We start from the raw sequence: 144179 nt of genomic DNA on the forward strand, positions 1-144179 counted from the left end.
TATACACAAATCGTGTACCTTTCACGACACTGCTTACCAATACGACTGAGAAGAGACTGTGTTATGAGAGACCATTTTGTGGGCCCATCCATATGTTTTCACCAGCTCAAGGACTTTTTCATCCTCCTACAGCAAAAATAATAATAATAATAATAATAATAATAATAATAATAATAATAATAATAATAATAATAATAATAAAAAGAGACCATAAAAGTTGTTTTGATCAAACGTGTCAAAGAGTAGGAGGGGATGTGGTGAAAACCTCATAAGTCTATGGACCTTTAATAAGTTCTGAATTAAGAACCTTTTTCCAGCGATGCAGACATTGGACTTCAGATCTATCAGAAAAATACACAGCTGCAAACACCAACTTTTATAATTGATTTTAAAAAAACATTCATGTAAAGCCCATGAATTCCAATCCCTATAAAGCATAAGAAAACCAATAAGCCGGTGAGAGAAACAAAAAGAAATTACGTTGTATAAATATGTAGGGACCAAAGTCTCATATGGATCACTGAGAATAATCAGTCCATGAACATTAATTATTGGAAATTTCAATAGCAGTAACTATATGAAACCAAACCATTGAAATCATATGAACATTGAAATTTAAAATCAAAATGACTCAATAAGACGGGCACTATTGCCTTTTTTGTTAGACTTGAACCCGTACCACTTTAATAAGAATAAAAACACGTGATACCACTAACCTAAGACGCCATTGCCTTTTTTAGTTATCTAATATACTTTAATGATTGGCATTTGTTTACTTATTGATATACACGGCTCCTTATAACTTATCATTTCTCTCATTATATATGTGAGAATGACATGTGAGACAGAACCTTTTATTTATGTGCGGGTATAACTGGACCGAACTTAACTATGGATTGGGAGTGGCTGGGGGATTTCTTGAAGGGAATAGTGAAGCCCGTGGCCGCCACCGCGGTGGTCAGGGCCAGCTCAACCATTTTGGTTGCCTAAGGCGAAGTAAAAGCTTGTGGCCTTTTTAGTCACATCGTCTACAGGGTACGTTTAGCCAATCCCGAATAAAAAAATTACTAAAAATGGAAAAAATTCGTACCAGCCATTCCTTGTGGCCTTGAAACTCCTCGTTTTTAAGGTTTTAACTAACTGTACGATAATTTATCAAAACTACTGTTTGTAGAGTAATTAGGAAAACAAACCTTGATGAAAAACACTGGCTGTGTGCTGGGAATTGCGTGTGGTTTCCCAAATAGAGTTCAAAGCAGGTTCGGTTTGAACCAGATCAGGAACATTGTTAAGCACAAAACGTATTTGATGTTGCCCATCTGCAAATACAAAAGCATAATAAGTTATAAAAGAACTGAGAATAAGTTATGATAAGAAATTGGCTCCTGAATAATTTGAATACCATAAAATGATGAAGATTGACTTCTTGAGTTAAAGTGGATAGTTTCTTTTTCTTTTTGTGGCTTTCGGTGACGGGCATTGTGGTCAGAAAGCCTCTGGCGACAGCTCCACTTCTTCCCATCAAATTCTGACAGCCCGTAAAATCTTTAACAGTCATTGAAAAGCACAGTTGTGTTGTTTTAGAACTGGTTGAAACGGGTCGGGTCAGGTTGACCGACAAACATTTGTACCCATTGTAACAAATATGAATACATTAATAAGCTACCTTTTACAAATAAACAATGTAGGACTTTAAACACTTTTAAATTACACTTTAGCTAACTTTTAATAACCAATTCGCTTTTATCTTAAATTATTTGATTTGACCCGTTACATATGAATACAAAAACATAGTTGTTAGTGGGGGTTTTCAGTAAAATGTAGCCTCTGTTACCAGCATGAGTCTGCATACGGTTACTTCTTGAGTTAAAGTGGATAGTTTCTTTTTCTTTTTGTGGCTTTCGGCGACGGGCATTGTGGTCAGAAAGCCTCTGGCGACAGCTCCACTTCTTCCCATCAAATTCTGACAGCCCGTAAAATCTTTAACAGTCATTGGAAAGCACAGTTGTGTTGTTTTAGAACTGGTTGAAACGGGTCGGGTCAGGTTGACCGACAAACATTTGTACCCATTGTAACAAATATGAATACATTAATAAGCTACCTTTTACAAATAAACAATGTAGGACTTTAAACACTTTTAAATTACACTTTAGCTAACTTTTAATAACCAATTCGTTTTTATCTTAAATTATTTGATTTGACCCGTTACATATGAATACAAAAACATAGTTGTTAGTGGGGGTTTTCAGTAAAATGTAGCCTCTGTTACCAGCATGAGTCTGCATACGGTTCGACCATAACACATGGATGCAATATAAAGGTTCTTTGACCATTTTTCATGCAGAATGAACATACAAACAAAATTCTTCATAAAAAAAGTAAAAAAAAAAATCCCAGCAATTATGGGTTTTACTATTACGGTTCTACCTTCACGTGGGTACTCGGGAAGGCGGATGTTCTCATGGTTTCTTGTGTCTCGTCCATTATTTTACGCCTCGGGATACTCAAAATGAACGCTTGCAACTAAAAAAAGAGGTAGATTAAATAGGAAACGGGTCAAAATTTTTCCAACGTGCACCTTCAATTATTTAATTTAAAAATTAGATGATTATAGAAGTTAAATACCTTTTGTAATTGTATTTTACGCTAATCATCTACATAAAAGATTAAAATGTTGGGATAAGAAAGTGTTTCGGGTCAACCATTCCCTTCTCAATCCACACCATAAGCCAAGAAAATCTCAACCATCAAAATATGATCCAAGGGCTAAAAAGTGGTTCCTAATTATGCAATGGTTATCATTTTAACCTTATTCCATGAGACTTGGGGTAAGATGCAGGAAGATATTTTTGAGTTTTAAACCATCTCTAACTAAGTTCATTATTTAATCATTATTGTTGCAATTATTAGGTATTATAGATAATACCATATGAAATTACCTTTTAGTAATTTTCGTTTCAAATTGGTTAGCATCTTTTGAGTTTTAAAACCATTACCTTTTAGTAATTGTCGTTTCAAATTGATTAGCATCTTTAAAGTTTTAAAACCATTTATAGTTATAATTAAATTCATAATAACGTTGATTAAGTTTGTTTATATTTTGATTATTATTATTATTATTATTATTATTATTATTATTATTATTATTATTATTATTATTATTATTATTATTATTATTATTATTTCATATGATGTTCATCAACTATGTGATAAAATTGCAAAAAGGTTGTAACCTTATTTGTATGATGTTTAGCACAAATTATCTTGATTTACTTATTTTATTTTTGTTATCAACGTTTCCTATAATTCTCATTTCAAGAGTTATATTAATTTTAAATTTGGGATCCACCATATATACACACACATATGCCGTTAGTAATTTATAAGTAAAGCACATATTCGTTTACAACCCAATATTTTGATGTACCCTTATTATTTAGTTTAATTATAAAATTCAATCAACTCATCAGTTACGGAAAAGTTGAAACGGAAAAGCAATGTAAATATGAGGAAGGTGATGATGTTTAATTAAGTCAAATGATTTAATTCTTTATCAAGTATTTAACAATACTTAATTTATAAAGTTATCAATTTAATTGTATTTATCAATTTATACTCATGTAGAAAGACTAATTTGTCTCTTTACTAACTTCATTGAGTTGTTGTACTATAAACATAAAATGTTGCAATTATTTAAATTTGGTGGGAACCCTTGTGAAATGTTTTATATGATTGTATGATAAACGCAATCAATTTAAATCTCTTGTGCGTGTTGAAAACATCGGAGCCCTTAAAGTTTGCTGCCCAATCCTGTCAAACAATACATCCTCAAATATTTCCTAAATCACACAAAAGCATCATATGTTAAAAAAAATATTCAATTAGAAATTAAAAATGGAAATACCAATAGGCCAAATAAAGACTAATCTCCAAATGGATAACTTTTCTCGTACCCACCCCTTTACACATCCATATACATGAAGCTGCAAAAAGGAAAAATACTATAAATTTATGAACAATTAAACAATACATTGGTAAATGGTTCCAGATACTATAGTCATGCGAGGGTACCTTGCTGAAGTATGAAGTGTCTCTCCACCAAGATAAATCAATTTCATATCAACTTATCTCTTTCTTTTCGGTTCTAAGTCGCACAATAGCAAGACAAAGGAGTTGATGTTGAGTGAAATGGTGAATTTATAGTAATGATGGGAGATTCCTTAATCGATCAAATTTATTACATATTGATTGAAATCGGACCTTTGGAGTGCTTTTGTGGTTTATTCCAGTAGGTTTCTTTTATTAATTGCATTTCAAGTTTTCAATTTCTTTTAAGTACCGAACTTATTATTTCATTATTATAATTAATTGTGATTATATTCTCGTTTAATTATTTTTTTAATATTATTTCATTTTTATTTTTAATATTAAAGTGTATTTAATTCATGATGGTGTTAGAAAGACAAATTCACCCCCAAAATGTAATTAATATATGCATTTGTATGTTGTATACTAAGCATTTCTTCTTGTACCTCTTAATTTTTAAGAAGTCATTGAGCAAATGCTTTATAATATAGTATTGGTGCATTTAAAACAACCATAAATTTTGGTTTTAAAATAGAACATATAACTAAACTTTTGAATATATATAGATTTTAATCATTATTTGATTTTTTTTTTGAATATATTTTAAACATTGTTTGATTTTTTTTCTTTGAATATATTCATGGTTGTAAAACAAGGTCTCCAAGGCCAAGTACTCTCTGAGTAGTCGCTACAAGGTAGGCTGCCGAGGCGACTTTCTTCAACTCCGACTAATTACTCGGAATCGATCAAATGCAGTCAACATTGGCCACAATCGGATCTAGTAGATCAACTCGGGCCGAGTTTGACTTAAAATAAAATAAAACATAATTTATTTGCATATCATATTAAAGAATGAATATCAATTTCATGTATTTTGTTATAAATATTAGTAAATTTATGTTATTTGATATATATTTATTTTCCGAAAATTAATTTCTTTATAATTTGGCATCTCCGAGTACTCCCCGTGTACTCTCCGCCTAGGCCGAGTACTCTCAACTCCCTGGTCGACCGACTAGAGAGCGCCTAGCGACTTTTACAACCATGAATATATTGTAATCATTTTTTATTCAACATCAATTAATCATTATATGATTATAAATAAGACCTTAGATTAGATTTACAACACTGTTGATGACGGGGGTAGCCCAAGACTAAATAAAGTGACTAAACATGCAAGTGCTTAAAGGGTTAAACGGTTCAATGGTTGAAAAGCTGTGAAATGGGAAAAGCGAGGAGGGAACAGTAATCAATCACATCCGAGCTCGCTTCACCAACCCACGCTCGCAAAAGCAAAGCAGGTCTGCACAATACATGCTATTATCCAGGGGACAAAAGCCTTCAACCCCAAAAGGGGAAACCCTCCACTGCAAACAGGTTTTACTAGTCTTGTACATACTATTTGAGGAGATGTCTTCCCCTATAAGAAGACAGCTCATTCACCCCAAAAGACATTCTTCGATCAGTTGAGATTCCCTCATTTCTGGTCATTCGTGGAGTACTTGCTCACTCTCAAGTTACTCCTTATCACATCCACCACACACATTCTGTTTGCTTTCACTTCTGGATTCGAGCACGTCTCGGAGAAAGAACTCTCAGCAAACAACAATTACATACTAGTGAACCTCCTTCCACATTTTGCAAACGTGGGGGGACCCCGCGACCTGCGTTAGGCAAGGTTGAACCCTTCAACCTCTTTGCCTAACCAACTCAGCTACCATCTTTGGTCTCGTGTTTGTTGCATCAACAAGTTGGCGCCCACCGTGGGGCTACGCCGCTATTTCTTCTCAAAAAAGACCTAGTAGTGTAGCTCTCTTCACTCAAAGTCACCATATCTGAAAGTGGATCTCCGGGAGAAGTGAACCAGATCCCTAACACTTCCACCTCGGGTAGTGGCCAAGCTCATACGACTATAACAACACCTTTCTCGACTCCGGGGAGCACACCCGAGGTCCTTACCTTCAACACCACAACCCTATCCAGATCCGGGGCTCCATCCCCCAATGTCGGTGTATCTGACACCCCGGCGCGTGTTGAACTTACCCCCGAGGGGGTCGCTAATAATTTCCTCGAGTTAAGGTCACTTCTTAACCAACATGTGAGTAAAGAAAGGGAAAAGGGTATAAGGATTCGTTTAGATTACGACGAACCTGAGCCAACACTGTCTCCCGGGCCACCCCTACCTCCTTTTACCACAAGAAGTGAGGCTGGTCCCAGCAACCCTCCAAACCCTCACCCTTATCTGCCCACTATGACAAATCCTACGGTACATCCTATCCTCTCTTCCCAACCAATTACTAGTGGTACTCCTCTGGGACATGAGCTAACGCTTGACCAGCTCCTACAGTCCCCGGTGACAAGCTATCCAGCTTCTTTAACAACCACATGGGAGCAAGCTCTGTCCGTGCTTCCTTTAGCACGAAGTGCTGTTACTAGCACCCCTCTTGGAATAAACTGCTCGGGTGGTCTAGGAAGCCTTCAAGGCTTCAACCTCATACCCAATATGATGTCCCAGATGATGGCCAACTTCCCGTGGCAACACTTCATTAATCAAGTGCTAGCCACTCAGGGGAATCACGGCAATAGTAACAACGTGGATACAAGGCCTGAAGAGGACTTGGCTAAACCCTATAAGCCAAGCAACCTCTCATGCTTCTCAAGGCAGATAGCCGATTATGATTTTCAATCAAAGATCAAGATGCCAACCCACATCAGGACGTATGATGGGACTGAAGACCCCGAGGACCATCTCCAGATCTTCACCGGTGCAGCTCGAATAGAAAAATGGTCAAACGCTGAATGTTGTCTAATGTTCATGCAGACTCTTGTTGGATCCGCCAGAATCTGGTTCAACGACCTACCTGCTCAAAGCATTCGAAGCTTTGATGATCTCAGCAGGGGTTTTCTGGCAAACTTCTCCCAGCAAAGGCGATATGTCAAAGACGCAACAGTAATCTTCCAGATAAAACAACGTGATGATGAAAGGCTTCGAGCCTTCATTGAACAATATAAGAAGGAAGGTCTAACCTATGTAGGGGCAGATGAGAAAATGAGAGTGGCTGGCTTTATGAATGCCATAACCTCTAAGTACCTCACACGAGATTTCAACAAATCTCTGCCCAAAACCCTGGAAGAAGCCCTTGAAAGGGCCGAAGCTCACATTCGGGGAGAGGAAGCTGTAGACATCAAGGAACAAAGGAAAAGAGGGTCCGGCTGGCGAAGCAATAGCCCAATTAGAAAAAGAGGAAACTTCAACTCTTATGACAGGCGCCTAAAGGGTTCAGACTCACGAAGGACTGAAGGTCGAAACCTTCCAAGCAGAGACAAAGGCACAAGTTTCACTCCCCTCACCAAGACCCCTCAGGAAATCCTGGCAACAGAAGAAGTTAAACAAAACTTTAGACCTCCCAGGCCTCTCCCCAAAAGCAGAAAAAATGAGAACTCCACACAATTCTGGGAGTTTCATGAAGAAAAGGGACACCACACCAACGATTGCTTCCAACTAAAAAAGAGAATTGAAGAGGCTGTTAAGTCAGGAGAACTCGCCCATTTGGTAAAAGGAGTTCGAGACAAGATGGCTGAAAGCAAAGGGAAGGAAGTCAATATGGTGTACTCTGATGAGAAGGTTCCTCACAAAAGGCAGCGGTTGGAAGCTTGGGAGCTTCAGTGTGTTTGCTTCCCCCCTACGAAGAAGAACCCGCTTCCCAGTCCCCTTGTGGTAGAAGCCACAGTGGGAACACTGCAAACATGTAAAGCATACATAGATACAGGGGCAGCCACTGAAATCATGTTCGAAAAGTTCTTCAACCGTTTAAGCAATAAAGAACGTTCAAGGTTTCAACCTTCCAGAGCCTCCATAAAAGGTATCGCCGATATACCCCTCAAGCCTCTGGGGCAGCTAACCCTTGATGTTCGTTTCAGCGAAGGATCGAAAGAGAGAACCCAATCATTAACCTTTGTGGTTATCAACATCCCCTCAAGTTATGACGTAATCATAGGGAGGCCCGGACAATGTGCATTTTACATGGCAGTGTCTGTTGGCCATGGCACAGTCAAATTCCCTACTGAAAGGGGGATAGCAACCCTTCAACCCTCGCATGAAGCTTACATAATTGAGGGTGAGAGCTCGAACAGTGAGGAAGACAGGCAAGGGTTGGTCATAAACCCTAAATACCCTGAGCAACGAATAAGGGTCAACCCAAACCTTTCCCAGGAGACCCTTTCATACCTTGAAAAGCTGCTAACACATCACAGTGATGTATTCGTTTGGTGTCCTGAAGATATGACTGGGATCCCTCGGAACATTGCCGAGCACGAGTTAAGAATACCACCGGATGTCAAACCGGTGGTCCAAAAGAAAAGAAACCTGGCACCCGAAAGAAGCCTGGCAGCTTGCCAAGAAGTTGAAAAACTTGTGTCGGCCGGCATTCTCCAAGAAGTCAAGTACCAATCATGGGTTGCAAACCCGGTTATGGTCAAGAAACCCGACAACTCTTGGAGAATGTGCATAGATTTTAAAGATCTTAACAAAGCTTGTCCCAAAGATTGTTACCCGCTACCGGAAATTGATCTCAAGGTCGATTCCCTCACAGGATATTCGTTTAAATGCTTTCTTGATGCATACAAAGGGTATCACCAAATCCTCATGAAGAAGGAGGATGAAGAAAAGACAGCCTTTCACACAGACAAAGGTATCTTTTGTTATCAAAAGATGCCTTTTGGCCTCAAAAATGCAGGTGCCACCTATCAACGACTCGTCGAAAAGGCCTTCGAAAACCAAATCGGCAAAAACATGGAGGCATACGTTGATGACTTGGTTATTAAAAGCAAGACGGAACACCAAATGCTTGACGATATTCAAGAAACTTTCAAGAACCTCAGAAAGGTAAACATGAAGTTCAATCCGGAGAAATGCTCGTTTGGATTTGAGGAAGGAAAATTCTTGGGTCACATCGTCGGAAAGCAAAGCATCAAGGCCAACCCTAACAAGGTAAAAGCTGTCCTCGAAGCTAAACCACCAAGAACCAAGAAAGAGGTTGAAAGCTTAAATGGGAAGCTTGCAGCCTTGAAGCGTTTTACCTCAAAATTGGCCGAAAGATCTCTGCCCTTCTACAAAACGCTCAAGAACTGCTCAGACAAGAAGGATTTCAAATGGACCGATGAAGCTGAAGAAACTTTCAATCAAATGAAGCAGCACTTGGCCTCCCTACCAGATATTGCAGCACCAGAAACCGGGGAGGTAATATCGGTGTACCTTTCAATTGTTGACGAAGCCATCAGCGCAGTCCTCACCATTGAAAGAGACAAGGCTCAGGTACCCGTTTATTTTTTCAGCAAAACTCTAAAATTAGCTAAAACCAAATACCCTCCCCTCGAAAAACTTGCCCTAGCTCTGGTTCAAACAGCTAGAAGGCTTAGGAGGTACTTCCAAGCACATCCTATACAAGTGGTCACTGACCAACCTGTCAAGAATGTGCTTGAAAAACCTGAAAACTCTGGAAGGCTAGCAAAATGGGCAATGGAACTAGGTGAACACAACATCACCTATGTCCCACGAAAAGCCATTAAAGCTCAGGTTCTGGCTGATTTCCTGGTAGAAGTCCCAAGCCAAACAGTTGACGAAGTAAACACCACAACCACTGAACCCTCCAACCCTGAAGCCTGGAAATTATTCACTGATGGGGCTTCAAGCGTTGAAGGGTCAGGAGCCGGTTTAGTTCTAATCAACCTTGAAGGGTTAGAATTTACATATGCCCTCCGTTTTAATTTTCAGACCACCAATAACGAGGCTAAATACGAGGCATTGATCGCTGGTTTAAGACTGGCCAACGAAATGAAAGCTCAGAAGCTTGAAGTGTTCACAGATTCATTGCTAGTCTCAAGCCAAGTTAACGACAGCTATATTGATAAAGAACCCAACATGAGGTGATATAAAGAGAAGTCCAAGGAGTTAATGAACACCTTCCAAACATGCAGCATCAAGCAAATTCCAAGGTCTCAAAATAAAAAGGCCGATGCCTTGAGTAAATTAGCATCCCTCACATTCGCCCACCTCACTAAAAAGGTGTTGGTTGAAGTGTTGAAGTCCCCATCGATCGATGAATTGGAAGTACAAGATGTGGTCACCGAGGAAGATCCAAATTGGATGACTCCCATCAAAAAATTCCTCCAAAGTAATGAACTACCCAATGATCAAATAGAAGCCGAAAGGGTTAAAATCAAAGCAAGACAATATGTGTTGCAAGGAGAAACCCTCTACAAAAAAGGTTACCAACCCATTTTTGCTATTTTAATTTTTAATTCATTTTCCTGAAATAATTTAATACTTTTAAATGTAACGATAGTTTACTTTTTACTTTTAAATCATTTTTCCTCTATTACATTCAACACCTTAATAGAAACCAAACTTGTAATGACTTATAATTATTTTTTTATTTATAATACCAACATAGGTAAATAAAGTCTAGTTTAAAAATTCTAATAACATTAAGTGATTTATTTATAAACTATGGAATTATTTTTATTTATAATACCAACATAGGTAAATAATATCTAACTTATAAATTTTATTTAACGAGATTTATTTTTTATATATAATACCAAAAACATTTAGTTAAAATTCTAACCAAAATGTAATACAAATTCTATCGAGTTCGTTATATATTTCGAAATATAGGGTAATTATTTTCTCGCTTGTTATTTGGATTCTCTCAATCTTTACTTGTGTCATAATTCAAGGAATTCTCATACGCAATCATCGTGAGTATACTCGCAACCCCCTTTTTATGTTTACCACTTTTTGGGGTGTAACATGTTACATTATTAAAACTACACTTAAACTTATTTCTTATGCAATGCACAAAAACAATCCTTATACATGAATACTATGTTGTGATACTTGATGCTTACGTGGACCATAATTATGTGATATGTTTTAGTCATTAGCTTTCACGAGCCTCCATTTGACATGTATAGCGCTATAGGAGTAACGCACCGCCCCCCTTAAACTTGTGGTCATGTCGAATTAACTAAACTTTCTTGCGTAAACAGAGGATTGGCTAGAAATATTGCATGCCATGTTAGGTTGATCTTGTATAAACTAAGTTGCCATGTGGATTCGTTTTAAAACTTTTATTATACATATTCCTAAACTTGTATACTCGCCTTTGCTTTTGCATTGAACTTTATTTTAAACATGTTACAGGTTGAAGAAGATGAGTGCTATGAAATGAAGTAGCGATGATACCTAGACACACATTTAGACGTTTTAGGTTTATTATGTTTTGATGTTTTAATGTTTGAACATGTCGTATTTGGATTTTATGTAATGTTTGACAATTTGAAATTTATGAAATAAAATGGGTTTATTTAAGTATTGTCACAATTAGTGTTATGAAGTCTCTAGCAATCTTCACACTTCGTCTCATCCCGATGTTTCCGCCATTGGTTGGGGTGTGACAGTAAAATTCTTGTTAGTAGCAATCGACTACTTTAGCAAGTGGCCAGAGGTTAAACCCCTTGCCAAGATCACAGGAAAACAAGTCATAGACTTCGTTTGGGAAAACATCATCTGTCGCTATGGGTTGCCGGGGGTAATTGTCACCGACAATGGAAAGCAATTTGCTGAGAAATCTTTCAGCCTTTGGTGCAAGGAATACAGGATCAACCAGATCTTTAGCTCAGTGGCTTACCCGCAGTCAAACGGCCAGGTCGAAAGAGCCAACCGAAGTATTGTGGAAGGCATCAAGATGAGATTGGGAAGATATGAAAGCAATTGGCTGTAAGAATTGCCTAGCGTTCTATGGGCAATTAGAACAACCGAAAAAACAAGTCACAAGAAAACACCTTATAGTTTGGTATTTGGATCCGAGGCCGTAATCCCCGCTGAAATAGGAGTTGTAACCCAACGAATTGTCAACATGGATCCCGAAACAAATCAACATGAGACCATGTTGAACTTACAACTCCTAGAGGAAGCCCGAGATCAAGCGGCAATACAAGAAGCCAAATACAAACAAAAGATGGAAGCCTACTACAACAAGAGGGTTAAAAATGAACGATTCAAACCAGGGGATCTAGTCCTCAGAAACAATGAAGCTAGCAAAAAGGAAAATCAAGGGAAGCTAGGCCCAAAATGGGAAGGTCCATATACCATCCTCGAAGCACACAAGGGCGGATCCTACAAGCTAGCAGACTCAGAAGGCAAAAGGCTTCCAAGGCATTGGAACAGAAAAACCCTGAGAAAATTCTATGTGTAGACAAAAAGTTTAGTTTGTATCAAAATGAAAACCTTTTGTAAAAAGCAGGTACTGCTTGAATGAATGAAGTTGATTTATCAAACTTGTCTTTCTATCCTAATATCAGGTTGAGAACCTAGCAAAAAACTCCATGGCAAGGGCCATGTAAGGGGATGAGCTCCCAGGCCATATCGCTCAATAGGTTCAAGGGTTGAATGAACCTATATAAGGGGTGAGTTCCTAAATCAATACAACTCCATGAGACTTATTAAGCGAAAATAACAATGTCTCATAGACAGGTTTGAACAGCCTACACCAATCGTTCCTTAAGTCTTAGAAATACAATCAACAAATAGGCTTACGAAATCAAGTAAATCACAAAGAAATAATGAAAAGGGTAGATACTACGTCTTCTTGTTCATAAACACTAAGGCTAAGTGTCTGCAGCACTGAACCCTTTAAAGTGTAAAAAACAAAAGACAAAGTAAACTCAACAAAAGACAAGGCTAAGAAAGAATGATAATTGACAAAGGGAAAATAAGCAAGCCCATCAATAAAACATGCAAACCAAACCAAAAGCTATCAAGGCTTCAAGCCACCCAGATAATAAGCTCGAAACGTTGAAGGCTTCAACCCAAAAGCAGCTAACTAAAAGGCTTGAAGGGTTAAGAGCCTACTGAACAAATCAAGCAAAGCAAGTAAACAAACATAACACAAGTAACATAATAACCATCATACCATAACTAGGAAGGTCATAAGAGACCTTCAGAAAAGAGTTAAAGCAAGTTCTAGTAACTTGCAAGAAAAACTATTGTTCAAATGGCCATACAGGCCCAACAAACCACCAACAGGAACCTTAAGGGTTCCTGAAAACCTAATATTGTTTGAAACATTACAGACATAAACCTAATATTGCTAAGAAAGCTACGAATAAATGTCAGATGGCAGAAGGCTTGGAACCTTCAGCTTTGGACTTCTTGGCTTTCTTAGACTTCTTGGCCTTAGCGCCATCACCACCACCAACCGCGGAGGCCTCTAAACCAACATCCTTTGAAGCATCAGGCAGACTGGAAAGGGTATCATCACTATCTCCGGAATAAGATCTCTTCTTTGAAAGGGAGCCCAAAACCTCAGCACACACCTTTTCATTCAGACCCTCAGGTTTCATATCCTGTAAAACAGATAAAGGCTTACCAAAGCAAGAGGAAACCTGATGAACATAGGGATAGGTTAGCCTCTCCATTTGTTCAACTGAGCTCTTGAATACATCAGAAGAATCCGGGCGAAATAAGGGAGACTTTTCCAGAGCATGCCCAGCTTCATGCAGTTTATAACCAGCAACAAGACCTTGGTGTTTTCCCAAGTTGAGCAATTTTGTATACACTTCACCAAGAGCAGAATTAAACTCAGTAGAGTGAAGTAGGTAAGTGACAACCTGTTGAAAGCGCTGCTCAATCAACCACTGGTTATCGCTAGTGGCACGAGACACTGAAGCCTTCAAACTCTTTTTCTCCTCATCAAAGGCTTTCTGGGCAACAGACAAAGCCTCCATGTCCGCCTTTAGCTTCAACCGATCAGCCTCGATGTTCTTCTTAAAATCAGTCATTTCAATTTCATGCTGCCTGGATAAGCCTTCAACCTTCTTAGACCAAGCCTCCTCCTTCTCAGCAAAGCTGCTTATCTCCTTTCTCATTGACGCCATTGACGACTTCATTTTATCTTTCTTTTTGGAAAAGTCTTCATACTCTCGCATCCTTTGGCGAAAACGAGCAACCCCCTGAGGAAGCATGGCTGCAAGGTTGCAAGTACTAAGAATCATCCGGGATAGCATCACATCATCGTCCATCTCAGAGATAGTCTTGTGAACCGAAGGAGGAGCAATATGACTAAGGGCCTCTTCACAGACAGAAGCATCTTTAAAGCTATCATCAACCTTCACCGACCAGCTTGGCACATAAACGGCATCAGGATTCAACCCTCCAACGTCCATACTCGAAGAACCTTGAACAGGTGTAGCAGCAACCTTTCTGGCCGAATCCTTATTATCACGAACAACTAACTTCCCTTCCCTTTCGGAACCCGCCTCAACACCTTGGTCCTCAGACTCTTCAATATCATCACTCAAATCCACCGGTTCAGTAGAGGTGGATTGAGGAGCAGCTTTCAAACGACGAGTAGATCGTCGAGTTGAAGCCTTGGGAGCAAGAGGCTTAGAGAAACCTTTCACAGTCGACACACTAACATACCCATCACCCTCAAACCTTTGCTCAGCAGTCCTAACAACAACATTCTCACCCGGAACAGATGGAGCATCCTCAAACACAACGTCCGGAGTGTCATCACTCTTGATGAAATCCAAGGCAGACATAACTGCAAAGAACAAACGGACAAAACATGAGACAAAAATTTGAAAGATAAAAGAAAAAAGAAAACAAAAATGCATACCCGTGCCATCTCTCATCAGAACCGGATCCCGGTCAGCTTTTTCCCACAACTTACTAACCCCTAATAGAACCAGCAAATGCTCAGGAAAGGGACGAACCCTCGCAGGGCATTTACGAATACATTGCAGAAAAGCATCGTTTAAATCAGACTCAAGGGGTTCCGGTTCATTGAGAACAGCATCCGGGTGACGCCACACAGTTTTAAACGGAACAATAGTGTCTGAAACCCAGAAAAAACGATTCTTCCAAGTTCCAAGTGTGGTAACCATCGATGAAATAAGGCCAGAATCAACCTTAGATGCTTCAAAAGTAAACCAATCACCATTCTTGGCGAGTCGGAAAAAGCAACGGAATAACAATAAAGAGGGATCATATCCGAGGGCACGGCACAAAACCTCGAAGTGTAAAACCCTAGCCATGCCCTTCGGATGAATCTGACCAAAGGAAACCCGATAATACTCTAACAAATTCAAAACAAATAGAGAAAACGGATAGCGAAGGTTTGAAAATTCAAAGTGACGGCAATAAAGGGCGATGGAACCAGCCGGACATTTATCAATCGAAGCATCACACGCAGGAGCAGTAGGTGTAAATTCAGTCCCAATGCCATAATCTTTACAAAACAACTCTACTTCCTCTTGGGTTAATTGAGAAAAGGATCTTGCTAAATCCTTAAGGGCACCCATTTTTGAAAGAAAATTATGAAGCAAAAGTAAAGCAAAGGATGAACAAACACTAACCTTGAAAGAAAGGGGAGAGATTTGCAGAAAACACTTGATGCAAAATGAAACGGCAGTAAAGGAAAAAATAAAACGAGTTAATATAGGGGCAAAAAAGTAATTAATGTCTTCTGCAAAACCGCCACCCTATCTACTACCATACATCAATCAAATCAACTGTCAATCATTTAAAATTCAAATTCAAATATTAACTGCCTTCAGCCTTTCAACCCATCAAGCAACGAACCATTGAAACCTTCAAGCAATAACACACATGCATAAAAGTCAGAAGTTTTTGAGTATACTACCCAAAAGCCTCTGACTTGGGGGGCTGATGACGGGGGTAGCCCAAGACTAAATAAAGTGACTAAACATGCAAGTGCTTAAAGGGTTAAACGGTTCAATGGTTGAAAAGCTGTGAAATGGAAAAAGCGAGGAGGAAACAGTAATCAATCACATCCGAGCTCGCTTCACCAACCCACGCTCGCAAAAGCAAAGCAGGTCTGCACAATACATGCTATTATCCAGGGGACAAAAGCCTTCAACCCCAAAAGGGGAAACCCTCCACTGCAAACAGGTTTTACTAGTCTTGTACATACTATTTGAGGAGATGTCTTCCCCTATAAGAAGACAGCTCATTCACCCCAAAAGACATTCTTCGATCAGTTGAGATTCCCTCATTTCTGGTCATTCGTGGAGTACTTGCTCACTCTCAAGTTACTCCTTATCACATCCACCACACACATTCTGTTTGCTTTCACTTCTGGATTCGAGCACGTCTCGGAGAAAGAACTCTCTGCAAACAACAATTACATACTAGTGAACCTCCTTCCACGTTTTGCAAACGTGGGGGAACCCCGCGACCTGCGTTAGGCAAGGTTGAACCCTTCAACCTCTTTGCCTAACCAACTCAGCTACCATCTTTGGTCTCGTGTTTGTTGCATCAACAACTGTGTTTTTACATGAAGTTTTGATTATATAAGACCTTAGATTAAATTTACATGCACTATGTTTTTAATGAAGTTAGTTTGACATTTGAAATTTAAAGGTACGTTTTAGGTAGTTGCAAACAGTTGGAAATTAGGATCATCTATCCATGTCATACATCATTGTCTAGAGGCCTTTTTTTATATCCTTTTGGAATGGAGAAATATAGAATATATACTCTCCTTTAGGTTAATGCATATTTTTTTTATCCTTTTTAATAAAATAGACAAAGGACTCTTGGACATATATCAAAATTCTCACTGTACATATGCTAGCTACATAGAAATTATTAATTTATATCATTCGTTGTTGAGAATGATGTCTAGAATCTTGATCAAAGCATCCATGCCAGTTGTGTCTATATTAAGAACCCGAACCAATAAGTCATCAGAAAAGGTGCCACATATCCATCGAAGAACACTGCTATCGATTTCGTCTCATGACTAGTAACTCGTAAGTCTCATGGGTTTTGGCTGGTGGTGGAGTTTCATCAATATGATTAAGAACCTTGTTATCACGTGCATGGAGTTTAAAGAGCTTAACCAAGAATGAATACGTGACTTTGGTGTTGTCGATGATACAAACCTTATTTTGAATGTTGGTAACTGCATAGACATGGTGTTGGGCCGACGGCTTAGAGGAGGCCGTATCATCGTCTTTGATTGCCATAGCAATCGATGGTGATTTCTACCAAGAATCAACGGCGGCTAAGTTTGGTGATTAACAACGGCTAAGTTTGACATTTCCTTAATTATGGATGGTTTATTTTAAACGATTTTGAATGATATTTATCATATTTAACTTGCGTAAAATTTTTTATTTATTTAACCCATGTAATAAGAAAATGTTAAAAAAAACAATTATTGTCTCTTGATTAAATCATAGTTTCATTTGAGTTTAAAAACTATCAAATTTGAATGCATGCTAAACTGTTTTGACGGGTATGAATTTAATTAAAACCTCCCCCCAAAAAACATAAAGTTGTACGTTTTGAGTTTTAAAATCGTTAAATTTTATCAACCTTTTACTTTAACCTGTTTATTTGAGCTAATACCAGGGGAAAATAAAATATATTCAATGGGTTTGAAATATAAAGATGAATAATTATTATTCCATATATTAATAAGTAACTTTTTCATGCATAAACATTTGTAACTTGTGTTTTGGGGATTTCTCAAAAAAAAAAAAAAATTTGATTTTTTTTGTTTTAACCCAAAGGTTTTTGCCTTTTTCAATTTTAACCCTACAAAATTTGTTTTTTAACTTTAACTCAAAACTTTTTATTATTTGGAATTTAACTTCACAACTTTTGTCAATTATACTTTTCGTCTTTGGTTTAACGTTTTTTTACGTTTCGTTACGTATAGTTCTAAATTTTTCGAGTTAATACGACGCAACGTATGAGTGTGGTTCAACTTTTTTATGTTTTGTTTCAAATTTTGCAAGTTAACACGGCGCAACGTGCATGTGTGGTTCAACGTTTTTAGCTCTATTTTTTCATGTTTGACAGGTTTGTCGCAACACGCAGATCCTAGGTCGAGTTAGTGTTGGTGGTTGTTGGTGCACTACATCTGCTGATTCCGTCTTGTATCGAGTCATAAGTATTAGATGTTAGATCTGGGCATAATATACGAGGAAATGTGAAAATGTATAGAATTAGGGTTAGTGGATCGCTTATTAGGCCCATTAGAGTTTAGGATCGCTCGAGTGACCATGTTGGACCGCTCGAGTGACCATGGGCTGGATCGCTTTTGTGACAACATGTCTGGGCCGCTTATTGGGCCTGTCCAATAAGCGGTCCCAAAGGCCTATATATACCCTTAGGGCGATCTCAGTTGGAACGGTTGATTGAATCTCGTACCGAAGTGCTGCCGGATCGAGAACTGGTTGTATTCACCGTCAAATCAATACAGAAAGTGTTTAAAGTGTATTACAAGCTTTTCCTACGTTGATTACTTGTTATTCCGCACCTGTAATTGACGAAAACGCCTCTGATTGACTCATTCGGGTCACCAAACGATCCTACAGTGGTCGATCACGGTTGTGTGACATTAGTACTATTTGACAACGTTTTACGCCCCGCTGTAACGCGGGGTGTGCTTTGGGGGTTTTCCAAAGAAAAAATGGTTATGTATATGGTTGTCGTATTCTTGGCTTTAGGGGTTTTAAAAAAAAAAAATTGATTTTTTTTTACTTTTCACCCAAAAGTATTTCATAAATTAATTTTAAACCAAAACTATTTGTTTTTTTACTTTTAACCCAAAACTTTTTATCTTTTGCAATCTATCCTCACAACTTTTTTTACTTTTAACTTTGATCCTTTATAGTTTTCATTTTTCGCAAATTTTCCGCTTTATGCTTGGTTCTAAATTTTGTGACTTAACACATCGCAACGTGCGTCTTTGGTTTAACGTTTTTACGTTTCGTTCTAAATTTTGCGAGTTACCACGACGCAACGTGCGTGTATGGGTGAACGTTTTTACATTGTCTATTTTTTCGTGTTTGACAGGTTTAACATAACGTGCGGGTCCTAGGTCGACTTAGTTATAACTAAAGAATCCCCGCCGCATTGCGGCAGGTCTCAATTCTAGTTTACTTATAAATAAGCAACTTCATTGTGCATAAGGCTCTTGTACATTTAGCTTAGGGAGTTTTTCAAAAAAAAAAGTAGATTTTTCCTTTTTAACCCTAAAGTTTTAATCTTCGACAATTTAAGTTTAAAGTTTTAATCTTTGTTTCCTTTTTAACCCTAAAGTTCTCATCTTTGACAATTTTAAATTTAAAGTTTTAATCTTTGGCATAGTTGTAAAAGTCCCGCCTAGGCTCCGAGTACTACTCGAGTACTCGCTACAAGGTAGACTGCCGAGGCACAAGTACTGTTATCCCAGGTCAATTATTCCTCGAGTACTCTCCGTCTAAGCCGACTTACACTTCTAATTCAAAAGTTTCCATCTTATACAATTTAACCCCTTTGATTTTTCACTTCTAATTCAAAAGTTTTCATCTTTTGTGATTTAACCACTTTGATTTTCTTTACTTATGTGTTATAATCTTGGCTTTGGGGGTTTTTCAAAGAAAAAATGGTTATGCATATGTTTGTTGTAAACTTGGCTTTGGGGGTTTTTTCAAATTTTTTTTTTACTTTTCACCCAAAAGTATTTCATAAATTACTTTTAACCCAAAACTATTTTTTTTTTTACTTTTAACACAAAACTTTTTATCTTTTGCAATCTATCCTCACCACTTTTTATACTTTCAACTTTGGTCCTTTATAGTTTTCATTTTCAGCAAATTTTTCGCTTTATGGTTCGTTTTAAATTTTGTGACTTAACACATCGCAACGTGCGTCTTTGGTTTAACGTTTTTACCTTTCGTTCTAAATTTTGCGAGTTAACACGACGCAACGTGCGTGTGTGGGTGAACGTTTTTACATCGTCTATTTTTTCCCGTTTGACAGGTTCAACATAATGTGCGCGTCCTAAATCGACTTAGCTATAACTAAAGAATCCCCGCCGCATTGCGGCGTGTCGTAATTCTAGTTAATATTCAATATTCTTTTCTCCTTTTCCCTTTTTCTTTTGTTCTTGTCTTCTATTTTTCCTTTTATGATTAGACTTATTTTCTTTATTGAATTTATCTTTTTAGCCTCTTTACGAAAAATAGAGATAAAAAGGATATTTTTTGCATGTTTTTTAACTTATAAATTTTATTATTTTGTACTTTAATGAGTCTTTTATGCTACTTACACTCGATTCTTTAATTTTTGTTGAGATGCAAACTTTAAACATAAAATACTTTTTCAAATTACAAAATTCTTGGGTAATGTGTCTATAAAATAATAAATATACATTATAAACTACACCAACACATATAAAGGTTAATTATAAGCCGAAATACGTTGTTAAATGAGCATATTCGATACTAAAATTTTATAAAAAATAGTTTAATTAGAATTCTAAGAAAGTACTAACATGTTTGGATAGAATGATGCAAATATCTTCTCGCTATGGAATAACATGATTCCATAGTATGGGTGAATAGAATCAAATTTTGTTCATGAGTATAAACATGTTAGCTTCATTTAACATGTTCTTTCATAAACTACAACTGGTTTATTTTACATCTTATATATATTATTAATACTAGTAGGGAACCCGCGCGTTGCGGCGGAGTCGACAACGTTGTGCATGTTTTCCGTTAATTCATCAATCGTTTTCCGTACGTTGTCCATACATAAGATTTCACAAACTTCAGTTTCTTTTGCCAGATTCCAGCCTTTACTTGCCAATTGATAACTACATATTTTTATTTGACCCATTTATTCCCAAAATCAAATACTCTACTATGCCTAATTTCACAGATAAGTGAATTCAATCAATAAGTCAACTAATGAAAATAATACCGGATAAGCAATTAAGCTAATTAATTCACCATTGAGTGTACATGTCAAGAACAATAATTGCTAGCGGTATTAGAAACGGCTACCTCTGCCCATTGCTTTTTTCTACAAAATAAAATTAGGTTTAACAAAACAAGATGTGTGATAAAATAATGTCAAGGAAAAGAAATAACCGATTGAAAGAAGCTAAAAGAATGAATAAAATACAACAAAAAACTGTGAAAAAAGCATACTTGTCTTCAATATGTAGATTTGCCCCGCGTTTTATAAGCCAAAGATATACATCATATGACAACCTTAAGCAATCACTAATTTGAAAAAGGATTACAGATGAACCGATACCGCAATTCTTTATCCTAAAAATATAAAAATAAACAGGAAAGTCATCCATCATTAAGAAACTAAAAAGAAAAAAATGATGAAAGTAAAACAAAAACACAGAAGAGAAATTGTTGCCCAAAAAAATTACCTGATGGCCGATAACAACGGGTGCGTTTTGAAGAACAAATACCGCAATTCAGTTTCTCCATAAGTATCTGCTCTTTGTTAACACTGGCTTTCAATAACTTCCGCACATGTAAAGCTTGTTGCTTCCGATATGTAACTGTATCATACTCGCCATCAATTTCGTGAACTTCATCCGACACTGAAACAGGAGGTTTATCACCTCCATAGCTTTCTTCTTCAAAACAATGTTGTTCTAATAATTCTAAATTCTTAAGCTCGACTTGACGTTGTTCGCTTAAATTTTCAAGCTCTTCCCTTAGAAGTTCTCACAACATTTTCTTGTTTATATTCCCAGTTTTTTACAAGATAATCCAACTGTGGAGACTGATGACCCTTTTTCACTGTAACTCGTAAGTTCTTCTAATGGTTTAAAATCAACAATACTTGGTTCTTCAATGAAGACCAGATCATCGTCATGGACACCTGGTTTTTCCACACTGAACTTTCTTCCAGCTTCATCAATGGACACCTGGTTTGACGCTTGAAATGATATATATTATTTAAAAACTTGAGCTTTTAATAATTATTTAGCTATCAACAAGCTATCAATCAAGAGTTTAAATAACTAATCCCAAACACAGAGGGCTCCTTCTCTACTTAGTGCAACCCACGGTCATGATCAGCAACCATCATTAAATAGTAAATTAAACCAAATCGACTCTTTCACAAGTAATCTTATTGAAATCGCCAATTTACTTGGCTTCTATACAAATAAACAAACCACGAGCCTCTTGAAAATGACCCACACTTTTAGCATGCTTCAACAACAGTTGAAGGTTAGAAGGACCGAAGGAGCTCCTAAAACATTTTCAACCCGTCGCTTTGTAAAAAAAACCTCTTATTTCTCTTCTATATAAACAAAAATAGAGTTGAGGAAAAACGAATTATTTAAATGCTTACTTGAAGAGCCATCATGGTTTCTTATTTATGTAGATGATTTTTGCATCAGATGGTTGGGTTGATCTAGGATTTTTTTTGTCCAAAATTATTGAAAATATGACCTTTTACGACCCATTCGACCAATATGATTGATTTACATTTAGTTATTTTTTTACTTAACCCATTTTGACCCATTAGAGATGAAACGTAGCCCGAATCAACACTTCGAAAGTAAACAGGTCAAGATTGCTATATCTAGAGAAATATAAGGGCGTTTAAACATACCTAGCTGGTTGAGAATTCCAGGGAGAATATCTTGCAAGTCTGTAAAAAAGAACATGATAAAAAAAAAAAACTTGTTAGTAATTTGGTAAAGCTAACAAAACTTGTAACGTCCAAGGGGCAAGGGGTTAAAAAACAGATCAAATTAGGTTGACCTACTAAAACACCTTTATATGTACATTTCTTACACGCTTACTAATAATCAAGGTTTTAAAAAAGGTTGAGGCGTGCGCCTCGAGGCACGCCTTAGGGGGTGTGGCGCTAAAAAGGCTGCGCCTAAGGGGATTATTAATACATAAAACATCCAAAATGATAAGTACACAATCATTTTTATAAAAAGTAAACAACTTTTTAACAAAAACTGTTGGCCGATTTGACCCATACAGGCACGACCCACGCGTTTTATAATATCAAGAACGTAAAGATAAGGTACTCTCTGAGCAAGATCTTACACAAACACTCGATCAAGTTTAAAGACGTCTTGTTTCCGTATTTGAATCTTGGATTTAACCTCTGGCAATGTTCTCTTGTGATCACCACACCATCCTTCCTACATTTTGCAAAGTTTCATATCGCAAGATTATAACATCTAACAACATAGTTCGACATAAAGTAGGTTTCCTACCAACGCAAAAAATATAAATTTTTGTTATTGTTTTTTTACTGGAAGAAAGAAAAACAGGGTAACTTCACAATTAAACTGTTAACAATCATAACAACAAAATGTTTCTCTTTTTTTAAATCTAATGATAATCCTATTTTTAGGCAACATTAACGATTTAACGGGTGGGTAGGAATTACCTAATGAAGGGCTGCTCTTTAAGGACGTTTGAAATCTTCAGTTGGTCTGTAAGAAGCTGTGAAAACAGACAAATATGGAAGAGTTTTAAGGGTTTTTTGTTTTTATTTTACTTCATTCTTACTAATATCATGAATTCAAGATTACCTCTGGTAGAACTCCCATCATTGAATGGAGTCATGAAAAAATCAGATTTTTTTGCATAAATTAAAATGTAATTTTCTTACCTGTGCCGTCATCTCACTGCATCTTCATCCTAACCCTGTGCCCTCTTCACACCCTGCATATTGATTTACATATACATGTATACGAATTCTAGGGTTCCAATAAGATTGAAGATGAATCAAACTGAAAATTTGAAAAGTAATAGAAACTCACCAGTGATTGATGCGTCCATTCCACCGCCGGAGACGGCCGAAATACGTCCTTGTACGGCGATTGGGGTTCAAGGTGGAGAAGGAGTACGGTGGTGGGTGACCGGAGAACGAGATGGATCGTGTGAGTGGTGGCGACGGCCGGTGCTTGATGAGGGTGGATGACCGGGGAAGTGGAGGTGGTGTTTGGAGATGGGTGACCGGTGCTTGAGAGGAAACTGGATTTGGGTATTAGGGTTCAGAACTGTGAAGTTTGGGTGGTGGAGAGAGAGGCGAATTTACGCTTGTGTTGCAGAGAAGCTCAGTAGGGTGCGGTGGATTTTATGGGATTGGAGGGGTTAGGGGAAGATGAAGTGAAGCGGCGTGTCTTTAATCCCGTACGGCTTCTTTTACTATTTAGTATTAGGGTTCTAGAAGGTCTCTTAAAACTTTGGGTTAACATCCTTGTACATGGTGCTTCGTAAGATGGGATATAGGGAGCGAAGGGTAAGATGGGAAGAAAAATGTAAAAATATAGGTTATGTTTGAGACTTTTAGTCTGCCATCTTAAAAAGTTGGGGTTAAATTACTATTTTAGACATGGGAAATGCTTATATATAGTACTAGCCGGAACCCGCGCGATGCGGCGGCAACAATTTAAAACGCATTACCCGTTTTGTGTATGGTACTGTGGTACACTGGTTTTCTTATCCATAGCATTGATGTTTGTCAATGACCCATCTATTATCAACCATTATATAATATACGCAAGCATCTGTAGGTGAGCCTCAACCGATGTTGCGGCGGCAACAATCTGAAACTCAAATTTGTTACTTGTTAGGTTATGAATCCTCTCGTGATGTATTGTATAATACTTATGTTAGTTTTCTGAGTGGCGGATCTAGAATTTTTTTATTTTTTTTTTTTTTTGCAGGGGTTCACTTTTTAATATGTTCCAATTTCATATGTCCGAACATAAAAAATTCGGGTCGGTTTGACAATTCGGGTCGGGTAAGGTTTATCACATAATAAAAATACGGTACAACAATGAAAAAGAATTGTCATGATAAATTTAAAAAGACGTAATGTAAATAAGTTAATCTTTACAAATAAAAGAACATATCTACGGTTGTTCTCTACGAGGTTTCATCTTAGTCTTAATCATGTTGAACCAAATTAGGTATCTACAGTCATAAACTACACAAACAAACTTTGTACATTCACCTTGTGTTTTCATAAAAATATATACTTCATAAAAAAATAGTGATTTAGTAATACAGAAATTTAAATTAATAGAAGAACCTGTTCCATGTATATATTATTAGAAAGGTAGAAATTCATGTTAATAAAAAGAGGCGAACAAAATCTCCAAATGAATATATTTCATGATTCATGTTCATTTTATCTAGTTTACTAATTTTATATCACGATAAGTATAAACTCAAGCAGGGATCTTTTTTCTTTTTGAATTGAAATAGTGTCTTATATAAACTCGTTTTCAAAAAGTCTCGAACTCGAGGCCTCATCATAAAGAACTCGAGGCCTCATCATAAAGACATGCCCATTTATTTATATTGATCGATTAAAAGCAATATTTCCAGATCTAACAAAGCCTAAATTCACATATATGCAAGTGAATAAACAATGCTAAATTCATTTAGGATTCATGCAAGTACAACTTTTATAATATGAAATCTTTAATATAGGTGAAGCCACATGTATTGGTATTGAAGATGAATCTGTAATGAGAAGAGAAACAAAATTAATAAGCGATAGGGGAACATATCAACTTTGTTCTTCGTCATTCCAGTGAACCCTTGATTACTCACTCAGCCTTGTTTATTGTTTCACCGTCTTTTGCTGAGGACATATCATCATTGGCTTCGTCTGCCTCCATGTAAAAACAAGAATGTGGTGATCACATGAATCCATTTGGTTTATCCTGAAACCACTTTGACCTATTACCAACCCGTCCTGTAGTCCTGTACAAAATTGCAATGCATGATCCCTTGTGACCAAAACAATTAAATAATCAATTAGATCATTAACAATGGGAAGTGACCAGGAAGATATACAATGATCACCAAGAAGCCTTTGGGCCAATGATAGCATGCAAGATTCAAATATTCAGGGGGTGTTCGGTTTCGATCCAAACCATTTCGACCCGTACCGTTTCGACTCGTACCATTTCGACACGAACGGTTTCGACGCGACCAGTACCGCTTCGATGCGAACGGTTTCGACCCGTAACGCTTCGACGCGAACGGTTTCAAGCCGTACCGTTTCGACGCGAACCATTTCGAATCGAACCGTTTCGACCGGAGCTGGTCGAAATTAGGCCAAGATGCATATTATTGCAAAAACAAATTCCAATTTCAATTCCTAATTATTCCGCGAACCAAATTGCCCCTTAGATTATGGGAAAATGTTTCTTAAAGCCACATGCCATTTATCTTGTTGTATGTGCTTTTGTAGCATTTGTTTATAGCTTAATTGTTCATGTATGGACTTTTTGCAAACCTAGAGAGAGATATATTTAAGCTGCAAATAGTGTCTCTTATAAATTGGTTCAAATTTCACCAAAACAACAAAATGGTTCAGAATGGTTCTCTTCTTTTTGCAGATTGATTTCGCCAAAAAGGGTGTCCTTTTTAGGGTGAAGGTGAGGGTATGGGTGTACTTTTGTAGTCTATGTTGAGTAAAAGTAAAGGGTTTGAATCTGAAAAATAAAGTCTTTTTGCCAGGTAACACATTGTTTTAATAGATATTTTTGATAAACTTCATCCAAAAACACGTCATTATTTTAACCCCACATTTCTTTAGTAGTAACAGAGATCAGAGCTTCCTTCAGGCAAACAAGACTCGTTTTTAAAACTAAAATGATTTAGAGAGCTTTGTTTTTGCAATAATACGCATCTTGGCCTAATTTCGACCAGTTTGAACAGTTTCCTTAATCTAGAATATCTAACCAGATTGACTCGTTAGAGATAAACATGACCCGAGACTCCATCTTCAAATATGTCAATATAAGACCAAAAAACTGTTGATTTTAATTACAGAGTAAATCGGACTTACATATATGGTTCGTTTACATGAATCCGAGAAAGATGTGATATACCTCCAACTGAGTTCGGTAGCAATCTGTACGTTAAACAAATGGGTCAGCAATCTGTACGTTAAACAAATGCATACATCCAATTAGTAAAATTGGTTGCGTTTCTCTTTCAGGGTCTTTCTTGGCAAACTTTTCACTCCAATAAACAAATGGGTCAGCATAAGATATTCCAGCCTCATTGGGAAAAAAGTTAAACCAAGACCAACAAATGGATTTAGTCATTAGTCATTGGTGCTGCAAAAAAATGTTAAATCTTATAGCATTTATTATGTCGGCTAGACCAGGTTTCATGCAAGGCTCATCCTCAAAAACATCAAGACCTACTCAGAGCATTGGATTATGTTTCAATTGCTCCACAAAGCCTATTTGTCTATCACTGGTCCTTTGCTGCAATTTTTAATCCATATTTATAAAAAAAAAGAGAAAATTTGGCCTTGCAGACATGGGTATGATTACTTAAAACTTGTTTGGTATAAGCCATGAACATTTTAAAATTATTCAAACGGTTCTAATTAAGTGGGTTGATATTTGTGTAGTTCAACTTAATCCAGCACTTTGATCTATTCAAAAAATGATCTAGATAGTTTACTTACTGTTGGAAAGCGAAGGGAACTTGACATGTAAATCTGATTTTTGGTCAATATGCTCAAACATATGATGTTAAGGTAAGATTGGTTTAAGATCTCAGAGGTGGATATGGACGCGTGCATAGAAGAATAGAATGATCGTCCAACCCCTCACCGAGTGGCTGTCTACAACCCAGATCAGGAGAATAGAATGATCGTCCCATGGGAGAGTACCTTCAAAAAATACAACCAATACTTAATCAGTAAATCACTACAACATATTCATTGCATCCTGTAAAGTACAACCCATTTTAGCAGCCCAAACCTGGCTATCTTTAATCTGCAAATTAAACCAACGCTGGGCCTTGAACCTTAGTTTCAGCCATTGCTAGGCCAACTGCCACCTGTAGACCACAAACAAGCATAACCCCAACTGACCTGGGCCTTCTACGAAGCTTAAACTGGCGGCCCAATACAGTAGCCATATGTCAATGCGATAGGATCCATTTTTCACTCTACAAAATCAACATATTAAACTCGTTATCACCAGATATAAAACCGATTTCAGATAAAAACAAAAAGAAACCCTACGCATCTCACACATCAAATTTACGGATCTACAGGATACATCAATTGAATTCATTTTTTGTCAATAGAAACCCACAAAAATCAGATCTATCAAACAATGTCTGTAGGATTCATTTCTCACTATAGAAAGTATATAAAGCATGACATGCTTCATTTCTTTTGTTATGAATCAGTTTCCCAGTTGATGAAAGAGGTACAATGAAGTCTGTGGTTGAATGATGAATCGTACATTAGTTCCTAGCTAGGTAACAACTTAATGAACATACCTTGGTCATAACATCAGCATTTGGATTCCAACTATTGAAATCTTCAAAAAGCGAAGCAGACTATAATTTTTTTAATAAAAAGGATATCAGCTCCAGGTGCCCATTCCTTATAGGTGATACCTGCCACACTGCCAATAAACAGCAACATGAAAATTAATAAATAATATTAAGATACCTGAACTACACCAGTACCATTTAAAATAAGGATATATTTACCTCACCAAAGCTAGCCCATTCTAGACCTTCACAAGAAGTCTCGATTGCAAGAGGAAGAGTAATAGCCTGTACAAAATCCTCTAAAGTTGTGTACTCAGCCAATGTTACAAATTGTTTAGGACATCAAAGATATGAGAGTCGATAAGACTACCATCGTTGCCAAAAAAACACAAAATAATGTGACCGAATAACTTACCGGAGATATTTCATCGTCGACAGTGATTAAGATGGCTTCAGGAAAGCCAAGACTCGAAAAGTACGGCAAAACTTCTCATAGCTGAAGCTACATGCCTTAACCTCAACATCTGATTCCCCAAACCCTACATTAACAAAAAACATCAACCAGTTTTCATCCTAACAACATTTTTATTTATTAAAACAGATGCTACACCAATTCACTTACCTGAGAGGATAATCCGGTAACTCCTCCGGCTTTTTGCCTTAAAATCCCCCACATCTTTTCTTATTTTATGTCAAAACCTTCAATTACATTACAACAGATATCAAAACGAAAGTATGATAAACAGTTACTTAAAACAATAACCTAGATTTCAAAATTCAAACACATAAGAACGTCATTACAAAGTACTAAGAAGCAATTAATGACACAAACAAACGAATAATCAACCCACACCTTTTCTTCTTTTACATCAAAACCTTCAAGTAAAACAAATACCAAAACGTAAATATGATTAGCAGTTCCTACAAACAATAACGTAGATTTCAAAGTCCAGATGCATAAGAACACAATTACAAAGCACGAATAACTTACCGGAGACATTTCATCGTCGACAGTGATGAAGATCTAAAGTTGTGTACTCAGCCAATGTTACAAACTGTTTAGGACATCAAAGATATGAGAGTCGATAAGACTACCGTCGTTGTTGCAAAAAAAACACAAAATAATGTGACCGAATAACTTACTGGAGATATTTCATCATCCATAGTGATGAAGATGGCTTCAGGAAAGAGGAAGACTTGAAAAGTACAGCAAAATGATGTGGCTCAGATCTACCAGAAATCATGGCTACAAGGTGGGTGTGAAGCTGGCTAATTGCGCAGATCTGAAGAGGAATCATAGATCTAAAGAAGAAACAAACACAGATCTAGATATAAAGAGGAATCGCGCAGTTCTTGAATCGCTAGAGAAGGAGACAGTAGATGGAGGCGGATAAGAAATGAGAGACCTGAAACCCTAATGTGGTGGTATCCGTGTTTTTTTTTTTTTTTTCATTGTGTGAGTGAGGGTATAATAGGGATTGTAAATTATATTGTGCTTTAGAGGGGTGTACATTATGCATTAAGGGTGTTTTAAGGAAATTTTTATGACCTTAAGAAGTCCTTTGGATATGCTTATTAATATAGTATAGATATAGATATAGATATATAGATTAATACAATGAGTAAATTACAAGTTTTGTCCTTTATGTTTACATCAAATTTCAGACGCTGTCCTTTAACGCAAAAATTGACAAGCGGTGTCCTTTAACTTTCAAAATCTTGCACGTTTTGTCCTTTAGGCCAAACCCAGTTAGATTTTTTTTGTTAAATCTAGTCATGTGCCTTGCACATGAGGGTACTATTGTAATTTCACCATTCAATGGGCTATTGTGTAACATAAATTATATCAAGTGGCTATTATATAAAAATAAAACAAAATAATTTAAAATATTATTCTTATAATATCAAGGGACTATTATTGTAATTTCACCGATCGGTTATGTTTTGTCATTCAATTAAACATCTACCAATACACAAAACATGCTCTCTTCAATAACATCACAAAAAAACATCAAATCCCCAGATACTTTACCATTGCTTTCAATTAAAATCACAATCTTACTTGATCTTGAACCATTTAATCCCCAAAACCATGCTCTCTCCACCTCCACCTCCACCTCCACCACCACCCCTTATTACACAAAATCCACTAATCTAACAAACACGACACGGAAATTGTCATCAGAATGTTCATAATTTAACCTCCAAATTGAGCAACCACATTCAACCCATGAAATCAAAGTCATCAAACTAACCTAGTCGATTTTGTCTCCACCTTCAACCATTCCGATTCCGATTCACACGAGTTGCTGAAGGATTGGCCTAACCAAACACCCACCACATACACCATCATAACATGCCATCATCTCAGATCCAAACCCACCACCACCTCATATCCAACCACCACATCGATTCATAAACCCATTGGGAAGGTCGCAAAGTTGAACCAGAGTAGAGGAGTCATCGGACCACTGGTTGCCGGCGTCGATGAGGCCAACGAGACGGAGAGCTTGCTGGGTTTTGGAGAGGTCGTTGTGGATCGCCGACGATGGCATAGAGAGAGACATATAGAGAGAGGGTTTCAACTTTATACATGTTTGAGAAAAGGGTGTAGATGGTGATTCATAAGAGGAGATGGTGGTGGTATGGACGATGGCATAGAGAACTTGTGTTAGAGAGAGAGAAGAAAGAGGAAGAAAGTTAAGAGAGAGAGTGTGTGCAGGGTTATAATTTAATATATTTTTTATTTTTACAAAATAGTATGGATCTATATATTACTTACACAATAGCTCCTTAAATGGTGAAATTACAATAATACCCTCATGTGCCTTGCACATGACTAGATTTAACCAAAAAATCTAACTGGGTTTGGCCTAAAGGACAAAACGTGCAAGATTTTGAAAGTTAAAGGACACCGCCTGTCAATTTTTGCGCTAAAGGACAGCACCTGAAATTTGATGTAAACATAAAGGACAAAACTTGTAATTTACTCTAATACAATTGTATTTTCTTATGTGTATATGATGTATACACTATCATGAGCAAAGAAGACAATGTAACAATTTAACCCAGTAATCCACGGCAAGATTGTGTCTGGTGTGAGGCGGGGGGCTGGGTGACATGGTGGACTTTGGTTGGTTGGTTCAATGTAGTCGTTGGGGGTAGCCGTTGCCAAACGATTAGTTTAAATAAAAAAATTATTTACATATTAAACCTTTATAAATACCTACCAATTTTTACAATTTTTACACTTCTCTACCTTTTCTACCATATCTCTTTATTTTTTTATAAAATCAACCCACAACATCCTACAATGTATCCTTTTTACCGCGGCTACGACCCAAACAACCCTTTTGGAAACCAAAATAACCCGAACCCTAGCCCGCCGCCAAACCGTCCGCCACCAAACCCGACCCAAATACCTATTACACGCGACCATCCACAACAACCGCCACACGGTTTAATATACTCATCGTGTCCTGATCTAGCCGGAATCGCATCGTATATAGGAAACCGTGCATACATAAACTTTCCATACAACGACTCGTTTATTCCAGTTAGCCTATCCCAACCCGAATCCATGCCTGAAACTCAACCGCAAAACGTTGGTGTGTTAGTTTCTTTGCATTTTTTAAAATATTCTATCTAATCTTTTAATTTAATTAGTGTGTTATTTTTTATTAAATGAAATTTTAAATAGTTTAAAAAAAATTTAACTTCCACATGGTGGCCACGCCCAGCACGCCCCATCACATCCTTAATTTTGAAGTTTTAGTTTGTGGATCTTACCCTCATCACGTGTAAAACAATGCCCCTAACCCAAACCACCCACACCCTATAGTCTAAATCTACCACGTCTTTGCTTAGCTCATGACTTCCTCGGGTACCATTATTTTTTGTCAATCCAATATATTTTTTTATTATATGCACACAACTAGCCCTTCGTTTATTAGTTTCTTAAGGTAAAGCCCTTAGCAATTTATTTTTATGTGTAATTTATTTTTGTTTGAAGGTTTGTAAGTATTTGAATGGATATATTAAATTAGAATCTTGTATGATTGAAAACGAGTTTACAGAATATAAACATATGAACACATGTATTATCGTTAAAAATAATATTTGCAACACTTTAAACAAAACATTGTGGAATGAGATCGAGATGTTGGGATAAGAAAAATACAATGCTTATCGGACATACGGGCCACAAAGATTGTAGATCCTATCACAACTTGGCAATTAAGCATGATTATAAGAGAGAAGTATAATGAAAGGAGACCTCGATAGTCCTATTGTGGTCATCAAAATTAGAGCCATGATTGAGTGGGTACGAAGCCACAATTTCATGATCATAGTGGCCCAACAAATAGTCGAATATCAAACCAGACAAAGAATTTAAAAGAAACAATGAGGTAAGTTACATCAAAGATGCTACCCCACTTTTAATGCACATCTTTTTACATGTTATTGCATGTCATGTGAAGAATTTACAACCTCTATTACTACTTAATAATAAAAATATTAGTATCCCTCCTATATTCTTAAATCTTAAGTGTTAATTCATAAGATAGATAGAGTTTAAGAAGACCCTAGCTCACTGCTCCATGGAAGTATATACTACTAAACTATTAAGTTATAATCTCATATATAAGTTATCATAAGATTAAATGTAACAAAACTTGAGGGTGTTGTATGTTAAAAAGTCAAAGTAGTGGGGTTTATATGTCAAAGTCAAACACTGAAAGCCACCGCCACCACCCCAAGACTCATTAGTCATTAATAAATTTATCCACACTTGCCTTCTTTTTCCTCTCATCAACTCAATCATCATTTACTTACAAACCTAAACCACCCTTTCTTCAACCCCCTAACAAATGAGCATGAGAATTGCAGAAAAAACAATGGAATCGGAATCAGCAGCAACCAAGACATGGGTCATCTCCGGAATTCAATTCATGACTCCATTGAAGCCAATTTACGCAAAGAAAGGAATCAGAAAACATCACCAAGAAGAAGAAAAGGAATGTTGCACCACTCCCACAACACCGGAATCCAGGATTCCGGTGTTGAATTGCCCAGGTGCACCGAGGAAGAGAAAGGCGGTTTCGAGAGGTTATTGTAATGGCGTTAGAGATTACTTCAAGACTCCGGAATTGGAAAGTGTACTCATACGTTGTGTTGAAAGATCATAAATATGGTCTTCCAAATTTATCTATCTTCATCCATCTTCTAACTTTAGTTATTTAGTGTCAATTATTCTAGTTAATAATTTTTGTAATTGTCATTTTTTGTCTATTTATACGTTATTTTCAGTAAAATACGATAAGGTTATGAGGTAATTAGCTTATGTTTTTATTTGATCCGAGATGTCTTGAATCATAAAGATTTGTGTCGTGAAGGGCTGTGTCTAATTAGCAAAGACATTGGATTCAAGTGTTGCTACCCTTGAGCAGATTTTAGTGAGATTTTAGCCTTTAAAAAAATAAAAATAAAAACTACATGTTCGGCGTATCCATTTTTCATGTATTTACCTTATTTTTCAAGTACATTTATAATTTTTTTTAAAGAGGATGAAGTTTATGTGGGCACTTTTTAAGTTTACTCATAAGTTATTTTCATGAAATAATTAGTGAAACAAAGTTGGTTATCATTTGTCTTCCATCGTGCAAATTCGTCTCTATTTTTTTACTTGTCATGCATCTATATACTTTATTAAACGCCTATACAGTATGTTTCATCACATTTTTAACAAGTATAAAGATAAAATGATGCCTGAAATGTGTATAGTAATTTACTCTATAAACTTTTCAAAATAAACATCCCTACAAACATGCAAAAGTGAACGTAAAAAAGAAAAGGGAAATTACATTTTTTACTTTATATTTCTTAAAAATGTTTTTTTATTCCTCATCTTTCGCCTTAAAGCAAAAGAGTACAATGTACAAAGATGAGGCGATTTAGACAATCCCTAATTGGTCACATACTCCAATCATATGCCTTTGTAGTTTTATTTTAAATTTACAAAGAAAATTACCTGTTGCATTCGGTTTCTTCTTGAGACGGTTGCGAACTGCCCATGGATGCAAAGTCAGGTGAACTGTGAAAAGAACGGTTGCGAACCGCCCATTCCTAATATTTGGGCGTACGCCAACATACTCGGGTCCATCTCTTGAAAATTGAAGTTTGGTTGCGGTTGGACGGTGTTCGAGCGATATGAAGTTTGGTTACTGGGTCTAGACGGAACACCGAAAGGGGGTCGGAAGGGATTCATGATGTAATTTTTTTATAAAATTTGAAGTAGTTTTGAAGAGAGGAGAGTAAAGTTTATCTTTTTTTGTTACCGTTGAAAGCAATGGTCCAATCTTGATTCTCATGCGATTTTGGCGTTTTACATAAAACGCGGGGACAATTTTTTTTTTTTTTTTGAATAAAACGCCCATGAGACAGGAACCATGGCTTCATCGGGCGTTTTTTAGAGGAACAAGAATGAGACACTCAAAAATGTCGCATGGGTTTAAAACACCTTAAAAGACATTGTGAATTGAATGGTCTAAATCATCACAAATACACTAGAAATACAATTAAATTGTGAATTGAATGGTCTAAGTCATCACAAATACACTAGACATATAAATAAAAATACCATAATTTTAAATTATTTTTCAAAAGCCACTACTTAAAAAAAGTATTAATCTTTCCCACCCTCTCTCTATGTGTATAAAATACTACTTTGTGTGTGGAAAAAAGTAGTTTATAAAACTTAATTTATCGAAGAGCTAACCCACACGTACGCATCTAGAATTTAGGGGAAGGTTCCTCTGCCAAAAGTATGTATGTGCCAAACACAAATGCCTCAAGAATCCTATGCCTATTCTTTTTTAATTAACTACGGATAATTTTAATTATTTATGTCGATAAACATGTACCAAACGTCACTTTATTTTAAAACATTATCGAACTCGTTAAAATACGTGTTTAACTATAATAAATCACCCTCGCTGCTTCTGTGGTAGCAAAAGTAATGATATTTTATAATTTGATTTGTTTAGTTATATCTAAAGAAAATCCAATCTTTTCTATGCGATATCTCTTCCTAGCAAATGACCACCGTCTCAACCCCTTTTCTATTATACTACTGTCTACAACCACCAACACCCCTTTTCTAGCACACACAATGGTTGGTCCAGTTTTTGACGACGCAAACGGACCAGGATTTCTCGGTAAATACATTTTTAAATGTATATTTTGTTTTTTGGCAAATGTGACCATAGTAATTCAAATTATATAAAATGTCACTTTGATAAAGTTGTAGTCAAACAAAAATGAGTAGGGGCATTTTCTATAAGTATAATATATCATAACAGAATACGGACTTGCAATCTCTCTTGGTAAAAGCAAAGCAATTTAAGAATAAGTCATCTAAGATTTTCTTCTAAATTATCCAAAAGGTGTCAACTAGTTCACATTGCTTTCAACTTGACAAAGTCAAGATGGACTTTAATTTTCAAGTGGAAGAAACACGGAATTGGATTTGAAAACTAAAGTCAAACAAATCAGAACTTGATACTCGATGGTTGATGCACAATAAATACATGGTCAATTGTGACATCATGTGCAAGATGCATACAATCTTTTCTTTGATACAATTTTTCTAGTATTTACTCTCAAAAATGATGTTTACTTTTTAACATATCTCATGTTCAAGAATCAAAGATTAAGTTTCTAAGAGAAGAAATGAGGTTGTAAGCAATTTTGTAGGACACTTGTAAACATTCATTTGTGTGATAATCCATACCATCATAGTGAGACCTAGGGGTCGGTTTGGGTCGGTTTTGACCTAAAACCATAGCCATAATCGCGATGTCGGTTAATGGATAATCATAACCATAACCGATCGGTTATGGTGGTTATGGTTATTCGGCTTTGTTGGTTATAGCGGGTCGGTTATGGGTGGTTAAGCGTGTATTTAGCTTAGTTAAAAATAGCTTAATTTTTTTTAACATAGAATAAATTGTTATTACATATTTGTATATATTAGTATATATTACATAGTATGAAAAAACGCATATACTCTATAATATTAATACCAATTATTATCGAATATTTAAATAAAGTGATATGATACATTCCATAAATTCAAATAAACATTCAACCGAAACTACAAAACGATATGAAAAACCAATAAATACTAAAAATCTTCAGTCGAAAACATCAAATATTAAAAATATGGTGAAAAGTCCTAAATCATTGATGTGCGTGAAGTGTGTTATATTTTAGATGTATATTTAAGCCCCTTTTTACACTTTTAGCCAAGTTTTAAATTTATAAAACACGATATTTACTAACACTAAACACACATATGGGCAAGTGCACCCATCGTGGACGTAGTATAGTGTTGGTAAGATACCGAGGTCGTCCAAGGACACAAGAGCTTTTAATACCGGTTTATCCTCAACGTCTAATCAAATCAAAAAGTGAGAAAAATGTTTTAAACTAAGAAAAATAAAAACTAACTAAATGCTGAAAAATAAAATAAAATAAAATAAAAACAGATAGACAAGATGAATCACTTGGATCCGACACGTGTGTTAGTATAACCTTTGATTATTTTCGCACTTTTGCACTTGTTTAAGAGATTATCTTAGTTATTGTAGTAGGCCCCTCTTTTGAAGACGACGTTACCCTCAACCCAGTAGTTTGAGTCAGCAAGGATACAATCCTAAAGGGTCGGATTATTGAAAGATAATGAATTAAGTTATTAATGCAAATTGTGGTAGGCCCCGCTTTCGGCGGTGACGTTACCCTCGGCTAAGTAGTCTGAGTCAGCAGGGATACAGTCCTAAATAGCCGGGTTATAGTATTAATAGTAGTTAACTTATGAGGGGGTCAAAGAGTTTGGATCCCCGCCATCCAATACCTATGGGCATTGAAGGAGATCCTACTAAATTTGACCCAGGTCCCAAGCAGGACCTCTAAACGCTGAACAAGGGCAAGACCCTTACCAAATCGTTCCCTTAACCCCCGACCAGGTAGCCAACATACCTCCATATAGACCGTGGAGATATGAATGGTGAAAATCTTTTATTTTATATAGACAGTAAAATAATGCCAAGACACCACGGACAAACGATAAGGAAAGATCACCTTCAACATAAGTAACTAGTTATTAAAGTCATTAATACAAAACCAAATAAAAAGTGCAAAAGATTAAAAATAAAAAGTATTATACTAAACACTTGTCTTCACCAAGTGATGTAAGAGACTTAGGCAAACATGGCCTTGATTGTCAAGAACTCTTACGATCAATCTTGGATCCCGAGACGACTCACACACTCTATGATGGACAATGGATGATGGTGGTGGATGATGGTGTTATGGTGGTGGTGGGTGGTGGATGAAGTGTGAGAGAGGTGGTGTGCCAAGGGATGAGATGGAATGAAACCAAGCACCCCTATTTATAGGCTGAACAGAAGGCTGGGCACGGCCCCGTGTCCGCTGGACACGCCCCCGTGCCCGTCTGACATTCTCTCTCTTCATTAATTGTAATTCGCAATTACAATTAATGCGCCTGCTGTACTTTCACCACGCCCCCGTGCCCGCTGGACCCGGCCCCGTGGTGGGCAATGGAAGCTTCTACTGGTTTGTCTTTTCTGCTGCTTCTTGGGCACGGCCCCGTGTCCGCTGGACACGGGGCGTGTTCAGTCTTCTGTTTTCTCTTCTTTGCCTTGGGGGTTGCCGTTGAGGATCCGGGCAGTCTACTTTTATCCCTTTTCTTGTATTTATGCTAGAATTAGTTGTCTTTTTGCTTCTTTTGTGATTTTGAGCTTATTTCATCCTGAAAATACAAAAGGAAGACAAAAACACTCTTTTTCCAACATTAGTACTTAAAAAGGGTTAGTTTTATGCCTTAATTGATGTGATTTATATGTTGCATTTTACACACATCAAATACCCCCACACTTGAACTTTTGCTTGTCCTCAAGCAAAACTCTTTTAAATGTGGCTTACACTCCCAAATGGAATAGGTAGAAGAGAAAGTTTTTAGCTTGTCATAGAGTGTCGGGAATCCAAGGTCTTTGTAAGTTTTATTTTTATTTATTTACAATCCTATTCGTTATGATTTATTTTGAACGTTTCATAAGATAAATTACTTATTCGGGCATAGCATGCCTTATTAAAATTCCATTTATATGCAAGTTCACATACCTCACGGGGGATCACTCAACACTCGGCCGAAGGTGTAATTTTTAGTGAATCACTCGAGAGCAGCATGGAACTTACGCCTTCCATAGGCTTGCCAAGCAATCAATCCTCCTCCTTTTTAACTTTTTACCTTTGTAAATATCAAGAGGACTTTTGGGGTGAAGGGTTAGGCTTGGGTTAAAGGTGGGTGGTTTGGGTTAGTGGTTAGTAAAAGGGCGAAAATCGTAAAAAGCGTCGGTTTTCGTGAAATACCTTGTTTTTAGTGATTTTTTTTTTATTTTGAAGTATTTCTCCAAACAAGCTTTTATATAGCTTTTGTTTGTTTTTGACTTCATCATCAAATATTTTTTTTTTCATATAAAAAGGCGAGTTTACGAAAAAACGAGCTTGTTACTAAAATAAAGGGTGAAAAATAAAAAAGGGTTTTTTTTTGGTGGGTAAAAAGGGTTTTGGGGTAATGAAATGAAAGGTTTAGGCTCAAAAGGGGCTATCTAGGGGGATTTTGGTTAGGTGGTAAAAAAATGAAAAATAATGGTTTAGAAAGAAAAATATGGTTAGTCCTAATGCCTCCATCACTTACTTACTTGGGTTTAAGTTGGTAAGGACCGGGAATGTATTGTCGTGGCAAGTTCTAGATTTGTAAGAACCAAGCGGCTATTCACACAAGAAACGAAAAATGAGCATTTAGTCTAAATATGTATATCTTTATGCTCAATAAAGGCTCAAAACTCACTTTTGTGGGAATGGGTTTTTAATGTGATCAAGTATATATAATCGAATTTTTAACTAGACTTGTTATGCCGTTTCATAATTTTCTTATGTTGGTTCTTTGTTATCACGACGCTATCGGTTGTAAATTTGTAAAAATATAACCTTTTTAGAACTTGTTATTCCCAACTTAAACTAAGACAAGTAAATGATAAAAAAAATGAAAAAGTTTTTGAAAAAAATTTGGGGTGTTTAGCGGTTCCAATAGAGTTTTGTGTAAGGCTTGTATTTAGGATTTGCAAAATTCAAGGTTTTAGCATCCCCCCACACTTAAATTACACATTGTCCTCAATGTGTCCAAAAATAAGGTTTTTGGTTGATTAGAATGTGTAAAAGTAAGTTAAAAAGCAAAGATTTATGTTACTGGCAGTCTGGACACGGCCCCGTGTCCGGTGGACACGGCCCCGTGGCGAACTGCCAGTAATGAAAACTTACAGAAGATGAACACGGGGGCGTGTCGGTTGGACACGGCCTCGTGTCTGGCAAATAATTGCAGGTCAGTAACCAAACAGCAGGTCTGGGAGATGAACACGGGGGCGTGTCGGCTGGACACGTCCCCGTGTGGACAGTCTGTGAGCCTGAAAAACAGGTTTTGTCTCCCGGTTTCTCCATTTTGGGGCTGCAAGTGCTAATGTGTAGCACTCTAACCCTTGCATTGCACCTGTTTAATCACTCAATACCAAACCAAACAAACATAAACCATCCTAAATTACCAACGTTAATTGTCTCCACGCATAAAGTAAAAATAAAACAAAGATAAAAAAAAAAACAGTTAAAGAAAGTAAATTGTTCAACAAGCGGCACGCAGGCCGTAAATTGTTCGATAGAGAAGGGTACTTAAACCTGTGGGCTCATCACCAACCTGCCCCTTGTTCCTTCAAGCCTTCTACTCCATGTCTTCATCGCTACCATCACCTCCACCCCCATGCCTCGCCATGTACTCCCGGATGCTACCGATATCATCTTGTATATCGTTAATGTTACGCTCGATAGCTCCAACCCGGTGGTATGTGTTGTTGGCGAGATTGTAGGTGTTCCTGGTGCACATGAGGTTTTCCTGCAAAAGATCATGTAAACTTTGAAAGTTAGGAAAACCGCCTCCTTGAGAGGAGGATTGACCCGGATCGCCTTGGGGTTGGTACTGAAAATTGGGAGGTGGTGCGTGAAGAACTAGAGCCTCCTGCGGGTTCCATGCATAGCCTTGCGTCCTTTGAAAGCTCACCGTACCGTCTTCCGCCTCATAAAGCAAGTTCATGGCTCGGCAAATGTGGTAGTCTACTCGTCCCGACCATGGACTCCTTTCAAAGGACCTTGGGATATTCGTGAAATGCTTGAAAAGACGGTACACCCATCCCCCGAAGAAGATAGGTGTAGGAGCGTGAGCAAGGCGATTTAGGTGCATGTTTCGTAGCAAGAGATAAGGAATATCGAGAGGCTTCTGGTTGTGGACGCAGTGAAGGACAACCAAATCTTTCAACCCTACAACGCCACTACTGTCGTGACGCTGGTTTAGCGAGTAGGTGAGGAGCCTGTGAATGTAGCGGTAAAGCGGGTCCCTCAGTTTGGTACTCTTGGTGCTGCTAGGGTTGTAGATTCCTTCACCGATCTGAGCCCATGCGGCTTGACGTTCAGTTGCATCCAAGTCTCGTAATCCCCCAGTATTCTCTTCATTCCCCGATTCCTCTTCACTATATAGCCCTATGATAGATCCAAACTGTGCCATGGAGGTTGTGAACGTGGTTCCTCCACATCGGAATGTGACCGCCTCATGGTCAAATGGTTCACACCTTGAGTTGAAAATGAAAGTACTGTAAAACTCCATTGTGCATTGATGCACCGACCGAAGCCGGGTGTTCAATGCAACTGCCAGTGCACCTCTCACGATGTTGTTGAATCGGTCAAGTTGATTCACCATGGTTAACAAGTCGGTACATGCCCGCCTAGGGTACTCTTCTGGTCTTGTTTGTAGGATCTCGTACCGTGCCCTAGCGTCAAGTTCACTTGCGTTAAACCTCGTGAATTTCGACATCTGAAAGAATACATCAAAGGTTAGTATGAAACAAGGATAATTGGAGTGAAACTGCAAACAGTGGGCTGGACACGGCCCCGTGTTTAGCGGACACGACCCCGTGTCCAGGCGTCTGTAACCCAAAAAATTCATTTTTCGTCCCGGTTTCGAAAACCTGAAAATTTTTAGCCCAATAGTAGCGGTTTCCCCCGAAAATGAAACCCTAAGTGTCGTTTTTCCCAAAACAAACCGTTTACCCTTTCAATTTCGTGTTTTTGGGTTCAAGAACAAGGGTTTGGGGTTTTAGTTGGAAATCAAACGAATCTATCAACAATACATGTTTATTTACTTCCTACTATACTAATCTAAACTACTACTAATAGATTTCATCAAAAATTTTTAGTTCGATCCGGATGAACTTGAAGAACCCTAGATTTTTCCCCAATTTTTGATGTTTTAACTACATGCAAGTAACTAATCTAACTACTAAAGAGGATAGAATCATACCTTGACGTTGTTAAACTCGGTAGTGACGTCGGAAAACTGCAGAAAATCGCCTGGAACCAGAGCGTTTTCGGCTATACGGGGCGTGTGGAATGGTGTAACTGATAGGAAAAGAGGGTTTTATCCCGACAGTTGCCTCGACACGGCCCCGTGCCGAGCAAAGTTTTTGAATTTTTTTTTTTTTTAACGATGTGCTCGTGTGCATGCCCCTTATTTCCGAAAATGGCTAGAAGACTTACCGGTTTTGAAACGTACACTTACCTGTAACATGTCGGGTATGAGTTTATTCGTTAACCGTTTGAAGTGAGATCTCCTCTTCCTCATCCTCAATGGATCCTCGGTAGAGTTTTAGCCGTTGGACATTGACTTTAAATGGTATCCCATTTCGAGTTTTAATTTCTACTGCACCGTGTGGAAAAAAATATGGGTGACGGAAAAAGGTCCTGACCACCTAGATTTTAGCTTACCAAGAAATAATCGAAGTCGTGAATTAAACAATAGAACTTGATCTCCTACCCGAAATTCATTAGATTTAATATATTTATCATGTAGATTTTTCATTCTTTCTTTATAAATTTCGGAGTTAGAATATGCATAATTCCTTAGCTCGTCTAATTCATTTATTTGACAAAAGCGATTTTTACCTGCATTTTCTAAATCTAAGTTCACGTTTTTTATTGCCCAGTAGGCTTTGTGAGCTATTTCTACTTGCAAGTGACAACTTTTTCCATAGACAAGTTTATATGGGGTTGTGCCTATAGTGGTTTTATAAGCAGTTCGAAAAGCCCATAAAGCGTCGTCTAATTTGTCGGCCCATTCTTTTTTATTTATTCCTACGGTTTTTTCAAGTATTCGTTTTAAACCTCGATTAGTCACTTCGGCTTGCCCATTTGTTTGAGGGTGATATGCTGTTGAGACTCGGTGATAGACCCTATACCTTGTTAATATTTTTTCGAGTTGATGATTGCAAAAATGGGTACCTCTATCACTTATTAAAGCCTTTGGTGTCCCGAAACGAGAAAACAGTTTTTTTCAAAAATTTTACCACTACCCTTCCATCATTTGTTGGAAGAGCCTCGGCCTCCGCCCATTTAGACAAGTAATCGACTGTCACAAGTATATATTTGTTTCCCCTTGAAGGTGGGAAAGGTCCCATGAAATCGAGTCCCCACACGCAAAGATTTCACAGACGAGAATGCCATTTTGAGGCATTTCGTTTTTGGAAGAAATATTACCTGATCTCTGGCAGGCATCACATGTCTTTACAAGGTTTTGTGCATCCTTGTAAATGGTTGGCCAGTAAAATCCTGAATCAAATACCTTTCGTGCGGTACTTGCGGCACCATGATGTCCTCCGTATGGACCTTCATGACAATGACGGAGAATTCTTCGTGCTTCATTACCATGGACACACCTTCGGATGAGCTGGTCGGCACACATTTTGAAAAGATAGGGGTCTTCCCAAAAGTAATGCTTTACATCAGCAAAGAATTTCTTTCTTTGATGATGTGGCCATCCTTTGGTGACTATACCGCTAGCTAGGAAATTAGCGTAGTCGGCATACCATGGCTCTTGTCCACTCTCCATCATTTCCAAGGATTCCGTGGGAAATTTCTCGTTGATTTGCTCGTCTCTGGTTGTCTCCAAAGCTGGGTCTTCTAAGCGTGAGAGATGATCTGCAGCAGTGTTTTCTGCTCCTCTTTTGTCCTTGATTTCGATGTCGAATTCTTGGAGGAGTAGAATCCATCTGATCAAACGGGGTTTTGCGTCTTGTTTCTTGAAGAGGTACCTGATGGCTGCATGGTCTATATAGACTACTGTTTTAGAAAGAACAAGATAAGAACGAAATTTATCAAAAGCAAATACCACTGCTAGTAATTCTTTTTCTGTAGTTGTATAATTTTCTTGTGCATCATTAAGAGTTTTACTAGCATAATAAATTGGGTGGAAATGCTTTTCTTTTCTTTGTCCCAAGACTGCTCCAACAGCAAAGTCACTTGCATCACACATGATTTCGAAAGGAAATTTCCAATCTGGCGCTATCATGATAGGTGCATTGACTAGCATTTCCTTAATGGCTAGAAATGCTTGATTGCATTCCTTGTCAAAGATGAAGGGTGCATCTTTTTCAAGTAATTTTGTTAGAGGCCTTGAAATTTTTTAAAAGTCCTTGATAAACCTTCTATAAAATCCGGCATGTCCTAGGAAACTTCTGATTGCTCTTACGGAGGATGGAGGAGGTAATCGAGAAATAGTTTCTATTTTTGCTCGATCAACTTCCATTCCTTCGCTCGAGATTTTGTGACCGAGTACTATTCCCTCTGTTACCATGAAATGGCATTTTTCCCAGTTAAGGGCGAGGTTAGTTTCCTCACATCGGGATAGCATTCGTTCAAGATTATCGAGGCATTGGTCATATGAGTCTCCAAAGATGGAAAAGTCGTCCATGAAGACTTCCATTGTCTTTTCTATCATATCATGGAAAATGGCCACCATACAACGTTGGAATGTTGCAGGCGCATTACATAGACCGAATGGCATGCGTCGATATGCGAAGGTTCCGTAGGGACATGTGAAAGTTGTTTTCTCTTGGTCTTCTGGTGCTATCGGTATTTGAAAGTAACCTGAAAAACCATCTAAGAAACAATAAAATTTATGACCGGACAATCTTTCTAACATTTGATCAATGAAGGGTAAAGGAAAGTGGTCTTTCCTTGTTGCTTCATTTAATCGCCTATAATCTATACAAACTCTCCATCCTGTGACGGTTCTCGTTGGTATTAATTCATTTTTCTCATTAGTTATTACCGTCATACCTCCTTTCTTTGGGACTACTTGAACGGGACTTACCCACGGGCTATCGGAGATAGGGTAGATTAGTCCAGCGTCAAGTAGTTTGATGACTTCATTCTTAACCACTTCTTGAACATTGGGGTTCACTCTTCGTTGTGGTTGAATTACCGTTTTGTAGTCACCATTCATTAAAATTTTGTGCGTGCACATGGAAGGGCTTATTCCTTTAATATCTACAAGCTTCCAAGCGATCGCGTTTTTGTGTTTTTTAAGTAGGCTACTTAATTTCTCTTTTTCTACGTTACTTAATTTAGATGAAATAATTACAGGTAAACTACCATCTTTGCCTAGAAAAGCATATTCCAAACCTTTAGGAAGTTCTTTGAGCTCAATGGGTGGGTCTTTAGAAGACACCTTATTTTGTGGCTCATCTAGATTAAGAACCTTAAAGGTTTGTTCTATGGCTATCTCTTCTTCGACAAAGTGGTCTTCTTCGTTAGTCGTATCGGGTGGTTCAGCTTCATCTCAATTAGGGGGTCATTATTGCCAAAAGGATATTTCATTGAACGCTCAAGGTCTATGCTCCTTTTGAATGCCCCTAACTGAAGAGGTAGATTGTTGAATTTCCGGTTTTTCAAAGCTTTATGAGTCTGTACAAAAGGTTTTCCCAAGACTAGTGGGGCGTCATCGAGGATGACAAAGTCGGTTGGGATTATCATTTGATTTGTTTGAACCAAAACATCTTCAACTACACCGATTGATTTTATTACTTTTCGATCGGATAGAAAAATGGGTATTTGAAGTGGAGTAAAATCACTAATACTTAACTTTTCAAAAATGTAGTTAGGCATCATGTTAACACAAAGATCTTTATCGATGGTGATATTACTAATAAAGGAATTTTGAAAGAAACATGGAACCGGTGTAATGTTAATTTCAAAAGGGTCTTCTTTTATTAGCGAGGTTTGATCATTAGTTAACTTAACACTCACTATTTCTTTGATTTTAGCACTAGTGTTTAACTCTTTTAAAAACTTAGCATGAGGGGTTACTAAACAATGATTTTCGAAAGTAGGTGACAAGAGGTTAATTTCTTCAAAATTAGACTCTTCATGAATTTTAACATTATCGGACTCATCTTTTTCATTGTTTAACTCATGTGTCGGTTTTTCACTTTCTTGTTCTTCCATTTTTACATTTTCAACTACCTCTACGTTATTATTACAATTTAATTCTTCTCTTGCGCGGGATTCCTCTTCCCTTGCGCGAGATTCTTTCATGTAACGTTCGATAGTTTTAATGTGTTCTAATATCCTATTGGTCACTTCGGTGAGAGAAAAAGAATTTGGATCCTCAAAGCTTGAATCCGGTTGTTCGATCCTTGGTTCCTCATAATACTCATATGAAGTAGATGGTTCACACCATTGTTCTTCATTGTAAGTATATGATGGATAAGGGTGGAAACTTTGTTCTTCATAGTACTCATATGAGGTGGGTTGTTCATGCCATTGTTCCTCATAATAAGAATATGAAGGTGGTTACTCTTATCTTGAGTCTTCAAAGTATGAGTATGAAGGCTCATACCTTGGTTCCTCAAAATATGAGTATGAGGGAGGAGGTTCATACCTTTGGTCTTCATAGGATGTGTATGAAGTTGGTGGCTCGTACCTGGGCTCCTCATAGTAGTGGTATGAATTGGATGGTTGATATGAGTTATTATATTGAACCGAGCGTGTGTTACGACAATTAATGCAATAATTACCCCTATAATCATCCTCATCATAGGTGTAGTTGTAGCCTCTTGAGTATTGATCCATAAGAATCACTCAACAGACCACAACTGAGTCTCGGGACCAGAAAACAAAAATAAAGACGGAAACAGAAGCTGGACACGGCCCCGGCCCCGTGGTCAGGGTCTGTATCTGGGCGTTTTAATTAAAGTTACTGGTCACGTTGAGCACGGGGGCGTGTTCAGCGAGCACGGCCCCGTGTTCAGGCTACTGTAAATGCAAACTAAACTAAAATGCAGAAAAATGTGCGCGCGTTTTGAAAAGGTTTTAAAAAACTGATTAGGCCGTCGATTTTAAGCTTTCTTAAAATCCTTGTGTCCCCGGCAACGGCGCCATAAACTTGATGTGCGTGAAGTGTGTTATATTTTAGATGTATATTTAAGCCCCTTTTTACACTTTTAGCCAAGTTTTAAATTTATAAAACACGATATTTACTAACACTAAACACACATATGGGCAAGTGCACCCATCGTGGACGTAGTATAGTGTTGGTAAGATACCGAGGTCGTCCAAGGATACAAGAGCTTTTAATACCGGTTTATCCTCAACGTCTAATCAAATCAAAAAGTGAGAAAAATGTTTTAAACTAAGAAAAATAAAAACTAACTAAATGCTGAAAAATAAAATAAAATAAAAACAGATAGACAAGATGAATCACTTGGATCCGACACGTGTGTTAGTATAACCTTTGATTATTTTCGCACTTTTGCACTTGTTTAAGAGATTATCTTAGTTATTGTAGTAGGCCCCTCTTTTGAAGACGACGTTACCCTCAACCCAGTAGTTTGAGTCAGCAAGGATACAATCCTAAAGGGTCGGATTATTGAAAGATAATGAATTAAGTTATTAATGTAAATTGTGGTAGGCCCCGCTTTCGGCGGTGACGTTACCCTCGGCTAAGTAGTCTGAGTCAGCAGGGATACAGTCCTAAATAGCCGGGTTATAGTATTAATAGTAGTTAACTTATGAGGGGGTCAAAGAGTTTGGATCCCCGCCATCCAATACCTATGGGCATTGAAGGAGATCCTACTAAATTTGACCCAGGTCCCAAGCAGGACCTCTAAACGCTAAACAAGGGCAAGACCCTTACCAAACCGTTCCCTTAACCCCCGACCAGGTAGCCAACATACCTCCATATAGACCGTGGAGATATGAATGGTGAAAATCTTTTATTTTATATAGACAGTAAAATAATGCCAAGACACCACGGACAAACGATAAGGAAAGATCACCTTCAACATAAGTAACTAGTTATTAAAGTCATTAATACAAAACCAAATAAAAAGTCCAAAAGATTAAAAATAAAAAGTATTATACTAAACACTTGTCTTCACCAAGTGATGTAAGAGACTTAGGCAAACATGGCCTTGATTGTCAAGAACTCTTACGATCAATCTTGGATCCCGAGACGACTCACACACTCTATGATGGACAATGGATGATGGTGGTGGATGATGGTGTTATGGTGGTGGTGGGTGGTGGATGAAGTGTGAGAGAGGTGGTGTGCCAAGGGATGAGATGGAATGAAACCAAGCACCCCTATTTATAGGCTGAACAGAAGGCTGGGCACGGCCCCGTGTCCGCTGGACACGCCCCCGTGCCCGTCTGACATTCTCTCTCTTCATTAATTGTAATTCGCAATTACAATTAATGCGCCTGCTGTACTTTCACCACGCCCCCGTGCCCGCTGGACACGGCCCCGTGGTGGGCAATGGAAGCTTCTACTGGTTTGTCTTTTCTGCTGCTTCTTGGGCACGGCCCCGTGTCCACTGGACACGGGGCGTGTTCAGTCTTCTGTTTTCTCTTCTTTGCCTTGGGGGTTGCCGTTGAGGATCCGGGCAGTCTACTTTTATCCCTTTTCTTGTATTTATGCTAGAATTAGTTGTCTTTTTGCTTCTTTTGTGATTTTGAGCTTATTTCATCCTGAAAATACAAAAGGAAGACAAAAACACTCTTTTTCCAACATTAGTACTTAAAAGGGGTTAGTTTTATGCCTTAATTGATGTGATTTATATGTTGCATTTTACACACATCAAATACCCCCACACTTGAACTTTTGCTTGTCCTCAAGCAAAACTCTTTTAAATGTGGCTTACACTCCCAAATGGAATAGGTAGAAGAGAAAGTTTTTAGCTTGTCCTAGAGTGTCGGGAATCCAAGGTCTTTGTAAGTTTTATTTTTATTTATTTACAATCCTATTCGTTATGATTTATTTTGAACGTTTCATAAGATAAATTACTTATTCGGGCATAGCATGCCTTATTAAAATTCCATTTATATACAAGTTCACATACCTCACGGGGGATCACTCAACACTCGGTAAACGGTCATATGAATTTTGAACGTTTCATATGAATTGTAATTTGTTTTTTTTTTTTTTTTTGACCGTTGGTAAACGGTCATTTTCTTAAAAAAATCAATTTTTTTTTCAAACTTTCCTTTAAATAAATACCTCCTCTCCTATTTTTTTACCACACACACTCAAACACTCTTTATCTCTTCCACTTTTTTTAGAAATCCTTATATTTTATACAATGCATCCATTCAACCGTGGCTTCATTCCTCCCCGATCAAGTGCGGACCCAAACCAAAGTGGTAATCCTACTCGCCCCGTGTCGCCGGTTCCCACTCGACCCAACCCTTTCGGCTCCGGTTTTCTCGATTACAATCAACAAAGTCCCGGGTTCATGAATCTTTTGAACCAACTGCTATCATGGGACCCGAATCTCTACGGGTGGAACCCGAATCAAAACACCAATGGAATGGGGTCGTCTCAAGCGTTTGGGTCGGCTCAAGCTTTCGGCTCCCCACTAAACGATACCGATGTTGTTCCGGAAACACAACCCGAAGTAGCGGAGACGCAAAAAGGAAAAGGAAAACGGCCACATAAAAAGAAAGAGGAAACCACCGCCCGAGCGAAAAAAATGTGATATCGTGGGAGCCCGATGAGGAGGATGCGTTAACCCGTGCTTTCATCGATGTGTCGGAGGACCCGGTTATAGGTATATTTTTTAAATTTCTTTATTTTTTTTTCTGTTTTTCGTTTTTTTTCTATGTTTTTTTATTTATTTTCTGTTTTATTTATTTTTTAAATTTTAGACTAACATTATATTTTTTTGTAGCAAACAATCAAAGTAAAACCGTTTTTTGGCAACGAATACGTGATCTTTTTTTCGATCTCATGGGTAAAGGAGACGAATACCGCCCACGGGACTCTATATCGGGAAAGTGGACCAATATAAACAAGAAATGCACAAACTTTCAAACCGTGTACCAACGCACGTTTGCCGGATGGAAAAGTGGAAGTAAGGACGAAGACATTACGCAAGCGGCATTGGTCGAGTATACGGATGCTAATGGCCATTTCCCGTACATGAGGTGTTGGCAAATCCTTCGCCATAGCCCCAAATGGGCCACCGTATCTACTCCGAGTGGTCGTTCGGGAAATAAACGGCCGTCAAAGAGGTCTAAAACAAACGAGTCGGGTGAACCCGAAACGCCAACCTCCGACGCTCGAAACACCGACTTGAACGAGGATATTCCGGATGACGAGCCGGTGGAGGAGCTACCAAGACCGCCCGGAAGAAGTAGGCGGGCGAAAAAGCCCGAGTCGTCATCGATATCTATGAGAACGGATATGTGTAACGCATTTTCGGAGATAAACAACCGACTTCAAGACATACACGAACTCGGTACTAAACGTATGGAGGAGAACCGCGAAGTTACGGAGATTATGCGGGATAGACAATGGGCTCACGACTTTGAGTTCTACTCGAAACCGCACGACCACCTTACCAGAAAAGCTTTGAAGATGGCGTTGGCCCAAAAGGAAAGGCTCGAAAAAAATATAATCTTTGAAGTGTTGTTTTTTTATTTTTTTAGAGGAACCGTTTTTTTTTTTTTTTTTTTTTTTTTTTTTTTTTTTTTTTTGTGTTACAGTAATGTTGTTTTTAAGTGTAATGTTTTTTTTTCTTTTAGTGTAATGTTTTTTTAATTTAATGAATGAATTTTAATTTTATAAAGTTAGAAAATAATTATAAAAAATTAGAAATTAATAATTGAGTAATGATTAGGCGGGGGCTTTATGACTACGGGCTTAAATGCATAACGCCCCATAACGCCTACCCGCACACGTGGTGCGCCACGTGTCGCATAACACCCACAAATGGGGGTTATGACTACACATGGCCTTATCATTAGACAATGTGTAGTGGGGCGCTATGCACCCACATAAAGCCCCTATAAAGCCCCAAACACCATTACGAAGGGCTTTATGAGACAAAAAAGGGGGGAGGCGTGATATATATAGTGCCGGGTATAGGGGAGGTTTCAAAGTTTGGACCAATCAAAAATTAGTTAGTGTTTTTATAATTAATTAATAAAAATGAAAATTAATAATTAGGTATTGATGGGTAGGGGCTTTATGACTACGGGCTCTAGTGATATAACGCCCCATAAAGCCCCTGTGTGACGTGGCATGACACGTGTCGCATAACGCCCCACAAAGGGCTTTATGACTACGGATGACCTTAATGGTTTTGAAACTTTTGCTAAGTGCTTGTGTAGTGGGGCGCTATATGCCCTCATAAAGCCCCTATAAAGCCCCAAACACCACTACGAGGGGCTTTATGAGACAAAAAAATTTGGGTGGCGCCATATATATAACACCGATGATGGGGGTTGTTTTCAAAGTTTGGACCAATCAAAATAAAGCAAGGTTTTTATAATTAATTAATAAAAACGAAAATTAATAATTAGGTATTGATGGGTAGGGGCTTTATGACTACGGGCTCTAGTGATATAACGCCCCTGTATGTCGTGGCACGACACGTGTCGCATAACACCCCACAAAGGGCTTTATGACTACGAATGGCCTAAAGAGTATCTCAACTTCTTAAATTGGATATGATTCAACATTTGAAAAAAATATCGGCAACTACATAAATATTTGAATAATAAGAAGAAATGAAGAATAACTACATGAAGTACAATTTTGATGCTAAAGTCATGAGGACTCAGAGGAGTGTTTATCGGGTCGGTTTTTGCGAATTCGAAAAATAAGGTAGTCTCGAATAACATAGAATAAATAAATAAAAAATTAACAAAATAAATAAGATATATGTAAATTATGTAAAGAAAATAAAAGTTATACAATTTGAAGACTAGGTGAAATGGTAAAGAAGGCGAACTTGGGGCGGGGGATTAGGGGCGTGGTAACCAGAATAGGGGACACTATTCGAAGAAGGTGAGATATGGTTGCTTATGTGTCACAACCTTTTTTCCTCTTGAAACCTCTATAAAACGCCCCATAACACATAGTCTGAGGAAGCTCAACTTAGATGCTACCAGTGTATAAAACATGTTAGTCTTGTTCACCCATATACGACTTTAACCCGTTTAGCATCAGTCTCAGTCTCAACTGGTCCATTTCGTGTCGGATTTATTATATGTTTTTGTGTCAGTGTCAAAGATTAATGCTTGACAGTAGCCTATTAACAAGTCAAAGTGGATAATCTTGAGACCCTCACTAGATTTGTTTCCATTTAAATTACCAATTTGTCCACCATAATACACACTTTAATAATTACTAAACATTTACAGCATAACCATAATAACTACCTCAGATTCTTCAAGGTGAGTGTGACACTCTTTGAGAAGGAATAACACCAGCATGATACATATTAAGCTGATGAATTGCTTCCATAATCAACTGTCTCAACTGAGAATGTTGACCAACAATTGACTTATCAGCCCCTTCTAAAGCTGTCAATACTCTTGCCTGCACAAGTGCCTCATTGTTTCCAGCATGCATTGCAAGATAACACAATAACACCAATGCATGATGCTGTGTTCTTTCATTCCCTCTCAACAATCTCATCAACGGAATCACGCCATCGAATTCAATAATCGTTTTCGAATGCTCCGTACAAAGAAAGTTATCAGGGGACGCAAACTTCCCCAAAGCAATCGCGGCTTCTGTTACCACTTCAGGGTTTTGGTGACTCAGTTGTTTGACCAACGGGCCGATCACCCGCGTTTCCCGAGCTGGGAAAGTCCGGGCCAGTGACCCGATTGATTTAATAGCTGGAATCTTGATTCCAGCTATTTCGGATTCTTGGACCAACCTTAAAAGCTGATCCACTACGGCTTTTGCGGCAGGAGAATTAGTCCTGAAAGCCGCTCGTCTGAGCTCGGGATTCGATTCCGCTGCGGCTGCAATCTCCATGACATTCATTAAACAGTTGGTCTGTAGTTCACCGGTTTCGGTTTCTATAAGCTTAGCGAGAACTAGTAACCCTTTTGTCTCGGTTAACAACTTGCTGTTTGCAAGATTACCTCTAGAAAGCATCCATAACGCCCTCGCACAACACGTTTTCAACTCGAGTTTCAACTCAGATGGCTCGTTTTCCCTCTCTTTCCTATTAATCGACCATGTCGTTGTCGCAGATGACGAATTTGCCATCGAACCAATCTTATTCATCTTAAAAACCGAATGAATACTCTGCCGTTCATACAAATTATCGACCGTGTCAAACGACAACAGCGTAACAAGCGGTCTAATCACATTCTCTCTAGCAAACGCCTCTTGTGAAACCTCATCGTTCTCCGCCATTCTCGCAATCAACTTCACAACCGAAACCTGTACCCGAATCGGTGCCTTATGTAAACACTGTACTATGACCGGAACCCCGCTTTCACTAGTAACCAACCTAGCTCTATCTTCGTTATTAACCAGATTAAAAAGCGTAACCGCAGCCGCGATTTGCGCTTCGAAATTCGATTCCTCTTTCAACAACTTTAACAAAGGCGGAATCCCGCCTTCTTCCACTATCATTTTTTTGTTTCTATCGTTATCATTAGCTAAGGAACAGAGTTCGTTAGCCACTTCAATTTTAACACTCAACGGGCTTAAATACAGTGAGGATATATAAGACCAAACCCAAGCAATAATCGGATCATTACTCGCAATCGGAGGCAAAGATAACACAACACCAGTATCAGATTTATCAGTACCAACATCATATATACTAATTAACCATTTCATGTCACCTATGGAAGCATCGAGAAGAGAAAACAGTTTTCTAAATTCGCTAGTGCTTACGATGGTGACGACACGGAGGAAGATGCTTCTCCGGCGACATTTCCGTACGAGGGTTAGGGCACGGGTGAGGTTGCGGGTGAGGTCAGAGAAGACGCGGCGGACCGGGCGGTCGTAGAAGGAGGGGGCGGTGGTGGTGAACCGGACGAAGGAGCGGAGCATTTTGGAGAGGTGGTCGATGAGTTTACCGACTTCGGTGCACTCGAGTTTGTAGGATTTGGAGTCGGTGATGGCGTGACGGATTTGGTCGGAGAGGAGGAGTAGGATGGAGAGGAGGTGGTCGATGGGTTGTTGGTTGTGGTCTTCGCCGGTGGTGAAGTCCATTGAAGTTGGTGGTGGAGTCGTCTTGTTCACGAGTGGTCTGTGTTATCAGGAAGACAGGAACGGTTGAACTGTAAAGTGGTTCGGACTTCGGAGTGTACTTTGGTTTTTAGTTGATGACGTGGGTTTGATCGAATTTATTGGGAGTTGTGTGTGTTTTAATTTGAGGGTAAAAATAGGACTTTTTTTTACTAGGATCAGACTATCGATGCGTAGTGGAGCGTTTTTTTAACCCAATCATGCCCAATAACGTCCTTTCTCCACTATGTCTGGACGTTATTGGGCGTTATCTTGCAAAAAATGCTCCTTGGCGTGGTTTGAAAAACGCCAAATGGGGAAAAGGTTAGCCAATCACATTAGAGATTCCATTTGCTTGGCCAATAAGATTTTTAGGTCTTTTTTTTAATTTTATTTTACTACAAAACATATTGCCCAATAATGTCCCATCCTCACTACACCCATTTTAGAAAACGCTCAATAATGCCCCATTGCTGACTGGGCTACCACATGGCGCAAAACGCCCAATGGTATCAAGTTGCCCACTACGCATGGTCTTATAACAGGATTTAGGGGTTATAATAACAAGTAACTGGAAGAATCGTTGGGATTAGGATTCGAAGAAAAGTTGAGCCGAGCTAGCTTTAGCTTGCACTTGTTTCAATATTGTTTTTAGAGTTAATTACACAAATAGGTCCTGCGGTTTATACCTATTTTCGCCTTTAGTTACTAACTTTTTTTTAACAGGTTTAGGTTTTATGGTTTCAATTTTGTAACACCTTTGGGTACTAACACCAAAATTAATTAATTAATGACTAAAATACCCTTGCATTTTTTAAGTTTATCAATGTAACACATTTGGGTACTAACAACTAATTTTATTTAAGTTTAAATCAATTTTACAAAATCTATTTATTTTTTATTTTTCATCTTTTTATTATATCCCTTAGTTAACATAAAGTCTATTTATTTTTTTATTTTCATATTTTTATTAAATTTCTTATTTAACTTTAAATGTACTTGTTAGACTAGTATTTTTTAAATATATTTTTTAAATAAAATCTACTAGCTATATAGTTTTATGTAAACTAAATTTCTTACTTGTTTTAAACAATGTAAACGTTACTCGTTTTCAATTTTGTATATATATGATTGATATTAATAATAATAATAATAATAATAATAATAATAATAATAATAAATATCTTTCATGTAAAAAAATTAAGCCATTTTTTAACTCGTTTTTTTTTTCATTTACATTTTACTATTTTAGAAAGATATTTAATTTACATAAAATCTACTAGTTGCACCAGTAAAATATACTAGCTATACAGTTTTATGTAGATTAAACATCTTTTTTTTACAAAAAAAAAAACGAGTTAAAAAAAGGCTTAAATTTTTTTAGTTTTATCTAAAATACATAGTTATGTAGTTTTATCTAAAATACCTAACAATATAGTTTTATGTAAATTAAATATCATTTTAAAATAGTAAAATGTAAATGAACAAAAAAACGAGTTAAAAAAGGCTTAAATTTTTTACATGAAAGATGTTTATTATTATCAATCATTTCTATCCAAAATTGAAAACGAGTAAGATTTACATTATTTAAAACGAGTAAGAAATTTAATTTACATAAAACTATATAGCTAGTAGTTTTATTAAAAAAATCAATTTAAAATAAATACTGGTGTAACAAGTAGATTTTATGTTAAATAAAAAATTTAATAAAAATATGAAAATAAAAAAATAAATAGACTTTATGTTAACTAAGGGATATAATAAAAAGATGAAAAATAAAAAATAAATAGATTTTGTAAAATTGATTTAAACTTAAATAAAATTAGTTGTTAGTACCCAAATGTGTTGCATTGATAAACTTAAAAAAATGCAAGGGTATTTTAGTCATTAATTAACTAATTTTGGTGTTCGTAATCAAAGGTGTTACAAAATTGAAACCATAAAACCTAAACCTGTTAAAAAAAAGTTAGCGCCCAAAGGCGAAAATATGTATAAACCACAGGACCCATTTGTGTAATTAACTCTTGTTTTTAAAACTTAAATTTGGTTAGCGAATGGTTTTTTAAGTTTAAGATAAGAGTGACTCGACTAGCTTGTTATTGTTTATTGGTTATTATATTATTTCTAATATTTTGTATGTATTTTTACTTATAAAATTAATATATAAATTAACTATTGTTTTATTTATCATAATTTATATGTATAAAATTTATTACTATATATTATAATGTTAGTTTAATTTATATGGTAAGGTAAGTTAACTTGAGCTTCTAAAATAAAGCTCAAAGCTCATGCTAATTTATTTAATAAGCTTACTTTTAGATTTTAGGCTTAGACCACATGGTGTGGAAGGGCATGAAGTATGAGTGTGAAACGCCATGTGGCAACTAAGTTAGCATTGTGGCGTGGAAAAAAAGCACGTGGGTGGGACATGGCGTGTAAGAGGAAAAAAGATTATAAATTTTGTACAAAAGGTAATTTTAGAAAACTCCATCTTCTTATGTTTTGTTTAAGTGTATGATAACCAAAAACACATCTTCTTTGTCCCATTATTTATTTGCTTTTTTTTTTTGGGATAAAATGTTTGAAGTATTCAACTTTTTTATTGAGGTAAAACATATACTGAACGGATACTTATACTTCTATAGGCAACCGACGTATGTATTTTGTTTCATAACATTTTGGCGGAAAAGAAGCCAGGTAAAATGTTTGAATGGACAAAATTATGTTTGATGAGGCGTGAACATGTTTGTTATTGGTTAAAGTTGTTGTATTTTCAATAAAACTAAGGGCATTTTCGTCATCTGGTGTGTTTTTGTTGCTCTTGTTGAAACCTGATTCATATTTGGTTGATCTATGAGGTTGTTAAAATTTAAAGGGGAAATGGACTGTATCACTCCCAACTAATCAAAATTGGCCGTTGTCATCCCCAATTTTCACTTTGGCTCTCACAACCCCTAACTGGACACTTGGGTTGCTGTGTCACCCTGTCGTTAACCAGACACTAACTAGGTTAGTTTTTTTTGCTGACATGGCTAATTTATCCTATGTGGCATGCTGATGTGGATGTGGATCTGGAACATATTTATAAATAACAAAAAATAAAGGAAAAAAACTTTATCCTCATTGATGTGGATGTGGATCTGCAATCTAACTCCCCACAACAATCCATAACTCTCCTACAAACACACAATTCATATGCCTCTCTATAAGAATCCAACCCTATATCCCATTTGAAATCTCACGCAATCACCATGATTACCAGTGGACATTCCTATTCATCATCATGATGCCTAACACCGTTGGTGCAATCACCAGATCTCCGACCACCACCACGCCGCTACCACCTAACCTCGCCACCGGCAGCCCACTCTACAACGAGAACTGGCGGAACCCTAACCCTAATCTCTCATCATCAGCCTCACTGTCTCCAATCCCCAATTTCCATAGGAAAATTCACCCAAGTTTCCAAAAAGGGTATAATTTCAGCATTTGACCCATTACCTGTTACAACCAACACATCTTTAGTATCCCTAAAGAGTTGATTTTGGAGAAACCGTTGATGGATTCGAGTCTGCGATGGGTGTAAATGAGGAGCATCATGCAGTGGTAAGTGAAGAAGGCGACAAAGAAGACAATTAGGGTTCCGGTGAGGTAGCCGGTGCGTTTGAAGGTGTAGGGGAGGCCGAGGACGCCGGCGCCGACGATGGCGTTGAAGATGTTGGCGAAGGTTTTGAATTGGGAGGATTGTTGATGGGATTGTTTGATTAAGGGGGTGGTTTCTCGTGGAAGATTGAGTGTGTAGGTTGATGAAGTTGCTTCTGAGTTGTTGGTGGTGGTGGTTTCTTTGAACCCCATGATTCAGTTGAATATGAATCTGAGTTGTTGGTGGTGCTGGATATATGGAAGAATATCTGGTGAACTGATACACGGCTGCTGTGATATGATGATAATATCTTGACATGTAAGCGTGCCACTTTGGATAAGGGGTTGGCCACGTAGGATTACAATGACACGTAGGATTAAAAAATAAACAGAGTTAGTGTTTAGTTAACACCGGGGTGACAGGTACACCAAAGTGTCCAATTGGGGGTGGTGGGAGCCAAAGTGAAAGTTGAGAGTGTCAACGGCCAATTTTGATTAGTTGGGGGTGATACAGTCCATTTCCCCAAATTTAAACATATGGTTAGCTTTAGTGATAAATTGTTTTCTTTCTTTTTTTTTTTTGGGAAAAAGGCCACAAGCTTTTACTTCGCCTTAGACCACCAAAATGGTTGAGCCGACCCTGATCTTGGTTATTTTGCTGATTGATGTTAATTTAGGTGTACTGTATTTCTAAAAATTGCATGCTTTAACCCGAACCAGTTTGGACTTGCTATACAACCCAACCAAGACCCGCCCACCCAACTTTTAGTATCTGTCGGTAACAGTTACTCGTATTGTATGTTCATCAGTTAGGTTGGAATTGGAATCTGAATGCAAATAGATCAGCATAAGCCTGGACATTTGCGAACAGGAGATCTGGTAAGTCTTGAAGAAGCATCTGCGAACATAATGATGTTGTATTTTGTGATTTTTATTATTATACTTGCAGATGTGTTTAATATTGTACCTTTTTGTGGTATATTTATATCGGAATGTCATGTTTGGATTTAAGCTTTTTTCTAACAGGAAATGTTACTCCTACATACTTTACACCAATTATTTAAATTACTTTTATTATCTAAGTTTGAACCTGAACCTGAGAGCTTCTCTCGAAAGGGCATATGTCTCAACTTAATGACCTAAACTCACATTGACATCTAGAATTCTGTAACATATCATATTTTATTATACTCTAAATAAAAAAAAAAAGTTATTTAGTTAAGGGGGTGTTTGGTTTAGCTTTTTGAAACAACTTATTGACTTATTGGTCTTTTTAAGCCAATAAGTCAAAATAATGTTTGAACAAGTGAAAATGACTTTTTGAAACAACTTTTTGTATATGGTGGAAAAGTCATTTTGAAAAGTTAGGAAACCTTGCTTTTCAAAATGACTTTTCCACCCAACACGCAAGACAACATTAATTCATTTTAGTATTATTTTTGCAAGTTCATTGTAATTTAATTACATAAGTTGTCCTTATGTGTGTTACGAGTCCGAGGTGTAAGCCAAGCCAGATGTGACCGAAGACGCTTTGATCTTTTTCAGAGACCCTTTTTTTGTCATTTAACATCTTTTGTGGGTTTTGCATAACAAAACCCTTACAGTTAAGTTTATGCATTAACAAAAAAAATAATAATAATATATAAGTTACTTTCTCTAGCCCGGAAAGCAATCCCGGATGATAACCTAGTAAATAAATAAACATCAATCAGTCAATCAAAACAAACATAAACTACATTAAATATGTTTATATCCATATCATTAAATATGTTTATTTTTATTTATATCACTATTAACAAGTATTTATATCCAAGTTTAACTTAAAAAAAAAAAAAAAAAAAAAAAAAAAAAAAAAAAAAAAACACTTATATTTCAACACTTTAAGCATTATAAATTTAACTAAAATCAAGCTTAATGTTTTCCTCAAATTACATCCCAGTCTGTTTTCTTTATTCGTATAACTGAGAAGTTCATCTACAAAAACAACAAAACACAAATTACAACGTTCAACATGGGCCGGCTAAAAACTTCAGTTGATACATGGGCTGGCTGAAAACTTAATGGAACTTTATTATTACATTAGTTGCAACTTATTTTGGTTGTCTAAGTGAAATCCATCACTTAATTGACCCGTTTGGTTGTCTAAGTGATAACACAATCCACCCGTGAACAACACGACTCTACCACCAACTTCAATGAACTTCGCCGCCGGCGAAGACCACAACCAACAACCCATCGACCACCTTCTCTCCATCCTACTCCTCCTCTCCGACCAAATCCGTCACGCCATCACCGACTCCAAATCCTACAAACTCGAGTGCACCGAAGTCGGTAAACTCATCGACCACCTCTCCACAATGCTCCGCTCCTTCGTCCGGTTCACCACCACCACCCCCTCCTTCTATGACCTCCCGGTCCGCCGCGTCTTCTCGGACCTCACCCGCCGTGTCGTCACCATCGTAAGCACTAGCGAATTTAGAAAACTTTTTTCACTTCTTGATGCTTCCATAGGTGACTTAAAATGGTTAATTAGTATATACGATGTTGGTACTGATAAATCTGATACTGGTGTTGTCTTATCTTTGCCTCCAATTGCGAGTAATGATCCGATTATTGCTTGGGTTTGGTCTCAACAATCTCATCAATGGAATCACCAATGCAAGATAACACAATAACACCAATGCATGACGCTGTGTTCTTTCATTCCTTCCCTCTTAACAATCTCATCAACGGAATCACGCCATCGAATTCAATAATCGTCTTCGAATGCTCCGTACAAAGAAAGTTATCAGGGGACGTGAGCTTCCCCAAAGCAATCGCGGCTTCTGTTACCACTTCAGGGTTTTGGTTACTCAGTTGTTTGACCAACGGGCCGATCACACGCGTTTCCCGAGCTGGGAAAGTCCGGGCCAGTGACCCGATTGATTTAATAGCTGGAATTTCAGATTCTTGGATCAACCTTAAAAGCTGATCCACTACGGCTTTTGCGGCAGGTGAATTAGTCCTGAAAGCCGCTCGTCTGAGCTTGGGATTTGATTCCGCTGCGGCTGCAATCTCCATGACATTCATCAAACACTTGGTCTGTAGTTCACCGGTTTCGGTTTCTATAAGCTTAGCGAGAACTAGTAACCCTTTTGTCTCGGTTAACAACTTGCTGTTTGCAAGATTACCTATAGAAAGCATTCATAACGCCCGTGCACAACACGTCTTCAACTCGAGTTTCAACTCAGACGGCTCGTTTTCCCTCTCTTTCCTGTTAATCGACCACGTAGTTGTCGCAGGCTGCGGTTACGCTTTTTAATCTGGTTAATAACGATGATAGAGCTAGGTTGGTTACTAGTGAAATCGGGGTTCCGGTGATATTTTGGTAAGTCACGTTTATTATTTCAACAGCATCATCCTGTAAATCACTTATTCTATTATAATGATAGGGTTTGAAACATTGTTCATGGTGATAATTGGTTGCGTTTCCGGAACCTCCCTGAAATCACCGACCAAAAATCAACATGTTAGTGACACCTTAACGTTATAGTTGTCTTTTTTTCAAAAAATCGACATTAGAAAAATGCAAAACAATGACAATTCATGTAACAATTGTCAACCAACATCTTATATTACCTGCCAAGTCTTGATTCTAACACCATTTGTTGTTCCAGTAAGATTAGCCCCATCAATTGTCCATCCGAAACAGGAAAGAGAGGGAAAACGAGCCGTCTGAGTTGAAACTCGAGTTGAAAACGTGTTGTGCGATTTCTAGAGGTAATCTTGCAAACAACAAGTTGTTAACCGAGACAAAAGGGTTACTAGTTCTTGCTAAGCTTATAGAAACCGAAACCGGTGAACTACAGACCAAGTGTTTGATGAATGTCATGGAGATTGCAGCCGCAGCGGAATCAAATCCCAAGCTCAGACGAGCGGCTTTCAGGACTAATTCACCTGCCGCAAAAGCCGTAGAGGATCAGCTAGTAAATCAATCGGGTCACTGGCCCGGACTTTCCCAGCTTGCGAAACGCGTGTGATCGGCCCGTTGGTCAAACAACTGAGTCACCAAAACCCTGAAGTGGTAACAGAAGCCGCAATTGCTTTGGGGAAGCTCACGTCCCCTGATAACTTTCTTTGTACGGAGCATTCGAATACGATTATTGAATTCGATGGCGTGATTCAGTTGATGAGATTGTTAAGAGGGAAGGAATGAAAGAACACAGCGTCATGCATTGGTGTTATTGTGTTATCTTGCATTGGTGATTCCGTTGATGAGATTGTTGAGACCAAACCCAAGCAATAACCGGATCATTACTCGCAATCGGAGGCAAAGATAACACAACACCAGTATCAGATTTATCAGTACCAACATCATATATACTAATTAACCATTTCATGTCACCTATGGAAGCATCGAGAAGAGAAAACAGTTTTCTAAATTCGCTAGTGCTTACGATGGTGACAACACGGAGGAAGATGCTTCTCCGGCGGCATTTCCGTACGAGGGTTAGGGCACGAGTGAGGTTGCGGGTGAGGTCAGTGAAGACGCGGCGGACCAGGTGGTGGTGGTGAACCGGACGAAGGAGCGGAGCATTGTGGAGAGGTGGTCGATGAGTTTACCAACTTCGGTGCACTCGAGTTTTTAGGATTTGGAGTCGGTGATGGCGTGACGGATTTGGTCGGAGAGGAGTAGGATGGAGAGAAGGTGGTCGATGGGTTGTTGGTTGTGGTCTTCGAAGTTGGTGGTGGAGTCGTGTTGTTCACGTGGTGGATTATGTTATCACTTAGACAACCAATGAAGTGATCGACTTCACTTAGAAAACCAAAGAGATCAAAATAAGTTGCAACTACTGTGATAATAAAATAATGATGCAAATGTGGGTTATTGGTATGGTGACCGAGGGATGGACGGCGACGGGGTGGCGGCACGGGGGTGACAGAGCGGCGCCGAGAAGAAAGAGGGGGGCCCACATGTGTTGCTCCGTCCTGGACGGCGAAATTCCGACGGAGAGGACGATGACTGAACGGCGACGGAAGGGGCGGCACGGTGTTCAACCCGACGACGGACCGGGACGGTAGGAGGACGACCCCCGTACCGTGTAGCCTTATAAACTGGTTTCAGGAAGCTTGGAATTGTTGTGCACGAATAATGTGTTGAGGTGGGCCCGGTACGATGTAGAATAATAATGTGTTGAGGCGGGCCCGGTACGATTTTTATTCTGTCTGTCGAAAGTTGATGGGGAGATATATTTGTTAGTGGTTTTGATGTACCATAGAAGATATTAGAGGATTAATGTCTCACATGCATGTTCTAAAGTAAACCAAACTGGATTAGACGCATCAATAATTGATATTCAATTTAATACAAACAGTTGTACCATAGAAGATATTAAAGGATTAATGTCTCACATGCATGTTCTAAAGTAAACAAACACGAGATGCATCAATAATTGATATTCAAACATGTTATGTAAAACAGGTAAAGGTTCATGTAAAAAAGAGGTTTTTTGTGAGAAAGGTAAGAAATAATGTACACCATTAGATCTTTGATCTAATTTGTAAATAATGTTTACCATTAAACATATTAATTTTCTAGATTAAGGGTATGCATGTAAATTTAACATTTTTAAATTAAGAAACTAACATTAGTGCATATGTAACTTCCCTCCGTCTTTTTTTAAACGTCAATAACTTTTTATACGTAACTTTTTTTTAAAAAAAAATTACACCATAATAACAACGAGCGTTTTTTTATCTTTAATATGAGTACCATATTGCTATACTTATATAGAGAAAAAAAATGTTTCGATAAAAACACTACGAATAACATTGCAACCACCATTCAGCACGTATATAACGCCATTCAATCATTATATAACACCATTCAATAAGTATATAACACCATTCACTAAGTATATAACACCATTTAAAGATCTCTATAAAAACACTATGAATAACACTGCAAAATCACCATTCAGCACATATATAACGCCATTCAATAATTATATAACACCATTCAATAAGTATATAACACCATTCAATAATTATATAACACGAATAACATTCTGGAAATGGAGGTAGTGTCTTTAATAGTGTTATATACTTATTGAATGGTGTTATTGGTGTTATATAATTATTGAATGGTGTTATATAATTATTGAATAGTGTTATATATGTGCTGAATGGTGATTTTGCAGTGTTATTCGTAGTGTTTTTATAGAGATCTTTTAAAAAAAATCATGTTCCTATAAATAAGGTGTCAGTTATGGAAGGTTTTGGATTAATTAAATCAATGATAAAATTACTTATTTACCATTTTAAATTAATTTAGATTGAGGACACATGTCATCTCCATAATATTTCTCACACTTTTAACTTTTTTACAATAACCTTACCCATGTAAAACATATACAACTCATCATCATTATCATCATACTCAGCCTTGGACATGAGGATGGTAAGATGTAGACACCCTTACCTCTACCCCGTAGGAGTAGAGAGACCGCTTCCAATGAGACCCCTGGCTCGATAGTAGTTTTGTATCAAGCCTTTGACATGAGGCACATAACACTCGGCAATCGGGACAAAGGCCGATTTGTGCGTGTACTCCTTGTCTTTCGGCTATCAACGCCACCACATGATGCATGATTACTCATCCGCCGCTTTTAATTTTTTTTCACGAAATCAGTAAAATAACGTTAAAATTAGTGAAATTTCACTATTGCCCCCGAGGGCCCACACATATATATACATAATATGCGCACACTTCAAGCAGAGCGTATACAACTCTGTTGGGTACAATGAATTTTAAAATATGCCATTTGGTAGGTTTTACGTAGCTGAGGGACTTCGAATGCAATATATGCTAAGTTTAAGGTTGTTAATGGTTCTAATTAAACTGGTGAATGCAATATATGCTAAGTTTAAGGTTGTTAATGGTTCTATTTAGGGTATGTTTGGCAACGGGCTTTTAGGAGCTTTTAGGAGCTTCAAGCTTCAAGCTTTTAAGAAAAAGCTCCAGGCCCAATAAAAGCCTTGTTTGGTTGAAAGACCCTTAAAGCTTTTAGATTAGTTGAAAAGCTCTTTTTGAAACGCTGGTGGAAGTAGCGTTTAAAACCCCTACAAGCTTTTAGGGTTAAAATTACTTTAATATCCTACAATCGATCCCAAACTGGAAGAACGTATCTGATCGCAAGTAAAAGGCAACAAAGGTATGTTCAACTTCATTAATTAGACATCAAATTTCGCAATTTCACTTCGATTTTCACATACCTTGCATATTAATTAATGATATCCCTTTAATGTTCATCGTCACTTTCAATAAGGTTTTTATGTATGCCCTTTTTCAATTAATCATATAAAGACAAGATTACAATCTGATTATTGCGATAAAATATGACTTAGTGGAGTTTGATTGACTTTTTAATGCCACAACATGATTATTGAAATAAAATATGATTTAGTGGAGTTTAGATGTTACCATAAGAACCATGCAAGAAGAATACTCTGTTAACGGTGGATACAAAAGGATTTAATATTAAAGGGCCATATTATTATAAGCAATCTTGATTCTTGAATATAACAAACATTTTCGAAAACTGACAACAGCATAAAAGTATGCAAAATGGAAAAAACACACTATTTCATCATGATTCTAGGTGAACCTCATACAATAACAACCTCAGATAACAAGAACAAATTGTTTTTTTATGGTTAGGCTACAAGGTGTGGTATAAAGCTCCTAGGGGCTTTATCATGCTACCTCCCATGTCACACAGGGGGCTTTAACACCCCTTCCTTTAACTTGTAGGGTGTGGTATAAAGCCCCCTCAATGCCATAGCGACCCCTTATCTTGACCGAATGCCTCGATCAAGCCAAAAAACGTCCGTTAGCACGATGGCGGAAGGGCCATAGCGCCCCCTCTTAGCGGCGATGGGATGGTCGATGGCGCCCCGGGGCGCTATTGTTGTCGATGTGGCGGGGTGATAACCCTTGAGAAGATAACTCCAGAAGTAATGAATTTTTTTGTTTGGTTAGGTTAGTAGTTGGAAAACTAAGTGCAGCAGAACATGTCTTGTCTTGAAAAAACTGATACTGCATTTACAAAACCAATGTAATGAAGATGCCAATGTTTGTACAACTTACAGTAGTTGACTCCATATCAAGTTTCCTTCTCAAGTTTCCTTCTCTAACTCTAAGCTCATGAGATAATAAACTCAACTTGTTTACACTAAATCCCTGTACAATGGCCAACAACAACATGCATGATTAATCCTCATCAACTGCTACTCAGCTACTAGCTGTCATACTTAGAGACTTTAACTACCTTTTTCGGTACCTCTTTATTCTTCTGATTAGAGCAGCCCACTTGCTTAATAACAACTAAATACTAATAATCCGGGTGATATCAGCATTGCAAACTAAACAATTGCCCAACTACATGTTATAGAGTTCTATTAGTACTAGTTAACACTGTTTTAAATCATTTATTTTATTTATGTCTGGTTTTGATGTAGCATTGTTGTAAGTGATATCAGAATCATAGGTTGGTTAACACTGGTATGTATGCATGGTTGCTAGATGGATTCTAAGAAAGAGAAAGGGAAAAGAGAAATTTGGCCAAAAGAAATGGTTTTAGAATTATGTCGGTTCCTAAACAAATATATCACGAAGCATGGTCGAACTTCCCCATTCAAATGGGTCACACTTCAGCCAGAGTTTGAAAAAGTTATAAATCATAAATTCGCCAGTGATAAAGCTATGAAGAACAAGTATGACAGTATGAGAAAAGAGTATAACCTTTGGAAGTCACTTAAGAATGGAGAGACTGGTCTAGGTTGGAATGAAAGTACCAAGCAACTTAATTGTTCTGATGAATGGTGGAAAAGAAAAATTCAGGTGACATAATATAACTCATTCGAAATTTAAATACCATATAATATTCTAGTCTGAATGATAACTAAAGATTCACCATTATATTTTGTAGGAAAACCCGAAAGTTCTAGGAATTCAAAATAACCAACCATCTATACAACTACAAGAAGAGTGGGATATGTTATTTGGAGATGTAGTTGCTAGTGGGGAAAATTGTGTGGCACCCTCTATGGATCCAACTACATTCAATGAGGTGCATGTTGAGAACCTTGAGGATGACAATGTTGAGAACCTTGAAGATGACAATGTTGAGGGAGGTGAAAATTTCTTTAGTGACTTTTTGAATGAAGTAAGTCAACCCGATGCATCAACATTAAGCCCAAAAAAATTTTGAAAAGTCTACTAAAGTTAACACTAAGCCTAAACCAGTTAAGATGAAACGTAGAGGGAGAGAATCATTGGGAGCTTCAATACTTAAAGAACATTTAACTCAAAGTAATATGAATCAACAACGTGCTCTAGAAATATTAGAATCAGATTCTTCCAAACTCAGTCAAAGTACTAAGTTTAGTATTGAAGCTGCTATGGGTTTGCTTAGCCGGATGGTAGATGCAGGATTAATGAGAGAAGATGAGGAGTTGTGGTTATTTGCAATGGATTTATTTGAAGATCCTGTGAAAAGAGAAATGTTTATAAATGTGCCACATGATCATGGTAGGTTAGCGTGGCTGCAACGAAAGCAAAGGCTCTCCAACTAAAGTTTTCTTTGAGGACATGTTACGAAGACATTATTGTTTCTATTTGTTTGAAGTTTATTGCTTTTGGATTGATTTATTGTTTTTTACCTTGATGTTTTAGTGACATGACTATATGTTAAGCTATTTATTCATTTATATTTTAGCTATTAAATTGTTTGTATGTTAAGCTGATATTGAATTTATTATCAGGGTTACAATGAATAATGAAACAAGTAAGAAGAAGCACAAACTGCATTGTTATAACTTTTTGTTGGATTCAACCTATACATGTGATCTAGTTGCTGCATACTATTATAAGCATATATACAAGGAACCATGCATGACATCACCTCAAACGGGACAGGCTTGGATGATGGAAGTTTTAAATGGCAATCCTATACGATGTGTAAATGCATTCAGAATGCATCCAAATGTGTTTACGAAATTATGTAAAGAGCTTGAATCAAACTATGGATTACAGTCGAGTGATAGAATGTCAACTTGTGAGAAGGTGGGGATAATTTTGTATACATTGGCATTGGGTTTATCTAACAGGGATGTTGGGGAGCGTTTTCAACGTTCTGGGGAGACTATTAGTAGAGCCTTTCATGAAGTTCTAGAGGCAATAGCTGGTAGAGGTAAAGGTTTTCAAGGTTTAGCACGTGACATTATAAAACCAAAAGATCCAACTTTTCAATTCGTACCACCTCAAATCTTGAATGACAAAAGATACATGCCGTATTTCAAGGTATTAAATTGATTAATGTCATTCCTACTTGTGTACTTTGTTACTTGACTAATATTTAAATTATATATAGGATTGTATTGGATGTATTGACGGTACACACATAGGGGCCTGCATCCCAGAGAGTCAGCAACTACCTTATATTGGTAGAAAAGGGGTACCAACTTTCAACGTAATGGCAACATGTGATTTCGATATGTGTTTCACGTTCGTATCGATCGGATGGGAGGGATCAGCACATGACACGCGCGTTTTCATTAACGCGACCCAAAATAGTAAATTCAACTTCCCACAACCACCTGAAGGTAATATTTATATTTGGAATTGTTTCATCTTATTTTTAATAAATTCCAACACCTTTTGTTTTTCAACTCCTTTATCAGGTAAATATTATTTGGTTGATAAAGGATATCCAGATAGAAAAGGATACCTTGTTCCATATTCCAAGACAAGATACCATCAATCCCAATTTCAAAGAGAGCCCCCGAATAATATGCAAGAAGCTTTCAACCGTTCACATTCATCTTTACGAAGTCATATTGAGAGGTCATTTGGAATTTTGAAGAAACGATTTAAGATACTTGGTAAAATGCCCAAGTATAGCGTGCAAACACAAATTGATGTTATCATGGCTACATTTGCATTGCATAACTATATACGTAATTCTCAAGAAGATTTCATGTTTACTGCAATGGAGCAACATCCAAACTACATACCACGCGATGAACTGCATGATGTTCGTAACCATGACACAAGCACTAGCGGTCTATTTGAAGGAACATCGAATGAGATGAAACATGTTCGCAACGAAATCGCTACTTTGATATGGAATGCACGACATTAATGATTTAATAGTATTATATTATGTTATGACTGTTTGTCAATAACTATATTTTATTTAATTGAAAATGATCATGTTTTATTCATTTGAGAAATAACTTATATATATATATATGTGTGTGTGTGTGTGTGTTTGTGTATGTGTGATTACGTTTAGTATTATGTTTTTTTATTTATTTATGCCCATTTTGGTCATTTTATACATTTTATTAAAAGCTCCAGCTACTATGCCAAACACCTTAATATCAAAAAAAGCTACAGCTACCAGCTAGTAGCTACCAGCTTCCAGCTTACAGCTACCAGCCACCAGCCTCCAGCTACCAGCTGGTGGAAAGGCTTAATATATATCGTCACCATTTTTAATTTTCTCGGTTGGGTTTTTTATATAAAAAACTGGATGCTCGACTTTTGGATTTTCAAATTGGAAAGGATAATAAGAATGTTTTGAAAAAAAAAACATAATAAAATAAAATAAAAGAAACTGATATTCTATATTTATTCAAGGGTAGTGTTCTTTGATAATATTTATTCAAGGGTAGTGTTTGATAAACATGTTTTGAAAATCTTTCATAAAGTAAATGTTTAAACTTTGAGATAAGATTTGGATTTACAATTTTAATTTAAATGCATGAAGGTTTAAACGATTGTAAGGTTTGTAAGAAAATTTTAAAAAAGTTGAATAACAGTTAAAAGTTAAAACAACATATACTAAAAGGATTCATACAAACAATGAAATGAGAAATTTGATATGAAAATATTTAACTTTACATAAAAAATGTTAAAGTCCTCTATACAAATGATAAGTTCTATAAAAACTTAAGGTTGTAGCATTTTGAATGATGAAAATCAAAAGGGTTATACTTATTGAGTTGTAAAAGTTGATCTAAAAAGATGGATAATCTAGTGGAGAGACATGTAAATTCATGTGTGTTAATAAGAAAGAACAGAGAGAGGGTGACCAAGAAGAGAGAGGAATCTAAACTGTTAAAAAAATGGTGAAGAAATAAAGAAAAAGAAGTTTTACAATTATCACAAGTAAAGAACATCTGGAATCAATTCCTTGATAAAAACTTAAAGATTTTTGTGTTAGTTATGAAGCCATCGTGTTTAAATTATGTAAAATTAAGTCTATTTAGGTTAGAAATAGCTTGCAAGAGTGAGAAAAGTGAGTACGAATCTATCAAATATCATAACGGATGTATAAACTTTGTGTATGTTTGGGTTTCATAGTAATCTAGTTTAACTAGTTTAATACCCGTCCGGTGGACGGGTATTTTAATGTCAAAATGACAAATATTTTTTCTTTGCATTTTAAACGAAAAGATTATTTTTGTTTAAAAAATTATGCGGAATGTTTTATAATGGGTTCATATTTACATGTATATTATCCCTAAAGAAAATCAAATGTTGAAAATTGGCATAGAAAGGGCTCCATTCAACAATGTGTATCAACATGAATTACATACTTCTCATGTCTATGTCTCTCTTCTTTTGATAAACTCCCAACTGAGTATGTGAATTTAAGGAAGTGTCAATTTCTCTCTTCTTTTGAAAAACTCCCAACTGACTGTGAATTTAGGAAACTTTGTCAGCTTGCGATGGTCGTATTGTTGTTCTTGATGCTGGCGGCTCCTAGAATTGTCTCTTATCCCCATTCTCATTGGACTCTTTAATGTTTAACATATCAAAGTTTCAACCTACTTCGAACCCTTTTCGCCTACAAAATCAATCAAACATCATTAACATAAATTCAGGGCTTATAACCCGCCGGGTAATTTTCTATATGGGTTAAACTGCATTAGCACAATTGCCCAAAACAGGTTTTGGGGAATTAAAACAGAAAGATATACAGTTTATGACATGTATGCTAAAGATTATTACTCAACAATAATTTATTTTTTATAAAACGAATTAAACATTTGACATGTGACTTTCAACCTGTTTAACCCATTTGGTGCTAGAGATGAAACATGACCCATAGAATTAACAGACATGTCTATAAGTAAATGGTATATACAAGGCCACCTCTAGGATGGTTAGTTTTCTAGCTTTTGACATAACTGAACATAACAAACTAACAAAGGGAAGTGTCGGTGTAAGGTTAACTTGAAGCTTTTAAAGTAAGTCATCATTTATCTTTTACGCATCATAAAAAGTTTAATTTCTAATATCTGGTGTAAAATTGTAATAATTTGGCGATGTCAAAACTTGTAAAAACTGAGATCATTTAGTATTTGTAAGCACAAAGAATAAACTGAAATATAGAAAATATAAAAGATAACTATAATATTACCATGAGGAATCCAAATGCCAGTCCAACTCCCATCACAACCATGTGTGGGTAGCTATCAATCAAATAAGATGGATATATACAAGAGAATACATATTACCGTAATCCTCCTCTGCCTCGACTCTGTAGGCTATAAATAGTAGCACTATCAGGTTGATTTTTATCATCTCTCTCGTGCAAATCATTTTGAAGGTCAATATACAAAAAGTTTAGTAAATTGTGTGTGTTTGAAGGGGCCTAAACCACATATTCGTAACCAAAACATATATCTCATACAGACTTATCACATATTGACCTTCCCATATTAACATATCTCGAGCTTAACTTAGGAACCCTTTATTATCTTTCAACTCACACCCTTTGACTTTCTAATTATTAGTTGATCGCCCATACCTGCTTTTCTTATTACTCCACCATGTGAGCAATTGTTTTGCAATGAAAGCTTTCTCCACAGTCTTTCAAAGCCAGCTCCCACTTGCAAATTCTCTTCATTAAGCTTGTAAGTGTCGTGCAGATCAAATACATTATTCCCATTCAGTAATCAATCTTGTAACATATAAATCCCGTTGGATCTTGCCATTTTTAAACAGATTTGATGAACCCAAACATTTGACTTAAGATTTAAAAAAAATCCAAAAAACCCCCTCCCCAAAAAAAAAACCCTTCCTAAAAACCAAGTAGAAAAAAAAAATTAGAGATTTCTAAGAGTAAAGCAGACCCTTTATATGACTACCTTGAAAACGTTTTTCTCTCTAATTTGGGCAAGTTACATCAAATTTAGTTCCACTCTTTTCCACAACATATGTAACTTTTATATAACTTTATTACCTAGAGTATTCAAAAAAAACTACAATTATTCTAGACATTTGGTGACTTTCAATCCCATTGACCCGTTTAGCTTTTACCTAATATTTTGTAAATCCATTTGACCACATTTGAGATTAAACATCCCCCAAAACGGCCCACATGAAAGTGGGCCATTCTACCTCTACAATATGTTATAAATTTGTAGTGTCTTACCTGCTATTCAGACTAACACCAACAACTGCAATTTGTAGCAATAGCACACCCACATATGCTTCAAAATCCTGTAATAAGAACATAAGCAGTCAACACTTAGGTATAAAACAATGTTTCTTTCTCCTTAACCTAACAAAACTCTTTTAACAAACTGCATAATTAACAAATTACATTATTCATAAAACTAATCGAGAAGTAAACCCCACCATCCAGACAAAAAGTATGGGCAATAACATCCATAGTTGACCTTCTACTCCAGCAGTTTCACTGTACACAAGATCCATTCTTCTACCCTACAACCACAAGTAAAATATACTTTGATGTAACTGATTCCTAATGGATTCCTAAAATATATCACAATCAAACATAGATTCCACATTTTGTCACAGGTAACCAAGATACACCTTTCATGGGCTTATATACTATGTCGTAATGTGCCCCAACCGGAAACGAAAACACAGTCTACCCGAATAAGTATTACACGAACTGAAGTATCATGCCGCAAGACAAAAAAAATAACACTCCAGTCACAAAGTAACCCCTATTTTGTAACTATATTGTTTTTTAGTCACAATTTACACCTTGAATGTTTAAGTAAATGAAAAAAAAAACATGGTTGAAGGTCAGACTGGTCTGTTTTGAGTTTTGACGCATATTCATGCCCCGTTACCCATCCATCTTGCCCAAAGTGGAAATCGAGGTTTGACCCATTCCCAAATACCATGCTTACATTTTAGTTAACATTAACATAAGTACATAACCCATTTTTATGAAACTGTATTGTTTTTGTAGTCACAATTTAAGCCTTAAATATTAATGAGGAAAAAAAGAAAACATGGTTGAAGGTCATACTGGCCTATTCCGATTCATACCCGTGATGACCCGGTTCAACCCAAACCTGGTTACCCACCTATCTTGGCCACAATGGAAACTGCTCCATGTATCAGGTTTTGACCCACTCAGCCCAACACTATTCTTTCCGATTGCTGTTAGTATTACATAATAGATTACTAAAACATAATCATACAAGCTAAAAACATCTTGATATAACCTCTTCTTAACATCTTGATATAACCTCTTCTTAACATATATAATTAAAGCAAAGAAAGGGTGAACCTGTTTGAGTTCTTCATCATTGAGTGCATCTTTAAGAGTCTGATTCTTTGACACCACAGATACTTCTTCAAATATAAGTGTCTGATGTTCAGGGTCAATGATGTTTGGTTTATCAGTATTATCGAAAACAATGAATTCTCATATCAGACTCAAATTGAACTTGAAAGATTTTATAAAAGAACTTACATCATCCGACTCTTCTTTCTCTTCGACCTTTTTCTTCTTTCTTTGAAAACAGAACAAATGAGCATTGATCGATTAAGATGCGTATATATCTCAACCCCACATCATATCACAACGCCTTGCGGATTGCAAATTGATAGCATCAAAAACCTTTCCAGCAGAGCTTAGGAGGCTGTATCGCTGTAAGGAGACTCCTAGCATGACTGAATTTGACTTGAAAGCACCGACAAACAAACACTAGAATCAGATTCAGGGTTAACATTGGGGGGGGGGGGGCTCCAAACAATAACACAAATTTACTCAAATAAAATATTTTTTTTATCAAATTCTTAAACAATAACACCTCTGCATCTAACGGCGATGTGCTTCGACGCCGACATTAGCACCGTCGACGTCGGAACAGGTTCTCCGGCAGCCTCTACTGAACTCGCCATCTCAATCCTGATCAAACAACAAACCCTATTTTAACACACACATCGATTTGGAGTGAGATCGGATCGAAACTAACAGGAAAATAGATGATAATTTGAAGTGAAATAACATGTAAATGTTAAATTAGGGTTTACATACCTTGGTTGGTTCTTGAGTTTAACCGGAAATTACACACACACAAATGCTTGGAATCGGTGTTGCCATGAAATCGATGCTTCACTTTTACTTTTCAAAGCGCAATGGATTGATACAGAGCGATAGCGATGAAGGAGAATGGGCAAAAATGTAGGTTTGAGATCCCTATTAAAAGGAAGGGTAGGAAGTTACAATAAACGTGGGGAAGGGACGTGGGAGAAATCAAACCCAAAACTGCTTGTAACCTCCTCATTGTAAGAGAGAGAGAGAGTTAAACCTCCCTGAACTACTGCCAATATTACAATTTTATTTGAGTAACATTACTTCTCAACTGAACTGAGAGCACTACCCATATTTGTAGGACTGGAGATGATGGGAAGAAAAAGAAAAAGGTGGAGATAACGTTAGCCATGGAAACTGTAAAAAAAACTGTCCTCTTTAGTAGTTAATTTTGTGAGTTTAAAATTTGTGAGTTTAAAAGGCTGAGATTTAATTTCAGCAAGATCTAATGGTCAATATTGATTTCAAAGTTGGTTACACTTAATGGGTTCCATAGATATATATATAATTAGGCTTAGTGTTGGATATAATATGAGAGACTATATGTTGTTGGTTAGAAAAAAATCTTTAAATGCATTGTGGTTGTTGGATTGGCTAGGAATTGTTTAACAAATCAAACTTAAACTATGATTATGGAGTTTAGCACATTTTGACCTCACCTGAGATAATTTGGGGAAAATTTACCTAAGATTTGATTTTTTGGCTAATAATTGGTCAAGGGTATTCTTATGATATTCTAAAGTGGGCGGAAATTTTGGTTAAAAAAGGAGGCTATAGTGAACTTTTTGACCGTTCTGTTCAATGGCAGGTCTATTTATCAGCCAACTGATATTATTGTGTTTGGGTGGACAGGGGGAAAATATGTTTGTGTGGACCTTACAGGAGTGTCCTCTCTTTTTCGGCTCACTAAGTATTGGGTTTGTTGCTAACCAGGTAGCCTTGAAGATGGAATCAGGAAAAGTCGCTAAACACGAGAAAGCTTGTTTAGAGAATCAACATGTGTTTATTTCATTTGCCTTTGATACATTTGGTTTCCTAGCCCTCGAGGCAGTGGAATTCCGGAACAAGGTCCACCAGGTCACGAATAGTAATTACACCAACGAATTCAAACAATAGTGTAGAATGTAGCGGATATATGAAGTAAAACATATAAAATGAATAAGAACATCTCAAATCTGACATTTAGCCTAACCTAGAGCCAATGAAGTTTTCTAGCTTTACCGAGTGGCCTGGCAACGTCCTGCGATCCTGAAGATGATGGTTTCCTGTGACGGGGAGGTTAAACGGCGGTGATTGGAAACAATAGAAATGAATCAGAAGACATAAAAAATTTAATTTTAGGCTAAGAACTCACTAACCTTGAACTCGCGGGAGGTGAACTAAATTAGTGGAAGACGTCCTAGTGATAAACTACACCAACTGATGGAGGCTCGAGAACATAAAAATTGCAATAAGAAGAAACTCTAATTTCAATCTAAATGCTTATCGAGTTGCGATTGAAGAATCCTTTGATGACCATCTCACTGATTCAACTTTGCAGGGGTTGTGATTTAGATTGGCTGCAGCAAGTGGTGGGCGTTTGTGGTTCTCATAGAACAAACATGAGGGAAGATTGTTTTTATTTGTGTGTATATAACTGTATACAGAGGTTATGGGCGACGTGGAGAGTAAAAACAGGGTTCCAAGTAACTGCTGATAACTATTGAGACAGCAGTTAAAATGGAAGTTTAAAGGGCTGAGATTTAATCTCAGCATGATCCGACGGTGAAGATGGATTTAAAAGGTGGTTAGACTTAATGACAGGGCCATTCCTACGTTTTCGGAGGCCCTAAAAACAAAAAAAAAATAAGTTACATGTTTTTATAGATATAGTATATATTCAAAAAAAAATATTTTTCTAACTTTAACTGAGGCACATTGTTTGATGAAATTATCGTAATCAAGTTATTCTAAAAACACTTTTTCAATTAATATAATAGCTAATGATTGTAGGCCTTTCAATTTGGGTAATGGATTAATGGGTTGTTTCAATTCCAAGCCTTTTTAGTGGGTTGTTTAGTATATTATCTTGTAATAACTGAGCCTAGTATAAAGAAAACACACCAAATTTTAGAGGCCTTTTAATTTGGTTGGCCCTATACCTGGGCCTAGAGTCTGAAGCCCTTTAGGCCGGCCCTGTTAATGGGCTTAATTATATATATAATTCTATGATACCGTTTTCATATATGAAAGTTGGAATAACTTATGAAGCATCATTGGGTTTATATATGTTACTATATTAGCATATATCCTAATCATTAAAGAAGAAAATTTAGTTCGTTGTATTGAGTTGTAATTGTATAGCGTTTTGTTTTGTATTGCTAATTTATTTAGTATTAAATTAATCAATTGGTAATATTTTATCTTAATATTATGCAAGTGATGATTTTATAACATGTAAGGATGAATATTACAATGAATTAATTAATTAAGCAATTTCGATTTCAATTTAAAATGTACTTTGCAAAAAGTATTTTTTACCTTCTTTTTCCTACAAAAATAAACTATGAATGTATTGAGTCGTCAATTAAAGAAGTGGGTGCGTCTGCGAAGCTTTATAACTAATTCATACTGAAATCGGCCCAACAAATTATTTAACTTTTTGCTATATATGTATATTTGGTTGAGACGTAAAGTCATAAAGTACAAAATATGACTAATACTTAATTGAGTTAAATGCCATTTTAGTTCCTGTGGTTTGGGTCATTTTGCCAGTTTGGTCCAAAGGTTTCATTTTTAACCTGTGAGTCCAAAAATGTTTCACAGTTGCCATTTTAGTCTACTTGGTTAACTTCATCCATTTTTTCTATTAACGAGAAGGCCAATTCGGTCATTTTATATGGCTGAATTGCCCTTTTAGTTAACATAATTACGTACAAAATGACCAAATTGGCCTTCTCGTTTACAGAAAAAATGGATGAAGTTAACCAAGTGGACTAAAATGGCAACTGTGAAACCTTTTTGGACCCACAGGTTAAAAATGAAACATTTGGACTAAACTGGCAAAATGACCCAAACCACAGGGACTAAAATGGCATTTAACTCTACTTAATTTGCAAATTATCAAAAACTTCAATATATATACCTAATTCTAAATTTTAATTCGTTCGTCTAATTCTTCTATTTGATATCTTATCTTTAGAGTAAAGTACACGAATGGTAGTTTATCAAAATTTTGGATGTAATGTATTTAGCTCTCAACCAACAAATCTAAAAGTTTCCGCATGTCTAAGTTTGGGACTAAATGTACTACAAAATGAAAACACAAAGACCATCCATGTACTTTTGAATAAAGTTGAGGACCAAATGCGCTACAAAGTGCAAACCATAGGTCCATCTGTGTCACACCCCAACCGATGGCGGAATCATCGGGGCATGGCACTGAGCGAAACAGATTGTCCAGAAGTTTCCACAACAACTATTTATACTATTCAGTTAAAAGATACGTCCCATACCATATCCCAAATAATAAAATATATTATTACAGATAACATCTAGTCTAATTATTTCTGTTCCGACAACTCAGATTTAATAAAACATAAATAAATGATGCTCCTAAAGACCCTGCCTGACAAGATCTACAGACAACTATGGTCTAGTCGCTCATCCGTGACAGACAACTATTTGTTGGGGGCCTCTAGAGCTTTATTCTAGCCTCGCTTTCCTAGCAAGCAAACATCTTAAACACCTGTCACATACGTTAGAATAAAGTCAATACATATAATGTAAAGGTGAACATACAAGTTTAATAATAGCATATAGAGTTCAAATAGTTTACGCATAACCAGCACGTACACAGAGGAAAACGAAGCATGTTAATTATTGACATGGATCTATCGATACCAATGACTACGGGTTGACTGTCCGGGATAGTTCGCAATACATGATTACCACCGTAATCCATGCAAGTAATTGTCCTTAACAACCCCCGTGTGAACGGGTGCTGAGTCCAAACTATAGTACTACGTCGTTAAGGTAGGTAGAGCATTCCACGTGTAAACATAACAACAAGCATTCATTATTGACGTAATACATGCGAATCGGTTAGCGTTCAAACAGTTGGAGTAGTGTGATCGATTGTGTTTTGATATAAGTAACGTATGTAACACCCAAAAGTGCTAAAAGCAAAAAGGGATCGAGTATACTCACATCGATTGATTGATGGATTGAAGGGAGCGCTTGAGAGTAGGGTTAGCCTGAATAGTTCGATAGCATAACGATGAGTAATGGAAAACAAGTGACAGTGGGTCGAACAGCCTGATCGATCGAACAGTAGGTTCGATCGGACGGCTGGTTCGTTTGGTTGGACAAACCGTTCGGACAGTCCGTTCGGTCGGCCGGTAGGCTCGATCGGATGGGCTGTTCGAGTGGATTGTTTCTTCCTTTGTGTAGGATATGTTTGTGTATGATGGTTTGAACTTTTGAAGTTTTTGTTGCAGTATTTGAGAACACTGAAGTGTTCTTACCTTTCAGGTCGATCGATCAAACGGTCTGTTCGATCGGCCGGCTTACCCGATCGGTTAGGAACTTCAGAAGCAGTCCTCAGCAGGATGTCACTCGATCGAACAGCATGCTCGATCGGGTGGCACTCCATACTACGAACGAGTTGTAAAATCGATTAAGTGTTGAAGCATAGTATCTCATGATCCGAAGAGTAATGTTTACCAATCGATCGTTCGATCGGGCATTACTTCGTTCAATACCATACTTCATGAAATTGTCAAAATGTGGGGCCATGTGCTAGCCGATCGGCTGGGCCGGTCGATCGGTGGCGTATCCGATCGGCTGGTCTGTCCATTCGGACAACCTGTCCGATCGGTCAGCTTCCTGACCTGGTCGGCCTGTTCGTTTAACACTTGACTGTTTCGTTTGTTTGTCGTTATATCGAGGTAGTTTGACAACGTTTTAAACTATATAACTCTCGTTCCTACTTGTTTCTCCTGCTCGGGTAGGAATCACCCAAACCCGGCCTGATGAACTGTTCGGAACGGTAGTTTAGCGTTTAACCCGAAATCGGTGAACCTCGTAGTTAGAATCCGAATCTTGAACCACATGACTGTTGGGATGATTAATGAGTTGGTTCAAGCTCCGTTTCTACCGGTTTGAAGGCATTAAGTGTAAAAGAGTTGAAAGAAAGTCGGAAAATCCGTCTTTCACTCCTTCACACCGTGTAATGTTTAGATCTAAGATAGATCTTTGTTCATTTATGTGGAAATCGGCTAGATCCAAGTGATTCATGGTGGAATGAAGCCAAAACATAATATTCTTGAAGAACACCATGATGACATCATCTAAGAATGCTTAGATCTTGGTGATTTCACGGTTAGAAATCAAGATTTGAAAGATAGAAAGGTGTAGGAGTGTGTATTGATAAAAAACGTACAAGATTTAGAGCGAAAACTTACCGGAATCGGAAGAAATCTGAGAAAAGAAGAGGAGCACGAGCTGGTCGGTCAGAGCTTTCCAAAAGTGGAAAGAATGACAATGACAGCCCTATTTATAGGCTCCCAAAAGAGGAAAGGGCTGGCCGATCGGCCAGGCATCTCGATCGGGCAGCCTGTTCGATCGGACTGTCTGTCCGATCAGCTGGGCTTGTTCGGTCGGTTGAGCCTGTTCGATCCGCGGCCTATTTCGAGCGTTTTGGGCGACGATTTTGTAACACCCGTCTAATTTTACTTGAATTTAATAATAAACGATGCTAATTAACATAGATTTCATAAGAGAAGTTCATAAGTAGCATAATCCTTAGTCAACTAACGACTAAGTTAAAACATTTCAAAAGATGTTTAACTATGTTTACAACCCATAAACATAGTCTATTAAAGATTTAAAACATTGCGGAAGCTTGTAAGTAGTGTTCGGTTCTTCAAAATCTAGCTCGATCATCTTCCGGTTACTTTTCAACATCACCTAAGATCAAAACCATAACAAATGTTAGTTTTGATCAAGTTAAATTGGATACAAACAAGTTCCAAGAGTCAACAACCAAGAAAATAAAAAAAAATTCCGGAAGGGGGCGTCGCGTGACGCCAAGGCCCCTCGCGTCACGCCTAGCCCCTATTTTCTCAGAATGTTTATTTCTTTGATGCTGCAGATTCCCAGCTCAAATTTAACCAAGTTCCAACTTAAATTGGCCATAACTTTTGACTCGTAAGTCCGTTTTAAGTGATTCTTTTTCCTATGCATCTGTAATTTCATTACCGACATATCTATTACAAATTTCATATCGAAAAATTTGTTTACGGACCGAAAGACTATATGTCCATATGCAAATATTCGACCCATTCTAACTTAGCCATTTTACTACCATTTAACTAGTAACCTAAGGCGCTTTTTACCCAAACTCCGGGGCTTATTATCACTGACACTTCATTACCAAACCTATGGCTTCATGCTCTTGTGACCATTTCCGCCACTTCTTTCTACTTACAATATTAATATTACAAAGTATCATTATTCGACCCGTTTGGTCCATCTACGGAAAATCCTCCATTTTATTGACTACCAAACGACTACAAACCAATTCTTAACCTACGGATTTAAGTAACGTACATGATCGCTACAACCAACACAATTTTTATCAACAACGCATAGTTTAACAACAATTCATCAATGTAACGTATCAAGTTACATACCTTCAAAGTAGGCCCTTCAAACGTGATTCGCCAACCGCTTGTCCGCTTGACGCTCCTGCGTCCTTTCCTATAGAGTTCATTTATAAGATGTTTAGAACTCTCTTTAAATCATACTTCGCATAATACGCCGAAACATCATAATTATGCTTTTCAACTTTGAATTTCAGTTTTAAGCCTTCTTTGAGGCATTTTCACAAACACCTTAAAGGCAGATTTTTACATGATTAAATATCAAGTCTCTAGCTTATCTCTTAGCCCTAATTTCACATCAATCAATCATTTTACAAGATTATTAGCTTCTATGATTCTGAAATCACTTCACAATTGTCAAATTACACTAGAACAACACAATTTCCTAGTGTTCATTAAAATCTACATAACCACTAATCACCTACAATGGTGTTCATGGATTTTACTAAAATTTCACATGATTTCAACTTGTATTGGTCTAGGGTTTGTCCCTAGAAGCTGTATTGTTCCTAATTCATTATAAAACTAACATGCAACCATAAATTTCAGATAATCCCAATTTCATGAGAATTTCGAGTTGAGAGTTTTCATCAAATTTTACATACCTTGTAACCCTCTTGCGATGAGGATCAATAATCTATGCTTTAATTTCGATTTCAGCTTGGATTGAGCCTTCAATTTGAGAGTTTAGTGATGTTTAAGGTTTTGAGAGTGGGGAAATCGCCCCTAGCTTCTTCTGTACGACCAGACATCCCAAAATGGGGGGTTTGGTTTTGTTTTTATTAAAAATAATAATGTAATTTCAATCTTTACAACTTAGGCCCCTCCATTTTTGTTCAATATATAGTTTGGTTATATTAACCCTATTTCAAGTTATTTCTAGACTTGTAGTTAACTAGGTTTTAATTTCCTAGTTAAATAATATTCTTGTTTATTTAAACTTTATAATTTTAATTATAAAGTTTTATATTTTCGGGGTGTTACAAGTCCACCCCCCTTAAAAGGGTTTCGTCCCCGAAACCAAAGTACGTACCAAATAATGCAGGGTGGAGACGTCGTATCTCCTCTTCGGACTCCCACGTAGTGTCCGAACCTTTCCTATGCTCCCACTTGATCTTGACTTGATCAATTTGTTTGTTTCGCAATTGCTTCTAGCATTCCATCACCACATTTCTTATCCTATAATCTCCCACCACAACTGCATTTGTGGTGGGTTTAATGTGGTGATCTATATAAACCAAATTTTACCTCTCGAATCATTATTTTATGGCAAAAACTCAAATAGTGCCATTTGACTAATATAATACCTCTTTCAGCTACTATACTTATTCTAAGTATTTACCTAATCATAAAACTCGTTTCCAAACAACCTTTAAAGGTTGTTTGTTCGGAATTAGCTAACAAGGGCGTTTTGGTCCTTTTAGTCTTTCAATTACGACAAGGTCTTTTGAGAGCATTTTTGACCCATAATTCTTCTTTTGAGTTATGATCTTGTTTGAAAAGTCATTATGCTTTTCGAAACGCCACGACCCTCTTTTAAAACATCCGGTTTACCCATTTAAGTAACCCATTGTCTATCTAAGACTTCATTTAATGCTCATTGAACCTTACGTTCTGAATGAGTAATTACTCTATTACTCATACCTGGCTCGGGTCAATGTATTGACCTGTTTTAATGCCTTGCTATAATATTCGCTAAATAATAGCGATGCAAATATCATTTCTACATTTATTCCTGAAATCATATAACTCGACAAGAATCCTTAGTCGCTATTATCAAAAGGTGGTATCTTCACCCTTTGACCCATTTGGTCTAAATGACCGATTTTATTAGCGAGATGACATGTATTTTCATCTCGACTATATGACTCGCTCTGATTTACATCGTGTGGTCGTTTTACTTATAATTCATTTCTTAACACTTTTCGGCCTATTAAGGCTTACTTCATAAGTGTCTTTTAAAACCAATAGTTATGGTCGATGCGTGACCAATTTACCGTTTTACCCTTATTGTTTGTTTTGGTTTACCTTATAAGGTAATCATTTAAAAGTTCATTTTCCATTTGTCATAAAATGATCGAATTACCGATTTAACTCCTTTTAAACCCTCCACGTGGTTTCTTGTCATGCTCAACTATCTTGTTCCGTACGTCTACACGCCGAAACATCATACCTCAACTATGTATTTATCTTATTCGTAACTAATACGATAGAAAATATTCTAAAATATAAGACTAGTGTAAGCCATACTTACTTGACGCTAGTTTTATATTAACAAGCGCTCTACCTAGGTCATAGTGTTATTTAGGCTACAACTTGTTTTATTGCCTAAACTAATTAGTCACCATTTTACCTCATACCTCGTCATTCGGGTATGCAATATTGCCGTCATCGGCCCTTTTGCGTTTTATACTTCCATATCTAGTCATTCACACTATAACGTGATTACATTCTATATTACTTTTGTGTCCGTGATCACATCACGCTGATGTGTGTAAAATGCAACATATAAATCACATCAATTAAGGCATAAAACTAACCCTTTTTAAGTACTAATGTTGGAAAAAGAGTGTTTTTGTCTTTCTTTTGTATTTTCAGGATGAAATGAGCTCAAAATCACAAAAGAAGCAAAAAGACAACTAATTCTAGCATAAATACAAGAAAAGGAATAAAAGTAGACCGTCCGGACCCTCAACGGCACCTCCCAAGGCAAAGAAGAGAAAACAGAAGACTGAACACGCCCCGTGTTCAGCGAACACGGGGCCGTGCCCAAGAAGCAGCAGAAAAGACAAACCAGTAGAAGCTTCCATTGCCCACCACGGGGCCGTGTCCAGCGGGCACGGGGGCGTGGTGAAAGTACAGCAGGCGCATTAATTGTAATTACGAATTACAATTAATGAAGAGAGAGAATGTCAGACGGGCACGGGGGCGTGTCCAGCGGACACGGGGCCGTGCCCAACCTTCTGTTCAGCCTATAAATAGGGGTGCTTGGTTTCATTCCATCTCATCCCTTGGCACACCACCTCTCTCACACTTCATCCACCACCCACCACCACCATAACACCATCATCCACCACCATCATCCATTGTCCATCATAGAGTGTGTGAGTCGTCTCGGGATCCAAGATTGATCGTAAGAGTTCTTGACAATCAAGGCCATGTTTGCCTAAGTCTCTTACATCACTTGGTGAAGACAAGTGTTTAGTATAATACTTTTTATTTTTAATCTTTTGCACTTTTTATTTGGTTTTGTATTAATGACTTTAATAACTAGTTACTTATGTTGAAGGTGATCTTTCCTTATCGTTTGTCCGTGGTGTCTTGGCATTATTTTACTGTCTATATAAAATAAAAGATTTTCACCATTCATATCTCCACGGTCTATATGGAGGTATGTTGGCTACCTGGTCGGGGGTTAAGGGAACGGTTTGGTAAGGGTCTTGCCCTTGTTCAGCGTTTAGAGGTCCTGCTTGGGACCTGGGTCAATTTTAGTAGGATCTCCTTCAATGCCCATAGGTATTGGATGGCGGGGATCCAAACTCTTTGACCCCCTCATAAGTTAACTACTATTAATACTATAACCCGGCTATTTAGGACTGTATCCCTGCTGACTCAGACTACTTAGCCGAGGGTAACGTCACCGCCGAAAGCGGGGCCTACCACAATTTGCATTAATAACTTAATTCATTATCTTTCAATAATCCGACCCTTTAGGATTGTATCCTTGCTGACTCAAACTACTGGGTTGAGGGTAACGTCGCCTTCAAAAGAGGGGCCTACTACAATAACTAAGATAATCTCCTAAACAAGTGCAAAAGTGCGAAAATAATCAAAGGTTATACTAACACACGTGTCGGATCCAAGTGATTCATCTTGTCTATCTGTTTTTATTTTATTTTATTTTTCAGCATTTAGTTAGTTTTTATTTTTCTTAGTTTAAAACATTTTTCTCACTTTTTGATTTGATTAGACGTTGAGGATAAACCGGTATTAAAAGCTCTTGTGTCCTTGGACGACCTCGGTATCTTACCAACACTATACTACGTCCACGATGGGTGCACTTGCCCATATGTGTGTTTAGTGTTAGTAAATATCGTGTTTTATAAATTTAAAACTTGGCTAAAAGTGTAAAAAGGGGCTTAAATATACATCTAAAATATATTACACTACACACGCATCAACGCCATGTTTAGTTTTACCTTGACCTTAGTCTAAGGCTACACTCATTTTCTTTCGGATTATCTTTCCAACTCTATGACTTCTTATGTGTCATTCGCGTCGGTTTATTTTACTCATGTCGTTATTTGGTTTATGCCTCTATTTCCTTTCAACCCGTTACCCGGGTTCTTGATATATTTTTTTAACACTTCGGTTTCGTTGGTTTGCGTTTTCCCTTTCATACTCTTTTATGACTTATCCCATAGATTCAATAATATTTCACGCTTTCATTATCTAGGTGCGCTTACTTGGGATATCAACTACTATACTTTATTCAATCCGTACACCACCTTTCTTTTGTCAGCGACCCTTAGGTCTGTTTCTTTTACTAATGTCCCGAAGGCCCATGTCTCAAGTCTTATTTGGTAAACTACTGTTATTGTTATTCGTCCTTTGGGGTTTACTCGTTCTTATTCTAACGCTTTCATAATGTTTGTCTTACTAATTCTTTTACATATTCACCCTCATCAAGGTGACTATCATTCTTCCTCAGGAGGAATTTATTAATAACATGTTACTTGGGTATCTACCCATACCCGAGCTTCTAAATCCAAATTTATTGGTATTTCATTATTTACAGCAACAAATAATACATATTGTCCATTTAGTTTCTTTTTCGAGGATATTCCTATCCAAATCTTAATCTCTTGATTTCTGACTTTAACCCATTGCTACAATAACAAAATCAATTCATTTCATGTTATTGTTTCATATCGTTGTATGGAATTTATCCACATCGTTTGTTGACATAAATGATGTTTCTATCTGTTTCATTTAGTTTGGCTTAGTCTATAACCATGTCCTTGTCATCTATTACTATTGTAAACTCCCAGGGTTCGGATGTTATTACACTCCTCCCTATTATGACGCTTATCTTTCATTACGTTATCGGGTTCGAGTGTGCGCGCACCCCTTCCCAAGGCAATATTTATCATGATTATTATTATTATTATTATTATTATTATTATTATTATTATTTTTTTACCTCGATGCTCAACGTACAGTTTCAGCACCTCCTATAAACAATAGAACTTTTATTATTACCTATTTTTATTTTTCAAAGCCTTGGTATTTTCGTTAACACTAATGTAGAGTGTTAAATAAATCGATATAAAGCAAACGATTTATTTGCACTCGTAATAATTAAAAATTCATGCTGAAATTTAATTTACTAGAGTATACCTGAAACGACTTCAGGTTCAGCTTTAGCCTCCGTGGCTGTTATATAAAACAACTTTGTCCTTGATTTCTGGGCATCCGATTTTGTGTCGGTTGTGTCCTTGGTTCCAAGCCTCTCTAGACATTTAGACTTTTTATGTCTTGGCTTACCACATGTGCTCTTGTGAATTTTTCCACAAAATCTACGCTGATGTAACACACTTTTTGTAACTCCCTTCTTGAGAGCTTTATTAGACTTGGACTTCTTTACGGATCTTGGATTCACATCCAACACCCTCCTTTCTTCTATTTCTTGTAGTATGCTGTCTTTTAATTCAGTCATCATATCGTTTACCACCGGCACGATTGTGGTTTGTAATCTATCAATATATTGTGATAGACTATTTTCTAGAACTTTTCCGACCTCCTCGGAAATCTTAGCTTTCATTTGTTCAGTCAATTGAGATGTCGAATCATCTCCGGTTACTCCAGACATTTCTTTAACTGAAACATCCATCACGATTTATCAATAATTATTTGATTCATTTCCAGCTTATTATACAGAAATTTATATCACTCTCATTCAATCATAAATAACGTGTTATTCCTTTTCGGTTTGGTCAAGTATATATCTTGCCTTACCTTTCTTACTTAGTGTATTTTCCCGGGTTCGAGCGTATTCATACACTCCTCCTATCTTTCCGTTATCTTGAAATTGAAACGTTTACACTAATTGTTAAACATTTCATTTATGACATATGCGTCATTCATTTTGATCTAGCCAAGTTCACCACTTGCTTAAACCATTTATGCTTAGTGCACTTTTCCGGGTTTGAGTGTGTAAACATGCACTTCCCGTGCATATCAATTCAAATTTCCTTTTTCTAGTATTCTAGTAAGTCTACTAAAGCAATTAATTCTTACCGGACGATCGATCAAGCTTGAACCGAACACTTTGTTGACAACCTTAAGCTCTGATTACCAACTTGTAACACCCGTCTAATTTTACTTGAATTTAATAATAAACGATGCTAATTAACATAGATTTCATAAGAGAAGTTCATAAGTAGCATAATCCTTAGTCAACTAACGACTAAGTTAAAACATTTCAAAAGATGTTTAACTATGTTTACAACCCATAAACATAGTCTATTAAAGATTTAAAACATTGCGGAAGCTTGTAAGTAGTGTTCGATTCTTCAAAATCTAGCTCGATCATCTTCCGGTTACTTTTCAACATCACCTAAGATCAAAACCATAACAAATGTTAGTTTTGATCAAGTTAAATTGGATACAAACAAGTTCCAAGAGTCAACAACCAAGAAAATAAAAAAAAATTCCGGAAGGGGGAGTCGCGTGACGCCAAGGCCCCTCGCGTCACGCCTAGCCCCTATTTTCTCAGAATGTTTATTTCTTTGATGCTGCAGATTCCCAGCTCAAATTTAACCAAGTTCCAACTTAAATTGGCCATAACTTTTGACTCGTAAGTCCGTTTTAAGTGATTCTTTTTCCTATGCGTCTGTAATTTCATTACCGACATATCTATTACAAATTTCATATCGAAAAATTTGTTTACGGACCAAAAGACTATATGTCCATATGCAAATATTCGACCCATTCTAACTTAGCCATTTTACTACCATTTAACTAGTAAACCTAAGGCACTTTTTACCCAAACTCCGGGGCTTATTATCACTGGCACTTCATTACCAAACCTATGGCTACGTGCTCTTGTGACCATTTCTGCCACTTCTTTCCACTTACAATATTAATATTACAAAGTATCATTATTCGACCCGTTTGGTCCATCTACGGAAAATCCTCCATTTTGATGACTACCAAACGACTACAAACCAATTCTTAACCTACAGATTTAAGTAACGTACATGATCGCTACAACCAACACAATTTTTATCAACAACGCATAGTTTAACAACAATTCATCAATGTAACGTATCAAGTTACATACCTTCAAAGTAGGCCCTTCAAACATAATTCGCCAACCGCTTGTCCGCTTGACCCTCCTGCGTCCTTTCCTATAGAGTTCATTTATAAGATGTTTAGAACTCTCTTTAAATCATACTTCGCATAATACGCCGAAACATCATAATTATGCTTTTCAACTTTGAATTTCAGTTTTAAGCCTTCTTTGAGGCATTTTCACAAACATCTTAAAGGCAGATTTTTACATGATTAAATATCAAGTCTCTAGCTTATCTCTTAGCCCTAATTTCACATCAATCAATCATTTTACAAGATTATTAGCTTCTATGATTCTGAAATCACTTCACAATTGTCAAATTACACTAGAACAACACAATTTCCTAGTGTTCATTAAAATCTACATAACCACTAATCACCTACAATGGTGTTCATGGATTTTACTAAAATTTCACATGATTTCAACTTGTATTGGTCTAGGGTTTGTCCCTAGACACTGTATTGTTCCTAATTCATCATAAAACTAACATGCAACCATAAATTTCAGATAATCCCAATTTCATGAGAATTTCGAGTTGAGAGTTTTCATCAAATTTTACATACCTTGTAACCCTCTTGCGATGAGGATCAATAATCTATGCTTTAATTTCGATTTCAGCTTGGATTGAGCCTTCAATTTGAGAGTTTAGTGATGTTTAGGGTTTTGAGAGTGGGGAAATCGCCCCTGGCTTCTTCTGTACGACCAGACATCCCAAAATGGGGTGTTTGGTTTTGTTTTTATTAAAAATAATAATGTAATTTCAATCTTTACAACTTAGGCCCCTCCACTTTTGTTCAATATATAGTTTGGTTATATTAACCCTATTTCAAGTTATTTCTAGACTTGTAGTTAACTAGGTTTTAATTTCCTAGTTAAATAATATTCTTGTTTATTTAAACTTTATAATTTTAATTATAAAGTTTTATATTTTCAGGGTGTTACAGATTTCTGATATTTCGATTTCGATAGATGACGATACGAATACGATAGAGTTTCGTATTCAAATTACTTTTACTCCCAACCACTATATCTAACATATAAGCATCTATAGTTACTACCCATCTTCGATTTCGATCGGATGTGATTGAGTTCGATTGCTTTTCGAACTTCGATTCGATTTGATTGATTTCCACACATAACAAAATAATGTAAACACGCACAAGTAACACATAAGGCACACACACACGTATATTAATACCAAAGTTCTCATAATTCGAGTTTCGAGTTTGATTAGCTTGATTATAGATTGATTAACTTTATCGCATTGTTACTTCCTGCTATTCAAAGTCGTTAAGCGGTTCGCATTGATAAACACTCGATCTTTAATTAGACAACACTTACTCAACATGATACAAAAATTAAAATAGACTAATTACAGTCAAAGAAGTCAACCTTCGACTTTGATTTTGACATTTGGTAACACGGGGTGTTACAATCTGTGTGTTTATAGAAAGCTAGGAACTGAATTTGAAATTTTGGTAAACCATATGGACCATTCATGTACTTTACTCTTTATTTTATCATGATCCTACATACTAATGACCGTGATTTTCTCCACTCCATCAATCCTTCCATTTGACCAATACCACTCCCTATCTTTACCAAACATAGTTTTCCTTTTTCCCTGTATTTATATTGTGCCTTCCATGCTCTTTTGTCATCAACGAAAACAAAACGAAATATAGACCATAATAACAAAGTTTTTATGGTATCAGAGCAGCGATAAAACGATCCGCTACTGATTCTCTGTTCAAAACTGAACAGCCATGACCGGCGAGAAGAACAACGGGAAGGAAGGTGAAAATAGTGGTTCCGACTACGGCTTGAACCACAACTCCCTGTACTACATTCACACCTCAGATTATCTGAGGCAGATGCACGTCAATGAGGTGCTTAACGATGGAAACTATCTCGATTGGTCCAAGGAGATGCTAAATTTCTTGTTTGCCCAAAACAAGGTTGGCTTTATCGATGGGTCAATTAAGAAACCAGAACCAAACACAGCCAATTACATGGCTTGGTTGCGGTGTGACGCTATGATAAAAGGCTGGCTGAACACCGCAATGGAAAAAGAAATACGCGCTAGTGTTAAATACGCTTCCACTGCTCGAGAAATATGGGAGGATCTGAAGGAACGGTTTGGGAAAGGAAATGCGCCCAGGGCGTATGAACTGAAGCAGTCTCTTAGCATCATCAAGCAAGAAGTTCATTCCGTTTCGGAGTATTACACCAAATTACGTGGGTTGTGGGATGAGATTCAATCGGTTTCTCCTACACCAACATGTAAATGCAGTGGTTGTGTAGCAAAGTAAATGTAAACAAATTTGTTTCATTAATTATTATTACATATTAATTGTGTTCATGTGTAATGTAATGTTTATTTTTTATCTTTTAAAAAAAGAAGCCAAACCAAGCGTAATGTAATGTGTATTTTTTGTTTTTTAAAAAAAGAAGCTAAACCAAGCAATTATTAAAAAACCCAAAAAAACCGTACAACCTCCTTAGTAAGCCGCTAAGGAGACACAAAACAAATACACAAAGATAAAGACTAGGGCTGTAAATGAATCGAATGAACACGGACAGTACCATGTTCGTGTTTGTTTGCCAAGAAATAAATGTTTTCACAAACTATTCATGAACACTTACTGAACGAGATTTTATGTCCGTGTTCGTTTGTTGATGAAATGAAGGTGTTTGTGTTCATTTGTTAATTTTAGACAACGAATGAAAACGAATGTTGATGAACACAAATTAATGTTCTTGAACACAAATTAAAACAAACGGACACAAACAAGCCTTCATGAACAAAAATATAATACACTGACACTTATTAAATATTTTATTTGTCAAAATTTTGAAGTATTTAAATAAAAAATAAAAACTCCATCAAAACAATCGAACATAAATGAACACGTTACCAAACGTTTACGAACATGACCGCTATTCATGTTTGTTCATTTAACTAAACGAACGAAATTTCTTGTTCGTGTTTGTTTGTTTATTAAACGAACAGACATAAACGAACTTCCCGTCGAACGGTTAATGAACTGTTTGTTGAACGTTTGGTTTGTTTACAGCCCTAATAGATGACTACCAATACATTGTGAACCAAAACTTATTGCACTAAGAGCGCTCACAGCATGTTCTATATATATTTGTGGGTGAATTCTGCATGTTTTAGGAAGCGGTTAGTGGAGAAGAGAGAAAATGCCATTGTTCATCTGTATATTTGAGAATACGTTGTTCCCTACATTTGCTTTTTAATATTTTTTTGAAAGTGGTTATGTGTGGAGGGGAGAGAAACTATGATGATAAAGATATAAAAAAAATATTATTTAATTAAGGGTTATTGGATTTTAATAATCCTAAGTTTCACCAGTTGGCCGATAATAATCCCAACTTTAAAAATTCCTTCCAATAATCCCAACTTGTAAAAGTTTGGCCGTCATTGATCCTTTTCAAACATATAACAATTTGGTCTCCTTAATAGATTCAATTACACCTAGAGACTCCTTAATTGATTTAAGTGCACCTATGTTAGAAAAGGATCAATGGCGGCCAAACTTTTACAAGTTTGGATTATTGGAGGGAATTTTTAAAAGTTAGGATTATTATCGGCCAACTGGTGAAACTTAGGATTATTAAAATCCAATAACCCTTTAATTAAAAATGAGTGAGAAAATGTAGTAATTTTTAGTGTAAACTATCGCATAAACCATTTCTTTTTGGTCAACTGACTCGACAATACATTTTCCATACTCGAAGATTGCATCCGCTTATGCTGGTGTGAGAGTCATGGTTGGAACATGATTTGACATGCAGGAACATGAATGGAAGGCTACACCACCCCTCTCAATGATTCATGGTGGTTGGCGTGGATTGAACCACGATTACCATGGGCCACTTTTTCCATAAATGAGATGGATTTGGGCTAGATGACATTTGATTTTGGCCATTTTTGCTGATGTGACAACTTTTTGTGATGACTTTAGGAGGGAAATTAGATTTTGCTTCTACGTTCACCATTTTAACACAAAAGAGGCGGGATCCGGATTTGATTCGGGTCACCCATCTCTCAAATTCGGATAGTATATATTCTCTTTCTCATACCACACAACGTATTACATCCTCACTTTCCTGAAACCCTAAATCCCAAAATACCAATTCTCCTTCAATTGTTCTTCGTCGATTCATCATTCTCAATGGCCAGGTATGAGTACTTATATGATTATTTATTGTAATGTTTAATCTATTGTATCTTCTTCAGATCTGATCATCTCGATTCACTTATTTGTTATCGTTGGAGACTGAAACAGTCGGAGCTAGGGTTACACCGTGAACCCTTGATGACGACGAAATTGCATGCTACAGAACAGACAATCGAAGGTAAGATCTGTTTTAGCAGCAAAAAAAAATTTACAATCGTATTCTTCTCTTCTCAGTTTCTTACTCTTATCACACCAAATCAAATCAGTCTTTGGATTCTTTTACAAAATCTGTATTTCCATATATAAGATGTCATTCCATTACAACTTTATTCATATCACAAACCCTATAGCTGAATTTGTGAGATTCATTTTTCAAACATCGACGATCTGTGGATGGTTTTGGTTTCTGTAACGACTTCTGAGGAGGTAATTTTCTTTTAACAGTCCATTGTATTGTAGATTGTAGATTATTGTAGATTGTATATATAGATTTATTGTAGATCTTGAATCGATTTGTAGTGTTTAGGGTTTTCCATCAGATCTGTTAACCTAATAACCTAACGTTTGACGTTTGTTTGTTAATAAAAATCTCCGATGTGAGGTTGTTTGTTTAAATCGTTAAGTATAATTTGGGGATTTTAAATAATTCTTAAACCCTTAACATTGATTTGGGCGGATTTCTATAAATCATTTTTCCGTTTTCTCAGATCTGAAGAGAAAAAGATGACGGCGAAAAGGGTTTCTTCGTTGTGTTAATTCATTAAACCATTGATGTTTTTGGATTCGTAAATCATTGGTGTTCTTCGATTAACAGTCAGGTCTTTCTCTCTCTCATCTTTCTAATTGGATTTCACAAAAAAGGGGTCTTACTTCTTGGTGGGTGTTAAATCTTTCAAATTCCCATATGTAGTTAGATACATGTTAGTGGCGGCTCGGCCATGGTGATTCTGATATATCTCATCTATCGATCTACACACTTCCACGTTTCACGATTTTTTGTGAAGAAATTTTCGGGTCTGGAGGAAGGAGAACGCAAGTGTCGAATCAGGGAACGAAGAGTCGCTCAAATGGGATTATAGGGTCTGGAGGATGGTTATCTTCTTTTTGTCTTCTTTTCCATATTGATTTGTATCTCGACTTTATGAACATCTACTTTTCCTCTCTATAATATAGTCATTCTTAAGTGATATGACGAAATTCAATCAAATCAGATGATACAAAACTCATTTTCTTATTGACGAAAACTCATTTTTCAGTTTATGTGAGGTTTTCCATGACGGTGACATCCAGAACTGGAAGAGTGTTGTAGGAATTGACTTTGGCCGCAAATAGGTATGTCTGTGTTTTGGTCCAGGTGTTAGGTGGTCTTTGTGGATGTAGTTTTGGTGTATGGGGTCTATATTGTTTTGTTTGGAGTTGTCTGTTGCAGGGTGTTTAGCCCCTCTCTAAGCTTTTGGTTTTGACAAATGGGTACCATTTGAGAGTGTAATTGTCTGTAATGATCTGAAAAGAGGAGGCAGACACTGAGGTACAAAATTAATATCTAAAGCACGCAAATCATTCACATATAGAAAAAAGGAACCAATTGTCTATAATGATGTATTTTAGGTTCATGATATCCTTGAATTGTATAGACGTCTGCATGAGGAATACTTGGCTGTCCCTGTTGTGAAAAGGAGACTGAGTGAGTTGGAGAAATTTGTCGGCAGCCTCTATACCACTAGCGTTGAGGTATTTATGAGAAACTATAAGTGGAAATTTTGACCTTTTACTTATGAATGGGTCGAAACAACTTATGGTTCTCTCCATTCTCTAATAGGTCAACCCGCCTCACTAAAAACACTTCTTCTTTTTTACTTTTGAGAAAAGAAGTTTTGCGTCAACGCTCAACCTCACATGATCCGTTTTGACTTTTACCCAACCAACTAATTTTACCATCTATATAGTATTTTATTAATTATGAATTGTGTAATGATATTTGTCATAATAAGCGCTTCATGTTTGTAGGCCTTTATTCCAAATACAGGTCGAGGTGTACAAGGTGAAATCTCACATTGCTTGGGCCAGAATTTCGCTAAAATGTTCGAGATTAACTTTGAAGATGAAAAAGGAGAATAGGCTATGGTCTGGCAGAACTCGTGGGCATATAGTACCAGAACAGTAATCCAATCATTTTTCAAACTTTTCGTAACCAATAGATGAGTTGTATCTGTATGTTTCAAGTTTTGAATATAATTGTACTGTTTGCAGATTTGGGTGAAGGTGATGGTTCATGGTGATGATAAAAGCCTGGTGTTGCCCCCTAAAGTTGCAGCAATACAAGTTATCGTCGTGCATGTGCCTTATAAAGATGCAGAGGTTAAGGAAATAATAAACGCACAAACGGAGTGATTGCCGGTTGTAGCGCTATTTGCTACACTTTGCACCATTTATCCGGGAATTCTTCATTTTAAGGCGGTTGATTTGGGATTTATATAAGGCAAAGGTACGTGATACACAATTTGATTAAAATCTAAAATCCATTGTTCTCTCCAGTCATTCAAAGCTTAGAGCATACCAGCATCGTCGGGGTTACTTCGGAAGTCCTACTATATTATGATATTTCAAAAAGAAGCCTTGATCCTCTTGGTGCAGCAATCAGCAGGGTATATTCCAAATTATTGATTGGTATGAGGCTGTCATATAGAGCACATGTTTACAATTACCTTTTTAATGAAATGTTGGTTTTTTCTTGCAGGTAATCATTTTTTTGTGCATACAGGTAATCCACTTTTGGACTTCAATACAAATTTTAATTCAAGGGGATGGGGGTAGAGGTATTCATAGTTCAGTTTAAAATCATGAAACCGATCAACAGGTTGTTCAGGTTTTTCTCTTGGAGAAATTGACCCGATAACCAACCCATTGTAAAGTTCGGGTTAGTCGGGTTTGGGTTATTTAGGTTCGGGTTAGTTCGGGTCGGGTTATTCGGTTATAGGGTTTAGATGTAAATGAAAATAAATGTCTTTTTTTTTTTACAAAATAGCATCAAAATTCATATTACTACTTTAAAAATATCGTCAAGTAGATGTTGGGTTGGAAGTAGCAAAGTTCTTGCATAATTCAGTTCCAAGAAGTATATGGGGTCATTCATGTTATTTATTTGATTCTTAGTTTTGTAGGTCTATCGCATCAGTCTATAGCACCTCAAAAAAAGTTGAAACTTTATCCCGCTCTGTTTGTTGTAACAGAAGTTAAGATATCTTCTTCTTTTATAACATATTTAGTTTTAGCCTATTTATGATTTTCTTTTTATGTCGGTTCAACAGGATGAAGACTGTTGGTTTCAAGTAGAAGGTTATGTGCTTGCTAGATTTGTGCGTTTACCAATGAATCAACGTATCGACTCAAATTTTATAGGATCGGCTTATGAGAAAAGGCCCGATTTTTTGTTACACTTTGGGCTCGAAAATGGTTCTGCCGCCTCTACTTCTTACGATGTTGAGACAAGTGGAGGGTTATCCAAGTCGGTTTGATTTTACTCTCCTCTACATAATCAGGTATGTGTTCTTTCTATATGGTTTGTTAACATATTTTTTAAAGGTACTTCTCTTCAAAATGTCCAATTCAAAATTGATTATGAGTTCACAAAACTAATTTCTTTGAATACTCTCATCATAAATTAATGGCTTGAATTAGACCTGGTCATCTATCACATTAATTTGAGTTCACAATGATCAGGTCTACTATCACATGAATAAGCATCGAATGCATATGAAATTGCTAAAAAAACTGAGTATTCTACAATCTACACAATAAAATCGATTTTGCATAAATACCATGACAAAAGGTTGAGACTATTAAAAAACCTTGCTTTTTGGGATATATACAACCTAATCAGTCTGTGACCAGGAATGGAGTTGTGGTCGGGCTTTCAGATTGGGTTAGGAATAGTAATTTAGGTGGGATAGGACCTTTTTTTTTGGGGGGGGGGGGGTACAGTTGTTGCTCTAGTAGCTTGAATGGATGATTAAGAATTGAAAGTTAGAGACTAGATCACGCACTTAGAGACAAGTTAATTTGCTTTACATTGCTGGTTGTAGCTTTATTAGTTTTGAATGGTTCCAATATAATGTCACTTTTGGATCTTGATTTTGATTTTGAACGGTTCAAAGATAATATCACTTTTGGCGACTTTTTATCCGCATGACCAACTTCACCCGTTTAAGTGGAATATTTGAAACCCTTTGCATCTTTCAGGTCAAACGGCACGTGATGGCCCGTATGAGGTTCAACTGTCTATACCAGTGGAGGGTTATGAGTTTGATATACTCATGCTCTCTTGGTGATGGTAAGTTAATGGGTTAATACTGGTCTATAATGGATTTGGTTGAACGACTTCTTTGTCCGAATTTTTAGAATTTTGTATAAATATATAAGGTTACAAATATGACTACAAAAGTTACCTTATCTCACTAATAATCTAATCAATAATCTAAATCTTTTGAATAAAATAGTTTAGGAGGTTTATATATTGATTTGTTATTGTTTCTATGTGTTTGTGGAATCTTAAATAAGTATGAAGACTATGACTTTGCTGGGACGGGAAGTATTGCTACAGAAACGGTTAGTAGTTTGAAATTGTGTATCTTCTAGAAAAGTAAATATATTTAATTAAATTCGTTACATTTCTGTTCGAATAACTTAGTGGCTTTTAAATTGGGTCACAATCTATTTGACAGTTTGGATGCAAAATAATCGAACAAGTTTTACTACTTTTTGGTTAAATTTTAATATATGTCACCATCTTTTATAAAAAACTGGATTTATCTTGGGGGTTTTAATGTCTGATTTTTCATAGCTGGGCACCAACTTTATAAAATAGATTGGCTTTTTCTTTGCTAGATTTCTTATATTTGAAATGGGTCGCAGATCTGGATTCATGAGATTGACTATTGAATCCTATAAATGTTTCTAAGAAAGAGCGGATTTTTTTGGGATCTTGATGTATAATAATAAGGGTATAATATGTTTTCTGTGACTTGGGGACCAACTTAATTGTAACATGTATGGAAATTACATCATTACAAATAGAGGTATATTACAATTTCACATAAATGGTTTTTTTTTTCACATTTTCCATTCTCATAATCATACATTTAAAATTAATTTTTTACGTTTGTTGTTTACGTAATTTAAATGGTCAACCCCGTGAGTATTCTGTGATAATTCTCTGGCAGGGGTATTTTGGGCAGTTAAAAATTGGGGCAAGATGAGATAGGGGTATTATGAGTATTTTTTCAGGACTATGGGCACTAGACAGAAAATGGGATATGCTATTATGATTAAGATGGTATAGTGTTTGTTTAGAAAGTTCAGAGTTTGATCAGAGACTGTGGCATTATTGTGAAATTTATAAATATGTTACGTACTAGGATTAAATAGAAACAAGGGCATTTTGGAAATTGTTTGTGGAAGCTGCTTTATCTCGAAACTACATCTGATGGTGCAGCTTTAAAGTGGCCTAATGTGTTTTGGGAAAGTATGTGGCATGTTCAAGATATTATACAGGTGTGTTTAAAGAATATTATTGTGATAGAAATTACTGGGTATTGCTTATGGTAGTGTTGTGATAGAAACTCAGGTCTAACATGCACCATTGGTGATGGTAAGCTATGATTTTTAGTGTTGATAATAAATGGTTTTTATGCATTGTTTTTAATCTTACTTTAGTTAATTCAAAAGAATTTTTATACTGAACCACTCCATTTATTCCATATCATCTTCAACTAGCTCTCCGTTATCAAACTGATCATCTTTCTATAACTAAAGTGATCTATATGTTGTTTACATGACACCATGTATTGACGAGTGTTAACTTACATAAACAAATCTGCCACGTATTGCAGGTAAATGATTTTTAATAAATACTATGCTGGATATACTTTTTATATTGGTTATAATTTGTTGCTAGGAAGTAAGTACATTATATATTCTTAAAAAAATGCAATAAGTATTATTTTGAAGTAGTTAAGAGATTTGAAATCATTAAAAATATAGAATCTTTAGAGGTGTAGATGAGTATTTGATGTTCCAAGTCGTTCGTAGGGTGAGTTAGAAATGGGTTACCGGTAAGTTTTTAAGCAAGTAATATCATAAACAAATACCATCTGATCAAACTTGTGAACCTGTTTTTTCTTCACAAATCCACTTTTTTTCTTTTTCTTTTTGTTTTACTATGATAGGGCTGAGGATGACCCTACTCTCTAGGCATGCAATGTTGGAAATAGCTGAAGAACATCATCAACTATACCCACAACTATTTTTGTGAATGTGACAAGAGACCCCCTCATTGATTTCTCATCTAATTTGTTTGCTAAGTTAGGTGTTAGAACGGTCCAAATGAGCCAACACCACCCACCGCCAATGTGCATTGCCATCATCTATATGTCCACACCGACATGAATTAGCGTAAAGCGGACCTAACACTATAATATTGAGCACTAGGAACAAAGTTGACTATATGTTATAATAAAATCTCCAACATGTTGACATGATTCAGTCGGACTAATAAAATAACATAAATCAATAAAACATTTGTAAAAAAATATTTTTTTATGTCATTTTATGACATAAATCTATTAATTAAAACTAAATTTCCCTATCCGCAAAGTTCGCGTGTGATAACCTAGTTAAAAGATAAAGGGGATAATGGTTTTGAATGATAGATTAGAGGTGGGTAAAATGACTCCTATACAAAGGGTCATGAGCATCATGACCACACCTTTAGCCTTTTGAAAACATTTGTAGATATTTTAAGATAGTTATTTGTTACATTAAATGCTCGTAAAAATAATATATTTACTTTAAGATATTTATAAAATTTCAAATTAGTTTTTTTAACGGCTAATTCTGTAATTTCCTGTCGTAAAAATAATATATTTACTTTAAAATATTTATAAAATTTCAAATTAGTTTTTTTTAACGGCTAATTTCTGTAATTCTCTGTCGTCTGTGGGACTTGAACCCAAGACCTCACACTTCCCAACCTTGGTATTTTAAATGCTTTGTCTTTACCAATGTACCACCACCCCATTGGTAAAAAAACATTTCAAATTAGTGATGATGTATTATTTTAGGATTAAAACCCTCGTATATTAAATTAAGTGCATTGTTCAAAATATCTAGGATGGCAATGCTATATTATATAAAGACCATTGGTCCCCTAGAGAATAAAATATAACTTTCAAATTAATCCTAAACTTACTAGATACGGTATCTCCACAAACACCTGAATAAATAGTGAATATGATGCATATGTTATCCTGATTAACATGCAATATTTGATTAATCCTTGAGAGAATATGATGCATACGTCTCCAATGGTCTTCATCAATCACAACTAGAGATGAAAAAGAAGCTACCACTCCTTGTTACGATTTAATCACCTATAGAAATATGTGATTGATGATCACAACCAAATTTTAATTAACCAGTTCATGACTTTCTTTCGTCACAAAACAAACTATTTTAGGAAACATCTTCAGATTCAGATTCATATGATTATGTTATGTTCCTTTTTATAAGATTTTAGTAATAATTCAGTAATTTAGTAATTGCAAGAATAATTACTTTAACTAATGTTTATTAAGTTTGCAAAAAAAAAAAAAAAAAAAAAAAAAAAAAAAGAAGGAGTTTAACGTTAAGATCCAACATATATGCATTTGGTGTTTGGGACCCAATACCACAAATTGCAAACAAAAGGTTTTTAAACAACAGAAGATAACACAACAAGATAAACAAGTTTCTAAGCTGAATTTGGGCCCAATACCGCAAAGCCCAACAAACAAAAGACTTTTAAACAACAGAAGTTAATACAAGACCAACAAACCTGAATAACCCGAATGTTGTTCAAAAATACCCCAAACAACACCCCTAGTTACATGATGCACTCCTTAATATCTATAAAAAGTGTAACAGGTGGTATATGTTGGCTCATTAGTTATTTGACCCCGGCTGATAGAGTAGTTACTGAGTATGATGATGATAGAGTAGTTAAATATTGGGTTTGGGCTTAAGTTGCTTGGAGATAAAGGTGTTGTTTGTTTTTAAGAGGTAAAATGTCTGTAGTTTGCGGACCATATGGGTGTGAAGGGGCTTGGGTTGGGGGCATTGCTCGACACGTGACGAGGGTGGGATCCACAAGGTAATACTCAAAAAGTAGGGGTGTGGTGTGGCTTAGCTTGGCGTGACCAGCCAATAATTTTTTTAATTAAACTAGCCGTTTGACAACGACTACCCCCAACGGCTATATTGGACCAGCCAACCAAAGCCAGCCATGTCACCCAGCCCCCTGCCAGGCACAATCCCCACGCCAGCGGTGCAACGCCATGGCCAACGCTAGCCCTAGCCCAGTGTGGTCTAGCCAGCATTAAAGACTAACCGCCGCCACAACGTACGCCCCACACCCCACAGTCTTAGAGAAGAGGTGGACCAAACCTCTACAGTCTGCAAAAAGAAGACTGTTTGTTTTTTAACGTATGTAGACTTCTAAAATAAACGGGTGGTGGTGGGTGGTGGTGTTGGACGGTGGTGGTTGGTGGTGAACGGTGGTGGTGGTGATGGACGGTGGTGGTGGTGGTGGTGTTTAACCCTCTGCAGACCTTAGAAGATCTTAGAAGTAGCTGGGCCAAGTCTGCACCAAGAAGAGCTCGCACAAACGTTTTTAATGAAACGTTTTCAGAAAAACAAACAGTCTGTGCGTGGCAAGTCTAGTGAATGTTTGGATGGTGCGTGAAGAGAATCCAACAAAAGAATTTAAATAATATGTTTTTTTAATGACAAACTAAACAATTCCTAAATACTTGTATACCCGAATCTTGCAAAATTTGAACCCTCCACCTCATAGACAGAGGAAAGCTACCTTTCTTCTATAGTTATCCAATACTGTTTAGAGTTTGTAATTCGAATAGGTATAGGTTTCTAGTTCTGCAAGTTTTTGATTGCTATAAGTCACATTTTATAAAGTTTTGTTCCTAAGGGACGAGTTTTAAAAAAATACCTTTTAACCAACAATCACTGACCACCTTAATTTTTTTTGAAATATAATTTGCGATATCTTTCTGTGCCACACTTTGTGGTTAAAATTTCTACAAATTTATCTATACTATATTATAATGCATGAGTGGGGGGTGGGGGGGGGGGGGGTATTTTAAGAAAGACCCCTAAAACCAGCAGTGGCGGAACTAGAAGAAAAACTCAGGGGTATCCCAATTTTTTTACTGTACAAGCGAACATTAAAATTTTTGGCTTGGTTCGGGTTGGTTCCTAACATAAGTTTTTGTATCTTTTGATATGTACTAATAATTCATCACGGACTTTAATTTAGTATATTTGTTAAAGTGTTTGAGGTTTTCTAATACAAAATAATGTCGACATCAAAGCATTTTTATACGGCGATAAGCGTTATCCGGTATTTACATAGTTTAAAAAAATAGATGATTTATAATAAAAGGTTGTTATAAGTAGTGAGCTTTAAATAAAACAAAATAAAAAATTTAATAAACTAATACGTAATAAGTTGATTAAATAATAAATAATATATTGATTAATAAACTAATACATAAGTTATTAAATACTAATAGATAACTAATTGAATAATAATATGTAAAAAGTGAAATTGTAATTGTAAATTATAACTAAAATTAATATTAATAAATAAAAATAGGGAAACAATGATAAGTTATTGAACCCACGTGGGCTACAGCTCACTTTCCAAATTCCAAGAGAAGGAAAAAATTCAAATAATATTTGCTAATCTTTTGGTTTTAAAACAAAAAAAGGGAGTGTCTTCTTCGTTAGTCTCTCTGCAACTATGGCGAAGATCTCACCACTCTTCATATTATTTCATTTTTCTTCTTTATTTCTCACTAATATTATGTTCAGGGGTATCCTAATAATTGTTTAGTGGTATTCAAATACATAAAACCGAAAAGCACAATATTTTTTTGTATTTCGCCAAGAAAGTTGAGGGGCATCCCGGGCAACCCCTCACCTCCTTGTAGATCCGCCCCTGAAAACCAGGGTAGTTTGGTATTTTAAGCACTATTTATTTTTTAGCCCCTAAACTTATTACACTTAAATCCCTAAGGTTTTAACAAAATTATAGACGATGACGATGATGATGACGATATGCCATGCCGTATAAGCAAACATTTTATATAATTCAGTTAACGAAATGGGTTAAAATGATGGCAGTAAAATTCAAGGTTTTTACATTAAAGGTTAAAGAAAACAGGGTTCATTGCGGATAATATTAATAACTACTATTAGAAGGCATAAATTTTTCAATCTTGAAACCAATATAATTAAATATGTGATTAATTTGTACCTGTGTTTATTAATTACTATGTGCATGTTTGTGTTGTCGATGAAAATGTTAAAGATGTGATGCCTGAAAACCAAGCTAAACATTTTTTTGAAAGGGTTCATATATGCCTTTTCTTTTTCCCTTTAATTCATGTCTAGAACATTACAAATAGTGGACCAAGACACATTTGGTAGGCTAAAAACAGTTAAAAGGATAGTACATTAGTTCTAGCCAAAAGGCCATTCCCCACCTTGGGGTTCTGCCAAGCGTAGAGAGAAGTAGAAGTAATGTTGGTTGGCGTAAGGTTTGCCGGCGGAACTAGCTCAAAAAGTTAGGGGTATCCCAACTTTTTTTTAGGCTCAGGGGTATCCTTTATATAACGGAACGGAATTGAGAGATAATTATACACTACGGAAATGGAGTTAAGGAGTATTTTTACACTACGGAGACGAGGTTGAGGGGTAGCCCGTGCTACCCCTACTTTCACTCTAAGTCCGCCTTTGGTTTGGCTTGCTTGGGACATAAAAGAAACCCAACTGGATCAACTGATCCACCTCCTAACACACCAAACGTATTACCACCAACAAAAAGACAATTGTTCCAATCGCCAAGTTCGTTTCAGAATATTCTTTTATAAACCCACTTTATTAAGAAAAAAAATGTAACAAATTTTCAGTAAATGTATAGATACACAAAACCCTGCAAAGAAAATGAAACCTCCTGCTACTTAGGGGTCAATGGAAACCGAGTTACACCGTTGATGTAAAACACAAACGCATGTTTTTTTGGCTATCTTATGGATTCATATCTTGATTGCACTTCGCAAGAGACACCTTCTAAATTAATTTATTTGGTACACCAAAACACCATCCCTGACCCCCCCCCCCCCCCCCCCCTAAGTATGTGTCATCATTTGACCGTCGATAATGTTGCGCAATGAAAATTCAATAGTTAGTGGGCCGGATTGTTTGTAGAAATTGGGCTGGAATTTTGTTCAATGAAGTTATTAGGTCAACTATTGATGCCCAAGTCCCAAGCCAATGACCCATATTAGTTTGCTAAACAATATGAAGTTGATTTTAGTTACTTAGGGGACTCGGGGCGGTCCGTTATGGCCCCCCGAGCACGCGTTATGAAGATCCACAACACCGCCGCCGCCCAAAAGAAAACGCGTGGAAATAAGAACGCGTTTAGTGTATCACGCGTTGAAGTTTTGAGTTTTATAGGGTATGACTTGTACATTGTGCATTAATACTTGTATATTGGAATCCCCATCACTAGTGATTCCACCCCTCCTACATTTCTATCACTAGTGATGGAAATTGGATTGATGACATGGCATTAGTTGATTGGATAGTGGGAGTGATGGAATCCATCACTAGTGATTCCACCCCTAGTCCCCTTAGAGTACCATAATATTAAAGGAACATGTTATTAGTTATTCCAATATATTATTTCCATAGTTTTATTTCAGATATATTAATACAGATTATAAGGTCAATGGTATTTACCTGTATCAAGTTTTATGCGTTATTTAGCTTGTCCTTTTTTTATGTTTTATTGATTCTAATAATATATAATTATTAAACGGCAAACGTTACCCTACTGTAATTTACACCTATAGATTCAAACAACTTCTTTTTCGAAATTTGAACCTAAGACCTCACTTCTAAAAGACATATGCCTCTGGTCCTCTGCCAAGAATCTAATTTATATATTTACAAAAATCTAGTTTAATTGGATTAGAGTTTTTGATACGACATGAGTCCACATCGGGGCATAAGTGCAAATACCATCCCCATATTCATGGAGGAATATCAAGTGCCATCTGACCACTCTCATGGCTCATGCGTGTCTTCATTTAGCCCACACCAAACCTAACCAATGACCATTTGGGGTCCTTTATGAATAACGGTCCAACAAAATGGTCCTCTCTTATCTCTTAACTTTTCTTGATTTTTTCAAGGGTAAATTGCATCAAATTAATGAATTATAGTCAACTTTATTAAACTTCATTATACTCTCTCACTATAAACACACACATATTGTTTCTCTCTCTAAAGAACAGTTACTTATTCTCACGTCGAAACCTGGTTAAGAGAGAAACCCCTTTCTTCTCTTAACGAGGTCACAACGTTAATAGTTTTGCAGATCATCACACTTAAGATGATTCTGGTCATGCCGATTGAAGAGATTAGAAGATAATGTAGGAAACCGTTCACAAAATAAATAAAATAACAATTTTTATTAATAAACATTCTGATTACAATACATAAAGAAGAACAGAACTAAACTGAAAGAAATTACAATACAAGAAATTTAAATTAAACTAAGAACAGGTTACAAGGAAAAATAAGGAATAAAACGAAAACCAATGGTGACTGAGGCACGTGAAGATCACGCTTCCCTTAAAACAGATTTCGGGCCACCCAGGTGAACCCGTCTGTTTCCCAGGGTACAACAGCCTAAGCAGATTGTACTGCCAGGATTAGCCTAGCACCTGAAAAAATACCTGAAACAAGAGTTCTTAGGGATTCGAAGTTAGGAAATTCTCTGTGTGTGCTATGAACCATGCGAATTTCTATATTGCTGTATCTCTAGACAAAGCACCCAAGCTTTATATTGTTGCTTAGAATTCCAATTGAAAAGTCATATCGAATACATAATTCAATATAATTAAAGTCATATTGAATACAGAATTCAACAAAAATTAAGTCTCAAATTTAATGAGAACTTAATTCAATTTAATCAGTAGGAATCTAAACTGTCACCAGACCACTTGCTCAAGGCACACGTACCCAGACGCATCTAAAAATAGTAAAGGCGGCTCCAAGCGGCGATGCGAGCGTGCAAAGTGCACCATCAAAGCGCCACATTCAGGGGCGGATTTATGTATCAACATCGGGTTCCCAGGAACCTATTCGGTTTTTGATTTTTAGCGTAAATGTATATGACAAACTGAAAAGGGACCCATAAATAAAATATTGGGGGAACTCATAACACAGATGCTCTAGTGTTCCACTGGTTAATTGTGCACCCCTTTACCATGACACCCCGAGTTCAAATCCCACATCAGCCATTTTCATGTGTTTTTTTTTTTTTCCGATTTTCCTTTTTTCTCCACATCAGCCATTTTCATGTGTTTTTTTTTTCCGATTTTCCTTTTTTCTGATTATTAGTTGGGGTGGAGCTCAATAGAGGGGATGGTAGTACTATTAACTGCCATTAACTTGATGTTCATGTGATATGCATTGAATGGCGTGTGCTCTTTAATTCAAATAAATTTCTGGCAAACTCTGTTTAATCTTGATAATTGTTTACTGTAATTCTATGTATGGGGCTTTTGCATAATTAATGTATGTTTAATGCTAATATCATAACTTGATGTTCATGTGAAAGTTTTAAACTATCATACAAAAAAGTGACTTTAGTGATAAAAGCCCGACTCGACCCGACCTGACCCGGACGGAAATTCTAACGTCACGTTGATGGAAATTAGAGCACCTAAAAAGTGAACCCAGTGAAAAAAAATACTGGATCCGCCACTGGCCGCATTGCTCCCATCGCCCTCGTCCCGTGCCCGGGCGCGGGCGCGCACGCCGGGTGCTTGGCACCCTCCTGGCAACCACTGGGTGTGAGTTGTCACACAAGAATACATTTGTGTAGAGAATTCTAATTATAAATCTACAAAAGATTTATCTCTCCACCTATGTGGGACAAGTTCAATTTCCCACATGTTTATGGTTCCAACACACAAACTTAATGCACAAAATCTCTCATTCATCTTGGCTTAATTATTAAATAACCATTATATTAACTGATAATATAATATTATTTATAAAATTTCCAAGAGATAACCCCCTGTCGAGATATCAACTTAGGCTCCATCCCCTACGGACTAGAACCGGTGTTTCTTCACATACTGATTTGGTAAAAAGAATATTATATAACACAGTAAAGTAATTCGCTATTGTTGATTAAGCGTTGTCTGCTAGTGGTTGTTTTACTGAAATTTCGCTGTTCTAGAAAAAAAAAAGTAAAGTAATTCGCTAAAGAAGGTTTTGGTAATGAAATTAAACCTTTTATATCAAAGCTGAGAATAAATAGTTTAGGGCATACAACAATTTTTAAGTAAAAGTGCATTACAATCTAATGGAATTTCCTATTTATCATAGTTTAATGACTACTCACACTAGACAATTAGCCATTACGCACGGTTTTCAATTTTTGAAACAAATATAATCAAATATGGAATGAATTAATATTTGCTTGAAACAAATATAATCAAATATGGAAATAATTAATATTTGTGTTTAGTAAATTAAATATGTGATGTTAGGTGTGTTGCATGCAACCAAACTAGAAAAATAGAAATACATATCTGATTGTTTTGCTTTTTTAAATCGTGTACTCCGCATATAGAAGATTAATTTGTGGCCATAAATATTTGTTTCAACTCCAAACCACAAATAAATTAGGTTCAACATAAATCGCATCAGCCTGTGTATCGCTTTAAGAGTATTATTTTTAGATATTTTATCAAATTAAAATGTTAAAAAAATCCTGTATGTTATTTCAAACTTCATCTTTCATAATTAAGATTTTTTTTTTTTTTTAATTAAACACCCTATCCCTATTACAAATCTATAATATCCGTTTTATTTATCCGTAAAACATTAACAATAACCATAAATAAAATGAACATAAAGTAGATCAACTAGCTATTCCAAACAAATAGTTTTTCATACACTTTTTGGTTTAATTAAACTTCAGTTTATACAACAAAAAGTTTAAACAAATATAAATATTTCCGGTGTATCTAAAAAATAATTAGTTCCAAATAAAGAATGTATAAAATTATAAATCCAATCAATAAACACCTTAAAAAACTTAGGTGTGACATTAATTAAAGGTAGAAAACTAGCATTTATAATTCAAAACCAGAAGAGGAACTGAGAAATTAAGGGACGGGTTGAATACATAACTAATTTGAAGTTAAAAACAGTAAAAAACGCATTGTACATTTGTATATAGAGCATAAACGTTATTTAAAAGTATTCAGAAAGAAACAGAGGGTTATATATCGTTTTACGTTTCACATTAGAAAATTTCGATGTTATGATAAGCTGGTTATGTTCCAAACTACTTCTTCAAATATAAAACTAATTAAAAGATTGTATTGTAATCGCTATAAAAACACATTGCAAATTAACATCTTCTTCGAGTCAATTCATAAACATCACAATTTGGGAATGCCGACCACATTGGTGGCTGAAACACTTAACAGAATTTGGGACCTTGATGATGACACGAGTGGTCACATGCTTTACATAGAAATAAAGAAGAAGATGTTTTTATATACGTGTCAATATGAGTCAGATCCTACGTCTTATAGTTGTGGGTCTCGCTTCCCACGTGTAAACCATTGTCACACCACTATTTTTTGAACGGTAAAGAACGACGTGTCAACCATCTTGACACCGGGCGTTGTAGCCAAGATCAACTACTCGACCGTTGCCAGCCTCTTGCCTCTCCCAGATGCGCGGAAACCCGACATCCACCCACCCGAAGGCACGATAGTGGAATAATCGGTAAAACCTCGCCTCTCATCCAAGACAAACCGGTGCCACCAATATTCGCCCTTCACCTAGATCCCGCAGAAAATAATGGGGAGAGTGGGAGTCGAACCTGGGTCACAAGGAACACCAATGTGCTGTTTGTCTTTTAAGAGATAAAATGTCTGCAGTCTCCGGACCACATCTGCAAATATCTGTAGAAGAAGAGGTGGACCAAACCTATGCGGTCTACAAGAAGAAGGCTGTTTGTTTTATAACGTATATAGACTTCTAAAATAAACTTATGGTGGTGTACGGATAGTGGTGGTGGGTGTTGGTGGTGGTGCTGGATGGTGGTGGTGGGTGGTGGGTGGTGGACGTGGACTGTGGTGGTGGTGGTGATGGTGATGGACGGTGGTGGTGGTGGTGGGTGGTAGTGGTGGTGATGGACGGTGGTAGGTGGTGGTGGTGATGGACGGTGGTGGATGGTGGTGGTGATTAACCCTTTGCAGACATTGGAAGATCTTAGAAGTGGTTGAGCCAAGTCTGCACCAAGAAAAGCTCGTGCAGACGTTTGTTAATGAAACGTCTTCGGAAAAACAAACAGTTTGCAGATGGCAATGTCTGCACGACGCAAACAGAAGAAGCTGCGCATATCTTTTTGGAAAAAAAACAAACACCATCCAAGTCTTTCCTCAACCACTCTACCACAACCTCGTTAGCATTTAAACAACATATATTCTATCTAGGGGTGTGCATGGGTCGGTTTGGGTCGGTTTTTACTATTAACCATAACCATAACTGCTAGTTCGGTTATGGAGTTTTGGTAACCATAACCATAACCAAACTTCGGTTATGGTTAATCGGTTATAAAGTTGGTTATGGTTCGGTTTCGGTTAATTTCGGTTAAGTAACCAAGCAAGGTTTGAAATAAATAGGGTTGTGCACAATTTGAACTTAGCTTGAGCCTATTTTATAAGATAACGAAGACTAAACTTTTTGGTTAAACAACCGATTTAGAGTTCTTTTTAATAAGATAATTCTCAAACAAAAAAAATTATGGCCATAACACCTTAGTTCTTTATCAAAATAAATGACATCTACATCAAGATCATTTTGTTACTAACATACTTTTATCTTAGTAAAAACCCTCTATATGGTTTTGTAAAACACAAATCTATTATATAAAGTTAACATCACAACTTTTGTTCGGTTTCGGTTATATTCGGTTAACCAAAGCTTCATAACCATAAACGATTGAGCGGTTATACAAAGTTTCATAACCATAACCATTGGTTATATTGGTTATCGGTTATTAGTGGTTCGGTTATGTCGGTTATGATTCGGTTATCAGTTATGGTGGTTAATTTGCTTACCCCTAATTCGATCCACTTTTATTCTCTCCATAAATAATATATAAAATAGAAATAAAATATCAATCTATGACCTATTTGTCATTTAACAAGCGATGCATGACGGTGATTCGTGGGTTTCCAAACTTCTAAACCGGTAAGAGTAAAACTAGGAGACCGATTGTTTGTGTTTGTGTTGGGAATAATGTTTTCAGAACCGAATGTTGAATCGATAGTCTTACTAGATTACTCGTTGTACTAAACGACGTTTGTAAGTATTATAAAAATATATAGGGTATAATAAGATTTTTTTTTCGATTTTTGGTTTAACCCCTGGTATTCCATTTTGACCGGCCGTTTCCACTCAAAACGGGTCTGATTATGTGAAACGGACCGACCACTCTTATTCCGTTCTTATATTCAATACACTAGGCAATTAGGCATTCATCATCTTTTACGGATGGCTTCAAAGATACAATTATGCCCATCAAGTTATTATAGATATTTTAGATCACACTCGGTGAAACAATAGATGTAATATTGTGTTTAATCTAATCAGTTATTTTTTACACCATTAAAATAAAAACAACTTTTTTTAAAATGTTAAACTTATTTGTATAATAGTATGGGCCTAATTTATTTATCTTTTAATTTTTATTCTTTACTTGTATTTGGTGTTTTCTTTCATAATATGATAATAACATCAAAGTTATATTCATAAAATTATATTTATATATAAACTTGTGAATATACAAACTTATTAAAAATTTATAAAATAAATACATTAACATATGACAATATAAAATTAAGCAATCTTTAATTTATATAAAAATCTTCCTATACTAATAAACGAAAATCTTTTTGTACACGTCTCACTCTCTGGTGCTTTCTCACCTTATTTTCCTATTTATCTTCCATATTAAATAATAATAATAATAATAATTTTAAACAAAATACTAGATAAGAATAAATATTTAGATAAAGATAAACGTTTGTTTTTATTATGATCATATCTATACATATAATAAAGTAAACCAATGTGTGACACGTGTCATTCATTGGATGCACATATTTTTGGGTTTTCCCGCCTTTCTTTCATATTTATTTTCTAATAATTTGTAGATAATATTAAATAGAAAAATGTTTATCTGATAATTATAACCCTTTGAAATTTGAAAAGGGTTTCACGCTTTTTTGGATTTTATTAAAATTCATGACTACATTATATAATTATAAGTTTGAATATATATGTCAAAATTAAAATTATTCTTCAAAAATTCAGTAACATCCATACTCTATATATACATTTAGAAAAATGTTAATAATTGCAAATAATACTAAATAGAAAAATGTTAATTGAATACAAAAAAAATATAGGATATCATCAAATGTATATCGATTACTTTAATGAGTATACACATGCATGGGCCGTGATAAGGGTGTGCGGGGAGGACCACCGCACAGGATCTGTGATTTCGATGGGCACGTGTTTTTTATAAAAAAAACCCGATATCTATGTTAATTTTTTTTAAATAGCATACCAAACATGCTCTTAGTGAGCCCAATACCCATTGACATTAGCTTTAGGGCATGTTTGGCTAAGAGCATTCTCATCCAAACCATCAAAATATGTGAGGGGTAGTTTTTATATTATAAAGGGTATAAAAAATGGTTGTGAATGGAGAAGAAAGAAAATGTTGCTGTACATCTGTATATTTGGGGGGACACTGTTCACCCAGTATAATTTTTCTAATATATATTGAAAGTGGTTGTGAGTGAAGGAGAGAGAAAAATGCAATGATAATATTATTTAATTGAAAATGAGAGAGAAAAAGTATTTGTTTTTAGTGAAAATATATTGATATAGGAGTTGTTTTTTAGTGGAACGTATGTATAATTTGATGGATTGGATGAGAATGCTCTAAGCTTTCTGAAAAAATTTATTGACTTATTGGCTTTTTGAAAAGTCATAATCTACAAAATGATGTTTGACAATATGGGTGTATGTGAGAGGAAAAAACCAATAAGTCAATAAGTCACTCCATACTGACTTTTCCAAAACTCCAATAAGTCTATAAGTTGTTTCAAAAAACATAACCAAACATGCTCTTACTTAGCCCAATACCCATTTTATTTTAAAATTAAATAATAATGTTAAAACATTACGAAAAAACATATTTTTCGAGCTCAAACAGGATAAATGAATTCTTACAGACGACTCTGTACACATGTATGAGATTTTTTTACTATTATTATTAGTTTCATTAGTTATCAAATATATATAAATGTCTCCGTCTTTAATTTGCATTTACAAGAAATATTTATTATATAGTTTAAATTGTTCAACCCGTGTAACACACGGGGAACTAACCTAGTTAAATAATATATCATAATGATGATAATGATAATAATAATAATAATAATAATAATAATAATAATAATAAGTAAATAGTACATCAACGTTCATTTTTAGAAGATAAATTTTGACGGATGTATGTGTTAACATATTACATTATATTTTATTCAACACGTGCAATATATGAGTTTTTTAAAGATATATCTTTTTTATTATTTATTATATACAATTACATTTATGCAAAATAAAAAAAAATAAAGTAAAATGTTATAATAAGTAAATAGTACATCAATGTTCATTTTTAAAAGATAAATCTTGATGACTATTTATCTTAGCATATGACATTATATTTTAATCAACACATGTAATATACGAGTTTTCTTTAAGTTATATCTTTTTTATTATTTATTATATAAAATTACATTTATACAACCCGTGTAATACACGGGGATCTAACCTAGTATCTTTATATACAAACTTGTGAATATTATTAAAATTTTATAAAATACATGCATTAACATATAACAATATAAAATTAAGCAATCTTTAATTTATATAATTAAAACTTAAACAATTTAATTATACCCGAGTTATTCTTAATTTTTATATACTTTTAACAAGGTTTAATTACTTTTCTATATTTTTTAAAACTTTAAATTTTTTAATAAATTTGTTTTGGTTTCTAATTAGATGATATCTTGCGTATATAATAATATTCATAGATGTATAAATTGTTTAGAAAAAGTTGTACATCCTAAGGCGGGTGGGTGTGGTTTAAAGCCTCTAGAGGTTTTATCATGCCATGTAGGCTACACATAAGCAATGACTTTCTCGCTAACTTACAGGGTGTGGAATAACGCCCCCTATAAAGCCTCTTTTAACTATATTAAAAAAGAAAAAAATGATAAATAAAAAAAACCTGATTGATTGATGAAGGTGGGCCCCATTGATTTCTTCCTCTCACGCTCGCTATTCCTTTGGTGGAGACCAAGGATAGCGCCCCCATTGACGGAGGCAGGGTGACGTAGGAGCGCCATAACGCCCCCAATGACTTTTTTTTGGCCTTAAAAACTTTTCTTGAATTTCTTGGAGATCTCTTCGGGTGCTTTTTAAATAAAAATAAAACAGTAAGAATACAAAATAAGAAAGGATGAAATACACAAAGAAATTTACACTAAAATCTCACTTGCAAAAGTAGCTAGGGTATTAGGCTGCTGGATATACGTATACCGTTGTGGATTGGTTGCATGTGTTAGCCGATGATTATGCCCAACCGACATAACCGACATCATAATTATCGGCCATATCTTTGTATATTTTGTATCCCTTTAATTTAGTTTGTTGCCTTCTGTATCTAGTTCTGTATCTAGATGTATGTCAATATATATGTACGATATTGTGATGAGGAATAGACAAGGTTTTATACCATCTCACAGCATGGAGTTCTCCACGGTTTGGTGTCATAGTAAAAAGTGTTGCTTTTGTTAACTTGGGCTTATATTTAACCATGAGTAAGATGGATCAAACCTCATAGAATAAAAATGTTGCTTTTGTTAACGTCGGCAAAACATAACTTTTCAAAAGAAACAAATATAGAGAAAAAAAAGAAGATATAAAGTGGTGATCAGGATAATGGGATATGCTCCTCTCGTGTGGGAACCACTAGGGACCTCATCTCATCATTTGGCCCATCCTTTTCCTATTCATGATAATTAAATGAAAACGACCAATTTCCATTTTATCTTTTTCACGTATGATTTCATTAAATTAAATCTTAAGTTGTTTATTGGAAATGAATAATGTAATACAACTTTTAAACGTGCATATTTTACTTTTATTGTAGATTTATCAAAATTCATAAAGCTACTCTTTTTCTTTTTTAAATTTATCATAACATTACATGTTGCTACAAAGTTTCTCGTATTATACTTGAGCCTCACGCTAGTTAACCAGAATGTATAAGAAAATTAGTAAACCGGTTATTTGGTAAACATTTTAAGTACACTTTTATTGTATCAACATATTCAGAAAATATAAAGAAAAGGTGTATTGATATCAATAGCCCACGTACACTTGAAATAAACTTCAAAAGTTTTGAGAAAATATCTAAAAGTTTTGAATTTGAATATGTTCAAGAGAGAGATGGACAGAGAATGTGGATCATAAAAATTAAAAAAGAATCACAAGGTGACAGAATAAGAAGAAGGCAAAACACATTTTACAGAATGATAATTTTTCTCTTGAGTAATTTATGTGTCTAGTCTACTTGATTGTGACAAGTGTTAAAATTTTATGAGTCTAGATGTTTTTTTTTTCGTTATCTTATTTGACTCAATCTTAATTAATTTTTAAAATAAATTAAATCCCATCTTATGATTTTATATAAAGAAGGTTTTGATGTATTGTGTATATCTATACATATAATAAAGTAAACCAATGTGTGACACGTGTCATTCATTGGATGCACCTATTTTTGGGTTTTCCCGCCTTTCTTTCCTATACATATAATAAAGTAAACCAATGTGTGACACGTGTCATTCATTGGATGCACCTATTTTTGGGTTTTCCCGCCTTTCTTTCATATTTATTTTCTAATAATTTATCTTCTAATTTGTAGATAATATTAAATAGAAAAATGTTTATCTGATAATTATAACCCTTTGAAATTTGAAAAGGGTTTCACGCTTTTTGGATTTTATTAAAATTCATGACTACATTATATAATTATAAGTTTGAATATATATGTCAAAATTAAAATTATTCTTCAAAAATTCAGTAACATCCATACTCTATATATACATTTAGAAAAATGTTAATAATTGCAAATAATACTAAATAGAAAAATGTTAATTGAATAAAAAAATAAAAATATAGGATATCATCAAATGTATATCGATTACTTAAATGAGTATACACGTGCATGAGCGGTGATAAGGGTGTGCGGGGAGGACCACCGCACAGGATCTGTGATTTCGAGGGGCACGTGTTTTTTATAAAAAAAAACCCGATATCTATGTTAATTTTTTTAAAATAGCATACCAAACATGCTCTTAGTGAGCCCAATACCCATTGGCATTAGCTTTAGGGCATGTTTGGCTAAGCTTTCTGAAAAAATTTATTGACTTATTGGTTTTTGAAAAGTCATAATCTACAAAATGATGTTTGACAATATGGGTGTATGTGAGAGGAAAAAACCAATAAGTCAATAAGTCACTCTATACTGACTTTTCCAAAAACCCCAATAAGTCTATAAGTTGTTTCAAAAAACATAACCAAACATGCTCTTACTAAGCCCAATACCCATTTTATTTTAAAATTAAATAATAATATTAAAACATTACGAAAGAACATATTTTTTGAGCTCAAACAGGGTAAATGAATTCTTACAGACGACTTTGTACACATGTATGAGATTTTTTTACTATTATTATTAGTTTCATTATCTATCAAATATATATAAATGTCTGTCTTTGATTTGCATTTACAAAAAATATTTATTATATAGTTTAAATTGTTCAACCCGTGTAACACACGGGGAACTAACCTAGTGTACATGTATATGCTTCTGCGAAGACGGGTATTTTTTTTGAGATTTTATATATAGTTTAAAAAATACAGACCTCATAAGCCAATATACGATGTAGTGATATTATGAATACTAAAATGTTTAAATATGTGTTCCTTTTATACAAATTATTACATCCGTATAAATAAAAAAGAAAAACAAATTCAACTAATTCTATTATTTTTGTGTTAAATGTAAAATCTATACTTCTATATCTATACTATATAATAAAAGAAACCATCTAAGGGACACATGGCGTTCTATGAGACGGTCTTAATTATTTTTCTAAATATTTATTATGGAAAATCAATTACTGATAATATTAAATTCAAAATTTAAAATTTGTAGAAGAGATTTTAGTGATAAAGATAAAGATAACTGATAATAATATATTAATTATTATAATCATATATTAATTATTAAAATCTAAAAATATATATTAGCGTTTTAAATATTTATAAAGATAAAGATTTTATTTAATTGGTAGTTTTAATTGTTTTTATATTTTGACAATAAGGACAAGTATAACTGATAATCACATATTAAAATAAAAATATTTATTTTAATCAATTAAAAGGATTTATTCAATACATGTAGAACATATATATTTTCTTATACATGTGGTATATTTAGAATCTCACTTCTAATAAAGGATCCCATTATCACGTTTTACATCCTAATAAAATTATAATATTAAATCATAATATCCAGCTTATCTCTTGTATATTTAATATTTTTTACTAAATATTTCTTTTTTTTTCTGCTGATTATCCAGCATCAGGTAATACGTAAGTTTCTAACCTAATAATAAATAAAAAAACAAAGTAAAATGTTATAAACCATGTAATACACAACTCTCTAACCTAATAAAAAGTAAAGTAAGATGTTATAATAAGTAAATAGTAACTCAAAGTTCATTTGTTAGAAAACACATCTTAGGGGGTGTTTGGGATTACTTTTCCAACCTGATTATCTGATTATTGTGTTTTGAAATCGCAAAAAATCTATTTTGAGTGTTTGGTAAAAAATTAATAAAAAGTGATTTTTTACGTTTTGTGGAGTTCAAAACGTGATAATCCATAAGTAGGGTACCTCTTACTGCAGGAAAACGGGATTCCACAAAATTTAGCGCCATAACTGCCGCTAAAATTCCCATGGAAGTTGACCTCTGCTTCTTCATCACGATCCTTTGATTTTAATCCCCAATCACAGCTGCAGTTCGCTTCATCGCTTCCAGAGAGGTATGCTTCTTTATACGATCCTTTGATTTTAATCCCCTTTGATTTTCTCATCACGATCTTGTTAATTGTTTTTGTTTTCGGTTTGGTGCAATTGGTTTGATTCAATGAAATTGTTGTTGATTGTTCGTCGTTTGGATCAAGAGAGGTTTAAGAGGCTGAGTTAACTTAGGGTTTGTTGTCAATTAATAAAACAGATAGGTTGTAACGGCATTAAGATTATTGAAGTAAACGTATAGCACCAGATACATGGTTATTATAATGGTAGTATGATCTGTTGTTTTTTTATTTATTTAGAGGATGGCCAATGGTGTCTTCTAGATTTGGGTTGCTAATAAGTTATAATGGTCTTCTCATTCTTCTATAAAGAAGCGGTACTAGTTCTTGCTCTTCTAATGCATGTGAATGAGTGATATGGTGTAAAATCGTGTTGTGTTCGAGTCATCTTTCGTGTCAACCCGTTAAAGTTCGTTTATGAATATAAGTAATAACTAGTAACTTTTTTACAATTAAACAATGTAGACTCAAATGAAACTTTTTGTAATTGTGGGTTCAACTGATTGTTTTAACTTATTTATCTCTCATTCCCAATTTCATATTTGGGTTTATATATGTAACTTGATATTAGCGAATGGAATGATCAGAGAATTGGTGGTTAACTTATAAGATAAATATGTTGGAACTTAAGGGTTGATAGATGAGTTTAGAAGAGAATATTATTTTCACTTTTAAAAGTTAATAGTTAGAGGAAAAAATCTAAATATAAAAAGTTTTAAAAACCTATAAACAAGTCGTGTTCGGGTTAACCGATTTATTGAACAGGTCGTGTTCGGGTTCACATGTTTAATAAAACGAGTTGTGTAACCAATTGTTGCTTCGAACCAGTCATGAGATGATTGATGTTGTCGCTGCGGTGAATACTGCGACCAACCTCTGTGGTTTTGTCGAAGGAATACGGGCGGGTTATCACTATGCATTAGAAGAAAAGATACCGATGGAAAGTGTGCCCGGTCTTCCTCGGAATGTAGAACAAAACCTGAATCTCGCAGTCTCTGAATTTGACAATCTTTCCATACGATTCGTCGCAACACTTGCTGATCATGTCGAGTCTCCTTTTGAAGAAATTAAAGAACTGCTGTAAGCACCTAGTGTTATGTGTAATTCAAACTAAGTCGGGTCATGGATCAGGAGATCCATTGGGTTGTCTATTTGCAATTTGAATAAAGAATCGTTGGTCATGCTTGACAAGATTTGTCTGGGTTTCGTAGCATGGTCATAGGATTCTTTACTGCTTTTCTTTTTTCTGTTTCTGTTGAAGTCTTTATATACGATGTTCACCCATTCATTGTAAGTCAAGCAACTCATTACCGATCAATAAAAGAGCTTCTGAGCTTCTGATCATCGTCCTTGTTCTATCTTATTGTTTTTATCTTTAGCTTTTTGATAAATATCAAAACTCAAATTTAAATTTAAAGAAGGCTTGGAGTGCAAGTTTGTTTAAATTGTTCCAGATGATAGCATACAAATTATAGTATAATTATAAGTAGCTGATTCTATGAGGTATTTTATTAGAATAAATACATGGCTAACGGTACTTGTAATCTTTGGTTTTCATACTTAATAGTAACAAAAGAGTCACATGAGCTTCCACAAAATATTAGTGTGAGTTTGTTCGGTACCGGTATTTAACGGTTTTTACCCTCAAATACCGGTACCGAGCTCATCCCTACTAACATATATAATTGTTGTGCATAGAAGAATGATGGAAGGATTAGTTTGATAAGGTTTTGGATGCAATAGAAAGGAATTAGGAAGGATTAGTTTGATAAGGTTTTGGTTGCAATAGAAAGGAATTAGGCGTTATTGTAAGTAACTTGATGATTGTCCTACAAGGTTTGTAAGTACAAACGAGGATCAGATTATTATTTGAGATGAAATGAGTGCTGCTAACTTATACGAAAATAGCTGAAACTCAAAGGTGGGATATTGTTTGTTTGTTTCAAGATATGATATGGAGGAGGTGAAGGAAGTATTATACTCCGAATGATACAATAACTAATGAAATGTTCACAAGTGTAATAAATGGACATTGTTGCCATCATATTCATGACTTAGTGGAAAAATGAAAATTTGAGACTTGATGACAATGAATGCCTTCATGCTTCCAGGCCAGATTTCATCTAACAGGGAATGGATTTGAATCATGAAAATGCCACAAGTAAGCTTTCATCTACCAAGGCTAGTGTTCGAAAAACTCTTTGGGATTCTAGTACCCATTTGATATTTGTTGAGTTTGTTGCACCGAAATCATATGGCGTAGCGATTGAACTGGAGTTTGTTGTTATTGGCTTCTTGATATTGTTTGTTTGATTTGATGGTTAATGTCTTTTTTTGTCATTTCACTTATTTATTTTTTAAAATATATATATATATATATATTTGCCAAACACTCAATAGTTGATTATCTGATTATTGTGATATCAAACAGCATAATCAAATCCAAACACTATCTTTCTGCAGCACGTTTTGTTACAGCTGATTATCTGATTCTGATTATTCAAAACGCAAAATCTATTTTGAAAAAGCAATCCCAAACACCCCCTTAATTACTAAATGTGTTAACGGGTTACATTATTCATGTAAGAAATGTGTTTATTCAAATCGTGTAGTACACGAGTTTTTAAAAGATGTATTTATTGTATTAGTTAGTATATAAAATTATATTTATTTAACCCGTGTAATACACGAGGTTCTAAACTAGTAATTAAATAAATGAAAAAGACTAGACCACGAGAAATTTGGGAAGTCGGGTGTTATCAGGTACGATGGGGTGCACAAACAAGGATATCGACATCCTCGTGTTGGGGCCACATATCTTAATTTCTAGCACCTTAAACCTGGACCATATGTTTTTCTTTTTCTCCAAAAATAGCAACCTTTCTCCAAAAATATCACTTAAATTAGTTAAAGCATTTCTAGTCACAGCTTTTAGTTTAATTATCTGCTAAGTTATTATACTAAGAAATCATAATTTAGATAGCTTTGGATACGAATTTGTGTCTGCAAATTACGGACACACGAAGTTAGATTTTTGCAAGCAATTTGCACCCATTCATGTAAGTGTCGGAGTAAACCCCATACAAGCGAGATGATGTTTTTGGCTTATTTTACCATACACTTCTTCAAAGTTAATTAATTCATTTGTTCTCAGAGTTGGTAGAAAAACTTTTTTTACAAGTTTTTCAGTAATACTTCACACGAACGTTATGTCTAGAAGTATACCTTAGTGTCCTTTAACTGATATGTTGTTTGTGTACACTTCAAACACGAGTCTTTCTAGCCGATCAAATATTCGTCGTGTGTTCATTGTGATCATGAACAAATGTAGGATATTTACATTTTCATTACATATGAAACACAAATGGCTCTAAACACATGAACAATGAATACAAATATAACCCAAATCCCCTCAAGAAAGTGAAACTTGATCTCCTTATTTTAAAATCAATTGTTACATTTTCCCTCTATCTATTACATCAATTGTTTTAACCGTAAATATAGATATACAATCACTCTTTTCTCTTCATAAATGGAACAATTGAATATAAATACTATACAGATATTAATTAATGACAGGGCCGGCCTGTTGGGTTTTTCAACCTAGGCACGGGTCTAGGGCCACAAAAAATTAAGGACCTTCAATTTTTAGTAAGTTTTATATATTGTATATGTATCAAGCCCAAATAAAAGCAAAACCAAACGAGTTTTTATTTTATTGTTTATTGAAGGAGCCCAGATAAAAGTTGTTTAGGAAAAAAGACCCACATTCAAAGGCTAGTTACGATATCAAACTATAAACATAACTGCAACAACCATCGACCACATCCCAATGCAGCGAATCAACACCTACAAGAATTTAATTAGGGAATTTGTTGTTATTAGTTCTATTACACATTTGCTTAGTTTATAATTGACCATCTCAAACCCGGGTAAAGGAACCTCATAAATAATTCAAGCTTTTAATATACTAATCATGTAGAACGTGTATGTTTTTTTTTTTTTAAATCCATTTTGACCCCACTCACATAAAAATTTATGTATCCACTCCGTGTCATGGTGTTGTGGGAGTTATCCCATAATTCCTTGAATCTGTAGATAAAATTACTCTTTTAAAATGGGCTTTATAAAAAACAGTTTTTAGGTTTTTATTAGTTCGCATATAAAAAAAAAACTTTGTAGATGCCAAATATAGTTGCTAAAAATAATGGGAAAACTCTTTCTTTTGTAATATTTAAAAAAAATACATATTCTTACTTTTTGTTTTTTTGGAACGGCCAACCTAATCAATACTATGCACTTTCGTGGCATCCACTAAATTAAACGGAGTACTCCGAGAGTAACCCGAGTCCACCAATTCCGGGGAAAACCCGATAATCCACCCGTCTGTATGCACGACGGTGAAATCACCAGTAAAACCTGTATGGCTCAAGAATCAAACCCAGGTTTCCCTATGTCTTCTATCATTGCCCAATAGTGCCTCACTCTGCACCATGTAGAAGTTAAACCTGCAACTCTCAAAAAAATGGAAGGATTCTACCACTTGATCAAGAAATCATTGGCTACTCTTAGACCGAACGTAATGGGCGTTTTTTGCCCCCAATCCTGCCCAATCCCGCCCAAACACGCCTGGGAACCACCCCCTGGGCGTGTTTGGCTGGTTTTTGTGTTTTGGCGTGTTTAAAATCACGTTTGGAGCAAATTTTAAGGGCCAATCACATTTAATCTTCATTTTTTTGGCCAATAGCTTTTTTTGTTGGTTTTTTTATTTTTATTTAATTCTCTACACCCTTTAACATAATCACAACTCCACTATACCCATTTTAGAAAAACGCCCAATAATGTCCCTTGCTGACTGTACTATCATATGGCGAAAAACAACCAAGGGTGTGAACATTATTCACCCTTACCACTACCCATCGTATTACTAATTGCAACAAACACCTCAACATTTACATATTTCGGTTCGAATAAGTTAAAAGTAAAGTTAAAGTTAGTTATCAAAAGTGAAAAGTGAAGTTAGCTTTTAGTTATTTGATTGTTGACCCAAAACACAAGGCAACCGTTTTTTTCAATACAAAACCCCCCAAAAAGATCAAACATACAACTCTTTATGCACAACTCACAACCAAGTACACTTTTATCATCCAAAATAACGAATTCCCAACAGTTGCGTGAGTCCAAACTAACGGGACCTTACGGGCCCCACCTCCGACTCTTAGCACCAGAAAACTCTATAAATACGATGCTAATTGCGCCATGCTTAGGCTTGAAGAAGCAAACAACTTCAAAACATCAAAACCTTTCAAATGGTGGGGCCTTCTCTCAACTCTCCCAAACCTCCCACCAACACTACCATCAAACTCTTGTGTAGTTATGGCGGACGGATCCTCCCGAGGTACCCCGACGGAAAACTTCGCTACCATGGTGGCCAGACACGTGTCCTCGCCGTTGCTCGCTCCATCTCATTTTCTGGTGAGTAATTTTTTTTTTTTACATCGAAATAAAAATCAAACGCACAAAATACTGCATTGCTAGTTTCCTATGCCTTTTTTGAAGCAAAAATAACTTTTAAAAACTATAATATAATAGATATTGGGGTCATAACATTATTTCTTTTTATTATTTTTTTCCGGTGTTTCAAAATGTGAACTTGTTTTATATAACCAAAATAATCAATTACAATAAAGTGACAGGTAAACGAGAGTAATCGTTAACTAATTGTGATTTACTTGTGATTTACAGAATTGATGGTGAAACTCGGTGAATTGTGCGGGAAGACAGTGGGTTTGAGGTGTCAATTGCCTACAGAAGATCTAGATGCTCTTGTTACCATAACATGTGATGAGGATTTGACGAATCTCATTGAGGAATATGATCGAACAGCTTCGCTGCAATCGATTAAAATCCGAGCATTTCTATCAAATCCGAAGAAATGCTCACCGGCTCATTCAACCGCTTCTGGGTCTGGTACTTGTGGATCTAGTTCCTCCACTGGTACAACACCCGAAGCATCACCGGAATCACCACCTCTGTCAGTCAGTAATCGGTGTGTGTATACGTCGTCAAAACCGCCTTTAAATCTTCAATCAGCTGGAAAGGTTCCGTGCTATGCTTATCGAAATTCCAATAGGTTTTGCCTTGTTCCTAATGGGAGTAATTGGCACTAACAGTTGGAAAAACAACAACTTTGGTGCTGTGAAGATACATAAAGAAAAAATCAATTACACATTTAATAGAGGCGTAATTCAAACGGTAATATATGGGGGCAAAATGCAAGAAATTAATATTTGCGTGATGTATGACTGGACTGTATATAATTTTAGTATTCGGATTCGTGTTTAGTTTCTATGATACTTTTGAGTGATTCAATGAATGAAATGCTTCAACAAATTAGAACTTATTTCGGTTATTTTGTTAGTCAATTTTCTTCTTTAGTTCCCGTGCTCTTTGATATCTGATGGGTGCTCATTGTGGTTATGTTTTTGTGGTGATCAGGTTATGTTTGATTGCGTGACGGTTAATCTTCTTTATCTTCTGTTTCTACTGCAAATTCTCCGGTATGTACACATGTGTTGGTTACCGGCGGCCTGTTGGTGGTATCTGGTTTGTTATCTTCCTGTCGTCATCTTTGTGTTGATATATTATTATTATTTTTTATTAATCATAGGACTGAGTGAATGCAGGTTAACGACAATATTCATTCCATGGAGGAAGGTTTTATGGAGGTCAATTGGAATAGGTGGACCATTGGGATAGGTATTGAATGTAAAACAAACAGGTGATATTTTGGTGGGTGGGTCGGATTGACCACATGGGAAGTATTGTATGGCAGTTTGGACTTTTGGATTAAGTGGTTGTGGTAGGAACTCGTGGCAGGACGAAAGAAATAGATAACAACATTGTCCGTCTCAGCTAGTTGTGAACGTAGAAAAGGATTGCTAGCTGGGTGATAACTAAGTCATAGCTGGTCGGTTTGCTAGACTACGATAAAATATCACATCGAGATGATTACTTAACGAGGGAAGTTAGAGATGTTGGGTTCATAGGATCTTTCCTAAAACGTGCTTAAGGGGGGATTATAGTGACGGTTGACATTTTGAAGAGACTTTACCCAGATAACTAAAAACAAAATCGTGATATGTCAATTAATAATTAAAACAGATAATATTGATTGGTAAAAGAAGAGGCAATTAAATATGGACAAAAGAATTTTGAGTGATTGAGATATGTGAACCCAAGTTTGAATATTGAAATTTTATTTCAGAAGATAAATAGTTGGCCATAAGAAAGCATTCATATTTGAGGGATGTTGTATGACATGTGATGGACACTAGAAGGAGACATTCGGTTTTTTTAACGGTAAATTTGGATCACTGACGGACCATTAGAGTATTATTATGTCATCAGCGATATCACCAGATCATATCCATCACCACTATGCAATAATGCTTAATTATCACATCGGACATTAATGAAGGAGAATATAATTGACACATTCTTTTCTTTTTTTAAATGTATAAACAATACACATCTTTATCAAATGAATACTTTAAGGAAAACATAAGAAATGTTTTATACGACATTCCAAGCAAAAGTTTGGGTTAGATTTGGCTAAACTCCTAAATGGTTGATGTCATTGAGGATAGGATTTTGTAGGGAGTGATGTAATGATTGAATGATGATTAGGCAAGATAAGGTGATCCATGTCATTAGATTAGATTAGATAAAGCGCACAATAGGCCAACATTTGAAATGTAAACAATAAATAATAACAAGTTGTAAATCGGATATATATCTAATTGTTAATGTTAATCTAAGCCAACACTGATGTTTAATTGAATCACTTCATATATAAATAAATAAATCTATGTTATAAAAGTGAATATATGTATGCAAATGTAGTGTGTTTTAATTCTATCAACTAACCTATCACCTAAAACTTATAATGACAACACATGGGTATCGTGGTGTTGGTGGTGGCCGATCTTCACGAAATACGGAGGGGCAACGGTTTCAGGCGAGAGGTGACGATTGTGATTGGTGAGGGAGGGGGAAATAAAGGCAACAACACGAGGGAGAAGGAAACAAAGTTGACAATGTTGAAGGGAAGGATGGGAATAAAAAACAACTACCTGGTCCAAATCGATGAAATTCAAAATGAGGGTGGATTCTAGTGATACCGAGAGAGCTACACTACCTTATACGAAAGTGCAGTGGTCAAGACAATTGAAGGGTTCCTAAATGACCAAACTTTAGGCACAAACCTCACACATAGAGTTTATTTCCCTCTAGAAGAAGAAAAACTACGACCAAATTGCCTAGCCAAGATACCACCTTTGAGATCTTTAAATGACGGATTAAACCAAGTATAAACGTGTCTTAGTATCAATAATGTTAAATAGGTTTATGGTTCAAAGTGTCTTTATTTGTTGTAAAGAGTCAAGTATGTCAACTTGTAAAGCTGTAGATTAAAAACTGGCATAGGTTGTGTCAGTCAATCAAAGGGACGAAGAAGGAAGAAGTAATCGTCTTTGTTTGCAAAATCATCGATTAGAAGGAAGGAGTGAGCAAAAGTAAATGTTAAAAATGCAATTTAATACCAAATACCAAATATAATACTAATATTTTTATGAGTTTTTGTGAATGAATATTTATAAGTTTATAACACTTGTATAAATATGTGTTTATTTTGTGAGGAATGAATCTGAGCAAAGGTTGGGCTTAAACAAAAGGAGTTGTGATCGTGGGTTTGTAGCTGTGCTGTGCTTGTGGGCTTACTGCTGTACGTGGGCTTGTAGTTGGGCTGAGGACATGGATTACAAAGGCCGGGTTGCACCGTATAAAAGGAGAAGTCCAGTGAATACGTCACAAGTTTATGCTTGGCACATGACACGTTGCTTGCTTTGGTGAAATGCCATTTTTACATATAAAGGTTACATATAAATTAAAGTAGCTTATAACCCCGTGCATTACACGGGGTTGAATAGATAAATTTTATATGTTAAATAATAAAATAATATATCTTTAAAAACCTCATTTGTACCGGTTGAATAAATATAATTTTATATATTAAATAAAAAAAGTTATATCCATAAGAACCATATTGTACGGTTGAATAAATGTAATATTGTTTACCAAATAATAAAATAATACGTCTTTAAAAAACCTCATTTATTTCACGGGTTGAATAAATGTAATTTTATATACCAAACAATAAAAAAAATTACATCTTTAAAAATATGTGCATTACACGGTTTAAATAAATGTAATTTTCTGTACTAAATAATAAAAAAATATATCCTTAAAAACCCGTGTATTGTACGAATTGAATAAATCTAATTTTATATGTCAAATAATAAAAAGTTATATCTTAAAAAACCTCATGTGTTACGTGGGTCGAGTAAATGTAATTTTGTATAGTGAAAATAAAAATATTTAATATATTAATACAAAGTTTGGTTTTCGTGATAAACATAGATTATTCTGTTGTTGCAAAATTTGTTAACGAAGTCTCAATAAATTTAACACTTTATTTAAAACTCCGTAAATATATAAATAATAAATAATATTAGTTAACTTTACTTTAAGTTTCATAAAATTTATTTGATACCAAACTAAACAAAACGTTCAAATATAACTAATAAATAGTTTATAGATATATATTTGAATTTCAATAAAATTAATTAGGTTTGTCATGTCTACGTTTTACATGAGGTTTTTATATTTAAGGTAAACATAAATATGAGTTGATAGTTTGTCTTCTTTAAATAATTTTTAAAATAAAATCTAATAAATAGATGATTGTTATGGATGTTGTGGATTTTACATTATAGATATAAAGGTTAAATTAATAGATATGCATGAAGTATGATATCTCCTTCACAAAATAGATTTATTTGTTCCTTATTATCGCTGCCATAGAAAGGATTTTGTTAACCTATATAATATTACCTCATTAAACCCATAAGAGTTTAGATATCGGTGAGCTATATAAGAGAAGGAGATTAAATTAAATAATAATTATTCATAAGATATTAAATTAATAATATTTAATAGAAGGGTTATCTATAATATAATAAATTAAATTAAATAATATTTAGTAGGAGGGTTATTTATAATTAATTAGAAGAGATTAAATTAAAATAATAATTATCTATAAGAGATGGCTTAATATGATGACAAGTGTCCAAAAATTGTTTTCTTTTATTATATAGTATAGAAGATTACAATGACGTTAGTTTTGGTATCAAGGCAATGTATACTACAAGTGTTTGTTTGGGCTTACAACTGTAGTGTTGCTGTCCATTGGGCCGTTTACAACCCTCTTTTTTGGGTCTTTTCTTTTTTTTTTTACTAATTTTAAAGAAAAAAAACCCTATTTATATTGGCCATATGTAACGAGTAATTAACTATATATTAAAGAGAAAGGTCGGTGGGACCTTTATCTTTAAACCTTCATCTTTTAGTAAATATACATACTAACCCTCAATCTTTAACTACTTTTCTTTTTTAACCTTCAATATATGACAACCTTTATATATTGTGATAATACACTAATTTATATGAAACCTAATAATAATAATCATTAACATTCTCATAATGATTTATATAAAATGTAATAATAATCATTTACAATTTTACATTCTCATAATCTTTTTGTTTAGAAAAACAAAACAACATTAATCAAAATACTTTACAACTTTTACGAAACTAGAGCAATTCTTACATTTTTGTCATAAATCTTAACAAATATATTTGAAGTAAATTGAGCAGTTCTTACATATCTTTTTATTTATTTCTAACCAAGTTATTGTTACTAACGTAATATGTATAACAAAGGAAAAAACGCGTCACATCACGTGTGAGCATCACACGTTCATGTCATCATCGTATCCCATGTAACGAAGTTACAGGCGTGACGTTGCCGCCGCAACGCGCGGCACCGGCTAAAATCTAGTCTAACTACTATAATAAAAGAAACCATCTTTTGGACACGTGTCATTCATTGAAGGTATCCTCAATTTTATATTTATCTTATATTAATTAAATAAATAATAAATTAATATTAAATCTTATCATACTTTAATAAAATATATCCTCAAATCTAAATTGTTAATTTAATATTTTTTTTTTTAAAACAAATACCTCTCTTATCTACTTATCTTATATTAAAAATATAAATAATAAATTAATATTAAATGTTATTCTAATTTATTAAAAATATAACTTTTTTATTATTTTGTATACAAAATTATATTTATTCAACTCGTGTAAAACGTGGGGTTTTTAAGGATATATTTTTTTTTATTATTTGGTAGATTTTTCAACCCGACTGTACACGGGTTTTTTAAAGATGCGACGTTTTTAGTATTTAATATACAAAATTACATTTATTTAGGATATAATTTTTTTATTATTTGGTAGATTTTTCAACCCGACTATACACGGGTTTTTAAAGATACGACGTTTTTAGTATTTAATATACAAAATTACATTTATTTAATCTGTGTAATACACATGGTTTTTAAAGATATAACTTCTTTATTATTTAATATATAAAATTACATTTATTCAACCCGTATAATACACGGGGTTCTAACCTAGTGGTAATAATACAAGACTTACAAGATATTATTCACTTTTATTATCACAAATAATAATAAACTATAAATCACTTCAGAATCAATAATCATAGCTCATAACGTCTAAATCATTCACATATTCATTGTATTTTAGTGATTTTCCTATTTGAATTTTTAACGAGTAACATAATTACCTTTGTAACCAGACTACAAGTAAATTTCTTAAAACAATTTACAGAAATATTCTTTTTAGTATAAGACTTAGAATTTTGATATTTTTACACGAATGAATTGCAAAAAAGAAATATAAAGTTTGCTCAATAGTTGATATTACAATTAGTGGTGGCGGGTACCTAAAAACTTTCCTCTCTCTCCCATCTTCTCGCCGCCGCCCGGAATTCGTAAAGAGTGCTCGACGATGCTTGCCTGAATCTGAATAGCGAGTGGGGTTTAATCGATCGGTTCATTGGGACCATCTAGATCTAACCGTGCTCCCTATCTGGGTTCTGGTGACATTCATTCGCCTCTTTGGTTTCTTGTGGTTTTCTAAATGGCTTCCCGGAATGATTGGGAGGGGGAGTATGATGATGGTGGTCCGTGGTCGAACGTGCAATACCGGAAGAATCGTAAGAACAAAGGTGATGGAATAGAATGGACATTCCTGGTGCAAAATGTCTCTGGCCGAGTTACTAGAAACATACTATGGAGATCCTTCCAGCCATTTGGCTTCATTTCTGATGCGTATGTGGCTCGGAAGCGGGATTCAAGAGGTCGTTGTTTTGGTTTCGTCCGATTTAAGGGTATAGAGGATATGAAGGAGTTTCTTGTAAAACTTAACACGATAAGGATGTTTGACATGAAGGTTTCAGTGTCACTAGCCAAGTATGATAGAGATCATAAAAAAATTAATTATGCGCCGGAGTATCTGGGCCGAAGCGTTTGGAGGCCTAAGGAAAACCATCAGGGCAACTGCTACCAACCGACTGGTGGGATTAATAGTGGTCGAACTTTCATGGAGGAACATCGGCCGGATATCGGCAAATCTGGTCCGTCTTTTGTTCAAGAGGGCCGGTCTTTTGCTGACTTATTGAGAGGAAATAAGGAGGTGCATGGGAATGGGGCTAAAGTGATTACTGTGGATGGGAAAGGATCACTATACCCTATCCACTGCATTGGTAGATCAATAATTGGATGCACTAAGGAAGTCATGTCTGTTAGGAAGGTCAGATCAACTTTGGATGAAGTGGGCCTTTCTGAAGTCGGTTTATCGTATGTTCATGGACAGACTTTCATGTTTACTTTCAATGATAAGGCGTCGGCTATGAGATGTATGGACTCTCATTCTGCTTTCCTTCAAAACAATTTTTCAAAGTTTTACCTTTGGAACGGCGAGGACATCCCGTTTAGTCGGATTGCCAAGGTTAACATTTCTGGGGTACCTTTTGTGATCCGGGATAATACGCTGTTCGATAGAATTGGGGGTTCATTTGGCACTGTGGTTAAACCTTCATCATTCTCATGGCAACAAGAGGATAATTCGACAGGGACTGTCACGGTGTTAACAAATCAATTGTCTAGAATTGAGGAAGGTGTGGTAATTAAATGGAATGAAAAAACTATGGTTGTGTGGGCATCGGAATACATTGGTTTAAGTTCACAGTATTCGGACGACGTTTCTTCGCTGGCTGATAGTGAATTCGAGGTAGGTTCTGAATCGGACTCGGAATCTGTTGAGGACATGGTAGGTATGGAGGACCTGGAGGAGGGGGAAATCAGGAAAACTGTTCCAACTGACGGGGTGGGTCAGAATGCCGGTCAAACTCCGGTACCGGTGGTAGTAGAGGCGGGCCTGTCAGGCGATGCTAGAGAATCTCCGGTGGAAAACGGAAAGTCTCAGGGAGGTGGAGAGCCCCCGGCACCCCAAAAGTCCCCAACGGTGATCGCTAGCATGGGAAATAACAACTTGCATGGGGATATCAATAAGTCGGCGCGTGGTGATTGTAATCATGAGAGGGATTCGGATGGTGTGACGTGTCCGGATTCAAATGAGCACATGCATAATGGGCCCAAGGATAGTGGGCATGTTGTTACCAATAGTAATGTAGTTCGGACTGATAGGAACAAGATAAGTGGGCCTGAGGAGGTAAATGGGAAATCTAATAATTTGGATGGTTATGAAGGCCCAACTCCAAGTATTAACCTGGGTAAAAGAAATAGAACAGAGAGAAGCCCACCTTCGCTGGGATCATTACAAGGACCCACCCAAAGGTTGTTTTGCCAGTCAAATAGATCAGACTCGGTTCCCCTAGATCTGAATACTCCGGTTGGGGATTGTTCTGGTAACGTGGGAAACATCGAAGCTTCAATAGGTGGAGTCGCTGCTCCCCCTGGTAGCTGTGTACCTGCTGGTATTGTCAACGGCTCTTCTCCAGTTCCAGACGGCTCCGATGCCCGAGTTGAATCTGATCTTCAGAGAATAATTAGGGCGGGGGTTGAAGCGACTGTTCAGGTTGGTTCTGTTATTGGTATTAATCTGAATGGTTTTGTAGAGGAAACTGTGAAGCTTGTTGAGGAAGAGGGTGTTGCAGATTGTTTCCAATGAATTGTTTGTCAGTAAACTTACGAGGGGTCAGGGGTAATCGGAAGTCAGACTGGATTAGAGGCTTGAAAACTAGTTATGGGGTGCATTTTCTAGCAATACAGGAAACAAAACTTCAGGAGTCTTTGCCCTTTATGTTTAATCAATATTGGGGTCGAGCTGAGTACAAGGTAGCTGTGGTTGATTCGCAAGGAAGGTCAGGGGGTCTAGCATGCCTATGGTGCCCGTCGGTGTTCAGGTGTGTTGACATTTACCATAACAGAAATTTTATTATTGTCTCGGGTTTTTTGGTTCAGTCGGGGTGTAGGATGAATCTGGTTAATGTGTATGCCCCAAACGATGCATTTAGTAGGCGAACATTATGGTCGGAGATTTTGGGATTTAGGAACTCGTTACAAGGATTATGGGTTATGATGGGGGATTTTAATGATGTGCGGGATGCGAGTGAAAGGTTGAATTCGGAATTTGTCGCTTCTAATGCGGAGGCCTTTAATCAGTTTATCTTGTCAGCCGGTCTGGTGGAGTATAACATGGGTGGTGGTAACTTCACTTATATATCAGACAATGGTAGGAAGCTTAGTAAACTCGATCGATTTCTGGTATGTCTGGGTTTTAGGGAGAGATGGCCAAATGCATCTGTTACTGCGTTGGCTAGGGAGGTTTCTCATCATCGGCCAATTATTTTATCCACTGTTCAAACTGATTTCGGCCATATCCCGTTTCGTTTTTTCAGCTCGTGGTTTGATTACAATGGGTTCCTAGATTTTGTCTTACAGAAGTGTGGTGAATTTAATTTCACAGGTTCGGAGGATCTTGCGCTAGCGATAAAATTGAGATGGCTAAAAAATAATATTAAATCATGGCTGAAAATTGAGAAGGATAGGAGGGAGGGGATTTATAATGGGAAAAAGGCACGGTTGGCTTCCATTGAGAATCTGGCTGAGGAGAGGCTTCTTGAAGAAGAAGAATTGGTGGAGAGAGCGGAATGTAGGAATTATATGGCTGAATTCGACAGGGTTAAACAGTTAGACCTTCACCAAAAATCCAGGTCTAAATGGGCTATAGATGGGGACGAGAATTCAAGTTATTTTTATCTTATTATTAATTCCAATATTAGCACTAATAGACTGAATGGCTTGATGATATATGGTGAGTGGATAACGAACCCATTATCCATTAAAGAGTCCCTGTTTGAATTCTTTAAACTCCAAATTTCGGAGCCAATGACCAATCGGCCGGGGATGGTTTGCCCTGGTATAGCTTCAATCTCGGATTCTGAGGCGACTATGTTGGAATGTCCGTTCACTGTGGAGGAAAATTAAAGCAGCCCTTTGGGAGTGTGAGGGTGATCGTTCTCCAGGGGGCCTGATGGGTTCAACTTCAAGTTTATTAAAAGATGTTGGGCAGGTCTCCGGGATGACATAATCAAACTGTTTAACAAATTTTATGTGGAGGGCTTTATCAATAAGTGTTGTACGTCGTCTTTCATCGCACTAATCCCTAAAGTTAAAGACCCGGATGGCCCAGGTAATTTTAGGCCAATTAGTTTGATCGGTGTGATCAATAAGATTATTTCTAAAGTGCTCGTTAACCGGCTGAAAAAGGTGTTAGGAAATCTGATTTCGGAACAACAATCGGCTTTCTTAGCTGGCAGGAACATTATGGATGGCCCATTAATTCTTAACGAAGTCTTGAGTTGGCTTAGAAAGAATAATCGGAAAGCGATGTACTTCAAGGTTGATATCAATAAAGCATATGATTTTGTCAATTGGTCTTTTTTGGATTCGATTATGGAACAAATGGGGTTCCCCGCAAATGGAGATCTTGGATTATGGCTCCTCTGCACTCTGCTAAAGCTTCTGTCCTGGTAAACGGTTCGCCCACTAGAGAATTCGATTGCTATCGAGGTCTTAGACAGGGTGACCCCTTATCTCCTTTTCTGTTTGTCATAGTAATGGAGGCCCTGTCTTGTATTATGAAAAAGGCTGTAGCTATTGGCTTATTTAGAGGCATTGATATCACGACTGGAGGACAGATTTTGTCTCACTTAATTTACGCAGATGACGTGACGTTCTTGGGTGAATGGTCTACATCGAATGTTAATAACCTGAGAAGGATGCTAAGATGTTTTCACCTAGCATCTGGTCTTAAGGTGAATCTGGCAAAGTGCAACATCTATGGGATTGGGGTGTGCGATAATGAAGTAATACAAATGGCGAATCAATTGAGGTGTAAACAAGGTACGTTCCCTTTTATGCATTTAGGCTTGCTAGTTGGGGCCAATATGAACTTAGCTCGAAATTGGAAATCGGTGGTGGAGGTTTTTAAAAATAGACTTTCTTTATGGAAGGCTAAAACTCTCTCGTATGGTGGTAGAATTACCCTAATCAAATCGGTTTTAAATGCATTACCAACCTATTCCCTATCGCTTTATAAAGCACCAATTAAAGTTTTGGACGCCCTTGATAAGATTAGAAGAGCGTTCTTTTGGGGTGGTTCGGAAGAAAAAGCTAGAATGAATTGGGTCGCATGGGATAAAATAATTGCGCCGATCGAATATGGGGGGTTGGGTTTCGGCTCTATCAGAGACGCTAACTTAGCTATGTTGGCTAAGTGGTGGTGGAGGTTTAAAACGGAAAAAAAATTGTTTGTGGCGAAGGGTTGTTTGGGTAATTCACCATAGCTCTAGGGCTTGGAATGACATTCCGGTTAAAGTTACAATTTCTGGGCTGTGGAAAAGTATTATTAGTATTCGACAACCATTGTTATCCGCCGGTATAGATTTAAAAGATGCTGCTCGGGCGACATTAGTGAACGGAGGAAACATCCAGTTTTGGTTGGACATATGGGCTGATACAGTACCTCTATACATCAAATTCCCTGACCTGTTCAAAGTAGAGAGTGTCAAGGACTGCTTGGTAGTGGATCGATTGGCCGTTGATGCATCTGGGCCTGTTTTTTCTTGGGCCTGGAACCGTCCAGCTCTTAATACTTGTGAGCTGAATTAGATGCAGCAGATAAGAGATTTGGTTGGCGATATGTATATGGGATCTGGTACGGGTTGTTGGGCTTGGAAGTATGAATCAAATGGCTCATTCAATGTTGCATCCATAAAAAAACTCTTGGGGTCGGTTGACCGAGTCATCCCCGAAAGATCCTTTGAATGGAATAATTGGGTCCCGAAGAAGGTAGCGATCGTAGCTTGGAGAGCAGAAATGGAGAGGCTACCGACTAAGTGTGCATTGATCCGTCGAAATATTACGATACATGATAACTTGTGTGTCCTTTGTGGTGATTTTGCGGAAACGAGTGAGCATATATTTGTAACGTGCCAATTTGCTCAAATGGTTTGGCAGAATATTGCGGATTGGTGCAACATCCCGCCTATTATTGCTTTTGGCGTTAATGATTTGCTAGACCTGCATGGTGCGGCTTCGAGGTCGAGGAAGAAAAGAAAAGCGCTACACGCCGTTATTCTAGTGTCGATTTGGAGCCTTTGGAAGCTGAGAAATGAGGCAGTTTTCAGGCAGGTGAACCCGAGCACTACGAAGGTATTGGATGAAATAAAAGCAGTCGCATATTTATGGGTCAAAAATCGATCAAAGATGGTGGCTTTAACATGGGAGAATTGGTGTCGGTTTGAAATCGGTGGTTAATTTATATAGCTCTATGTAATTGTGTCTGTTTGGTGTTGATAAACATTCTGTAAGTTTTGGTGGGTAGCTTCTTACTACAAGTAATAAAATTTTTGTCAGCCGTTAAAAAAAAAGTTGATATTACAAACGAGTGCAAACTTTTTCAATGATACACTAGTTTCTAAAAGTAAAAATAATTTGGATTCATAACTTCAGATTTCACATGAAAACTCATGCAATTTTCAATTCTCATACAATTATTTTGAGGGTTTGTTGAAGGTGATACAAGTATACAAATACAATTTTGTTCGATCTTGTATTTTTTTTTTAATTTCAATATATATTTAGAAGTTAAATTAACGTTGATATTTTGGCAATATTACTTCATTATTCAAATTATAATGTCAAATGAAGTAAATCTATTTACTTTATAACTTTTTATTCTTCATTAACGTCAATATTTTGGCAATATTACTTCATTATTCGAATTATATTGTCAAATAAAGTAAGAGACTCTAAACCATTAAAATGCTTGATTTGGCTTGATCTGACTAGTTGGTAGTGGAGGAGGTGGTGCGTGAGTTGCCGGTTGAAGGCTATGAATGCATGTGAATTAAAAAATTGGTAAAATGTTCATTTAGCATCATTCCAAAACTTAATGAATAAGGGGCTTACTAACTGATTCAGATGTGTTTTGTCAGTGAACCAAACACACTACTGATGACTATTTTAGAGGTAGCCTCTTGATAGAAACATTAAGAAGCTATCAAACAACCCCTAAGTGTGTTTGGTTCATTAACAGAACACCTGAGAATCAGTCAGTAAGCCTTTTACCCATTAAGTTTCAAAATGATGCTAAATGAAAATTTTACCCATTTATCAATTCACCTTTGTTCATAGCTCTCAACCGGCCACTCACGCACCACCTACTCGACCCACCCCCCACCTCCTCCACTACCAAATAGTTAGACTAACCCAAGTCAAGCCCTTACTGGTTCAGAGTCTCTTACCCAAACACGTCTCTTAATGGTTCAACACTTACTAACGCAGAAGTTGCCAACCAACCCCTAAATCCATTTAATTTATAGCTTTTAATTTTTCATCAACAATGATATTTTGGCAATATTACTTCATTATTCAAATAATAATGTCAAATGAAGTAAATCGATTTATTTTTTAACTTAATAATTAATCTATATATATATATATATAATCGCTGATCAACCCATGCAAGAGAGTCTCAAGATTCAAGTAAACCTCCTTGTCTTTCAAACATGAGCGTGGTGGACAAGTGGTTGGAGGCTATGAAGTCTTACTCTCCGAGTCCAAACTCAACTAGTGGAAGAATCAATGACCATATGGTTTGCATTTGTCTATTTTTAAATGTTCTTACTAGGACTATGATCTAGTTAATTATTTAAGTTGTTTAATCAGTTTGTGTTTCTAATACCAGTTTCATTTCTTAGTAACATGCATGTAGTTATAATTAAGTGTGATATTAGCAAATCACTAAACAGGAATTTGTGGGAAAGGTAGGCCTCTCCTTCTTAATCATATCCTCATAGAGATCATTGTTCCATTTGCCTTTTCCATCATCGAAGGAGTAAGTCTGTTCTTTCCAACTTTCCTTTGTCTCACGTTCTTGTTTGACTCTATATCTAGAGATTCAAAATATTCCCATAGTTTCTTTGTTTGATCTTTTCCATCTTTGTTCTTGACTTTTGGCCTGATTTGTACACCAATTTGTAGTTTCTTCTTTCTTTAGTCACAACGGACTTTGGTTCTTTGAAAGCCTTAGTAATGTGGCAATTGGTTCCTTTGACTGTGACATCATATTCTTGTAGGATCGACGATGGAGCATAAAGAACACTTTATATGATTCTTTTCGTTCCATCACGGTGAATCTTTACTTAAACCATTCCCATTTAATAACCAATATTTCATAAATGATACAAAAAGCTTTTTTTGTTTCCTCACATATGTATCTTGTTTTCAAGACTCACTGACCAAATTTGATCCCATGTTTTCCCTTTCGTTCCAAGAATTCGCCATTCCTTATTCTTTGTTTACATGCCTCGCAACTATGGCCTTCTTGATTGCAGTAACCACACAAGTGATCCTTCCGTTTATTTTTCTCTTTTCATTCGCCATGGAAGAGCCGTAGTATGATACTCATCATTGTATTTCTTTAAATTCAAACTGTCATCGAGTTTTGGCTTGTTATAATTATCTTCATGAACGGTTTTGATTTTCAGAACACAATCTTTCTCATCGTTGTCTTTTGTGATGAAGACATAAGAGTCTCCATCATCTTCATCCTTGGGGGCAATGGAATCATAGTATTCTGTTTCATTAAGTATAACCTTATGTTCCTTCTTATCACAAATTGGTTCTTCTTGATCTTCATGATCATAACCAATCATATAGATGTTCATGGTGAAGTCTTACCCATCGTGAATATCCATGCTTGCCTGATTCAACATCGATCCAAGAACCTTTGGCCTAATACCATGTTATTTTATGTGATGTATAGTGAGTTTTTATATGAATTGATTGTGTGCGATGTAGAGAGAAAAACATAGTACTAGGGTTTTTTCACACACACACTGATAAAGCACATCTAGGGTATTTATAGGTAGTGTATCGGTGCCACTTAACCGTTACATTGTTTACGATTTGGCGCCAATAACTGCGATATAACAGCTTATCAAGTAAGCCTACTACGTATCACAGTTATATATTAATTACAATCAATAAACTAAGGATAATAGATAAGTATGATGATGGCGCCGAACTTGATAATCCAACTTTGATGAAAGAAACGAAGGGATGCGATAAAAACGGTTTATGTTGATGACTCAATAGTTACTGGAAACTGTGAAGCAAAATTAACTCAAACCAAAGCCAATCTAGCAATACATTTGCAAATGAAGGAACTCGAGCAACTCAAGGATTTTGTGAGTTTGTAGATCTGTTGGAACATTGAAAGAATATTCGCATTAACAGAATCGTGGCAAAGAGTTGCTGGAAAAGTTTGGGATGATAAATTGTAAGCCAATTGCAACACCTACGGAGCCCAATTTGGAAGACACTACAATGCCTCCACAATTAGTAAGGAGTCTTATTTATTTGATAGTAAGGAGATCCGATTTCTCCTTTTCAGTTGGAGTATTAAGTTAATATTTGCAATAGCCAAAGAAACCTCATGTAGAAGTTGCTCGTTGAGTGCTGAGATACATAAAAACATACTTGGGCATGGAATTCCGTATAAGCAAAATCAATATTGTCAACTTGTTGGATATTGTGATGCGGATCATGTTTGAGATCATGACACTCAATGATCAAGCACATGATACGTCTTTGTACTTGGGTGCGTTAGGAGTTGTTTCATGGTGCAGCAAAAGGCAGCCTACAATGGCGATATCATCCACTAAAGCTGAATATAGAGGGGTAACAATGGTAGCTTAAGAAAGTGTTTGGCTCGTGCAACTATTGGAGAATTTACAACCATTAGCGAAGGGTTTAATTCCACTGTATTGTGACAACATACCAGCAGTACGTCTAGCTAAAAATCCAGTCTTTCTTGCTATAAGCTTATAACTAAGCATGTAGAAGTGTAGTATCAAGGGCAACTTCGCACTTTATTTTTTACTCTATTTAAGGCCTGATCTTATGTTGAGGGGGAGTATTAAAGTCAACACTTCTTGTCTTAGCTACTTAAATTTAAATTCCTTAGTCTGTTTTCTGCTTTCTATATTTAATGTTTGCAATGAATAAGGGTAACATAGTGTAGATATTTTTTCCTCTTATTCAAGTGCAACACTAACTATGTGTGAATTGAAACAGAAACGTCAAAAAACTAGTGCATTGTATTTTCTAGATGAAATTACAAATGCTTCGAGTGGGAAACATGTAGTCATGTTTCTAGACTACGACGGGACACTCTCTCCAATCGTTGACAACCCTGATCTTGCTTATATGTCTGATGCGGTAATGATCTGACTCCAATTAACTTTTCACATGCAAAAATATATATAATTTTGTTGTCTCTTCACATGTAGATGCGAGAAACGGTAAGAAAACTCGCTTCATGCTTTCCAACAGCTATTGTTACCGGAAGATGCATAGATAAAGTCTATGACTTCGTCAAATTAGCTGAGCTTTCCTATGCCGGAAGCCATGGGATGGACATCAAATGCCCATCTAAACACAAGAAGGTAAGAATCATGTTGCTGACACTATATATAGATATGAATATGTTTTCATTTACATTACAACTTCTTTGGTAATTTGCAGGGTGTTGTTTTCCAACCTGCCAATGATTTTTTACCCATGATAGATAAGGTTTGCTTCCCTTTTTTTTTTTTTTTTTTGAGATTAAGGTGTTACCGTGTTAAAATTTTTTGAGTGTGAAATAAACTTTAGAGAGAGGGAAAGGGGAGTTCTTCAGTTAATCTAGGAGTTCTTCAATTAAGGGATTGAGAAGCCATTTATGATAATAGCTTCATTCGACTTCCCATAGTCAATGCATAAACACCACAAGCCATCCTTTTTACTAGAACTGGAGCTGCAAATGGGCTAGTAATGGTACTACCTTGTGTAACACTAGTGTCCAATAAGGTTTTGACTAATAACCATAGTTTGATCCTTCAACACAATTCAATGGTCACAAGGTTTGGATGGTGGCGAGGAAGTTGGTACTTGAAAACATCCTCAAATTTGACTAATAACAATTCTAACTCTCGCTTTTCAATAGGCTCGTTGACATGTTTCTCATTTTAAAATGAGTCTTTATTAAGGGCACGTAGGCTAAAAAGTTGAGAACTGGCTACTTGGGTGTCATTCTTAAGCATATCAAATAATCTTCCCACTAAGCAAAAAGGGAGACTATGTTTAAATCAGACCCTTTGAGTTCAAATGTTTTCCCACCCATTGTAAATCTCATTGTTAGCTTCCACATGATGTCGTTTAAATCTTTTAGCAACTGAATTCCCAACACCATGTCCTAGTAATCAACAGGAATTATGGAATTCCCAACACCATAATCCATTAAAATTTTTACACATTTTCATACAAGAAAGATCATCACAATTCCATGATTGAGTAGGAGTACTCTTGAACACATTAGAACCTTTTGTTTTTGGGTCCAAATTGGTATTAGATTCTTCTTGTATTTTAGCCATAGAATAGGATTCTTTAAGGCTTTTTGGTTTCACTAATCGTAATGAACAATGAATTTCCAGCTTGAGACCCTTTATGAGCATCCTAACAGAATATTTTTCGCATAGAATAACCTTAACCAAAAGTGAATCAAATGCCAAGTAGTATTCCATTACCACCCGTTTGACCAACGACGTGAATTTACCCATGGCGTATCAATAAACCTTGCAGTCAATGCCGAACGTATATGCTTTGATTATTCCCATTGTTGTTATTGTTACCGTTATGTGAAATATACTATTTGACTCTAACTTATACAATTGACCTTATTGACCCTCTTAACTATTAAAAGCATGCAACAATCTTCAGGTTTATATGATACTCTCGAAGAAAGCAAAATCAACACCAGGGGCAAAAGTGGAAAACAACAAATTTTGTGTATCTGTTCATTTCCGACGTGTCAATGAAAATAATTGGATGGAGCTGGCTAGCCATGTGAAATCCGTTCTCGATAAATACCCAAAGCTCAGAGTAACGACAGGAAAAAAAGTTAGATTTGTGATTATAATTTACAGTATGCATTTATAGTGGTTTGCATGGGTTAGTTTTGAGCCCAAACTGAAATTTTTGGTTAATAACTAAATAAATTTAAAGTTAACCAAAAATTCAATTACTTAACAATTTTTTGACTTACATTTTCAAGAAATGGCTAGCCGAACCATCAGTTTTGAGCTTGATGGTTAATTCGCCTAACTAACTCTTCTTTGTATTCTTTAACAATTATTTTAGGTATTAGAGATCCGTCCCGATATTCAATGGGACAAAGGGAAGGCTCTCGAGTTTCTGTTAGGGTCACTTGGTACATTTTATGTCTTGTAGTATACAAACTAAAATAATAATATACGTGTCAATACAACTGCCTTTCATGTCAAGGTTACACCAACTGTGAAGACGTGTTTCCGATATACATCGGGGATGATCGTAGTGACGAGGACGCCTTCAAGGTCACTTCTTGATCCATAAAGACTTAAAATCTTTAACATGAAATGCATTTTTATTCTAATCAAATTTTATTATTTTTGGTTTAACCGTAGGTACTAAGAAAAAGGGGCCAAGGTTTAGGCATTCTTGTATCAGAAATTCAAAGGGACACTGCTGCCTCCTATTATCTGCACGATCCATCCGAGGTGAGTTGATAATTGTATTATGTAGGGATGCTAAATGGGGTGAACCCGTAAAAATAAAATAAATAAATGGGCTGGCACGACACGACCACGAGCTAAACGGCTTTGACCTGAAACTGACCCAAACCTGTAAGTTTTGTGTTGTGTCGTGCCCGTTTGAATGTTTTTTATTTTTAAGTTGAGACATTCCTTGTCAATAATGCAGGTAATGGAGTTTCTACAACAGTTTTTGATCAAAAAATATTCCAACTAAACTACATAATTGGTGTTGTAGTGCCTTAAATAAATTAAGCCAATCAGGTCATGACATTATGTTATACTTTAGTTTTCTTGTACTTACGTATGAACTTGAATGAATGCACTGATATCTGCTAGATTATATACATATACATCCAAATTTAACTGTTCTTTTACTCTTCTCAATGCTTGTGTACACTTGAGGGATTTATCCCATTGGACTCAGTATCACATTGTTCTTTCATGATCACTCATCTTCATGTTATGTTAACCCAACATATACCTTACCTACTTGTACCCAAATCAATCAACCTGACTACAATGACTTCTATCCGGTGGAGCCAGATTATTCGGGTTTACTTCTTGAAGTGCCAACTGGGTTTTACCCAAAACCAAATCAAGTATGTTTGCCGACATGTGGCATTGCCCGGAAACATTTGTTTTCTTGGATCATGAACGAATTTAAGTTGAAGATGTTACCCAAAGAAAATTCATATAAATTCTGAATCAACCAATTAAACAAAACAAAGTAAATTTGATTGTTTAAACAAGTTTATTATTTAGTTAAGTTTTATACTTTTGAAATTATTCAAACTTTTTACTGGAGATATAAATTATATAATCTTCATTACAAGGTTTAGAGATAATTACAAGTTTGGTTCACGTAATAACAAATTTAACTAACTGCTTATAAAATGTCAAGTGTTAACTCATGACACGTCACAAGTTTATGCTTGGCACATCACACATGGCTTGCTTTGGTGAAATGGCATTTGTACATAAAGGTTGCATATAAATTAGAATGACGTTAGTTTTGGTATTAAGGCAATGTGTAGGTGTACAAATGTATTGTTTTTGGTGTCCATTGGGCCGTTTACAACCGTCTCTTTTCTGGGTCTTTTTTTACTAATTTTAAAGGAAAAAAAAAACTATCCATATAAGCTATATGTAAATGCAATAATCTAACTTCTAATAAATAACTTCAAACAATGTCACATGGAATTCTTTTTTTCAGCGTCACACTTATTATTTATATTTCTTTATACGAATAATTTATCTTTTTTGAGTAAATTACAAGTTTTGTCCTTTATGTTTACATCAAATTTCAGGCGTTGTCCTTTTGGCCAAAAGTTGACAGGCGCTGTCCTTTACCTTTCAAAATCTTGCACATTTTGTCCTTTAGGCCAAACTCAGTTAGAATTTTTGGTTAAATCTGGTCATGTGTCTTGCACATGAGGGCATTCTTGTCATTTCAACTTCTAAGCGGCTATTGTGTAAAGAAATTTTATTTAGGGACTAACTGTGCAAAATTAAAAATTAAAAGGATAAACCCTGTCTCTCTTCTCTCTCTCCTCTCTCTGTGAAACTCCATCTCCCTCTCTCTCTCTCTCTAACACAATTCAAACCCTAGCTTATTTATCCAAGAATTATACGCGAATTTGATTTTGATATAACAAATTCATATAGGGCTTTTGATCTATAAAACAAGGCGAAAGATTGCGTATGAAAACGGTTGTGGATGGTGATGGTGGAGACGGTGGGTGGCGGTTGCAGGTGGGTGTAGGGTGTAGGTGGTGGGTGGCGGTTGCAGGTGGGTGGCGGTTGAACTGTTTTATAGATCGAGTTTGTGTAAGTCATTTGTGTGAATTTGAGACCAAAAACGCAATCAAATTATACTCATTCTTCATCAAACATGCTGAATTCGAAACCTTAAATCACGATTCAAACCCTCATAAATGGTACTCTGATCAAACTGGAGTATACAACAGCAAACACCCACCAGTCGTCTCCGATCTCGGAACTGTTTCGTCGTCTCCTATCCAAGCGCTGTTCGGCCGTCTCCGATCACAGACCTGTGTCACCGTCTCGATTTCACCGTCGTCGGAAACCGTATTCATCGATAAATCTCCACAGCCTCCGGTAATTTTTGAGGGTAATGATTTGGGGGTTTTTAAAGTTGATTTTAAAGAACTTTCACATTGAGTGTGAATGAGAGACATTGAGTTGTGTGCTGAAAGAAGAAAAATAAGGAGGGTCTCGTCTGGATTGGGGTTGGTTCAAATTACAGAGAGAGAGAGAGAGAGAGAGAGAGAGAGAGAGAGAGAGAGAGAGATGAGTGAGAGAGGGAGATGGGTTGTTCAGATTATAGAGAGAGAGTTTATATTTCTTTTAGTTTTTGTTTTTTACAAATTATCCCTAAATAAGAATTCTTTACAAACTAGTCCCTAAACCTAATTTTTTTTACATAATAGTCTCTGAAAAGATGAAATGACAACAATGCCCTCATGTGCAAGGCACATGACCAGATTTAACCAAAAATTCTAACTGAGTTTGGCCTAAAGAACAAAATGTGCAAGATTTTGAAAGGTAAAGAACAGCGCCTGTCAACTTTTGGCCAAAATGACAGCGCCTGAAATTTGATGTAAACATAAAGGACAAAACTTGTAATTTACTCATCTTTTGTTTTTTACTTGTAACTCCTATAAAATCTCAACAAATCTAAATAATAAATACTAAAATCTCAACAAATCTAAAAGGATAAATATAAGATAAAAATCGATGTAAATAAAAATATAACCCCTTGTTCCCGTTACAAATATCGCGGCTGATCATATAATCCCCTGATAACGACGAGCAGGGCGGTGTTCCGGGGTGGCATAGGGTGTTTTAACCCAATATGACGCTATATAACCCCACTATGGATGGCCTAATAAGAACTAAGTAATATAGAATAACACACTATTTTGTTATTTAAAAATTGATGGGAAAAGTTGTACCAAAGATTATTAGGTAAATAATAATAGCTAATAATTATGATTTAATAATAAAAATAATTAATATTAGGTGATGTGGCTGTGGTTGGGACCAAAGGATGGTTTGGTCTAACTGCATAACAATCATCATTTAATGCACCTTTCAATCAAACTAAAGATGGGGATAAACCTCTGAAATTGACATCCACAAGAATGTCTTCCATATTTTTATTTATTTGTTTTAGTTTTTAATTTAATGATTTTGGCCCCTCAAGTTGCTGGCTTTTTGGTTTTGGCATGTTCACTCCCATGATTCTTTTCATTTTAAAGTTCAATCCAATCTTCTTTTCGTTTGTTGTTGGCCATATCTTTCTCTTTATTAGATAATAATATCCTTAATTTCCTTTTAATCTTTATTAGATAATATCCTTAATTTCCTTTTAAGTATACCTTATATCGAGTTTTTTTAGATAACAAAAGTAGGAAGGTAAAAATATAGGGTGTGACTAAATGCACCTTCATTTTTACTGTTTATACACCACTTTCTAAGAATATGATTTT

General features: G+C 36.0%; 8 protein-coding genes, 4 long non-coding RNA genes and 2 pseudogenes across 76 annotated transcripts; 8 read left to right on the forward strand and 6 right to left on the reverse strand.

Moving 5' to 3' along the window:
* Positions 1-20860: 20860 nt before the first annotated feature.
* Positions 20861-24138, reverse strand: LOC110896079. Of its 5 annotated transcripts, none has more exons than XR_004873971.1 (8): positions 23718-24128; positions 23567-23619; positions 23342-23397; positions 22993-23090; positions 22544-22582; positions 21342-21848; positions 21106-21228; positions 20861-20977 (listed from the first exon to the last, which is right to left on the reverse strand). XR_004873971.1 is itself a non-coding variant. In XM_035980513.1 (8 exons), the coding sequence occupies exons 2-6, from the start codon at positions 23576-23578 to the stop codon at positions 21663-21665; spliced, it is 402 nt and encodes a 133-aa protein (XP_035836406.1). In that variant the 5' UTR covers positions 23579-23619; positions 23718-24127; the 3' UTR covers positions 20861-20977; positions 21106-21228; positions 21342-21662. The 5 variants fall into 5 exon arrangements, 3 of the variants coding, with proteins under 3 accessions (XP_035836406.1, XP_035836407.1, XP_021999209.1); XM_035980513.1 differs by having other exon boundaries at positions 21342-21859; positions 23718-24127; XR_002567625.2 differs by having other exon boundaries at positions 20864-21228; positions 23718-24127.
* Positions 24139-25296: 1158 nt separating this feature from the next.
* Positions 25297-29686, reverse strand: LOC110896078. Of its 5 annotated transcripts, none has more exons than XR_002567623.2 (11): positions 29368-29669; positions 29216-29279; positions 29078-29100; positions 28847-28923; positions 28640-28763; positions 28444-28523; positions 28228-28355; positions 27699-27888; positions 27401-27607; positions 26768-26833; positions 25297-25674 (listed from the first exon to the last, which is right to left on the reverse strand). It is a non-coding gene; the product is annotated as an uncharacterized LOC110896078 (long non-coding RNA). The 5 variants fall into 5 exon arrangements; XR_002567624.2 differs by having other exon boundaries at positions 29078-29145; XR_002567621.2 differs by lacking the exon at positions 29078-29100 and having other exon boundaries at positions 29368-29686.
* A 19782-nt stretch (positions 29687-49468) lies between these two features.
* On the forward strand, positions 49469-50919 carry LOC110893640. Its single transcript, XM_022140724.1, has 2 exons — positions 49469-50146; positions 50854-50919. The coding sequence occupies exons 1-2, from the start codon at positions 49469-49471 to the stop codon at positions 50917-50919; spliced, it is 744 nt and encodes a 247-aa protein (XP_021996416.1).
* Positions 50920-51779: 860 nt separating this feature from the next.
* Positions 51780-53819, reverse strand: LOC110896119 (ARM REPEAT PROTEIN INTERACTING WITH ABF2). The gene has a single exon (XM_022143556.2). The coding sequence runs from the start codon at positions 53708-53710 to the stop codon at positions 51917-51919; it is 1794 nt and encodes a 597-aa protein (XP_021999248.1). The 5' UTR covers positions 53711-53819; the 3' UTR covers positions 51780-51916.
* Positions 53820-59625: 5806 nt separating this feature from the next.
* Positions 59626-61101, reverse strand: LOC110896118 (annotated as a pseudogene).
* On the forward strand, positions 60946-61643 carry LOC110893639 (annotated as a pseudogene).
* Positions 61644-64308: 2665 nt separating this feature from the next.
* On the forward strand, positions 64309-67148 carry LOC110897187 (uncharacterized protein At2g29880-like). The gene is made up of 3 exons (XM_022144008.2): positions 64309-64563; positions 65934-66251; positions 66340-67148. The coding sequence occupies exons 2-3, from the start codon at positions 65934-65936 to the stop codon at positions 66619-66621; spliced, it is 600 nt and encodes a 199-aa protein (XP_021999700.1). The 5' UTR covers positions 64309-64563; the 3' UTR covers positions 66622-67148.
* Positions 66662-68553, forward strand: LOC110897186. Its single transcript, XM_022144007.2, has 4 exons — positions 66662-66945; positions 67175-67712; positions 67783-68014; positions 68093-68553. Exons 1-4 carry the CDS (start codon positions 66662-66664, stop codon positions 68551-68553), a joined length of 1515 nt encoding a protein of 504 aa, XP_021999699.2.
* A 1388-nt stretch (positions 68554-69941) lies between these two features.
* LOC110896116 lies at positions 69942-74089 on the reverse strand. Of its 8 annotated transcripts, XR_004873977.1 has the most exons (8): positions 73729-74089; positions 73502-73599; positions 73162-73371; positions 72976-73056; positions 72066-72152; positions 71860-71927; positions 71233-71335; positions 69942-70969 (listed from the first exon to the last, which is right to left on the reverse strand). It is a non-coding gene; the product is annotated as an uncharacterized LOC110896116 (long non-coding RNA). The 8 variants fall into 8 exon arrangements; XR_004873978.1 differs by having other exon boundaries at positions 69942-71325; XR_004873974.1 differs by having other exon boundaries at positions 69942-71335.
* Positions 74090-79520: 5431 nt separating this feature from the next.
* Positions 79521-81169, reverse strand: LOC118484690. The gene is made up of 3 exons (XR_004873980.1): positions 81035-81169; positions 80460-80526; positions 79521-79734 (listed from the first exon to the last, which is right to left on the reverse strand). It is a non-coding gene; the product is annotated as an uncharacterized LOC118484690 (long non-coding RNA).
* A 10673-nt stretch (positions 81170-91842) lies between these two features.
* LOC110896115 lies at positions 91843-98353 on the forward strand. Of its 50 annotated transcripts, XR_004874009.1 has the most exons (13): positions 91843-91996; positions 92103-92172; positions 92345-92420; positions 92702-92812; positions 92905-93086; positions 93251-93326; positions 93424-93522; positions 93603-93725; positions 94002-94154; positions 94245-94639; positions 94732-94755; positions 95148-95533; positions 96234-97695. It is a non-coding gene; the product is annotated as an uncharacterized LOC110896115 (long non-coding RNA). The 50 variants fall into 50 exon arrangements; XR_004873999.1 differs by having other exon boundaries at positions 92905-93326; XR_004873996.1 differs by having other exon boundaries at positions 92103-93326; positions 96234-96599; positions 97214-97326; positions 97409-97695.
* Positions 98354-121719: 23366 nt separating this feature from the next.
* Positions 121720-122816, forward strand: LOC110896114. Its single transcript, XM_022143554.2, has 2 exons — positions 121720-121940; positions 122211-122816. Exons 1-2 carry the CDS (start codon positions 121775-121777, stop codon positions 122633-122635), a joined length of 591 nt encoding a protein of 196 aa, XP_021999246.1. The 5' UTR covers positions 121720-121774; the 3' UTR covers positions 122636-122816.
* A 10841-nt stretch (positions 122817-133657) lies between these two features.
* Positions 133658-134305, forward strand: LOC110893637. The gene has a single exon (XM_022140721.1). The coding sequence runs from the start codon at positions 133658-133660 to the stop codon at positions 134303-134305; it is 648 nt and encodes a 215-aa protein (XP_021996413.1).
* A 2406-nt stretch (positions 134306-136711) lies between these two features.
* On the forward strand, positions 136712-140640 carry LOC110897185 (probable trehalose-phosphate phosphatase H). Its single transcript, XM_022144006.2, has 8 exons — positions 136712-136737; positions 138148-138274; positions 138346-138501; positions 138581-138628; positions 139814-139993; positions 140234-140303; positions 140378-140448; positions 140539-140640. The coding sequence occupies exons 1-8, from the start codon at positions 136712-136714 to the stop codon at positions 140638-140640; spliced, it is 780 nt and encodes a 259-aa protein (XP_021999698.2).
* The last annotated feature ends 3539 nt before the right edge of the window (positions 140641-144179 follow it).

The sequence above is a fragment of the Helianthus annuus genome, chromosome 12 (genome assembly GCF_002127325.2).
Source record: "Helianthus annuus cultivar XRQ/B chromosome 12, HanXRQr2.0-SUNRISE, whole genome shotgun sequence".
In the NCBI taxonomy this organism is placed as follows: domain Eukaryota; kingdom Viridiplantae; phylum Streptophyta; class Magnoliopsida; order Asterales; family Asteraceae; genus Helianthus; species Helianthus annuus.

Bases quoted from the DNA above. Each gene is read 5' to 3' on its own strand.
- LOC110896079 (XM_035980513.1), bottom strand. The intron at 23,091-23,341 runs GTAATTCCTACC...TGCAAAATGTAG, and splicing joins AAAGAGCAGCCCTTCATTAG to GAAGGATGGTGTGGTGATCA. The intron at 22,583-22,992 runs GTAAGATCTTGC...TCTTTTTTACAG, and splicing joins AAACTTGATCGAGTGTTTGT to ACTTGCAAGATATTCTCCCT.
- LOC110893640 (XM_022140724.1), top strand. From the start codon at position 49,469: ATGGGTAAAGGAGACGAATACCGCCCACGGGACTCTATATCGGGAAAG. The intron at 50,147-50,853 runs GTGTTGTTTTTT...GTGCTTGTGTAG, and splicing joins AAAAAAATATAATCTTTGAA to TGGGGCGCTATATGCCCTCA.
- LOC110896119 (XM_022143556.2), bottom strand. From the start codon at position 53,710: ATGGACTTCACCACCGGCGAAGACCACAACCAACAACCCATCGACCAC.
- LOC110897187 (XM_022144008.2), top strand. From the start codon at position 65,934: ATGGATTCTAAGAAAGAGAAAGGGAAAAGAGAAATTTGGCCAAAAGAA. The intron at 66,252-66,339 runs GTGACATAATAT...TATATTTTGTAG, and splicing joins GGTGGAAAAGAAAAATTCAG to GAAAACCCGAAAGTTCTAGG.
- LOC110897186 (XM_022144007.2), top strand. From the start codon at position 66,662: ATGAAACGTAGAGGGAGAGAATCATTGGGAGCTTCAATACTTAAAGAA. The intron at 66,946-67,174 runs GTTAGCGTGGCT...ATTTATTATCAG, and splicing joins GTGCCACATGATCATGGTAG to GGTTACAATGAATAATGAAA. The intron at 68,015-68,092 runs GTAATATTTATA...CTCCTTTATCAG, and splicing joins CTTCCCACAACCACCTGAAG to GTAAATATTATTTGGTTGAT.
- LOC110896114 (XM_022143554.2), top strand. From the start codon at position 121,775: ATGGTGGGGCCTTCTCTCAACTCTCCCAAACCTCCCACCAACACTACC. The intron at 121,941-122,210 runs GTGAGTAATTTT...TGTGATTTACAG, and splicing joins TCGCTCCATCTCATTTTCTG to AATTGATGGTGAAACTCGGT.
- LOC110893637 (XM_022140721.1), top strand. From the start codon at position 133,658: ATGCAGCAGATAAGAGATTTGGTTGGCGATATGTATATGGGATCTGGT.
- LOC110897185 (XM_022144006.2), top strand. From the start codon at position 136,712: ATGTTCATGGTGAAGTCTTACCCATC. The intron at 136,738-138,147 runs GTGAATATCCAT...TCAAAAAACTAG, and splicing joins ATGGTGAAGTCTTACCCATC to TGCATTGTATTTTCTAGATG. The intron at 140,304-140,377 runs GTACATTTTATG...TTTCATGTCAAG, and splicing joins GTTTCTGTTAGGGTCACTTG to GTTACACCAACTGTGAAGAC.